Source organism: Bombus vancouverensis, chromosome 16 (assembly GCF_051014615.1).
Source record: "Bombus vancouverensis nearcticus chromosome 16, iyBomVanc1_principal, whole genome shotgun sequence".
Classification (NCBI taxonomy): domain Eukaryota; kingdom Metazoa; phylum Arthropoda; class Insecta; order Hymenoptera; family Apidae; genus Bombus; species Bombus vancouverensis.
The window spans coordinates 3437522-3581377 of NC_134926.1; the positions used below are offsets into that span (position 1 = coordinate 3437522).

General features: G+C 37.8%; 13 protein-coding genes and 1 long non-coding RNA gene across 33 annotated transcripts in view; 6 read left to right on the forward strand and 8 right to left on the reverse strand.

The window, feature by feature from the left end:
- The first annotated feature begins 21191 nt into the window (after positions 1-21191).
- LOC143303723 (uncharacterized) lies at positions 21192-22151 on the forward strand. Its single transcript, XM_076625361.1, has one exon. The coding sequence runs from the start codon at positions 21192-21194 to the stop codon at positions 22149-22151; it is 960 nt and encodes a 319-aa protein (XP_076481476.1).
- Positions 22152-25815: 3664 nt separating this feature from the next.
- LOC117163090 (very long chain fatty acid elongase 6-like) lies at positions 25816-30773 on the reverse strand. The gene is made up of 3 exons (XM_033345083.2): positions 30574-30773; positions 27599-28003; positions 25816-27113 (listed from the first exon to the last, which is right to left on the reverse strand). Exons 2-3 carry the CDS (start codon positions 27922-27924, stop codon positions 26564-26566), a joined length of 876 nt encoding a protein of 291 aa, XP_033200974.2. The 5' UTR covers positions 27925-28003; positions 30574-30773; the 3' UTR covers positions 25816-26563.
- Positions 30774-33655: 2882 nt separating this feature from the next.
- Positions 33656-34541, forward strand: LOC117163089 (uncharacterized). Its single transcript, XR_013060384.1, has 3 exons — positions 33656-33771; positions 33906-34104; positions 34306-34541. It is a non-coding gene; the product is annotated as an uncharacterized LOC117163089 (long non-coding RNA).
- A 3757-nt stretch (positions 34542-38298) lies between these two features.
- LOC117163081 (uncharacterized) lies at positions 38299-43206 on the reverse strand. Its single transcript, XM_076625559.1, has 2 exons — positions 42628-43206; positions 38299-38487 (listed from the first exon to the last, which is right to left on the reverse strand). The coding sequence occupies exons 1-2, from the start codon at positions 43204-43206 to the stop codon at positions 38299-38301; spliced, it is 768 nt and encodes a 255-aa protein (XP_076481674.1).
- A 13683-nt stretch (positions 43207-56889) lies between these two features.
- Positions 56890-62952, reverse strand: Sidpn (bHLH protein similar to Deadpan). Of its 3 annotated transcripts, none has more exons than XM_033345080.2 (4): positions 62776-62916; positions 61658-61784; positions 61348-61575; positions 56890-59023 (listed from the first exon to the last, which is right to left on the reverse strand). In XM_033345080.2, exons 3-4 carry the CDS (start codon positions 61558-61560, stop codon positions 57836-57838), a joined length of 1401 nt encoding a protein of 466 aa, XP_033200971.1. In that variant the 5' UTR covers positions 61561-61575; positions 61658-61784; positions 62776-62916; the 3' UTR covers positions 56890-57835. The 3 variants fall into 3 exon arrangements, with proteins under 3 accessions (XP_033200971.1, XP_033200972.1, XP_033200970.1); XM_033345081.2 differs by having other exon boundaries at positions 61658-61741; positions 62776-62913; XM_033345079.2 differs by lacking the exon at positions 61658-61784 and having other exon boundaries at positions 62776-62952.
- A 27559-nt stretch (positions 62953-90511) lies between these two features.
- LOC117163102 (uncharacterized protein CG3556) lies at positions 90512-104141 on the reverse strand. Of its 6 annotated transcripts, none has more exons than XM_076625302.1 (8): positions 104001-104141; positions 103726-103807; positions 100832-100939; positions 99452-99695; positions 98093-98340; positions 95705-96094; positions 93038-93529; positions 90512-91439 (listed from the first exon to the last, which is right to left on the reverse strand). In XM_076625302.1, the coding sequence occupies exons 3-8, from the start codon at positions 100911-100913 to the stop codon at positions 91378-91380; spliced, it is 1518 nt and encodes a 505-aa protein (XP_076481417.1). In that variant the 5' UTR covers positions 100914-100939; positions 103726-103807; positions 104001-104141; the 3' UTR covers positions 90512-91377. The 6 variants fall into 6 exon arrangements, with proteins under 6 accessions (XP_076481417.1, XP_076481416.1, XP_033201002.1 ...); XM_076625301.1 differs by having other exon boundaries at positions 103726-103810; positions 104001-104140; XM_033345111.2 differs by lacking the exons at positions 103726-103807; positions 104001-104141 and adding an exon at positions 103087-103288.
- Positions 104142-104189: 48 nt separating this feature from the next.
- On the forward strand, positions 104190-106935 carry LOC117163083 (protein I'm not dead yet). The gene is made up of 7 exons (XM_076625560.1): positions 104190-104342; positions 104731-105255; positions 105430-105774; positions 105852-105994; positions 106110-106204; positions 106297-106580; positions 106657-106935. Exons 1-7 carry the CDS (start codon positions 104190-104192, stop codon positions 106933-106935), a joined length of 1824 nt encoding a protein of 607 aa, XP_076481675.1.
- On the reverse strand, positions 105788-108465 carry Pa1 (PTIP binding protein Pa1). The gene is made up of 5 exons (XM_033345120.2): positions 108259-108465; positions 108006-108166; positions 107298-107577; positions 106081-107025; positions 105788-105975 (listed from the first exon to the last, which is right to left on the reverse strand). The coding sequence occupies exons 1-3, from the start codon at positions 108325-108327 to the stop codon at positions 107352-107354; spliced, it is 456 nt and encodes a 151-aa protein (XP_033201011.1). The 5' UTR covers positions 108328-108465; the 3' UTR covers positions 105788-105975; positions 106081-107025; positions 107298-107351.
- Positions 108466-108658: 193 nt separating this feature from the next.
- LOC117163103 (gustatory receptor for sugar taste 43a) lies at positions 108659-112364 on the forward strand. Its single transcript, XM_076625314.1, has 7 exons — positions 108659-110059; positions 110287-110503; positions 110586-110940; positions 111138-111227; positions 111309-111583; positions 111657-111815; positions 111925-112364. Exons 1-7 carry the CDS (start codon positions 109884-109886, stop codon positions 111970-111972), a joined length of 1320 nt encoding a protein of 439 aa, XP_076481429.1. The 5' UTR covers positions 108659-109883; the 3' UTR covers positions 111973-112364.
- LOC117163097 (phosphatidylinositol-3,5-bisphosphate 3-phosphatase MTMR3) lies at positions 112007-118614 on the reverse strand. Its single transcript, XM_033345092.2, has 15 exons — positions 118077-118614; positions 116942-117292; positions 116678-116864; positions 116421-116599; positions 116100-116301; positions 115825-116015; positions 115522-115717; positions 115254-115439; positions 114977-115141; positions 114561-114811; positions 114170-114412; positions 113658-113958; positions 113439-113540; positions 113122-113306; positions 112007-112974 (listed from the first exon to the last, which is right to left on the reverse strand). The coding sequence occupies exons 1-15, from the start codon at positions 118130-118132 to the stop codon at positions 112665-112667; spliced, it is 3105 nt and encodes a 1034-aa protein (XP_033200983.1). The 5' UTR covers positions 118133-118614; the 3' UTR covers positions 112007-112664.
- A 181-nt stretch (positions 118615-118795) lies between these two features.
- LOC117163104 (protein OPI10 homolog) lies at positions 118796-120683 on the reverse strand. Its single transcript, XM_033345118.2, has 3 exons — positions 120497-120683; positions 119995-120124; positions 118796-119928 (listed from the first exon to the last, which is right to left on the reverse strand). The coding sequence occupies exons 1-3, from the start codon at positions 120524-120526 to the stop codon at positions 119498-119500; spliced, it is 591 nt and encodes a 196-aa protein (XP_033201009.1). The 5' UTR covers positions 120527-120683; the 3' UTR covers positions 118796-119497.
- Positions 120684-121383: 700 nt separating this feature from the next.
- On the forward strand, positions 121384-127695 carry LOC117163100 (uncharacterized). 11 transcript variants are annotated; one of them, XM_033345099.2, is made up of 14 exons: positions 121384-122734; positions 123006-123155; positions 123254-123414; positions 123886-123959; positions 124031-124155; positions 124241-124455; positions 124548-124656; positions 124791-124885; positions 124972-125035; positions 125181-125259; positions 125409-125636; positions 125804-125909; positions 125998-126226; positions 126463-127695. In XM_033345099.2, the coding sequence occupies exons 2-14, from the start codon at positions 123129-123131 to the stop codon at positions 126601-126603; spliced, it is 1653 nt and encodes a 550-aa protein (XP_033200990.1). In that variant the 5' UTR covers positions 121384-122734; positions 123006-123128; the 3' UTR covers positions 126604-127695. The 11 variants fall into 11 exon arrangements, with proteins under 11 accessions (XP_033200990.1, XP_033200991.1, XP_033200994.1 ...); XM_033345100.2 differs by having other exon boundaries at positions 121384-122654; XM_033345103.2 differs by having other exon boundaries at positions 121391-122734; positions 125409-125546.
- A 112-nt stretch (positions 127696-127807) lies between these two features.
- PIG-S (phosphatidylinositol glycan anchor biosynthesis class S) overlaps positions 127808-143856 on the reverse strand; it is a 21288-nt gene continuing 5239 nt past the window's right edge. For both annotated transcript variants that reach the window (XM_033345098.2, XM_033345097.2), the window contains exons 3-10: positions 131211-131441; positions 130256-130453; positions 129957-130175; positions 128983-129171; positions 128765-128903; positions 128546-128693; positions 128075-128421; positions 127808-127998 (exon numbers count right to left, since the gene is read on the reverse strand). In XM_033345098.2, the coding sequence (XP_033200989.1) occupies positions 127863-127998; positions 128075-128421; positions 128546-128693; positions 128765-128903; positions 128983-129171; positions 129957-130175; positions 130256-130453; positions 131211-131441 (1607 nt within the window). In that variant the 3' untranslated portion in view covers positions 127808-127862. The remainder of the gene's footprint in view (positions 127999-128074; positions 128422-128545; positions 128694-128764; positions 128904-128982; positions 129172-129956; positions 130176-130255; positions 130454-131210; positions 131442-143856) is intronic.
- LOC117163098 (I'm not dead yet) overlaps positions 138478-143856 on the forward strand; it is a 10232-nt gene continuing 4853 nt past the window's right edge. The window contains exons 1-2 of one of the 2 annotated variants that reach the window (XM_033345093.2): positions 138478-138614; positions 143562-143646. In XM_033345093.2, coding sequence (XP_033200984.2) covers positions 143591-143646 — 56 coding nt within the window. In that variant the 5' untranslated portion in view covers positions 138478-138614; positions 143562-143590. Of the gene's footprint in view, positions 138615-139024; positions 139050-143561; positions 143647-143856 lie in introns of those variants that run through there. The other variant, XM_076625297.1, reaches the window with a different exon arrangement.

Here is a 143856-nt window from a genome sequence, read left to right on the forward strand (position 1 = left end):
GACCGGTACAGCGTCAATAAATCCGCGAAACGACGTACCACCAACTCCTGGCCAAATTTTCGGTCTTAATGCGTCCGCCTGTTTTCAGACGAAAAGAAATTTGACATGGGGTGGAACACCACATCAAGACCACGCCCGGATCTCCCGCCTGCAGCAGACTTCGACGCCTTGCCCCCGATCGTCTCAACAGGTGAAGACAAAATTCGAGCTGGTGATGGAGCAAAGAGTGATACGGCCATCGAAGAGTCCATGGGCATCACTCTGCACGTCGTTCTGAAGAAAGACGGAGGCCTACGACCCTACGGCAACTACCGGCCGCTGAACGCCCGCACCGTACCCGATAGGTATTAGCCGCCGCCCTTGAAGATTTCGCGCATCAACTCCACGGTAAGCGAATCTTCTTGAAGATCGACCTCGTCCGAGCGTACTACTAAATACCGATCGCGCCCGAGGACGTCGAAAAAACAGCGATAGCTACGCCATTCGGGATGTAGAGGATTGGTTGAGGATCGATAATATTAAAATAACTAGAGCAAGAGATTGCTGCCGCAACCCGCCAAATATATTTAGAATAAGTTAAACAGATAAATAAATAAAAGTACAAAAGATGTATAAAAGTACAAAAATTCACGGTATTCGCAACGATAGTGTATGTTCGCTCGCGGAAAATACGACTCGTAGATATCGATCGCTAATTAGTGTCACTAATGTGTGTAATTTTTCTCGTTTCTTGTTACGACTTTAAACGGCCCGTCTTACTGCGGCTGTAAAGGGCCCCCTATCACGCCATGAAGCAAGAAAACATACAACGATGTTTCTAGTTCTTTAAAGGAGAAAATTTTCTTTTCACCATGACGCATAACCGGGTATAACCTGACCTGCTCCATCCGTTTTTTTAGTCGGTTCGCGTATTCCGAGTTGGCCCGCTGCTTGGTTGCTAAGAAAAATTCCGCTGGCATTAGACCATTTCGGCCGCCGTTGCGTTAAGGTCCTCTTTTCGGCTTTGGGCCAAGGCGAAAAACGATCGATACACGTTAGACAAAATCGATAACCCCAGGAGAATTGCATTACGATAATGTTGGAGTGTATGTGTGCGAAGCGACCTGCTAACGTTTTGAATGTTCCAACTGTTGAAGATACGTGCCTGGTGACTTATTGCGTTGGCACGGTATGTATTGCCGCGTCCACGTTCGACAATCTTTGTTTACGGACGGCCAGACAAAGCGCGTCGTCACCAGTTTTTGCTTGGCGCGTATCTCCGGATAGGAAAGTCCATGCAGCGACCGAAATTCGATGCGTCGTAACGATTCCGGTACGTATGGTCGCAGGATTTCGGTCGAGAGATCGCAGTATATTCCGACATCTTGATCGGGAAATCGTACTTTTTTCAATTGCAGCGCGCTAAAGCCGAATTTAATGACTTTGCGCAACTCGTTATAGTTCTCTTGTGCTAAGGCTAGCATTTGATGATCTACTGATTTCCCGATCGCTTCGATCCGGGATAGAGTATCGGCTACATTATTATCTATCCCTTTTATGTGCCGGATATCGGTCGTAAATTGTCCGACATCGTCTGGTCCGTGTTTGAAGTCTTGATAGCACTCTCACGATTACCTCTTTCGCTTCAATTACGTCGGGTTCACCACTTTTGTAGAAGACAGGTATATATGGATGTTTGATCGTAAGATTTATTAGAGGCTGTCGTTTGTTGTCGTACCGTCGAATTCATTTAAAATAATAAATTAATGTACAGCCTATATTCGCTGAGTCGTCAGTATAAAGTATAAATAGCAAAATAAAATCGCTGATAAATATTCGTAAAATGTTCTTCTCATTACTCAGTAGATAATTCGTGATACTCGAAGATACTGTACTATTTTCGGTTGCGCCGGTTTATTTATACTGGTCGGAGGAGAGTCGGAAAATTCAAATTCGTCTTCATTCGACGGTTACATGTAGCGGCGACATTGTTTTGTCCGGAATTTATTTTTTATTACGTTTCATATATCAAGGCTGCGTCAATGTCCCGAAGCAAAACAACAACATGAGTCATCTTATCCGAGTCGCGGCTTTGGTGTTCGCCATCCGCCCTTTCTGCTTCGACGACGGCAACTCGCTCTTTCTCTGAACATGATTCCTGTATCCTATTGGCCATCCGCGTTAAATTTTCCGCTTTGATGTCCTTCGAAACCACCAGAACGTGCTGAACGTGAGCTGGTAGTCGATTCCTCGAAAGCGTGAGGATAAAATCGTCTGACGTGGAAGGGTTGGCGAGTTTTTTTAAGTCTCGATAAAATTGGGACAGCTTCCTATCACCCATTTCTTCACATTCCAGCAACTGTCGCACTCTTGTACTGTCTGAATCAGCCACTTCTGCGGATAAGCTCGCTCTTTAATTTCTCATATCGTTCCGTGGCCGGGGAATTTATCACTATGTCCTCGACTTGCTCCAGGTCTCCGCCGACAACGAGGGTTTCTTCCTGGCACATCAAGTAGAAACGCGTGTGACTACATTTTGTCCTTTCTCTTGTAGTTCAGTCCTCGCGTTTCCTGCGACCAGGATCACTATATCGTCCGCGTACGCGACCGGTTCACACTCTGTCGCGTTTGTCATGAGTTCAGCCAGCAGGTCGTCGAATATTAGGTTCCAAAAGCTTGGACCCAGTACCGACCCCTGCGGGCATCCCTTCGTAACGGGCTTGCTAACAATGTCATTTTTCCCAGTGATTCGCACGGTTCTGTCCAAAAAGTAGCTCCTCGTCAATCGATATAGATTGCCGGGGCAGCCTCTTCTCTTCAGCTCGTGCAATACGTTGGGCCACCACACGTTATCAAAGGCTCCAGATATGTCGAGTGCGATTGCGAGAACATACTTTTTCTCGCTCATTCGCTCGACTATCTCACGGAATTTTGTGATCGCGTCCACCGTAGATCTTCCGGGACGAAAGCCGTACTGCCTGTCCGAAGTTAAGGCGTGCTCGTGGAGTATAGTTGCCATCCTAGTAGCCATCAGCCTTTCCAGTACCCACCATAGATAGTAGGCAAATCGGTCTGTAGGACTTCGGGCTACTTTTATCCCGTTCTAGTCCCTTCGGGATAGCGATGACGTTCCCCAGTTTCCAAATTTTCGGGAAGACTCCCCAGGTGAGGCAGCCGTTCATGAGCCTAAGGGGTTCCTGGTGAATTCCTCCCCAGGCGCGTTGAATTACTTCGGCCTCGACTAGGTCGGGTCCAGGACATTTCCCCTTCGTTAGTCGCTTTACGGCGCCGCTGAGTTCCTCGAAGCGAAACTCTGGGACGTCCTCGACATTCGGAGGGGTTGTACTTTCGCATCTGATCGCTGTCTGCTCCGGCGTGTCCGTTTCTTCCTCGTCGTCGGGTAGTAGGGCGGACAGCATCGCCGCCGCAGTCGTTCGCCAGTTGGAGGTTTCCCCTTGTGGCGTCCGCAGAATCGACACTGTTTCTTCCCTTTTTAACTTACCCGTAACCGTTCGGTAGGCAATGCCCCAAGGTTCTTTATTGCCCTCCTTCGATACAAAGTCTTTCCAGCTTTGTATCTTGGCCTTAGTGATTGCTTTCACATACTCCTTTCTGATTTCTCTGTACCGCAGCTTCTCCTGTTCCCTCGTTGCGGGGTCCCTAGCCCCCTGGTATTTCCTCCTTGCTCGGTAGACTTCCCTCTTTGCTCGTGTGAGCTCAGGCGTCCACCACGGCACCGATCTGTGGTACCATTTTTTCCTCGGAATGGCAGCATCGCAGGCTCTTATGAGGACTTCCTGCATCTGCTCGGCCATTCGTTCAACCTCGTTCGCCTGCCGGAGGGTTGTCTCTCGGAGTGTCTCCTTCTCCTCTATGACCACTCTTTGAAAAACCTCCCAGTTGGCAATCCGAGTGTTATATCTTCTCTCCTGAAACTGCGGCGGAGTACTCCTTTCGTTGAAATCAAGACGCGTCTCCAGTATTCTGTGGTCACTGGAGGTTCCGTCCTCGTGTACTCTCCATTCCTTCACGAGCGGTATTGCTTCCGGACTCGCCATAGTTACATCTATGTTCGATTGCCCTCGAGTCGTTTCAAATGTGTGAGCCTGCCCCGGTTGGTTGAGGATATGGAGGTTATATTGTGCAATAATGGCCTCCAGGGCCTCACCTCTGTCATCGATGGCCTTACTGCACCACAGCGGAGACTTTGCGTTGGAGTCTAGGCTAATGATGGCCTTCTTCCCTCTAAGCCTCTTCAGTACCTTGTCTAGTTGCTCGAGACCGACCTCGATATTCTCGGTCGGCGGAAAGTACTGGCTAACGAAGTATATCTCCGTCTCTCCATCGCTTACCTGTACACATACGCAGTGCGTTGTGCATAGTCCGGCGACTTCGAGCGGCGTTAAATCGTTCGACTTGACTCCTACTGCCGCCATTGGCGGATCGCATTTCGATCCTCGACAGGCGATCGAGGTTCCTGTTCCGAGTCCGGGTATTTTCCCGTCGATGCTGTATGGCTCTTGCATTAGCAAGATTTCATCGCCATCAGCTTCCATCTGCGTCCTGATTTCGTGGGGGACGATTTTGGAACGCTGCATATTCTGCGCAGTGTGCGCAGATTTCGTAGCCTAAGCGGCAGTATTTTGCCACGTGCCCGTAACCTTGGCATTTGTAGCAGCGACTGACGGCTATGTAGTCACGAACCTGGCAAGCATTCCACGAGATGAATATCTTGCCAATCAATAACTTATCTCTTACCTGGGGGGGGGGGGGGGTACTTAAAATACCCAGTTGGTTTCCTGGGAGTCCTTGCGGCCAGTTCTGAAGCAGAATCTAATGGCTGCGACGTCTTCTTCAGTCAGTCTCTCCTGGTTCTGCTTCCTGATGCAGCCCAGTAATTCCTTCTCCGGAATTTCCCGTGGTACGTCATATAGTATTACACGGGGCAATCTCCTCTGCGGCGTGCTGGTTTTTAGGCCAGCCTCCTTTAACTTGGCGTTCTCCGTGAACGCTTTTAGGCCTTCGGGCTTCGTCGTTTCCACGACTAAGCCGTTCCCGCTGATCTTCTTCACTGCGGTAACCTGGATACCCTTCTTACGCGGGTTCACCAGCGTAAAGACTACTTCCCGTGCTTCCTCGCTCGTTTTTATTTCGGATTCCGACGACTCTGGTCGGATTATCATCACATTCTTTGGTGGTTTAACGGCGATTTGTCCTACCTTATTGCTTTTCATTTTTACTTTCTCCACATAGGAGGGCTGCTTTGGCTCCGTTCTTGTTTTGACTGCCGTTTCAAACCGCTTGCTAGTTTGTAACGTCTTGTTGACGGCACTTAGTATCGCCGTTTCTTTCTTTCCCGAGTCGGTGCTCTGTTCTAACTTCCGAGTGAGGTAACTGTTGTGGAGTAGGAGCTCCTTCACTATTCCCCTCATATCTTGAAAATACCGCATGATAGTTGCTGTTTGCTCTTTGTTAACCTTCTTGTTTGGGTCCAAACAGAAGGCTAATACGCCCTTCTCTATTTCCCCTGCCTGTGCTCTTAAATCAGGCACAGAGCGGGGTTCGTCTGCTGCTGCTGGCGATTGCTGCTGCTGGCGATTGCTGCTGCTTCGCTTCTTTCCCTTTCTCCTCCTCCTCTGTTTTCTTTTTCTTCTCCTGCTCCAGGCTTTTCCCCTCCACCTTTTGTGTTTTTAGCGGTTGGAGAACCACTCTTGCTTTTGTAGCAGGTGGACATTGACCCCGCGAAGCCATTCTGATATCCTTTTCTTTTTTCCCTCTTTTATCCCTTTTCCCCTCACGGAAAGTCGGCGCTTTCGCTACCGTTGATAGAGGTGAATTGTACTTTGCACTCACCGTCGACAAGTTAATTTCTCTTTATAGAGCCGTCGATAACTTGCCGTCGTCAGTAAATCCCACCGTCGATAAATTGTCTCACCGTCGGTAACGTAGTTCCCGCACCTACCACCCTAGCACTACACTATAGTTCACTAGTCTCGCAAGGGGCGCTTCGGCGGCGCTACCGTCGCGCGTCACTCAGATGGCTGCCAAGATAGCTGCCTTTCCCTTTGTCGCAACACCAACTCTTTTAACGCTAATAACAGTTGTAATTCATCAAATTCCACCGAACGTTTTACTCACACCTACTCCTCACCACTAGCGCTTCACTTTCTCCCTATTCTTTTAACTGCACTCTTCGATTTTCCACGATATTTCGGTCACAGAGTACGGAGCGACGTGCACGCGTGCGTCCCACTTGCCGCCATATTGGATACTAGATGTCGCTTATCTTATGCCTACGTGCCGAATTCACATTCCTTTGTTTTGGGAGTTGGTGTCGTGTGCAAAGCGGTTCAGGTTTCCTGACTCGGTCGTAGATATTTGTTGACGTTACATTCCCCCGGTGTTGGGAGAAGTGAGGCTGGTCCTCCAGACTCTTATTTTCGGTGTAGTATTCCCTTTTGTATGCCCTTTTGGAATCTTACATGCCTTGGTTCGAAGATGATTGAGTCAATGTCTTTAGGTAATTCTCGTAATGGTCGTATTTCATGTGTGGAATATATGTTTAAAGGTGCGCTAGTTGTCTCTATTGGTCTAGAGATATTGGTTATACCTGTCTTTTTCTTTATTTCACAACATAATAAGAGAATACATAATTTGGAAGGTAGGCATTTGCTTATAATATCGAATAATCCTATTTTGTTAAAGAAGTCGGAATTTTGGCGGCGTGCAATGAACCTTTACTCACTTTACCATCGCGGATGTAGCTAATGTTTATTGATACAAATATGGACATTACAAGAGGCTATAAGTAATAGCGGCGATAGGATGGTCGAGATAATGATGACAACGAATTCAGATTCGATAACGAATCCATGGTCCACGGGATGACGAGTGCCAACGTAATACACGATTCGGATAACTCTCTCGATAACTCAAGTGGCAATTTTCTCAACGACAGTCTAACTAACCCGTAATCCAAATGAAACTGCCCTTATATATTCCTCTCCCCACCTCTCGGGTCAATCTTTGTTTTTAAGGAGAGCCATATAATTATTCCATACCTCTGTCAGGTACACGTCCCTCCCGTAACCGTGGCTACGTCCAGTGACCCGCTATGTCACTTCGAGCCCGAACCCATCATCATAAAGCCAGATTGGAACATTAAAACTATTTCTTATTTTTATTGCTTAAGTGTAGCTATAGTAGAAGTCTGGACTAGGGTATTGGGGTTTTCCCAACATTCCAGGCGGGAAATCCCGATGTTCTTTCATCTCCGACAAATATATATATATATTCCTAGTAATGCTAGAACAATATAACTAATAATTTGTAAAACACTTAGTTCGCATTTCTTAAGACTTCTAATTCTATGCTCATAATTAAGAGAGTTTAATTCGTCGGAAATTTGATTGATTATTAATGATTTTTGGAGTGTTTTCAATTTTTGTGAGGATTTCTTCTAGACTGTCATTTAAGGGTAAAGCTATAGCTTTGAGATTTGTTTTGTAAGTTATATTTGTTTTTGCTTCTCCTATTCGTATGTGTTCGTGATCATATAATAAATCGCAAGTTTCAGAGGCGTATAATAGTGAGTTGTTTTCTATAGTTATGGCTTGATGTTCCTTTCCACATATAATATTAATTTGGCTTTTCGGGTATGGCTATGTAGCGATTACTAAGTTTTAACGAGATAAAGCTAATGCCTTTGACTTTATAGATAAGAATTTGACAATGTTTTACTTGAGGGTGAAAATTTGACTTCTGAATGACAGTCAGTTGTAGTCATGGGGTCAGTCATTTCTGTTATGAATGGGTTGTGTATGTTTGCATATTGTTATTCCAAGTTTTCTCTAAGTATTCGGTATCGACATTAATAAAACTAAGTCACAAAAGTAGATAGATTTGAGGCTCTAATAAGGGAGCCAAGAAAACTTGATTTCTGATGTTCGGTATATAGCTGGAATATGTCCCATTCAATACCAGGATGTAGAGGATTGATCTTACCGAATATCACGAATAACAGTCTATATGTTTGTGAGCAATTTATTACAGTTATTAATTCGACACAAAGCACAAGTCCAGGTATAATAAGTTTTACGAAATAAATACGCGCGTGTCAAGAGACTCCGTATACATGTATGATGCGTCTGTATGCTTTTGTTGCGATCGCTGAACTCTCACGCTCGTCATTTCGTTTGTTTATTTATACTGGTCGGGGGACAGTCGGAAAGTTTGAACTCGACTGCGTTTGACGGTTGAAAGTAGCGGCGACATTGTTTTGCTCGGAGTTCATTACTCCTTACAATACCCGTGACCTAACGGTCATGATACTCCGAAACAAAACAACAATAGGATTTGAATTTGTCCTGCTCGCGTGCCGCTACATTACCCCCCTTCCTCCCTTTAACGTTTACGTTAAAAAAAATTTTTAGAGTATATACGGAGTTTCTCTTCGTCGAGTTTGTTGTCGCTATTTTACAATTTTTACGCCTATCCGACATATTAAGACGTCTAATCGAGACCTGCTTGGAACCGGTCGGGAAAACGAACTCTACGTCCATACCTCGTAACATACCTATTCCTTGTGTTTTCTTCCGATGTTCTGCCGTTGTCTGCGCTGTTTTCCTCGTGCGAATTCTCTTGTTTCACCGGAATAAGTATGTCCCGAGATTCGGCGGTCTTTTCTTCAACATCATCTGGGACGCCGAACGCCGGTTTTAAACGATCTATGGAAACCGTTACGTCGCGATCGTTTATTCTAATAATATAATTTTTTTCTAGGCGTTTGATGACCTTGTACGGTCCGTCGAACTGAGGCTGTAAAGGGCCTCCTATGGCGTTATGACGCAAGAAAACATAAGGCGACGTTTCCAATTCCTTAAAAACAAAGATTTTTCATTCGCCATGACACGTAGCCGGATGCGGCCTGACCTTCCCCATCCGTTCCTTGAGTCGGTTCGCATCCACTGTGTTGGCTTGCTGTTTAGTTGCGATGAAAAATTCCGCCGGCAATCGTATATCGGTGTCGTAGATCATTTCGGCGGCCGTTGCGTTTAAGTCCTCCTTTATCGTGATTCGGATGCCTAACAATACTATCGGCAAAACCTCGACCCAGTTGTTCGTGCCGTGGCACTTTATCGCCGCTTTTAACTGTCTGTGTAGCCGCTCTACCATCCCGTTAGCCGCGGGATGATAGGCGGTCGTGCGTATATGTTTGGCACCGAGCAACTGGCACAACTCTTTGAACACTCGCGATTCAAATTGGTGTCCCTGGTCTGTTGTGATTCCAAGTATTAAGGAGGGCCGAAGCAACGGTTGCCGCTTCCATGTCAACAATAGGAATAGCTTCGGGTCAACGCGTGAAACGATCGATACACGTTAGACAATATCGATACCCCTGTGAATATGGCATAACGATAATGTCTAAGTCTCTGCTCGAACCGGCCCGCTACCGTTTTGAACGTTCCGCCCGGCGAGGATACGTGCCTGGTGACCTCGCAGCGTTGACATGGTATGCACTGGCGCGTCCAATTTCGACAATCTTTATTAATGGACAACCAGACGAAACGTGTTGTCACCAGTTTCTGCGTAGCACGTATTCCGGGATGAGAAAGACCATGCAAATCGTATCTTTTTTAATTTCAGCGTTCTAGAGCCTGACTTAATTATTTGACGTAGCTCTGCGTCATCCGCTTGCGCTGCTGCTAACGTTTGGTGGTCGACGGATTTCCCGATCGCTTCAATTCGAGATAAGGTATCGGCTACCTTAATATGTCGGATTTTAGTCGTGAACTGTCCCACAAAGTCGAGCTGTCGGAATTGTCGTGGCGAACATTTGTCCGGGTTTTGTTCAAACGCGTATATGAGGGGTCTATGATCCGTATAAATCGCGAAATCTCTCCTTTCGACAGCGTATCTGAATCGCTTTACCGCCGTGTATTACCATCTACCTTCAGGCGCCCAATGCCCGGGGAACGGCGCGCATAGGTGGTCAGCGCGCGACTTGGAAAAACCCTGCCCTCTCCTTTCGGGTCATTGGACAAGTTGAACCTGCCCTTTCGGGCGGCAGCTCACTTAACCGGCGAGGCTCAATGCGAGCATCTCGCCGCGCCGTTACCAGCGGGGGCCACGGGGACGCGGAGCTGCCAGCGTATAGATCGGTCCCAACAGGTTGGCTTTCCAGCCGATTATTCCCTGCATCGTCACAGTATTCGTTTGCATGAATACCGCCTGCACCGACGATCGCAGGGTTTCCTCTCCAGTTCTTTCTTGTCGTTTTCATTTCCTTGTGTTTCTGTGTTGATTATTTTCCTGTTCTTTTGTTCTATTTCTTCTATCTTGTATCCGATACCGCTATTGTTCCGTCTGTTGTCTTATTGTTTGGTCTGCTTCATGATTGTTATTGTTGTAATTGTTTGCGTTGGAGTAGTCTTCCTCTTCTTCCTCTTCTCCGCCTCTGAGACTCCTCAACACCTTCTCCAGATGGTCTATGGCGATTCCAATGTCCTCGGTCGGCGGAAAGTATTGGCTTACTGCGTACAGCTCCGTTTCTCCATCACTTACCTGTACGCATACGCAGTGTGTTGTGCTGAGCCCAGCAACTTCGAGTACCGTTAGGCGTTCGGATTTCACGCCGACGGCTGCCATTGGCGGGTCATCTTTTGACCCTCGAGAGGCGATCGCAACTCCCGTACCGAGCCCAGGTATTTTCCCGTTGATGCAGTATGGCTCTTGCATCAGCAAGATTTCATCACCATCAGCTCTCATTTGCCTTCTGATTTCGTAGGGGACTGTTTTGGATCGCTGCATATTATGTTGCAGGATCCGTATTCTCCTGCTTCTCCCATATCCTATTCCGCTTTTGTTTGGCGCGTCACTCATATTTGGTTCGCGCGACGGTTATTTCCAGAGCCTTCTTATACATGGGGCAATCCGCATTGGATGCCGCGTGATCTCCTTCTTCCCAGCCTTTTTACAGTTGACACAGCTGGCGTTTTTTTCCTTATTTGTGCACTGCTTAGTGCTGTGTCCGCTTTCTGCGCAGTGCGCGCAGATTTCGTAATTTAGCCTGCAGTGCTTTGCTACGTGGCCGTATCCTTGGCATTTGTAGCAACGGCCAACGGCTATATAGTCGCGAACCTTGCAGGCGTTCCAGGAGATAAATATTTTATTAGGTAATAATTTATCCCTTACCTGGGGGGGCACTTCCAGTACTCAGTTGGTTTGCGCAGAGTCCTTACGGCCAGTTCTGTAGCAGAATCGGATGGCTGCAACATCCTCTTCTGTCAATCTGTCCTGGTTTTGCTTCCTGATGCAAACCAGTAGTTTCTTTTCTGGTATTTCTCGTGGTACGTCGAATAGTATTACCCGGGGTAACCTTCTTTGAGGCGTGCTGGTTTTTAGTCCAGCCTCCTTTAACTTCGCGTTTTCCGTGAACGCTCTTAGGCCTTCCGGCTTCGTTGTTTCCACGACCAAGCCGTTCCCACTTATTTTCTTCACTGCAGTAATTTGTATCCCCTTCTTGCGTGGGTTCACTAGCGTGAAGACGACCTCTCGCGCTTCTTCGCTCGACTTAATCTCGCTTTCCGCGGAGTCTGGGCGAATTATCACCGCATTCTTCGGTGGTCTGGCCGCGACTTGTCCTACCTTGTTACTCTTCATTTTCACCTTCTCCGCGTAGGAAGGTTGCCTCGTCTCCGTCGTAGTTGTTCTCCTTACTGCGGTCTCCAGACGCTTGCTAGTTTGCAGCGTCTTGTTGACGGCAGTCAGTATCTCGGTGTCCTTCTTCCTCGAGTCGGAGTTTTGTTCCAATTTACCATTGAGGTAGCTGTTGTGGAGGAGAAGCTCGTCTACAATACCCCTCATGTCTGTGAAGTAGCGCATAACTGAAGTTTGCTCCTTATTCACTTTCTTGTTTGGGTCCAGGCAGAAGGCCAGCATATTTTTGCGATCTCTGCTGCCTGTACTCTTAAGTCGGGGATAGGGCTGGGCTGCTTCACTTCCTCCTCCTTTTCCTCACTTTCGCCCCTCTTTCTCTTTTTCAAGTCGGCTCCGAGCGGCTGGAGAATGACTCTCGCTACAGCGGGAGGGCTTTTCCCCCTCAAGGCCATGCTGATGACCCTTCTTTTTTTTCGGATAAGGATGAATTTACCCTGCACTCCCGTCGACAAAGTTACTTCCCTTTTCTATAGCCGTCGGTGAGTTCCTCCGCCGATAAGTGCCCACCGTGGATAATTTCTCCCGCCGTCGATAATGCAGTTCCCACTACTACCACCAGCACTACACACTAGTTCGCAAGTCGCCCGAGGGACGCCACGGCGGCGCGACCGTCGCGCGTCACTAAGATGGCTGCCTTTCTCCTTTGTCGCAACACCAGTTATTTTAACGCTCCTCGCGCTTGTATTTCAACAAACTCCGCTGAACTTTTTATGCTTTTATATATTTTTATTTTTCGGTCACAGAGTACGGAGCGACGTGCAAGCGTCCGTCCTGCATGCCGCCATCTTAGTCGACCTTTGAGTCCAAGTCAACATCCTCGAGTCGCCGCAGATACTCTGATTCGAGGCACCCAAACAGGGTGGCGACTTTGTCGGAATCTCGCTCGATTCCCGCCGCCTCAAGCTGTTTCTCAAATACGGTGAACCAGAACGATACCTTCTGCGGCTTCATCGGTTTAAAGGAAATCCTCACTTCCCCCCCCCCCCAAATCCTTCCTCGGAATAACCGAGATTATCACATTCTCATTCGGCTTCACGTCAGACGCCATCCTCGGCTTCTCTCCTCTCGCTGTCGTCTTCTTTAGCTTGCCCTTCTCCTTTTCCTTTTCCTTTTCCCCAGTAGCTATTACCACACAAGGGGGTGCCAGGGGTTCCACCTCCCCCCGCCGTTCTTCCAGTAACATGATAACCGTCAAGTCGAGCCTGGAACCTCGTGTTCCCGACGGGGCCTGGGGGCTCCGAAACCCCCTACGCCGTACGTTTGTTAACCTTAGACCGTCTGTCCATATTGTATGTAAAAAGCAAGTCCATAAACATCGCCAATAGAGTCTCGAAAGACCCGTTATCCTTATTTTTTATCGACATAAAGCAAAACCCTAACAATAAGGAAATTTACAACATCAGTCGCCTAATGAACGCAATAGTAAAATTCGAACCACCGCTTGTTAAAAAAGAGATAGTTCAATGCAAAAGGTGCCAAAGGTACGGTCACACGCAGAAATACTGCAACCATACCTTCCGCTGCGTTAAATGTGCAGGTACACACTCCACTGACCAGTGCACTAAATCACCGGAAACCCCAGCGAAGTGCATCCACTGTCAAGGTGACCATCCTGCCAACTATAAAGGCTGCTCAGCCTACAAAACCCTGTACACAAACAAGTACCCTAAACTCAGAGCAAAAGAGGAAACCAACCAAATACCCAGCCCGCCGAAATTCACGACTACCCCAATCCCCTCAACCAACCAAATACCCAATCCTACTAAATTCACCGCTACCTCAACCTCCTATGCCCAAGCAGTACAAGGCATCCAAAATAACCCGAATAGCCAAAGGGATCTTTCTCAAAATAGTGTCCCCAATTCACCTAACACAGACAACGTCTCTGGGCTTGAAAGGCTAATAGAGAAACAATCGGAGCAAATAAATAATTTGCTATCGCTACTAACACTCATCATGGATAAATTAATACGCCCGACGCAAAATAAAACCAAGACGCATAGCTCTTTGGAATGCCAACGGTCTAGCGCAACACAAATTTGAACTAGAACTCTTCCTAAAACACCAGCAAATCGACGTTATGCTCGTATCGGAAACCCACTTCACCGACAAGAACTACCTGAATATAAACGGTTATAAATTCTATCATACCCAACACCCCAGCGGAAAGGCCCACGGCGGCACCGGAATCATAATCAAATCAAGCATTAAGCACTATGAACTTCCATCATTCCAGAAAGACTACCTCCAAGCAACAAACGTAGCAATAGAAGACTGTCATGGTACAATCACCACTTCAGCAGTATACTGCCCTCCCAGACACTCCATCGCCAAAGAAGACTTTGATAACTTCCTGGACACCCTGGGCAATAGATTCATAGCTGGAGGAGACTATAACGCCAAGCACTTCCAATGGGGCAGCGGACTGGTTACAGCAGGAGGCAAAAACCTCTTAAACAGCATAATAAACAACAACCTCAACTACCTCACCACATACGAACCCACATACTGGCCCACTGACACCAACACAATACCCGACCTTCTCGACTTCTTCGTAACTAAAAATATCTCATCAAGACACGTCCAGATCAACTCCTCGGCTGATCTCTCCTCTGATCATTCACCCGTGATAGCAACAGTCAGTTCAACAATCATCGAGAATACACCTAATGACTCCATTCACAATCAACACATCAACTGGCAGCTCTTTAGAGAAGTCTTTACACACTCAACTTCAGCCTTAACTCCACTAAAAACAAAGGAAGAAATCGAAGCAGCCACGGAATACTTAAACACGAGCATAATAAACGCCATCCGCCTCTCCACACCGACAAAAACGTCTATCAGCAAACATGAATATCCCCAATACATATTAAAAAAAATAGCATAACAACGTAGACTAAGAAGAGTATGGCAGACCCATAGAACACCGGATGACAAACGCAAACTAAACAACGCAACTAGAAAGCTATCCAAAACCTTAATAAATTATAAAAACGACTGTTTCCAAAAATACCTCGGAAGTTTATCCCCCACAGCTGATTCCATCTACTCACTATGGAAGGCCTCCAGGAAACTCACGCGCCCCCCACAAATAATCCCTCCAATCCGCCGTCCGCAAGGTGGATGGGCGCGTAGCCCTATAGAAAAAGCCGACCTGTTTGCTAAATACTTGTCTAAAGTATTCAAACCCCATTCCTCCAAAGCTGCCGCGGACGTTACTGAATACCTGCACATCCCCTTCCAAGCGTCCCCTCCTATTGAACCCTTCACTTCTGCAGAGACTATAGAATCGATCAGTCGCCTAAATCCCAAGAAAGCAGCAGGGCACGACCTAATAGGCAATAAAGCAATCAAGGAACTTCCCATAAAAGGGATTGCACTCATCACATCGATTTTTAATGCTATCCTTCGCCTTGAACACTATCCTAAGGCCTGGAAAATCTCACTGATTACCCTCATTCCTAAACCCGGTAAACCGATATATGAAACTAGCTCCTATCGCCCAATCAGTCTTTTACCTACCCTGTCTAAACTATTCGAGAAGATGCTCACGAATCGACTCCTTCCACTCCTAGAGGACTTGAAAACACTCCCAGATCACCAATTCGGCTTCCGAAAACAACATTCAACAGTAGAGCAAATCCATCGCATAACCCATACGATCAGCCAAACCCTCGAAAAGAAAAACTATTGCTCAGCGGTTTTCCTAGACATCCAACAGGCATTCGACAAAGTATGGCATGAAGGCCTACTATACAAGCTTAAAAAGATCCTACCTCACCCCTACTACTCCATCCTAAAATCCTACCTAACCAATAGACAATTCATGGTTAAATGCCTAGACGCCACTTCCGCAACATTCCCAATAGAATCCGGCATACCCCAAGGTAGTGTCCTCGGACCCCTACTATACTCCATCTACACTGCCGACCTACCTATATCAAACGAGATAACAATAGCGACATTTGCAGACGACACAGCGCTACCCACGCAGACCCGGTAATAGCCTCATCCACTCTCCAGCAAAGTCTCGACTCCATGGAAAAGTGGTTTCATAAATGGGGCTTCAAAATTAACGAAAAGAAATCCTCACATGTAACCTTCACGCTCCGAAAACAAACCTGCCCCCAGGTCACCATCAACAATGCAACAGTTCCTAGCAGGGACTCAGTCCGATACCTGGGCATGACCCTGCACAGGAGACTAACGTGGAAGAAACACATCTCAGATAAAACGAAGCAACTAAAGGACAAACTAAAAAAACTCTATTGGCTCACGGGCCGATACTCCAAACTAAACATACAGAATAAAATTACCCTCTAGAAGACCGTAATAAAACCTGTTTGGACCTATGGAATCCAACTATGGGGAACAGCAAGTAACTCCAACATCGAAATACTACAATGCATCCAATCGAAAACGCTAAGATCCTTAATAGACGCACTGTTACGACCGTTCGCGGAGAGACGCGGTCGCGAGGAAAACGCGTCAGCAAGAGGGGTAAATTCTCGCTACGATTCGGTGAATCGACGGCGCGAAGTAGTCGTTCCCCTGTTTCGGTTAAGATAACAGAGGTGGTTGAATGAATATGACACAGTATAGTAAGTTATATTTCACCGTTTATTCCAACAACTTATAACGAAGACAGTTACGCTGGTGCGTATGTACGAGATGAGTGAGTGACTGATCTACAGGTGTGTATACCCGCTCGAAGGATGTTGACCGTTCGAAGGATGTGAAATCAGTACTGTCTTGGGAGACGATGCTGTGTCGGAGGAAAGCTAAGGATGGGTGTGTCTAGCGCACGGGAACATCGGATTTGTTGGTGACGATTTTAGTTAGGAGAGTGAGGGAATAGGCTTCGTTGTTAATTGGTTAAACGAAGGGTCTTAACCGCCCTCGAGAGAAAGTGGTTAGTGGGAGGAAAGTTGCAGCATACGTGAAAAAAACTAACTTTCCCTTGTCAAGCCGTGGTAGACAATAGTCTTTAGAAATTCTTCGGAAACAGACGTTTGTTTGGTTTGAAGGACCTCTACTAGGAAATTCCTGAGATTTATGGAAGATACTTGAGACTAGTGAGGGTACGCAGTGAGTATCCGAAGACATCTGGTTGCCATATTGCCCGCGGTGTGTGGCCTGGGCTAGGTAGAGAGTTGCGCGACGTAACATGGTGTAGAATATGCTATCATTTGATCCGACAAATCTACAGCATATTTTCCTCTGTTGTATGTTTCAACTCTTATAAATTTGTTTATAATTTTGTAATGATCACAGCTTCTCTAGTATTTTGTAGATTAAGTTTATTATTCTATCTAAAGTATATCGATTCAGTAATGGATTGAAAAGACACCTTCCAACGAGTGCAAAACCAGGCATTATGTACACTTAAGCCCTAAAAGGAACGTAAGCGTGAAATATCACCGTCCAACTCCTGTATATTTCCTGTAAAATCGGTTACTTGTACGCGTATAAGTAGCTGTGTTATGTATTTTCTAGTTGTACATACCAGAAAGAACGGAATTTGTATGTGTATGTATGCGTGTATGTGCGCGATGAATATTTTCAAGAACCGGATACAAATTTTTTCTCATAAAGCAACAAAACAGAGAAGAAAAGTACACTTTTAACCAATTAGCGTCCATAGAACAATCTTGATGAAAAACTAAGATTTTGGAGGACCAAAATCAATCTTAGAAGGGGGTACGTAACGTCAATTTTATCAGAGGCCACCGCGCACCCTCAATTACCCCAGGGATCCACCATAAACCTAAACTTTTTAAGTTTATTATTTCTGTTATCTGTTTATGGATGGTCCTTGAAACAGCCCTTAGGTTGTTATACGTCCTTACCAGTTACGGGAAAGCAGGTAGTTACCTAATGGGAAAAACCCAATACTTGATTAAAGAAAAAGGTGGTTTTTCCCATAAACAATATTACCTATTAGCCGCGTTGGTAGGAGGCTTTCTCCTCCTATCTTCATTTATTAACATGACCTATAAGCAATTGGCATCGTGGATCGTTACCCTCACTTTTCCTAACGGAAGGTGCGAACAACGAATCCGCGTTGTTAATTAAAAAGGGCATACTCACACCGAGCTTTCCTCCGTAATGAGATGAGAACACCTAGGGAGAAATAGACAAAACCATCGAACAGTGAACATCTCTCCGATCAGTGTAAACCTGTGCTGCGAAATAAAGACAATAGTGGTGTTACGACTCAGCTATTTTATTTCATCAACCAACCCCTAAGTTTACGTGACATACGCTTCGGTGATATACTTTGTACCAACGAAACATGCAAGAAGAATACAAAAGCACGGATTTAACACTAGGTTTACGGGCGTTTCTTATATACCTATCTCTACGAGCACCTGTCAAATTGACGGGTAAACGAAAAAACGCATTTTCTTTAAAAAAATCGATTTATTCAAATTAAGTCTGAATTGAACAACATTAGGCTCCACGTTTAAATAAATGATTAATAGATAAAAAGTCTTTTTTTAATTATCGCGGAAATGATAACAATAATATTAATGTTATAGTGTAATCATATTTATTGAGCACATTTTTTACAAATATACTGAATTTTGCTCGTGCATTTTCCGCACACGATACGATTTTGCAATATATACAACAATTATTGTTTCTATTTTTTGCAATAACCCACTTGGCAACTTTTTCGCACTTCTGACGTTGAAGGTGACAGAAATGAAGCGCCTAATCTTTGGTAAATATTCTCCTTGTTTTCTCCAGCTAAATCCTCGGCTAAAGAAAATATGAACTCTTTTCTGGATATTTTCGATCTGGTGCACTCTTTACATAATACCCACGCGTTGCCAAATCTAGAAATTGTCTGTCGTTATATTTCTGCCTTGTTGTAAATATGGTTTGGCTAATTTTAATGTTACAAACTCGCCCAACGATTTTGAGCATCGAGTTTCATCTTTCCCCATATAAGGGAAACCATTCAAAATATATTTTGTTTAGACATCAACTGCTAACCAAAACTTAATGCCAAATTTATGACTTTATTTACCAAATTTACCAAATTTATTTTTTTTTTATTATTTAATTTATACTTTACAATTTGTCCAGCTGGACATTTGGTAAATTTTTCTAACTTAATGGGTAAGTAACATGTGGATGGCTACCCCCAGTGAGATACCATCTTCGAATTTGATTGTTTTATTTCTTTAGTGAGGTGAGTGTTTGTTTGTTAGGTTATGTCCTTTGTGAGATCTGTTGGGTGTTTCCTTTTTAATCTTCCTTTTATGCTTGATGTGCTGACCGCTTCCGCTGCCAGCCGGTTGGGTTGCTATTCTTTCTCTGTACCTTCTTGCACATCTGTTAATCTCCTCCTTGACCGTTGGTATTCCCAGGTCTTTCCGAATGTCCTCGTTTGTAACGTACTATGGCGCGTTTACTATTGTTCTGAGTATTTTAGATTGCATTGCCTCTATTTTGGTTATATGGCTCATTGCTGCTGTTCCCCATAGTGGTATTCTGTATGTCCAGATTGGTTTTATGATCATTTTATATATTTTTAGTTTGTTTTCTATACTTAGTTTGGATTTTCGACTTGTTAGCCAGTACATTTCTTTCCTTGCTGTCTGTATTTTATCTATTATTGCTTTAATATGCTGTTTCCATGTGAATCGTGTATCTAAGTGGTCTTCACTATCTGAGGATCCTTCTATCTCTCCACTTTCAATGTATTCAGAACTTTCACTGTCAGCTTCGCTTTGGGCTAATTCATACTGATCTTCCTCGGAGGTATCCTCAGAACAATCTTCACTGATGTTGACAATTTTGTTCAATACCTTATTATATCTCCTGGATACTCATGATTTACTCATGATTGCTAGAAAAGGGGGATTGGTCAAAATAGAAAAAATACTGTGCTTAAATTCAATTACCCTATTGTAAATACTTACAATAAGCGGAGACTGTCCACAATAACTCAAACTTTTGCAAACTGTCTTTGAAAAACGTTCTTACACTGTCACTACAGCAATTATACTGAAGATCGTCTCTTGCTTTAGGGGTTTCTTCGGGAATAGGCATAAGCAATTTCGTTGAACACCATTCTTATATTTATTATTGGAGGAATGATTTTACGAACGAAGCAAACATATAAGAATTGTTTATGAAATCAGCTAGCCCGTCAATTTGACGGGTTTCGTAGAGATAGGTATACAACATACAAATTTCAAAAATTAGAAAGCTTAGGAAAAAATAATTGTGTGTTTAAATTCTTTGCGTTAAAATTAATTCTATGGTTTTTAGGGTATTTCATTTCGAAGTTTGAAATCCGTCAAATTGACGGGTCCCGTAAATCTAGTGTTAAAAAAAAAGAAAACTTCTGTAATATCGTGGACAAGGGTCCTGGGGGCTGTCGGGCGAATTATAAGCAAGCGGTTGCTGAGCATATGCGTGGTGGGGCTCAGACAAAAGATAAGGGCTTTCTAAGGGGCATAGCGTTGAATCTGTAACGTCAATTCACATCAGAGACCAGGCCACACACCGCGAGTAGGATGGCACCCAGATGTCTGCACCTCCTTGGCGCGTACCCTCAATAGTCTTAAGTACCCACCAGGGGTCCTGGAATATTCATAGTTAAGGTCCTTCAGACCAAGCGAGTATCTCTTGTCTTAGATTTCCTTTTACGTTTATTGTTTACTACGGGTTTACACGGAAAGTTGGTTTTCCTCTCGTCTGGTATGTTCCAACCGCGTCTGGTATGGTTAGCAACTTTCTCGCGAGGGCGGCTAAAATCTTTCCTGGTCCACTAACCGTCTTATTATCCAATCGGAGACGGTGTCTACTACTCTCACTTCCTTAACCAAAACTGTCATCAACAAATCCGATAGTCCCGTGTCCTTAGACACACCCACCCCTAACTTCCTCAGACACAGTATCGTTAGCAACACTTCACTTATTCTGTATCCTTAGAATAGTCAACATATCTTTACCGGTCTCTACCCCTATAACAGTCTCGTACTTAACGTATCAGTGTAACTAAGTTTTACATAACGTGGTTGGAGTGAATTGTGATTTATGTTAATTCAGTGTGTATTACATTGTGATTGCTGAATTCATAATAAAGTTTAATTAAAACAAAATTAATAGTTGTGTTACGACTCAGCTATTTTATTTTATCATCCAATCCTCAAGTTTACGTGACAAATCCGTGGTGACGAGAGTTGCAAATTAATTATCTAATTGTCTTAATTATAATACGTTATTGTGATTAGTTCGCGTTAAACAACCATCGTTTCCTGTTTAATCAACATCTGTTTAATCCATTTATTATAAATAAAGTAATTTTAATAAAGATCTTACAATTTTAGGGTCTCGTCCGGGATTGGACAAGACAGAAAACGAAACGTTTAACAGAACTATTCGTGCTAGTTTTGGATTTACCGGTGCGCGGTGCGATAAAAGACGATATCGTTGACCGTTGAAATTAGTGCAGTGTTGAAAAAATAAAAATGGCAAACGTTGAATGTGAACAATTATCAAGTGAAGAAAGTCTGACGCTGGAAGAATTGAGGACTAAGCTCGCACAGATGAATTTACCTATATCTGGTGCAATGTTAGTGTTTATTGCCAGGCTGAATCGAGCCTATAGGGCTGAACAATCGAATCCTAAGGGATCGACAAACGGTGAAGGGTCAACGGACCAGCGAGGCTCAGGAAGCGTGCAAAGGGCTGAGTGCGATCGAGATGAAAACGAAAATCTCGAGAAATTGAAGATGAAAGAGTTGAGAGCGCGCCTAGCTGGTTTGGGGTTAGAAACTACGGGAAGAAAAATTGAACTACGCGCACAGCTGCAGGCGGCCATGGATGACAACGATACATCGTCGGAAGAAGAAAGTGACGCCGAAGGTGAGGATGAAGACGATAAAAGAAACGTAAAAGAATGCAAGAGAGGCATGCGAGTGGTGCACCAGGACTGTGACAAATGCTATCGAAAGGCATGTGTTGGTTCGACATTGAACTTTGAAGACGTTGAAGACGCATTAGAGTCGTTTAGTGGCGATAAAAACGAAAATGTCGAGCGATGGTTCGAGTCGTTCGAGGAAATCGCAGACGTGTGCATGTGGTCAGAAGGGCAGAAGGCGATTTATACGAGGAAACTGCTGAAAGGATCAGCGAGAATATTCGCGAGGTTCGAATGCCATGCTAGGACTTGGCACGAGCTGAAGAGAGGGCTGATTAAAGAATTCTCTAAAAAAATTAATAGGCGACAAGTGCGCCAGAGACTCAGAAAAACGAAAAAGAGAAGTGATGAAGCATGCTTGGCTTATATGTACCGCATGCTTAAAATAGCCAGCCATGTGGATATGGAAGAGGAAGCAAAAGTGAAATACATTATAGACGGAATAGTAGACGAAGAAAGCAACAAGTCTACACTGTATGGCGCTACGTCCATCAAAGCGTTAAGGTAAAGGTTAATCATGTACGAGGAACAGAAGTAGGAACAGTCGTAGAACAAAGTCGATTGCGAAGCCGGTCAGAACCGAGAAAAACGAAAAGCCCAGTCAATTTGGAGATGTAGTGAAGAAGATAAGATGTTATAATTGCGGTGACAAAGAACACGTGTGTGCAGAGTGTCCGAACAAGTCGAAAGGTCCTAAGTGCTTTAAGTGTCGAGCGTGCGGACACATCGCATCGAAGTGCGACAACCTGAGCGAATCCCCTAAAGAGGTTCGAAATGCGTGTCGATTGTTACAGACGAAGCGTGGTAAAGACGTTAAAATCGAGAATTTTGAATTAAGCGCGCTGATAAACACCGGTAGCGATTTAAGTTTAATGCGAGCGGACCAGTATGTAAAAATTGGAGCGCCCAGATTAGGTCAGAAAATTGTTGAACTTCGCGGTATCGGTACCAAAAGAAATTATACACTCGGAGAATTTTCGACGAATGTTCTGATAGACGATGAGTCGTACGTTATAACGGTACATGTAGTTTCAGATACCTTGATGCAACATTCGTTTATTATTGGCACGGACTTCCTGAATACCGTCGAAATAAACATTAAGAAAGGAAATGTTTCTATTCATAAAGTAGAGAATAAAGAATGTAATAGACTCCCGGAAGTGTTTAAAGTAGATGTAGAAATATAGCAACACGGAATAATATATCAGTCTTAATCTGACTTTGCAAACCCGATCGTACTTGAAAAAGGAACGGATCTCTTTATGTTCCTATCGAAGAAAATAGTAGAGAATGTACAGCAGTTGTAATTCCCACGAGTCCTTGTCTCGAAGATACTGTCACGTAAAATAACAAAATAAAAAAAAGAAATTTGAGGTGAAAAATAAAAAAAAGAAAACTTTATTTTTTTTCTAACAACAATCCACTTTACAATCCACTTCTAGGCGTGACTTTCTAAGACTGAGACTCTTATGATTTGACTTTCGATCGGATCCGATTACTTTCTTTGTCATCCCTCAACATCCCCACCGTCCATGCATTTGCTAGGCGTCCGCGACCGTTGCCACGTGCTCTTTCTTCTAGAACCTTCGGTGGAAGGACCGTTGGGATGCTGATGGTTCATTAGGCACTTCAGCGATATACATTGTGCCGAGTGCCGCCACATCTTTATCTCCATCGTCAGTCCATCGGATTTGAAGTATGCCGGTCGTGACAATACTGTCGTCATGAACAAAAATTTATTAGATGAATCGGTTACAACGGACATAACCGCGGTAGTGTCACGACCGGCACAATTCAAAACCGATCAGCTGATGACGGAGATGTATATCGCCGAAGCGAAGTGCCTAATGAGCCATCGACATCCCAACGGTCGTTCCGCCGAATGTTCGAGAAGAAAGCGTGTGTGGCAACGCTGGCGGACGCCTAGCAAACGCGTGGATAGTGGGGATATTGAGAGGCGACAAAGGGAAAAGAATGGAATCCGATCGAAAGTCGAGTTGTAAGAGCTTCAGTCTTGCAAAGTCACGGCTGGAGTTCGAAACCAAACTATCATTGTTGTAATCAAGGTGTTAGTAAATAAATTCTCTTTTTTTTATTTTCGTCTTCGATTTTTTTACGTGACAGTAGCGTCTGGTGGAGACGACACGAACGATTGCGATGAGATTTTCGTAGAATTTACAGAGTATCGTGCGAATTGTACAGTCGAACAAACAAAACCTAGCGCGGGTTCTAAGGAGCGAATAAAGAGCGAGAATGAGGTGGCTACGAGAAAATTTGAGTTAGTGCGAAGGTGAGCTAGTAATCCGACTTCTTTTCCGCGAAGGGCGTTCAACAAGAGACATAAGAAGGCAACAACATACAAGACGAGAGATCTGGGGGCGATCGAGGGGACGCAGGGCGGTCCTGGGCTAAAGTTTCTTGGGCCGTGCCGCGTGGTGAAAGTTTTGCGAAATGACCGTTACCTGGTGCAACGAGAAGGCGAACACGAGGGGCCGCAAACGACCTCCACAGCGGCTGATCATATGAAATGGTGGGACATTGTTGGAGTTAGTGGTGCGAGTGAAACTAGCGATGATGAGTACATCTGAGGGCAGACGTGATTATCAGTATGGCTGAGTGTAGTATCGTGGACGAGGGGCCTGGGGGGTGTCGGGCGAATTATAAACAAGCGGTTGCGGAACATGTGCGTGGTGGAGCTAAGACAAAAGACAAGGGGTTGCTAAGGGACGTAAACGAATTAACAATCAGTGTTAGTCAGAAAGTGCGAATTACGTTGTCGAGAGACTGTTGAATCCGTGGTGACGAGAGTTGCAAATTAATTATCTAGTTGTCTTAATTATAATACGTTATTGTTCACGTTAAACAACCATCGTTTCCTGTTTAATCAATATCTGTTTAATCCATTTATTGTAAATAAACTAATTGTAGTAAAGATCCTATACTTTAAAAACATTTTCACGAGAACCACATCAACGAAGGAAAAAAATCTTAACACTGTTGGAAGAACACCAGTAAAAACGAAGATTGCAGGACCCACAGAAATAATTACGCGCAGAAAGTCCGCGTATTCGTGGAATAAACCGTCGCGTGATAATTATTCCATAATAGTTTTTAGTATAAATGAGCGTACTTAGAGGAGACAGTAGTTTGAAGAAGTCAGTCTTCAAACAATTATATTTAGACAGTTTAGTGCGATCGACAATACACATAAGCAAGGTGAGAGTCTTGGACATTATAACATTCTCTTCTTCAATAATTTCCATCTTGTACCACTCGAATAAAATTATTCGTCGTCTATAATTGACAACAATCAAGAATTATCATTGTAAAATTTTAATCGGGCTTTCTTCAAGAATATTAAATATTTAAACGACAGTACGCTGTAATCGATATTCCAAAATTGTGTTTTTTGCAGAACTCTATATGTTTTTATATACTAATGATGTGATTTTTTATTCTCTGTACGAAAGCCGAATTAGGATACGTAAGTCGAAAAAAGCTTATTTAAAAAAACATTATAATCTCAACCTCAAAAAATTTACTGTATGAAAAGCAAAGAAAATATAAATATAAGTGTACTATTGGGTTAGTAACTGAGTGATTGCGGATTTTGCCATTAGGTGGTATTGAGAAAATCCGCAATCACTTAGTTGCCAACACAATACTTGGTGTCTTCCCTCGTTCTTCATACGCCAAGCTTTACTAAATTCAGAATAAAATGTCTTTTAAACCATGCATTTTTAGACAAAAGTATCTTATCATCTATTATATAGAAAATAAAAGAAATGCATTAATGAATGGGTAAAGAAACATAGGCTTCTGTTTAAAAATATACCGACGTCCTTGAAATTCTAGGAAAAAGAAATTAATTTAAGGAAATATTCTTTTCGCCATTGTAGTGCCTCTTCAGTTGTGTAACTTTGCCCTGTGAAGTTGTTCCATAAATAAGGAAGGTATTTAGATAATCCCATTTAGGTAAGCCACCCAGCTAGGTCACTGGGCCAATTAGTATATAACAATTTGCACAAAATATTGTTCAGAAACAAATTATGCGATATAATACAATAGTTTAGAAATAAACGAAATAGATAATCAGTTTTGTGAGACTGTTTGCGTTCTAAAAGTTTGTACGGATGGTGAAAGTAGCTATTTGTAAAAGGGAGTCGAAAATATAAACTTTCTTTTTGCTTTTATTAATTTCCTTTTTCCTTGTATAGCCATGGATTACGATTACACTACATACATAGACACACTGAATTTTGTTCTTTAATTAACAAAGCTTTTTTCACAATGTTTATGCATTGATATGCACTGTTGTTCATTCTGTATTTATTTTACGATCAGAGATTTTCCATGAGTATAATGACGATATTAGAGCAAACGTCGTAATAGCCTTTAATATTATTGGACATTTAATCAGAGTGTCAGTTAAGTCAAAAATTCCAAGAAGTCATCAATTATCGAGTACATGAAATACTAAACTGTTTGTCATTAAAACATCTCCTTACCGTATTTAAGAATAAATTTATTCGGCAAACAAAAATACAGTTAAAATCATATATCTGAACGTATCTTATTTTTTGTGAATCCATTTTTCTTACTAATGTTACCTAAAAATATTTCGAAGATATGCTTAACGAAATTTCGCTCCTGATTTTCCATGTATTCTAACTTCTTCACGAGCAACTTTTTTGAAAACCATTGTATCCCATACCTTAACATACATACACAACATACATACCTTAACATCAAATACACTAAATGGTTTACAATAAATAAATATCTTATCACTTGCATTATGTCATAACCAATTTCTATTGTTGTAAACTAATGCAGACTCCCAAAATACGTTATAAGTGTTTTCACGAAACGTTATCAGAAAGCGTTTATAGAGAAAGATTTCAAAAACTTTGATATACTTTAGTTAGTCTTTGGTTTATAATACTCCTTTCTTCCATCGACGTGAACGTTCTCTCCGACTTTGTTTTTTCGTTTGTCGGAAAGATAAGCCTTGAAGAAGAATTTTCCAAATAGGATTAAATAACTGAAGTAGATGGCGAAACCAAATATAACATTTTTACGCGTAATGTAGCATTCAAGTCCACGAATTTCTGGATAATAGTAAGCCACAATAGTTGCAACGCAACCAATCACCATTTGTACCAGCTGCATGGTAGTAATCATCATGGCAAAGCCTTTTGGTAATTTATATTGCATTGCTTTTAAGGTATAATAAGAATACATCCAGGAATGAACAAAGTAGTTCATTACGGTATACCACCTTGAGAGTGCTGTAGTCTCCGCATATGTGAACCAAGAGAAAAGAACAACAGTTAAATGATGGTAAAAATGTAGAAATATCAATGGTTGCTTTCGTAACACAATGAAGATCGTATCACCAAATTCTGGGATCTTTGATAGGACAAATACCCATGTCCAAAAGCCAGAAACATGATCTTGCAAAAGGTTGCTGAAAAGAAAATAATTCCATTCTTATTGTATATTATAGATTAACATATTTAAAATATCGATTCATTTTGTGAATATGACATTTAAATCAAAGCCATGTATTATGTTCCATACAATGAAACGATAAGAACTTTGTTATTTTGATTTGGAAATATAATCATACAATGTGTATAGTATAGGTCGATATGTTGCGAATTGGTAGACATAACTGATTATATCACTCGATAAAACTCATTTCAGATACAAATTTATACGTGAAATCTTTTTAGAGAATTATTATAAGAATAATATCGTAAACAACTATTAAAAATGTATTTCCTATTTTACTAACGCTTTCCACATATCAATATTCACTAAATACCAAGCATAAGGAATTATTTCATATAACAATTCATTTCATTAATAATGTTTCATTAATAATTATTTTTTAAAATCGCCACTCACCTGAAAATATATTACAAGGTAAAAATATGAAAGTAGCATTACCTAGGTATGCAAATACTGTGGTAAAACCCATGGTGTCTCAATGTAGAGAACATTTCTGGTGCTGTTCTACAAAATCCGATAATGGAGAACACTGCAAAGAATCCACTCCATAATGCAAGCGGACGCTTCAAGTCAAACTTTGGTCTGCTCGACATGTAGTACTTGCCGCCAAAAATTAGTATCACGTAAATAATACAGCAGTAGTAGCAATACTGAAAATTATTCTGGATCCATTTTTGAGTGTCTGGATAAAAGTAGTTTTTTTCGAAGTTGAAGACATGCGAGTAGGTAGGTTCAATGATCTGCGGAGAACCCTCTTTATTCATCCTAAAATATTTTTTTACATCCACTGGTCGCAAAGCAATTAAAGAAAATACGCAGTCTTTCGCCCACGTTGTCAATTGACTAAAATGTAAGAAGAAGAACTGTTAACATTTTCTTTTAAAACTATGAAAATTGAAATACTTAATAAATGATGTATTAAAACTAATGTAAAATATTCAAAACAAAGTAATAAGACAATAAAAAATAAGAAATTAGTTATTTTTGTCTATCGTATTTAATTAAAATTTAATATAAAGTATTGTTGATGTTGTTAGTTATTTTTGTCTATCGTATTTAATTAAAATTTAATATAAAGTATTGTTGATGTTGTTCTGTTTTTATGAGCTTCGTCATCTATCAGAATTCGTTACGTTGTTAATGTTTAATTACAGCAGGATTTGAATTTTCTGAACATTTTCTAGTAGTACGTTTAATTCTTCGGACAATATCGGACAGAAAAGAAAAACAAATATTAAATAAACAAATATAAATTAACTTATGTACGTTTTTACTTCTGCTAAAGAAATGAAAAATGTATTTCGATTATTATTAATATCTGCAATGGATGGCGATAAAAATGAAAATGAAAACAACGAAAGTAATGATAATCTAAATGAAAATGGTGATATAATTACACCTCGTTTTCCCTTTGCTTTAAGTGAGATCCCAACAAAAAATTAACACAATTAAAAAGAAAAGGCTTTTGTTTAAAAATATACTAGAAAGAAAAAAATTTTCTTAAACAGTATTATCATTACTTTTTACAAATACTTTTTTATATTTATTTATTTAATTTGTACTTTAATTTGTACAATTTGTCCAGCTGAACATTTGGTAATTTTTTCTAACTTTATTGCTAAATAACATGTGGATGGCTACTCCCAGCGGGATACCATCTTCGAGATGAAGTACTTGAATGTAATAATAATTATTCAACTCATATTATTAAAAATAAAAAACTAACATATTCACTGCAATCTTGAGATGCACCCTCCATTAGGCGAACACTTCTCTTTGACGAACTTTTTAGATAAAGAAATTTCTAATGAAGGCAAGGAAGGCAATTCTCTAACGATTGCGAGATGAAAACGAAAAAATATTTGCCTGAAATCAAGAATCTGAGATTTATGTGATCACATAGAGCCTTTGAAAATGTTAAAATTTAGAAAATTTTAGAACTAAACTAACACAGGCCCCCTAGATTTTTACTTTTAGTAACATGAGTTCAATAATTGAAGTAATACCCTATTATACGATTACCGCGTATGCTCAAAATATACAGGTTTACATGTACATTATTATTACATTCCACTCATCTTCAACATCTTTTAATTAAACTTCAACTCACACTATTTTCTTTTTAGAGATAGATTTAACTCCTCCTTTTGGAAAAACATAACAATTGAAGTGAACCAAAGCAAAAAGCAAACTGTGATTAAACATTTTGGAAATGTGATTAAATTACTTAAGTTCCTTGAAGGAATGTTAAGCTGCAATTAGTAAGTATTAGCTATTGCAGTAAGTATTAATCTAAGGACTAAAAAAAATGAAGGCACGTCATGAGTTATATATGTTAAGAAAGGAATAAACGTTATTTTTTAAATATTTTTTAATTATTGTTATCAAATTATTAACACTACAATGTTTAATTGCCAACGGTACACTAAAGCATTAAATTTACATATGAGGTTGCTACATATGAAATGATATTTTCAATTTTCCCCAAAAATAAATAAGTTTCATTATTGTAGAAAAGTTGCATAAATTCAATGCTTCTGTTACATTTGTCTTTCACATTTGATTCTTAGGTGTGTTCCATGTTAGGTCTCACTTTCTCAAAAACTATAATATGCCGGAAACTTTTTAACAAAAACTTATAATTTTCACGTTTTCATGAATGGATGAAATAACGGTTGAATAATAGTTTGATCTGACAAAGGTCTTCAAACAATGCGATTGACAGAGATATCCCTAATTTAGGCAAACAATGTATGATGACGTGCTAACATAAAATACGTAATTAGAAAGTTATGTTCCAACCACAACCATATGATTACTACACTCGCCGTTGAACAATATAAAATCTTTAGAAAAGTTATGATGCCGATGAAAATAAGAAGTTTGAAATATTTTTGGTTTCGATAAAATGCAAAATATCGATTCGCAGCTGCATAAACAATGATATGATACGAAATATGACCTGAAATTGTGCACTTCATATGTAGTATATCATTGATTTGTCTATTTACATAACGTGTGTTATATAGCACAAACCACAAAAGGAACTATTCACTTAAAAAATTTTTTAAAAAACTAAGAAAATGGTTGAAATGTGCATATTTATATAATATCTGTATTTCTAACTTAAATGTAACGAATTGTTTTTTTACATGAAATTTGTTTTCAAATTGGTATTCAAAATAATAGATCTATTAATATAATTTTAGTATTTAATTCAAATTTAGAAATTAAGTCAATAATTTATTAATTAATTGGCAAATTAATTATTAAAGCAAGTTATTCATCATTGTCATATTTAGCTATGGAAAACCTTAGTTTTCGATTTTAGAGGATACACTAAACTTTTGAAAATGAAGCGTTCATTTCTGAATCAAAAAGTAAAATTCGATGATAATAATTTCGGTCCATACCAATTTCTTTCCCTTGAGGCAATGATCGATGCCGTTATTGAGTTCGAGTGTAGATATTTCTTAGACGAAACCAGCAAAAGTCGATTTAATCTGTCCTGAATTCTTATACAAATAGCATGTACAAATAATCAACCAAGGAAGATTATCACTGATGGTTAGTGGGTAACTATCATCACACGCAACGTGTCGTAGAGTGTGCAGTGCCTCACTTCCTACTCGAAATAAAACATACTTCTCTTGGATGGTTAATGATAAAAAAGCTTGCGCAATTTGCAAAAAGCAATAGAATCATGCAAATTAATACATTTGGATTCAACGTTATTCCATTTACTTTTTACTTTTCTTGCTTCTAGGAACAGATTGTCGCCAGAGAATTCTAAAAAAAAAAGATATCTTACATCAACTGGCGTTTTTTGCGTAATAATATACATCATTTACATTTTTTACTGTTAGCTAGCAATTGCACGGTATTTGTTTCTACGTCTAATAACTAATAAATATTGTTCCAGAATTTGAAAGATAATAAAGATTTTATTTATGCAGAGCAAAAATGTATGAAGAAATTGAAGTCTAAATAATACAAATTATATTCAAATGTCAAAGGAATTATCGGTGGGATAGTACCAATAAAAATTGTATTAACAGATGCACGTATGTACACATATTAAAATATCTACATTAAAGAAACATTTAGTTATGTCCTAATACAGCAGACAAAAAAGAATGTGATTCTATTGGGTTGGCAACTAAGTGATTGCGGATTTTGTTATTACCACCTAGTGACAAAATCAGCAGTCACTTAGTTGCCAACCCAATATGATAATGACAGTTAGCCTTCGTACTTTCTATATGTGCCCATCTGCAGAGAATAGCTAGAAAAATTTACCGAATGTCCAGCTGGACAAATTGTAAAGTGCAAATTAAATAAAAAAGAAAGAATCTGCAGAGAAGCTAATAACACAGAAATAAAATGACCTTAAATAGCAATAGTCATATCGACACGGAGGTGCATTGTCGCTAACATACATCTACTGGACAAGGTTATGCAAGAAAGGAAACAAAATGTATGTAATGATTAGGATCTGATACTTCTCATAACTCATGGATAAACAAAAAGTATATACTTTAATTTAAGTTAAGAGACTTATTACTACTCCGTGTCTTTATCTTTTTAGCAATATCCACAAAATTGATGTTGTATATGTACATCTGTGGTACATCGATAACAGCAAAGAATGTACACACAGGTTACTAAAATTAAAGATGTATATAGATGATGTCTATATAAATGTACATATACGTGTTTAAATGTAGATGTTTTAATGCAAATGTAAACGTTTGAATGTATGTTAGATGCACATCTACCTATATACATCCTTAATTTTATTAATTCATTTTTCCACGATACATTAAGTCAAATTCGACACGTTTTGAATATATTCAAGATACACATTTTCACGTACAAAGGTTTGTTGAATTTAACGCTTTATTTAACTCCGCAAACACTCAAGGACTATGGAAATTCGGTCTGGCAATCAGTCATTCAGCATGGTCTCAACGCGTGACTAACTTCACGTCCGTATGGTTACGCAAATTGCCCATCGTTTTATCAAGAATCACGTTATTCATTAATTTAAACAAATCTTTCGAAAAATCCCTTGCAGCGTTCGTATGAATCCTGGTACTTAAATCGATGTAATCCCGCAATTATCGCGATTGTTGAAACTCAAGAATACGATGTACATTTTCCAATTTCAATCTCGTGTTTTAAACACTGCGACAAATAACGATAGTTGATGACATATCGAGTTTGTCGATAATATAGCAGTCATAGCATAACCAGTTTTTTATTCCGCCATTTCTCCTCGTGGCTGGGATAGAAAGGTTATTCGCTCGCAATTGGTAATATAGATGTCTAATTTTTTTTGCGAGATAAAACAGTGAAGGTAACTGAAAAAAGAGAGAATAAATGTTATGGTACCTCGCGATGATATGACATATTATTTACATCAGTGAGCGCTAATTTGCATTGATACATAGCAAATTATATGCAAGCAAGATAATCTTCAATAAATAGCAAATTGACATGCTTCCGTTTTTGCGCAGTTAGATGAAATGATACATACGCTTCATTTTCCTATCTGTAAACGTTTATAGATATATCGTTGCGTTTCTTAAATTTGCTAATTTGATTCAGCGACATGGGCAGTTGAATACTGTCGGTACAGAGTATGTTAGAGCAGGTGGGTACGATACCTGTCGGTATGAATGTTCGCTAATTGGACAAAGGCCCGCAACGACAGACCAAAAGAAACATGCGTCATCGTCACATTTGATATTGATAACTGATCTTTGAAATTGTACTGTCCAAGGTAAGGAAAGGTTGCAACCTGCACGAAGAGGTTGATGCTTGTTGCAATTTATCAACAGGTGCAATATCTTTGAAAGAGCCCAAGTGCTGTCTCGTTCTTGAAACTCCTCTTGTAATGTCTCTCAAATAACACTTACATAAATCGAATGATCTGTATAGTTCATGTTTCCGTGTGCTGAAACTCTTCACCGAGATTTCATTTCGTAACACAAACTCAGTTTCAAATACTGCATTCACTTTCAAAATTGAATATTCATGTCCGTAACGCGTGATTCGATGTGCTCTGCATTAATAATGCCAGTTAAAGTACAAACCTCTAGTCACGTGCTAAAGGCGTTTACTCGTTAAAAGGTTCAAAGTCTCTAATCTACGATTAACTGATGTTATTGCATGTTTTGCACTAACAGATAGTTTATTCTTCTAGTTATCCTGATATTTGATAAATAATCAGCTTTAATATTGTAGTAACGTGGACAAATTGCCTAAGAAATATCGGGTGAATCATAAACAATATTGCGAGAAAACCTAAATATCGACAGGACAAAAGGGTCTGGAAACTTCAATGAACCGAGCAGCTCATCAATGTGTCGTCGGTCCTTCAGTCGAATAGTTACGCGGGAGAAGCCCTACGTGACTATGACCGCGGACGGTTACGGAACACGTGCGTGGTGGGGCTATGAGAGAAGACAAAGGGATGCTTAAGAAGGACGAATTAACAGACAGTCGTAAGTTGAGAGTCGAGATGTGAGGAGTCGTTAACTAAGAGTCGAGTTGTGAGGAATCGAGAGTTGAGTTGTCAAGTTGTTATGAGTTGTAAACTATTAATTGTGAGTTGTCTACAACTAAGTAGAATCTGGTTCTCCTAGCGTTATTAATGTACGCTAATACTTCAAGTTCCTTTCACCTTTATTACTTATCTTTTACACATTTCAAAAATTTTATGTCCTCATTTATTAATTAGATTGACGAAATCAAACCTGGCGAAAGAAAGTATAATCGAAGAAGCATGATTTGCGGGCACTGGCTGCTTGGAATCATCGATACACATACAGTTGATTGCTGGATTAATCATCAATGTTATTAAGTCTCATCTCTGTTATTAAAGAATATGTTACCATTGATTCAGAGATACATACCAATAGTTTTAAAAGTTGCAGTAGGTTAGCAACAGAGTGCTATATACATAAAACTCTTAATCACACTATTGAATTTGTACATAGATTGAATCTGTGAACATACATAGTGAATTGTAAAACTAGAAAACAAATTAGGTTTAAGTTAGGATAGATTAAATTCCCTGCCGATAGCCGGTAAAGTTAATGTGAAGGGAAAAAGTGTTATACGCAATTCTTTTATTACAGCACCAGATGAGGCTCACACCTAACATATTGAAACGGAATGATAACCAGTAAAACAATGGTTTGGAGGAAAATCAGGCTACCATGATGAAGAATTTGGCAAACGCCTGTGTAAATATTTCAAGCGATGATTTTGTAACCATCATAAAGTAGACAAAATGTCATTTTTAATTGGTGCAATAAAAAAAGAATAAATATTTAAAAATTAAAATAAAAATAAAATACAGAACTAGATGAAATTTCTGAAGAGCTACCTTCTCTCCAATTTCCACAATTTTTAAATATGTTGTAAAGCTCTACCTTTTGGACAATTTGCTCCTATACATATAACTGACCGTAGGTTTTACTTTCCAAGTATCCACGATTCGTAAATTCTGCCTATAATTGTGCTTTCGTTTCAGTCAATTACATTAATTACAGTCAATTCTGTCTATACTTAAGCGTCTGTCACAGCATACGCATCAGTATTGGTTACTGAATGCCGATCACTTATCTTCTATTTGTAAATGAGTATCGAGCGAGCTTAAAGGCCTCGTAAAGCAACGTATTTATATATGTGGGGTTTAGGTTTGAGTCAAATTTCTCAATTCGATCGCCGCAAGGCAGCTTGCGACAACACTTGCGTGAAAATGTAACAAATTAATTATAAAAACAATAGACAAATGAATAATTGATATTATTTTATGCAATAAAATAATCATTATTATTTTACGCAAGCGTTGACGATCACCTCGCGACAGCCGAATTGAAAAGTCTAACCTAAATTTAAAACCGATACATTGATAATATTCGCTTTTAATTGAGTTATGATGGACATTTCTTGCACATTCACAAATTGGAATTGTGTACAACCCCCAACCGTAAGATAAGTAGCCGGCGACCGGTAACGAATACAGACGCAGTCGCTGCCACAGCGCACATCTATAGGCAGAGATGCACTGTGTTGGGCCAACAGTTTTTCATGAATATCTTCAACTCAGCCAGTTCATTCCTTATATATATAGGAAAACATTGTTCGTACTGACCGCTGCGCAATTTGGAATTGGAATCCATTTGGAATGGACTAAAAAGTGGATATTCGTGGCCGAAATCAAAATTCACAACTTTAATATAAAAATATTTTTTGAAATGTGAAATTTTATGTAAAAGTAATTGTTTTAATTGCTCATTATATTATCAATACTCAATATATACATCAAAATAGAGATTCTGCAATTTTTTGCAATCGAATTCTATCATAAAAACGGAATTGTAATTACTTTCTATTAACGGCTATTCTGGAGTCAAGCTTTGAAAAAGCTTTGCATTTCCTTAAAGAATTTTTAAAAAATGGATGTGTAATCCCTAGCCGGAACTCCTAAAATCCCTCCTTAAATGAAACATATTATTTAAATATTGATCCTCAAAAACTATTAACTTTTATTTAGAAAAAAGAGCTGTTTTTGTTAATTTTTATTAAATAAAAGAATATTTTTTAAATAGAAATATTTAATGAAAGTTAATTAGTCCGTCACAATCGAATCGCTTTGCATTTCCAATTAGATTGCGTCTGAAACAATCGATCGATGCATGTCGCACGTATGAGAATAGGTACCGTATATTTCTTATACAGAAAAAGCAATCATTTATTACCCTTTATCTTTTATTATTATTTGAAATAATCAAATATTTGGCAAACAAATAAGTTATGGCAGAATTATATTCTCAAAATATATTTTGGTATTTATTTGCAAACAATTATTTCAGTTGAGCAGGGTTGGTGAAAGGTTTGAGTATTACCAGACGACACATGGCTATTGAAAGTGAAAAGATTTTTCTATATTACTGAGAGAAAAATTCCGAACGACCCGCCGAATCAGTTAGTGCGTGATTGGTGTGAAGAATGAGTGTGAACTTTGATGCAGACGAGTGCGAGAAAGTGAGATACGACATACAACGGTGTGTAATCCAGAAACAGTGTGTAATCCATAAACGGTGTGCATTCCGTTTCTAGCCGTTATGGCCAAAACATGGCGCATAGAGGTCATAAGAGTTACTGGTGGAAAAGTCTCGTTAAAGTGGACCCCGAGACATTCGGCAAATCTTCGAGCCACCAGTCGAGCTCCAAAGTACCATCCGGATTGAACATGTTTTGCACGACCTAATTCCCCTGCAATAGCCTACTTAATAGGTAACACTAGCTAACCTAATAGTCTACTTAAAGTTGGCGACTTCAAATTCCGCGCATATGGTGGTAGCACATGGCTCCTGGTATTATATTTTTTGGCCTTTTCCTCCAACTGGTTAAAGAGACCGGAGTCTCGACTCATACTACTGTTAATTGATCTGGGTTTGGGGTTGATAATTAATCGATTCACACAGATTTGATTTTCTCCATATATTTCTCCGCCTCGTACAACACGTCTTAACACACAGAATACACTTGGCCAATTAACACGTGGTCGACTTCTAAGACAAAAGGGCGTCGTTAGAAGTCGTACCAACTTAGCTTGTAGTAACTAGCGATCACACCAACCTAACATTTCTCAACAACTACATCTTTTCACTTTCAGCCTCGTCATTTTCAAGCGCAGCTTCAACGTTTGTCTTCTTTCAGGGCATAATCTTTAAAAGTTTCCAAAAACGAGATGTCTCTTGACGCTATTATCTTTCTCTCTTCCTGGTTCCAGACCCTGTATCCCACGGGCATGAATAGCACGATAGTATTCCTTGTTTGGTATGTTCCTCAAATTTTCTTTTTCTAGTTTTTTGACCGAGAACAAATCCAAACTCCCAAATAATCAATATTTATGTTTATACTTATAGGTTTATATTTATATGTCTCACGTCTGGTGTAATTCCAATTCAGGAATAGAATGTTATTTGTACTACCTGCTTGGGCAGCAATTGCATATGTAATTCGCAGCTGAAATCGCTTTCGCTCAAAACGGCAAGTCTTCGCAGGAATCCCCTATTGTTTTGGAGATTGCTCGAATTCCTTGTTCAAGTATACTACACCTGATGATTAAAACTATTGTAAATCGCTTTAATATAATAGAGATTACAACAAGAAAAATATATCGCTTTTACTGCACACAGTACAAAAAAAAATCGTGCACCTGGCACGCTCATGTTATAGACAATTGCCGATAGTACTAACGAAATCTCCAGGATATTCTAGGCAGGAGGTTTCAATTAAAACGGTACCATTGTCCGATCGGTGATATTTTATTCTTCTCTCCTTCTAGTTCTCTACCATAACCTTAAAATCCTAAAAGTGTCAGAAGCCTCACTTTTATGTTTGAAAAAGCTTACCTCACATCATGACTTATCGTCGATAAATGTGATAAAGTACTTGGCCTTTCCAACAGATGGAATCTTCATCGAACCGCAAGGATTCGAGTGTATCAAGTCGAATATCTCGTCTTTTCTTACCGAACTATTCGTAAACGGCAACTTTATCGTCTTCCAACGTATTTTTCAAGGTCATATTTTTCTTCTCTCCTTGAACATCGACAGCGAATGATACCTTTCATCTCTCGACAATTTCAAACGACGCACTGGTAGCTAAATTCGATGTTCGTTATGCTGTACACTAAACATTAAACATTCGTTATGCCAAACACTAAACATTATTGCAGCGTATACTTTCCGCTCGATTCGCTGTTTTCGTATCCGAAAAATCTTCATTCGCGCGCAGTTCAATACAGTTTATGGCTGTTCGCAAGCGATTGGCTCTTTCCGTCTTTTCTTGCATTCATTGGCTTTGTAGGTGATCTTTTTCTCTGCATCGATGACATCTAAATTTGAAATCCTCCCGATTGCGCAACCTACTCTTCTCCGGTTTCGCCTTTTTCGGAGAACTTCTATTTCGTTTAGCTTATCAACTGTATCAAAGAATTTACGTACATGTTCGCGTACATTGTCATAATTTTGCATCTATTACAAGACGTGTTGTTTTAACAGAATGCCTTTCTGAGCTGTTGCCTGAGATTGATATATGCTATCCAACATTAGCTATGCTTCGCAGGAGCTACTACATCCTTTGACTTGTTTTATTTCCAACGGATTTACCAAGAAAATTATATTGAATTTCACTTCACTATCGCCAGTTTCTCTGGCATCATCGTGGCTCGGTTTCACTTTTCTTCCGTTCACCAAATCCCACACGTCATTTTCTATGAGCACCGCTTCTATTTGTATCTTCTATGTGTCAAAGTTGTTTTTTTTCAATGTCTAGATCCCTGATAAACTTGCATGGTTATTTTGATTCACAGAATTTCTGCACTCAACCTAGCCTCAAAATTCTCCATCACGAGCACTTGTCTTACATCTAGTTTCCTATTTCTCATGATCATCTCGACTCACATCCTGTTGACTAGAGTTGATTGATGATCACCAACCAACACATGTGAACTAAACTTGAAAATATTTTATTACATGTAAATAATAAATAAAAGTAACTTCTCGGTAAACGCTAGCTAACCAAGGGAATGAACGTCTGACGAAACAAACTCGTGACTCTAAAAATACGTAAAATAAGTTTAACTGTGTATAGCCTATATGGAAACTATCGCTTTTCGACAATATTCGAATATATTTATTTATCTCGTCTGGAATAATTTTTTGATCTATTAATTCATTATTTTCTTTTCAAATAAAAAGTCCACAACTCTAGTTCTTGTATCAAAATTATGGATATTAAAGTTGCCTTCGTTCACAGACGTCACATCTTTCCACCTCGATTTAGTCATAAAAATTAACTCCTTTGTGAAGTTTATTCGTTTTCTCCCATTTACCTTATAAATAAAGAGTTCATTCTTGGCTACTCTACCAGTCACTGTACCCAGCTAGTCTTAAACATTCTCTGAATTCTTTGTACTGACACTTTTTACATCTTTCTCGTAACAGTTCTAAGACCTTTAGATTTAAGTTTTCTACGGTTCTTCATTTCCGCTAGTCTTGGTACATTTAATTGTGGATTTTCTTTCACTTTCCCTGAAATACAACTTTCGTACTTAGGAGATTTAGTCTGTTAGATTGTGGAAGAGATTTTATGGAACATTCGTTTTGTCCTCATGCTGCTGCCTAAGTTATGTTGTGTGGTCAATATATTTGAAACGTGCAGTTTGTTTATTCGCATCAACATCCATCCTCCATCGAGTTTCCGTCATCGAGCCCTTGCTTAACGCTGAGTATTCCAGGCAATTCTCCTATGCGTGTACCACAGTCAGCAGCTCTTTCCTGTATAATCTGCAATAGTAATTTGCCTCATGCCAAACATGGAACTATTTTGCGAATAATATCTTATCTTTAACTGGTCGAAAAGTATGACCTGACGTATACAAATAACGTATTCTTGTCCTTGCGTTCTATTTTGACGAAAATTTTAATGAGAAGTAGTGAGAAAACATGAGCTTTTAACGTTACGTTTGTAAACAACCACTTCTAATTTTTCTAAACATGTCACTATGTGCTACGTCTCTGAATATCTTTGTGTGTTGAAAACACGGCATTATTTCCTTTAGTAATTATTATTATTAAAATAGCGGATGTATATACATATACATATTTTTATAGAAAGCAGGTAAAACAATGCGACCTCGATAGAAATGTGTTTCATGGTTTCAGAATTCTAAAAATATATTTTTTATTTTCATTTTTTACACAATGCATATGTTATACATATTTATATTTGACAGCATATGCAAGAATATATTGCATAATATTTGTTATGATAAGTGTAAAAAGATAATAGGTTTATCTATAAGAAACTAGAGGTAGCCTTGAAAACTCGAAAAAAGACGAATTAATAAAAAATTTACAATGACTATCTTAAAGCTCTCTTTGAACCATGTTATACCAAACAAAAAAATTTCAATCGACCGATTAACAAGAGAATGATCTAAACCTTATCGCATCTCGTTGTTTAGCTTCTATATAATAGCCATAAAATATCTAGAAAAAGTTCGACTGTACAAACCTGTGATGCACTGTATAATATCGGGGAAAACTTGGTACAGGGTGTTTAACAAACATATGTTATGGCTTTTGCACATGATTCTACACTTTCGCATCGACGAAAAACTATTGGGAAAAGAGCTGTAGTTCCGAATACCGATAGTCGATCAAGACGAAATATGGTGGATATCATAGGATGAGATAGTAGATCTGAAATATAAAATCTTATCTTATGGGGAAATCATACGTCCAGAAGATATAAGATCCAATATATAATAGATATTTACAGCTGTTAAATGGAATTTTCGGTAATTAATATAACTATGTGAGTATGAATGATACATATGGCTTTTTTTTTCTTTTTTTTTTTTTTTTTGTACGTGGAGAAATCCTCATGGACACTCCGCTGCTGCAATGATCGCGTAACAGCAGAGTAGTGTCGGACTCCTACCGACTAAAACTCCACGATGACCATCTTATGCGCGTGACAGGGGTGCTCCAGGAACCTCTTATGAATTAACTTCAGTTGCATCCCCTTCTCGCGTTCTCTTGTTCGAGCCGGCTATTGAGTAGGCGTTAGGGGGAGGTCGTTGCCCCTAGCGCTGTCACTTCTTCTGGTCGTAGTCCGTTGGGGTGATGGCGGGGCGGCTCTGGGTCGTCTGACTGCCATCCTTCTCCATCGTCTTATCCTGCAGGGGTGAGAGTTTTTTTTTCTCTCTCTTTCCGCTTGCTCCTTCGCGAGCATAACTCGCTCGCAGAAGAGGCGGACGGCCTCGTATTCCTGTGACCCTCTCAACATCGCTTCCACAATCGCTGAGGGGGTCAACGTTTCTCCTATGGCGTGCCGTAGGGTGGAGCGGGGCAGCTCCCACGCCGGACAGAGCTCCAGGGTGTGCTGCGCTGTGTCTCGTGCCAGCCACGACCCTCGACCAGGATTGGGGTGTCGTCCGCATAGCATACTATGGCCGCGCCTGGGGGTAGCGGGCATCGTGGTACCTCGTCGTACGCAACGTTCCATAGTATGGGGCCCAGCACCGAGCCCTGCGGGACGCCACGCTCGACGGATCGCTTTTCCTCTCCTTCCTTACTGGTGTAACACACCCACCTGTCGTCGAGGTAGGCTCGGATCAATCGGACGAGGTAGCTGGGAACCTCGAAGTGCTCCAGGGCCGTCACTATCCTGTCCCATGGCATGGTGTTGAACGCGTTGACGATGTCCAGGGAAACCGCCAGCGCCACGCCTTTCCGGGAGACCATGTCCTCCGCAATCGCTCGTACGCGTCTGACCGCGTCAATCGTCGAGCGCCCCTTCCGGAAGCCGTACTGGCTTTCGTGCAAACCTGGCACTTGGCCCGCTATGTGTCGTTCCAAGCGGGCGGCGACTACCCTCTCGAGTAGTTTGCCGACCTCGTCCAGTAGGCATATCGGCCGGTACGCTGACGGCGAGGTCGTCGGTCGGCCCTCTTTATGGAGCAGGACCAGCCTCGCCGTCCGCCACGTCCGGGGGTAGACTCCCTCCCTCAGGCATCTTGTGAAGAGGTGCCGGAGTCTGGGGGCCATGACCCCCATCACTTCCCCCCAGATCCGGCCAGGGATTCCGTCCGGGCCCGGTGCCACGTTGCGGGCGGTCATTCTTCTGGTTGCCTCCCATATCTCCTCCTCTGTGACTTCCCAGTCGTCCCTCCATTCCAGCGGTCGTGTCGTTTCCCGTGGCCGTTCCGCCGCTCTGTTTTCTTGTGGGGGAAAGAGCGTTCCGGTGATCCGCGTCAGCAGTGCAGGTTCCATTTCCGCCGTTGTCAGGGGGCCCTTCGCGCGTAGTTTCTGTGTCACCGTCCTGTATGGCCTCCCCCATGGGTCCGACTCGACTGTTTCGACCAGTTCGGACCAGGCACGGTCCTTCGCTTTTTTAATTTCCCTTTGTAGCGAGCGCCGTAGCGCGCGGTACGTCCAGTAGCGCAAGGAGACTTCTTCTTCGTCGCGTCGTCGCCAGCGGCGGGCCCTTAAGTACTGTCTTCGGGCCCGGACACATCTCGTCTTCAGTTCCGCGATGTCGGGGTTCCACCAGTAAACTGCTCTGCTTCGCACCGTGCCCGGTGTGGCTCGTGGCATGGATGCGTCGCAGATTGCTGTCATGGCTTGGCGGAGGTTCTCGGCCTCTTCTTCCACGTCTGCTTCAGTCGTCGTTGTCGAGGCCTCCCAGCTCCAAGCTGTTGCTATAGCAGCCGCCCGGAGTAGATCTTCATTCCTCTCCTTTATTTTCCATCTAGGTGGTGGGCGCGCGTGTCTCCCCCTCGGCGGGCCGCGCCCGTCGTTTGTCGTCGGCATTCCAGGTCCAGGTGCGTCCACCTCCATGAATATGTAGAGGTGGTCCGACAGCGTCTCGACCCCTTCGGCCACTCTCCAGCCTGAGATCCGCCTGAATGCCTCGGGGGAGGCCCATGTTATGTCAACAATGGAGCTCCCTCTGCACGTCACGCAGGTACTGGTCGAGCCCCTATTCACTAACAGAAGACCAAGTCCCGCGGCCCAGTTTGATAGCGTGCGGCCGCGCGCGTTGATCCTGGCGTTCCCCCATTCCGTGGAGTGCGCGTTGAAGTCTCCCAGGACGAGCACTTGTCGGGGGAATCGTCGCCTGACGCAGTCGCCAACTCCGTCTAGGAATTCTTCGAACGCTGCCCGTCCGCTGTTAGGTGACACGTACACCCCCACTACCATCATCCCTGCCCACTCGACCGCGGCGTACCCGTTGCCGCGTTCCAGCGGGACTCCGTGGGCAAACGCCCCGGGCGTTGATGTCCAGGTGACGGCAACCATTCCGTCCGTGTCTCCGACCCACTCCGGGGCATCCAGAACTCTGTATGGTTCCGCCACCACCGCTAGGGCGACCGTGCTCTCCCGGATGGTTTGGTGGAGCAGGTCTTGTGCTCGCCTTGACCTTCCCAGGTTAGTCTGGAGGATACGCATTCTCAGTTCCTTGGTGTCCTTTCCTTGTTTGTGGCTTCCTCCGTGCCTACCTCCTTGTTCGCGGGCTTAGGGTCGCTTTGCGACGGGGAGCCTTTCTCGCTGCCTCTTGCAGCCGTGGATCCGCGGGCGGCTCCTTTCGTTCCTTTCTTCGAGGGGGCGCAGGCCGGTCCCCCCATCCTGTGCACCGACGGTGCTCCAAGCGCCTCGCAGAGCAGGCATTTCGGGCTCGCAGTAGTGCATACTCTCGCCTGGTGCCCTGGTTCGCCGCATCTGAAGCACAGGTGCCCCTTGTCCTCCTTGGCGGTGCAGGTCTTCCCCGTGTGTCCTATCCCAAGGCAGCCTATGGCGACCTTTCCAGCCTGGGCCAGTTTCCTCACTGCACTGGCAGGGCCTCGTATCCATACGGCGCCCAGTCCGTTCCGAGCGGGGCGGATTTCTCCCAGCCGGGTGTCCTCCGGCTTGCAGCCGCTCTCCCTCGCCAGGGTGTTCTGGATTTCCGCCTTGGTGGCCGCTATGTCTATCAGGGACACCCTTGCCTCCGCGGCTCGGAAGGGGGTCGCCACGCGGACCTCGTTCGGGTCCAGAGCCTGCGTCAGCTGTGCTGCGAGCGCTGCGGCCTTCTCCCTTCCCTGGTCCTCGGGGACCTCTAAGATGACACCTCCGGTGATGGTCTTCCGCATCCTCATCGTGTTGATGCCGAGCTCGGTCAGGGAGACACTGTCCTTGGCCGCAGCCAGCACCTCCGCGTAGGATTGGCTCGATTTGTCCGTCAGGGTGATTGTTACCGCTGACGTTCGCGGTGCGCGCGGGAGGGGCCCCCTGCCTCCCCCTCTTCGTGCGTTCTCCAATCCACTCTCCGGAGTTTTTCTCTGGCTCTCCGCCCCTGTCTCGGGGATCAGCTTCGCCGGCTGCTTCTTCCCTGCCTCCTTCTTCTTTCCTCTTCTTTTCCTTCCCACGGTCTGCCATTCGGTGACAGCCGTTCGGCCTCCCTTGGGCGCTGGGGCGCTTGGGGCTCCAGGCTCCATCCCTCTCGTGTTCGCGGCAGGGGCGACCTCCTTTCCTTCTCCTTTTTCTGTTCCCTGCAGTTGTTCCTCCAGTCGGTGCAGCAAGGATCCCATCTCCTCTACTTGGTGCTCGACCGCAGCGAGACGCGCCCTGTAGCTGCTCTCATCCGCGGTGGGGCGCGAGGTCGGCTCTTTTCGGAGTGCCTCTACCACCGCCTCCAGTGTTGCTATGCGTCCTTGCGCTATAGCGAGTGCGTCGGTGACAGGGTCCGTTCTCCTCACTAACTCTGTCACGCCCGCGGTGATGGTTCTCGCCGCCTCCTTCAGGGTTTTCCCCTGCGTGCCCTTGTGGCCGCGGGGTGCCTCGGCAGCCTTGGCCACTTCGGCGGCCCGGCGAATCAGTTCGGCTCCTATGTCCGCCGTTGTGGCTGTTTTCATTTCTTCAGCCGGGTCCGCGGGGAGTTCGGGTGATTCGTTGGCCTTCTTTCTCTTCGCGAATGATACATATGGCTGAGGGACAAATATGTGCGTAAATATTTAAGCTCAAAAACGTTTAATGGGCAGAAAAAAACGACCCACTCTTTTTAAAGAGAGATATCAGAATTGGATTGCATTAGATAAATCACGGTCGGAAATACTGTGGCCGACGCTACCTAATAGCAGCTAACAAGTCTGTTATTATATAGGGCTCTATATATTCGGAACATAATATTTTATATTTGAAGTATATTATCTCATATAATGATTCTCATCAAATTTTGTTTAGATTGGCGTTTGGTAACATTCGGAAGTTTATCCAAATAAGGTGAATTTTAAAGTCAAATTTTTTTATTATAGCGTGTAGCACCTCGTCATGAGGAAAAGAAGTTTTAAAAAAATCATGAATCCCAAATCAATCGCTGTATTGTAAAATAATTTTAAAGCTTCATTTACTGATGAATGCATTGCATGGACATTATTTACAATATGTTTACGTTTCACAGTTAGATAGAAAGTAAGTAACTTGATGTTAATTAGGAAACACCAAATTATTTCTTAGCGCGTGAGATAGTCCATCTTAAATAGAATAAAGCACTTAAATTCATGATCTTACATTGTTGCAAGATTGCTTACTATATGAAGAAACTTTTCACGCAAGAGTTTAATGGCATCGAAGAAAGCACGATTTGATGTTATTAATTCTTTCCCAGATAAACACGTGAAGGATATATGAAGGTGAAGTACTTATTCATAAATAGAATAACGTTTCTTTATATGTTGGTCGATGCATCTCAGTATTCCATCTAGGAAAGAATTAAATTACTTATGCCAAAAACCAACTCAGGAAACACTTATTATTTGTGTTATTTTGTAGTTTTGATCTTGAAATTTAAGATCAAAGTCAATTTTGCGATAGGCTTTTCTAACAAATCTCTAATGATCTGAAGGTATAGTATCATTTGTCAAAGACATGACATATCTTATATAATATTTATTTGACTCTCTGTACATACATAAAATCGGTGAAAATGCAATTAATATCTCATGTTCGTAATTTGTAAGCTCAAAGAACCAGTAATAGAATCAAGACTACATTTATTAAATGCTTTTATAATTAACCTAGGAGGACAAAAGAATAATTTCAAAATTAAACATACTGTTCAATTCTAAAATAAAACAATGCCTTTCCTCTTACTCTAAATATTCTAATTTACTCTGAAAGCTTTGTTCCGACCGATGCGATGAAACAAAAATGTGAAAATATTCATAGGTATTTTTCTAATTCATGTTCGAATACAAGAGGTTACTTTTGAGTCGTACCAATTAGCTTGATCGCAGCTCTTCAGTATTTTCGAACAATACTTTTAGATTCTCTATGCACTTCGTGTGACAAAGACAGAAGGTATCGTAAATTTGATATTTCCGAAGAAGATAAGTTTGGCGTAATGTTTCCCTACGTGCAGTACCTCGTCGAAGGTGATTCCCTTCCTCCAGCTCAAAAAGAAATTCTGCGACCCATCCCTAATCGTTTCTCGAAGTTTCACTTCTGCTCGAAGCTTCGGTACAGAACGCTCTCTATCTGCTCAAATGGGTAGTTACATAAGTGACATGCATGTACAATATACGCCCGCCAGTCACAACCGAATTGGTGGCAACGATGGGATAACCCGATCTTTATATGTTAAGGTTTTACCTCGTAATAGAGAGAGAGAGAGAGAGAGAGAGAAGCAATGCGTGGATGAATGTATAACAGAAATATATTTCAGTAAGTTTAAGTATTAGTACAATGTGTATACTAGTCCAGATCCGCACGCTGGTGTTACATCGAAGACACGGAGAGTGATGAAATTAAGAAATTACTTTAATTAAGAAGTCACTTCCTCGCGTCGTTCGAATGATTTCGCGTAGGATTAAACGTTTCACGAACAAGGTAAGAAAAATTCAGACTTTAGATATGCTGGCAAAATTTGTTATGTGAATTCAGCAGAATCACGGTTAAGAATGTTAGAACAGAGTGTCGAGAGCTGATTTTGGGGTTAGGCTTATATACTATGTGTTTGGCTCTTTTGGAGGGGATGTCGCCGAGTCCCAGAGTCAGAGATAGTCATACTCTTACTGGCTGCTGACTCTGGGACACTGTCTACGTTGTTGTTTCGATGGGTTGCAGAATGTTCGTTAGGCCTCATCAAATTGATTTACTGCTAAATAATACTCACTGGCTTTGAGGACTAGAAAAACTAAACATTAGAAAAGATGTGGAGTTTTCCTTGAAGTGAGACCCACTTCAACAATATATATTCACTCTATATCTGAATCGTTCTAAATTTTTCAACTCTTCAAATTTGCTCTTTCTTTCTCTCAATTAGCATTAATTTGTACATGAACTGTCTTATGACATACTTGAATCTCCCGACATGATAAGGTAAAATGGTTTACCAAAATGTCGCAAGTGCAAACGCGACCGGTGCTTTAATATCTCCTTGCCATACTTTTAACACATTTAACTCGGAAGAATCTGGTCTCAAGCAATGCGCTCGAATGGTTGGGAAAGGAGCTGAAGCGGCGGAGACAGAGTGTCGGAACTGGAAACATGATATCTTCGACTGAGTGCGAGAAGCCGCGCCAATGTTGACTTCACACGATGGTGCTCTTGTGGAATTCAAATAAATTTGAACCAGAAACTTTTAAAAAATATTTTAATTAGGACATATTACTATTACAGCATATATATTACAGCAAATCTTGTATAAGTAATAATACTGTTGAAGTTGACTGATAGAAGAACGGGGGGATGCATTTGTAATAGAAAAATATATTTAAAAAAATAAAAGGACTCAAACGGTACCTCAAACTTGGCATTCAACTTCTTCTGGAAATTACAGTTGTAAACGCTTTAATAGTCTACAAGATTACAACAAAGAAGAATACAAATATCAGAAAATTTAGAGAATTATTAGTTATGAAATTATTAGGGCTGGCTGATAATGTAATGAAATCTTCTGTTTAACGTAGTTATCATAATATTGTCATCCGAAAAAGTGCTTCTGGACTATTGAGGTTATCTGATAGAGAAACGCGTGGATAAATTTGTAATAGAAATATATATTGAAGTAAAGCTCTAGCTAAAGGCTACAAGAAATAGCAATAGAAATCTATTGATAGCTTCTTTGTTTCTGGACCTTGTAACCCAAAACATTATTTATATTCAAGGGCACAATAACATGGACCTCTCCTTATTTAGAATAATTTTTTGTTTCACTAAATTCTACTCTTTGCGTAACAGCGTTTTTCAGCTTACGGTTATACAAAAGTAAAAAATTTTTTTATTATTATTTAATTTGTACTTTACAATTTGCCCAGCTGGACATTTGGTAAATTTTTCTAACTTAATTGCTAAATAACATGTGGATGGCTACCCCCAGCGGGATACCATCTTCGAGTTCGACTATCGCATTAATGACTCATCGATACTTATATTTTTACCCGGCGTGTAAATGTTATTAAATTTTTCGTTCCAGTAAGTAATGATTGGTTTTATCTTTTGAAGGCGATCGTTGCTGCAATTCGCTTCATTATTCGAGAAATGCAAAATCTTTTGAAAGGCATTACTTTTTCAAATATAGGTGTCTGTATGACTTCTCGTTTAGGCCAATATATTTGTATATTTGGTTTTTTGACTTGTGTCATCAAAATACAGAGCGCATAATAGGCCATCATTTCGTCGTGGGTAATTGGAAACCAAGCATCATCCACTTTCCTTTTTCTCTCATTGTTTATTATTTGATGGGCGTAAAGATTTGTTGCGTAATTAATATGTCCCACAAATATTTCCAAATTATTGGTGTATTATCAGTTTCCTTCCAGTCCCATTCAACACTCAATTCAGGTTTTGTATTTTCTTCTTTATTACTGTCATCTATAATGAATCTTCTCGCGAGATTCCTCACTGGCATAATCATGTTGCTGTCATTAGAATCTTCGTCACTGCTTGTAATTCTTTCAATATCCATCATTTGAAATCTTGAAACATGGAAAGCCCTTCCATTACTCTTACTTCCACATGAATTACTTGCTTTTTTGGTAATTTCGCTCCTTTTCTTAAACATGATGGAGGGTTTGACAAAAAAAGAAGATCGTAAGAATATTACATTTCGTAGAGCAGACGTAAAAAACGTGTGCAACTCATTCAATGGAATGGCAAGAATTGAAGAACGATTAAAGCTTTCTTGGTCTCTCCGAGTGCCTATGTTTGTTTAGCTTTTAGCTGTTATCTGCGCCACGAAAATATCTCCTAAGTAGCACATTGGAACAAAAGACCCCATTCGAGACGTTCATACTTGGCCCGAGATTAAGACCACGAACCTGACTCGTGATATTTAGGTTTGGCTCAAAATTCTCATACGACTCAGATTCATCAAAGTATGGCAAGGGATTGATAATACTACTAATAATAATAACGACACGGTCATCGATAACTGAGTGCTTCAGACATCAGCACACGATCGTTAACATTCCATATTTCGATGGATCGAGTATGCTTTGGAAGGTTTTCTGCAAAACATTAAGAATGGCAACATATTCCTAAAGAACTGCAAGGTTTGTTCGTAAATGCAGTATTATCTAAACTGTAGAATCATGCCCACTATAGCATTTACTGATATACTTTACACCGATAACGAACTGATTAAACATTTCAAAGATCAATTTGCAGTCGATAAAACGTATCTGTATTATCAACGTGAAATAGCTAGGGGGTGTATGTGCCATAATGAAACCGTCGGTAATTTCTACGACCGTATTCGCATTCTTATCAACGGAACTCAAATTGTACTGAAGGACAAATACGGGAAGATCACGAATGAGAGCATTAAACCGCTAGCAGATAGCGCAATAGATACGTTCATTCGTGGATTACCGGACCTGGAGACTGTCATAGACACGCGGATGCCAAGTGAATCCATTTTCCTTTCCTTTCTATCTGGGTACCAAGCCATAAATCTCATCCACACTTACAACCCACCATACTTACCATCACATTTCCTATAATTATATAATTACTATCTTTAATAATATCCTTATATTTTATTACTAATACCTTTCGTTCCTTTAAATAGAATTTATTTAACATTAATCACTTTCCATATAGTATCCCTGTAATTACAAAATTCCAACCGTATTAGTTTTTACTAATATATTTTCAGATTATAATTACTACCTAATAGCATTCTATTCCATTATCCACATATTTTACAACTACATATTTCTTATATTCATATTTATATTTATATTCTATATACCAACTATATTTCAATCCTAATTTTACAATTTATGATCAATAGTCAAATGAAAAACTCACATATATTTTCTAAATGTATCTTTCTTTATTCTTTAATCTCCTAAAACCCAAATAAATCCATTCTTCTACCATCCACAAAATTATATTATCTTACGTAGTAACTATTATTATTTTATACTCTCTTTTTATTCCCTTCTTACTTCTTTCAACTTTCACACATCTAACCTACAATCTTTTTACATACTTTACAATTTCCACAAAACTAACCCATGTTTCCGCAAACTCCTACACTAAATCAACATCGCTACTATGTTCCATTCTTAATCTTTCACACATCTAGATTTCGTATGCCCTTATTTTATTTACGCATTTCTACTACGCAATTCGCCTTCTCGCCATTTCCTCATTATCAGCGATTAAACGCTTTTTTCCTTCTTCTTTAGTCCTCCTGCTATTCGTCGTTATTCGCCACAGTCCACTTCTCCAGCTGCAACACTTATGTTCGTTGGCAATTTTTAGCAAAGGAAACAAACCAGTATAATGTATAACCAATATGACAACTAGAATATATTTACCTTAATCTACGATCAACATACTTTTACGTTAAACTTCCGGATACAGCTATCTTACACAACTTCGACCACGTAAAACTCTGCAACTATGGAACACGCACTTGTCAGATGGCCGAGTCAACGCGGACAAGATATCGGTCATGAACTACGTAGCGTTCAGTTCGACCATTCCGTCCAATAAACTATTCTATTTCTATTTTCGAATAAATTTAACCCGTATAAAAGATTCAATGTATTTTCCTTCTTAAGCTATCGTGTCGAAATAGTCTTATTTCCTTATCTTCCATATAATTCTAGTATCGTCTTACTTAGTCTAGCTCCTGTCATCTTCTATTTTTTTCTTTCTATTTATATCTTGTTTCTTCATTATTCGTTTTCTTTGGTACAAAGCAGCGAATATAAAATTATAAAATTGTAAAATATAAACTGTATCGTGTATTTTGTATTCGTTATTACATTCTCCAATAAAACACTAACTAGCCTAATAACTACACTGATGACCATTTGCGTGCAGATTGGCAGCAGAATGTAACAAATTCTGCGCAGCGTAATTAGACGGCAGGAAGGCCGCAGAAATCCAGCAGATCCTGCACAACTTCAGCCATTTAAATCGCACATATACTGTCATTTAAATATGCCCGTTGACTGTTATTACTATTAATATCATTGTAGGCAAATAAATAATTTTCGTACTACTTTTTTCTATTATTAATAGATATATATTTATTGTTTTATACCATACATTTATGTATTAACATAAATTTATGTTAAGCACCCAATGTAACACTGCCATAGCTATTCTATCGGACTTTATTCTGACGAGCGTAGAACAATAATCGAAATGTGGCAACCACGTTCTAGGATGAGATTTGTCAACTATGCTTTCATTAGGAAACTTAAGATCCACAACATTGTTGTTCCTTTAATTCGCCGTTCATTTGTCACTTCACACGATTACACAGACGATCGAAAAAAAGCTAATGAGTGAAAGTAGGAGTAAGAATGTAAAACATTCGTAACTCGTATAAAATGTCAATAATATGTATGTATACATACCCATACTTTTCATGAAATCTTCATAAAGACGTCGATGGTCTACAGGGCGGCGATTATACGTATAGGAAAAAGTTGTTGAGAATCATAGTGCCGACAACAGATTCGAAAATCATTAAAATCGGAGAGAGAAGGACCTTAATCTAAATAATGATCGAAAGTAGGAATGAGCAACATTCGTAACTTGTGTAAAATCTCAATAATACAAATAACTGAGACGCAAATAATGAGTTTGATGAAAAATGTTAGACGATCTGTTTACATCCAACAGCCATTGATCTCTATATCTTTGTGCCATGCTTTACAAATCTAAATAATCGTCCACAATTGCACATGCGAGGCTACAAGAAATGTCTTCGAAAAACTGTTCCGACGATAACACGATTTTGACAACCGAATAATTAAATTCTTTGATCATAGTTAAAATATTTCAAATTTCAGAGCAATAAAAAATAAAGCTTAATATAAATTTCAATTATGTTGTTATTCATTAACTAAATCTATGGCCTCACAACGGATTTAAAAGACTAATCTAAAAATCTAACCTAGACCATTAATGATAATCATTTTTAATATGCAGTCGTGCACGGTGTCGTAATTCGAAGGATCCGTGGAATATTCAAGCTCGTCCAACCTTCGTTTATACATATGTACTATATATAAACCAAAGATAGAAGTTAGGTTATGCCACAAGGCACTCGACTATCATAATGACGCATGAACGAGCTAAAAGAACGATATAGGAATAAAGAGAGAACGCTGCATAGAAGCTTGTGTCCTTGTTTAATAATGCATGCACATTCGTACAGTAAATATGTAAGTATGTAACGCCGATCAACAAGCGGCATCAGTGTACATGTCTGATTAGACAAGGACAGAAGGGGCCACCCATGCAACATTCTGTTTCTATTCCTATATCGCATCCACTTACACGGTAACATATAACTCGCTATTACTTTATAACAATTCAGAGACACTATGCAATAATACCACCAATTGGCAAACATTTAAAGAAATAATTGAGAACAAAATCAATTGTAACATCCCATTGAAAACACCTGAACACATCGAACAAGCAGTAACAACACTTACAGAAACTATTCAGGAAGCAGCATGGGCAACCACCATACCTGAATCAACTATAGACGAACAAAAATAATCCCGCCAGACATCCTTGAAAAAAAAATTAGAGAAAAAAGAAAAGCGAAAGCACAATGGCAAAAACATAGATCAAAAGAAAATAAAAAACACCTAAATAAACTTGCAAAGGAAATTAAAAACAAAATAAAAGAACACAATAACAATGAGTTCACAAAATTCATAGAGTCACTATCTGTGCACGAGAACTCCAACTATTCCCTATGGAAAGCCACAAAAAAAAAATGAAGAAGCCAATAAAACTAGTCCCAGCAATCAGAAAAGCAGATGATACATGGGCAAGAATCAACGAAGAACAAGCTGAAGAATTTTCCAACCACCTAAGCAACATATTTACACCACATAACATCAATAATAGCAACCACAATTGTCATACCGATGAGGATGCGTCAACCACTAGTACCTCAACTGACAAACACTATATCATACCTAAAACAACAGCACAAGAAATTAATATCATAGTCGAGAAAACAAAAAACAATAAAGCACCAGGGATCGACCTAATCAATGGTAAAATCTTGAAAAACCTTCCTCCAAAAGCGATACGACTAATCACAATAACTGACAATGCAATATTAAGAATCCAATACTATCCTAAACTATCCTACTATGGAAACTAGCTCAGATCATAATGTTACCCAAACCAGGCAAAGACCCACACCAAACAACATCATACAGACCAATATCACTACTTCCCGTGTTTCCCAAAATACTAGAAAAGATAATTTACGCCCATTTAAAACCAATAATAGAGAAGGAAAAATCAATACCAGATCACCAATTTGGATTCTGAAACAAACACTCCACGATAAAGCAAATGCACAGACTTAAAATGAAATAATTCTAGCATTAGAAAACAAACAATACTGCACTCTACTCTTTATGGACATCGAGAAAGCATTTGACAAAATAAACCACGAAAGTCTACTTCAATCAATCAGAAAACAATTCTCGAAGCAGATATACCATTTAATTAAATCCTACTTAAGCAGCAGAACCTTCGTAGTAAAAATTAAAGACACATACTCTGAAGTTAAAGACACCAAGGCAGGGGTTCCGCAAGGAAGCGTCTTAGGATCAATTCTACACACACTATACATGGCCAACATATCAACAACTACTAATAGCAAGATACTGACATTCGCGGACGACACAGCGGTACTAGTCAGGCACACTGACCCTGCAACAGCAGTCACATCACTACAAGAACATATCACAAAAATAGAAAAGTGGCTTCGAGTTAAACAAATTAAAGCAAACCCCGATAAATGCAACCACATTACATTCATACTGCGAAAACAGATACCTCCAAACATTATACTGAACGGCACGCACATAATACAAACAAGGCAAGTCAAATACCTAGGACTCCACTTAGATACACGATTCACATAGAAACAGCATATTAAATCTATAATAGACAAAATACAATTAGCAAGGAAACAAATGTATTGGTTAACAAGTCGAAAATCCAAACTAAGCATAGAAAACAAACTAAAAATATACAAAACGATCATAAAACCAATTTGGACGTACGGAATACCACTTTGGGGAACAGCAGCAATGAGCCATATAAGCAAAATAGAGACAATCCAAGCTAATTCTTAATCTAATTCTAATTCTTGATCTAATTCTTAGATCAATTGTAAACGCCCCATGGTACGTTAGAAATGAGGATATACGGAAAGACCTTAGAATACCATCAAGGAAGAGATTAGCAGATTCGCAAGAAGGTACAGAGAAAGAATACCAACGAAACGATCAACACAACCATAGAAAGAAAATTAAAAAGGAAACACCCAGCAGATCTCACAAAGGATATATCTTAGCAAACACGAAGATGGTGCCCCATTGGGGGTGGCCACCCACATGATAATCAAACAGATAAAAAATTCTACCAAATGTCCAAATTGAACAAATTGTGAATGTGAAATTTTAAATAAAAAAAAAATATAACTCGCTATATACTCTGTCTTTATATTTCTATGTCGGCAATTAACATTACAATTATAGGCACAATACACTGTAGTAATATCGATAGTTTATTGTGAATATTCTCGGAAACTGTGGCCGGCCGACAGTTAGAGGAAAAAGTTGTTCAAAATGTCGATTTCTACAACATATCCAAAAATCATCGAAATCGGAGGAGGAGTAGCTTTCAATACAGTTCAGCACAGTTTCGCCAATTAAAAATTGATTTACGATATTCGGGTGATAAAAGTAGTCTTTTGTATTTAAAAAATTATTGTTTAAGAAGTCACCATTGTTTGTCAATGGGAGCGAATGAAAATCTTAGATATTAAATTAATAATTCCAAAAATATCGAGAAGTGTCAGCAGTCGGAATGCATTGAAATTGAGAAGCATTAGAAATATATTGTAGGTAAGAGACTCTGTACCATTATAATCAATTGTATCACGATATGATTGAAGAACTACAGATGGGAGAAGTATAGGATTCCTACACTTTATTTGCAAAATGTCTTGTTCTTACCTTACTTGTAATTTCATAGGAAAATTTAATTTCAATTCAAACCACTACTATACTGAATCGGTAACGTTGTATGCAATATGAAAATGGTATAAGGGTCAGCTGTCAGGTGATCCTCGAAATATGGGACACAAAAAAGCATTATACGTCAAATCTATTATGTACCTCGTTGACGAGTCGTCGCTGGTGATTAAATGCAAAAGTTTAACAAATCGATCCCAGCGCTATGGCCAGCGGTTGACTTGTCAAGCACATCGCCATGGAGGTTTCCAGACTATGTATACGACATTGGTTCAAACTTGATATTCTCGAATACAAAGTGACATATGAAAAAATGCTATTCTATTAATCTTCTTTCTGTCTTTTTATAAGAAACCACCCCATGTCCATTTTTACATGTTATTCGACTGCACCCAGTATATTACATTGAAATAGGAAATTTGTAGTTATTATATGGAACTACTTCTCATTTAAATGCATCATAATTTATTTAACAGTGAAGAAATCGATAGATAACGTAGACACCGGCAGAACTTTTGCACTCACCTGATATTTGGATCCATATTTATTCATTAATACTGTAGTGGAACCTGTGGCGATTATACTGATAAAAACTGAAGCTGATTTCAAGATGTATATAGAAGTTACACTTACTGCAAACGTATATTTAGTAAAAAATTAGTATATAGCATAAATCTCTTAAACATAATAAGTGTTAAAGATGTTCTCATTGAATATTGAGTCTTTTATTAATATAATGGATAAATAACTGTTTAAGTACTTTTATAATCTCTGCGAAATATATACATACTAGTACTAAATATTTTGTAGCTTCTATTACATTTCTGACATTTTCGGATTTGTTTCATGTTTTACCAACATAATCATAGGAATCAGGCCCATCATAGAATGTTAATGAAATTTCAAAACAGTTTCCTATAATACACATAATACATACTATATTCATAAAAAGTTTCTATATGCATTCGAATACTTTCATAAGCTACTGCATATCATCATCATATCAATGTTTCCACTACACTTTTTTAAAAATTACGATGGAACTTAATAACACACGCTGTTCGGATACTGTTTCACGTTTTAATCGAACAACTTCGTTTTCACATGAGAGAGAATTATTTATTTTGAATTTTTTTGTAAATATTAATATTAATCAGAAATAAAAGCTTTTGAATAAAAGTGTAACATTTTTCTTCAATTCTGAGTTGTATGCCTCAGTTCATCTTATAAGGGATTATTCTGAATTTTTTATTAATCGATATTCCAATAATAATCGAGATTCTACTATATTTCTAAAACTACAATTTCCAGAATTACCAGATTAGTAAGTGTCCGAAATTCGTATTGTTTTTTATGAAAATTGAATAAATATACAAAAAAGATTTATTTCCGACGATTCGAATGATATTTTGTAAAATATAAGAGGGTAAAATGTGATTTTTAAAAATATATTCTCGTTTGACTAGCAGAATTTTTCACGTAACTTTATAGATTTATATTGAAGTCATTATCAATTTCTTTCGTCTGCGGGATTCTGGAACGCAGAATTCACATAAACCTTTTCTAAAGGTCACACTTAAATTTCAGAGGATAATCACGAAAAGGTTAATGACTTGTCAGTATGCATATTTATATTGACCGATGTCTAAGTACATTGAATAAGGATTTTTGAATCTCAACATAGCAATTACAGAAGTATATTTAGATGAAAACTGTGATTCATCTAGAACGTGAACTGACGTCTCTTCACTATTTACTCACGATACACAGATTCATTCCCATTCGTTTCATTCTCTCTACGTTGTCTCGTACGCATATACACCTAGTTAACATCAAAATAAATCTATATCTGGCATTAGTTATAATTCCAATCGGGGTTTATGTACACGACAGCGGAATAAAAGTACTATGCGCGAAACCCTTTTTCGTTACTCGGATTCTATAACGTATTAGATCTTTCTCATATACATGTATACATATATACTGTTAGTTTTGAATGTTTCGAACAGATAATGCTTGTCGAATCCTCGTAATACGCAGATTTTGCACAATGTCTTTTCCTTCTTCCCTGATTAGCGCTTCTCTTCAATTAGGCACTCCTTGCACTAAACAAACGAATAACGATCGTGTCGTAACAAACCACTACGTAATAATTCGTACATCTAAATAGCAAGTGTACATCAGTTTTGTTAGAACACTGACACTGTAAATAATTACTATGCGCCAATTAACTTGCCAATCGTCCCTCTATCGATTATAGTGCGCACTAATCGCAAGAATCGGGCTAGTCATTAACGCTTTTATTATCCTTCTCAAACTTTATTCCACACCTTATCGCAGTATCTTAAACGACGACGAGGTTCAAACACAGATTCGCTCCACTTTTACAGAATTCCGAAAATACAATACGTGCATCGTGTCTTGTCGTACACGTAGAAAATGATTTTTCAAAAGTGACTCTTTTTTCATTGTTCCATCGTCCAACAACGATACTATACAATGTACACGATAGCACATTTTCGTAGATCCGCAACCACAGAGGCGTGAATAAGAATCTACCAAGGCCTCCACATTCCTTCTTCGTCTTTTGCAGGTTGTTGCGGTTGTTGAAGAGGAGAAGGCGAACGAATCCCCGTGACGAACTCGCCACTCGCGTGGCTGGACGGCCTGTCTTCCGAGTGCGGTGGGATCGCTCCTTCCGTGGTTAAACGACCTATAAGCTGTTGTTGCTGCTGCTGCTGGAGGTGGTGCTCGACGTTAGCGACGGCTGGTAACGAAGCTCTCGTGTTAGATTTTGGTTTCTTGGAGGTAGTTGTAAAGTCAAGCGGTTGTTCCGGCTGTTCGAGTCGCGGACTCTTACTTGGTTTGGAACCAATGGCTGAGATGGCATTGGTAGCAAAGGTAGAAACGGGGGCGGAAGCGGAAATGGAAGCGGAAACAGAAGCGTTGCCGGACGTAGCGGCAGCGGCGACGGTAGCGGCAACAGCAGCAGCAGCAGCATTCACGGCAACGGTGGCCGCGTCCTGCCATTCCTGTATATCCTCATGAGGTCGTTTCGCGGCGAGTTTGTCCGTCGCCTTGAGAAAAGACATGTTAGTGGCGGCCCATATGGCCGTCGGTGGATTCGGCCCGATACTGATACCGTTCGCTGCGGCAGCAGCTGCGAGCTGAACGTAATGACTAGGAAGAAGGAAAACTACTTGACCATCGGGCAATCTGGATGGTATCACTTGCACGACCGAAAGCATGTTTGGATTTTGCTGTGAACTAGACGCCTGGTCGATAACTGGCATGCCAGGTGGAGGAGGCGGAGGTGGATGATGATGAGAATCAAGGTTGGTCGTATTAACCTGACCGAAGGCAGAAGTTGGCCGGCTGTTGCCGTTGCTACTGCTGTTGCTATTATTGTTGTTTTCATCGCCAGCGGTAGTACTACTATCCGGTCGGGCTGGTTCGATATCCGGTATTTCGGCTTTTATCAAGCCGACCGGATTCAAAGTTGTACTACAGTGTGCAGTCGATGGCACATGATGCTCCAACGGACCGGGACTTCCCGAGCCTGTCACTCGATCCGTCACGCTTCCGGGACTGCTGCCTAATCCGCTATCCGGCCTCGAACCCAGATCCAAGTCTAATTCCGACACGCAACTATCCAAATGCCGTAGTAGCCTTTGTTTCACTGCAGGGTCCATCGGTGTCGTGTTCCCGGTGATTATATCCGGAGCATCGAGATACCGACTTACCTGCAACGCAAAGTCAAAATGAAAGTAAAATATGAGCGATGATACCGTTTGTTTCAGTAGTATAGTAATAGTAATGGAATCAGATTCAATATGTACTTGCACTTACTCACATTAATATTTGGACACGGGACTATAGTTCCATATTTGTTGCTTGGTATAGGAGATCATGATTTAAATATCGTATTGCTTATTTTACAATAATATGAACCATTTATTGCATCTTGAAAATACGCAAACATTACAGTTAATCAACATTTAACGACAATAATAAGTTTAACTCTACAAGAGATTTCTAAGAAGAGAAAAATTGTCTTCTGTGTTTCTTAAATTCGATGCGCTATTTTTTTTTACAATTAGTACTAACAATTGCGCAATCTCACGATAACTTTTATCCTTTTTTTAATGATAAATTACAAATTGTATTTCATCATATCTAGTACCCTTTCCTTCTTCTGACACGTTAAATTTCTTGGTGCATTAGAAAAGTATCGCTGTTAATTTCTTCTGTGTCGCTCTGTTTCTTCTATACCGATATTAATTATACGAAACGGTTATACAAAATAAATGTAAATTGTTATTAATAACAATGAGCATTTGACGCAACATTAAACTTGTACTTAAAATAAAAAGAAAATATTGATGTATTTCGCAGTTCGATCTATTTCTAAAAATTGCTAAATTGCAGAGTATAAACAAGTGTCTGAATATTAGCGTGACGTAAAAATAAGACAAATTTTTGTTAAAAATCTATTGTACCATTAAACTTTATTGTTAAGAAAAAATTATTTACGTGTTCTCAAGCTACAATAAGAGATACATACGGTATTTTCTCCATAACTGATCGAAATCGGGACTTCTCTGTGATAAATTATCATTGTGTACAGAACTCGATTGATTATAATAGATACGATTCGCCATTTTGCTGAACTTAGAAAAAAATAGCGCGAGTGAAAGAAAAAGAGGCGCGAGAGTCGGCTTGATGAAAAGAAACATATCGGCTAGATAATGTTAATGCGATAACGGAACCTTTTTATTTTTAATCTTTATCGAATAAAACTTTTACCAGTGTAATTGTGAGGTTTTTCTCATTAAAGTAAGACCAAGTACGATATAATTTGGAGAATATTCGTTTATTTAATGACATTAACTTATTTTCTTTCGCCTATTATATAGGGTGGTTGGTAACTGGTTGGTAACTGGAAAATATAAAATAAAAATTGTTTTTTTTAATTTTTTTTTAATTTTTCCATCGAGACAACGATCCACAGTGAGATCCGTTATAACGAGACGTGATAAAGTGCACGCGTACCGAGCGAAAATTCAAAGTAGATTTTCTCGAAAACAAAGCCTCAAACGAAAAATTTTTATTCTATATTTTCGACTTCTTTTTTCGCGTAAAATCACCCCCTTTCCGCTTGTACCACCAGTTATCAACCACCCTGTATATACATGTAAATGCGATTTAAACTATATCGCATTCGGTCTCGTTTTAATCAGAAAAATCTTACTAATACGTTAGTAAACGTTTAATTTTGTAAAAATCAGAAATGAAAAGGTTTTATCATTGTCTCATAGATAATTAATATCTTTTCATAGTCGATCGAATTCGAATCAGGTTACACTACTCAGCCGTTGAACTTCGCGGTGTGTCAAAAGCAACACTAGGGCCCCTTGGGGGAATGATCTCACCTCAGTAGTGGGGATGACGACAGATCAATTACGAGGAACGTAGTGGTGATAAATTATAGAGAAAATACTGTATTTTTGTAGAATAACCAATACGATATTTAAATCATTTCCTCTTATACAAAGCAACAAATAATATAAGGCTAGTGTTGTGTCTTAATATTAATACGAGTAACCGTATAAATTCGAATCAATGTCCAAGGCTCGCTACATATTATTTGAATTCTAGGATTCGATAATCACAAGATAGTTTTGAATCTCGGAATGAGCAGTGCCTGTGATTTTTGAAAATCTACTTACAAACTATTTCAATACTTAAACGAATCGAACTCCTCACAAATAGCAATCAAATTACGAGAATCAGAAATGCATTATCATTTCATTGAATTGTTAAAACAAATTCAGGAAACTTCTAAAATTATAGACGATACACAGTATTTTTACAAATTTTATTTTTACGTTTGTGCTTATGGCTGTTTAAGAATGATAGCTGAGAAAAGTTAATTCAAGTAAATAGAGAATCTCCTAACTACTTCTAACTTAATCTACAGTTTTCTTCGAATTTGTAGCACACTATCAAGTTAAAGATAAATACAATTATTTCTGCACTAAATGCAACACAGTTGAGTGAAACATACCTCTCTGGAGCAATCTTGATAACCAGCCTTATATCTCGACAAACCAGGTTGAGCAAGGGATCTTTGCCTTTGTAAATGTCGAACCGTTAACTCTAAAATGTCAGCTTTTTCAAGTTTACTATGCTTCGTGTTCTCCAGCCGGGCGCTGTCAAGAATGAGCGCCTTCAGCGCCGCCAACGACTGATTAATTCTAGCTCGCCGTCGCTTTTCCATTAGTGGTTTGTTAGCCTGAAAAATAACAAACCTGTCGCTAGAATAATACAATATCAAATTATACGCGTGACCGTCGTCTCTAAAAATGTTCGCCTACCAATATCTATTCTTTCCCTTCTTCCTCCTTTCCTCCTTTCTTGTCTACCCTCTTTTCTTACTCCGTACAATACATAGGCATAATCTACGTATCATGATACAAATAAAAGGATCTAATCATTACAGAACTGAAAGAAAAATGAGTTTGTTTTACATGTCAGAGTTGGAAGAAGTGACAAAATGAAAATCGAAGGAAAATCGATGGAGGTGATACAGAATGATGATTAAATAAATCGACTGAATAATCACATTGTTAAGAGTGTATTTTAAACGATAAAAATACATACTATAGTGTAATCAACAAATCGAAAATTTGTATGCGTATTACATAATTTTTATTTTCTACTTTATGTGACATATTAGAATTGCATAATACGCAAAAACGTATAAAATATTCAAAATTTGTATGCGTATTATATAATTTTTATTTTCTACTTTATGTGTCACGTTAGAATTGCATAATACGCAAAAACGTATAAAATATCCAAAATAGAATAGTCTCTATGACATTTAATAGTACGACATCAATTTGCGCTGAGGTTATATGTATATCTTTTTAACCATGTTTACGAAACTATGAATTTTCATAAATGTCTACAATCTAATAATTAGCGATTTAGGTATTATCGTTGTTAGATATTACAAACATCATTTCACAATTATATTGAACATTAAAAAATTATCTTTATATTATATAATTATATTATATGTATATTGTATATTATACATTCACAAAATTACTGATGACATAATGATCATATGTATTTATCCGAGCTTCATTCATTATCTACTTCCTACTAGAAGATATACTAACATCCACGATAAACATATGTTCAAAATCGTCGATATTCCCGCGCTTTTTTAAACACCCAAATGATTCCATTCAAACAACCTACCAACCTTCGTCGTATCTAATAATTATAAAAATAACTACATCGGGCTACATAAAAAATTCATAACTATAATTCTTGTAACAAAAAAATTAAAACTCAATATATATATATTTAAAATATAAGAATGAGTATTTACATAATACATACAAACATGAATAAAATATACTAAAGCAATTATAGAAAAAAAAGAAGAGAAAGCATCAAGTGAAAATGAAAATTTACTCACTCGACGACCATCCGAGTGTTTAGGGCTCGGGCTGAGACTAGGGCTAGGACTGGCCGACGGACTCGGTCCTTGGTGCACGCTCTGTTGATGTTGCGATTGATGATGATGGTAATGTCTATGAGTGTTGCCGGCCGATTTCTTTTCTTGATGCCTCAACGAATGAAGACGAGCGGTCATCTTAGTAGGCCACGCGGGCCTTCCGCTGTGACGACAATAATGGGAACGGTGATAACGAGAAAATTGGTATCGATACTAATAACAATGGGAATAACAGCAACAATGATGATAATGATGGTGGCGATAACGAGAACCACGAGGGCGTCGATGGTAACGGTAATGACAGAGGTGACAACGACGGTAGCCGTCGCGACGACGACGACGACGACGACGACGACGACGAAGCCGACGACGACGACGAAGACGACGACGACGACGACGGCGACGGCGGCGACGACGACGGCGACGGCGACGACGGCGACGGCGGCGACGGCGACGGCGACGACGATGACGGCGACGACGACGACGACGACGACACCGACGACGACGACGACGACGACGTCGACGTCGACGACGGCGACAGTGACGGTGTCGGTGTCGGAGTCGGTGTCGGTGTCGGTGACGGTGTCAGTGACAGAATGGATTTCAGCGTCCAAAGTAATCGACTGGACGCGGCTGAGACACTCAGCATCTCGCGTTCTAAAAAGTTACGCGGCACCACTCTGACACAGGTGTACTTTCATTTAATTCCAACACTTTTGACACTAATATATAATTCTCGATTATCATCCTCCTGTATATCGTTCTTTTAACATATCATTTTAAAAGGTTCCGCCAGTCACAATATAAACACGCATCAGCTGCAATGTCGTATCAGCTGCAACACCCTCGTCGCATCTTACTCTATTTCAAGAGTTCCACCGTAACGTGTAATTCCTCCTGCACGATACCACGCGTTTTCCATGCGGTGCGGCTCAGTTCGATCACTAAACTGTCGTTAGGCCGTTTAGTGTTTTCACTGAAGTTTTCACTGAAGACGCGAGCACATTTTAGGTCACCACGTGGCTCCTTACACGGTGCACATGAAACGACAGATTTTCAATCGTATCGTAATCTGTTCATTTCATATTGGACTCGAACTTTTCCCATAAAGAATTTTCGAAAATTCTCACAAACCGATTTTAGAAACAAAAATTATGATCTTATAATATATTATTCGATATTTTCTCACGAGACGTACGATTTTCAGTCATGAAGAGATCGAATTTCCTGCGTGTCATATTTACTGTCTAGAAACTAAACTCGCGAAAGAATTTGCTATCCGATTTATCGAATAATAAAAACGAGCGAGATTGAAGATTTCATTTTCGTTGTTTCCTGTTGGTGCGTTCTGCACTCGTCTACGTTGCGAAACACAGATTCATCCTCGCTGGACGGCTAACGGTGACAGACTGCGAATCGAAGAGCGGTAGCTGGCGGGCGGCTCTTCAGCAAGATTCGCGCGTGTGTGAGTCGTGGGCGAGAAGCCGGGAGCCGCACAGAGGATCGCGCCGCGGTTGGTCGTGCGTGTGGCGGGGGTAGGATGGTGGCTGCTTGCCAGAACCGCTGCTGTCAAGGGGCAGAGAGAGAGGACGAGGTTCGCTTGCCCGCTCACGCGCGCCCTTGCCTGCGGCTACCTTTACCCCTCTCTCTCTCTTTCACCCCAATCTTTCTCTCTTTTTGCCATTTCTAGCGAGTTGCTAGTTGCACGCGACCTACCTTGATCTCCTTCTTCTCTTTTTCGCCATGTCGCTTACTATCTAACAACCGTTATGCGTCGTTAAAACAGCAACCAATTTTGATTGTCATGATATTTTTTTCTTTGAAACCATACATTTTCAAACATTCAAACACAATAGTGTAGAGTACTCCATTTACCGCGCTATGTATAATATTTTAGGAAATGGACAAATCCTTGGTATACCGATTTACAAAATTGCAAATTACGATTTTTTAAACGATTTTATGCAAATTTCTAGAAATATATCTTCCAGTAGCAAGAAAACTCCGAATTTTTTTAAAAAGCATATAATTTTGGAAGCTACGTATATATCGTCGTTCCTATATACATCGTACGAAATGAAAGAAGACTCGATATTAAACGCAACGAGCGAGCATCGTTACTGTCCACTGTGACCTTTAATCTGCTGCTATCCGTCTATCCGTCCGTCTACTTGGTTTCCCTTCACTTTCCCTTTTTTTATATTTCGTTCGTCCATTTCGCTCGTGCTTGGTAACTCGCTGTCGCACGCTGCGAACGAAAAGGCGGCGATGGTAACGGCAGCGGCAGCAGGTCGTGTGCGTGTGACTGGATATAGACGAGGATAACGCCGTGGCGTAGGAAATTACGACGAGTTGCCGAAGAAAGGTGGTGGTAGTGGAGTGGGATGAGGGTGGGTGATGGCTCGTTGTCGGTGCTGGCATGGCACGAGCCAGCACGGTACGCGGCGTGGTCTTCGGAAGCAGTGGCGTGGCGCGGCGCAGTACGGCGTGGCGCGATACAGGGCGCGCGGCGTGGCCCGAATCGAGGCGTGCAGCAGCGGTAGCGCGGCAATGGTCGAGGGAGTGGAGCAAGTGCCGTCACAGGACAAGCTCGATCCGTGCTGTTCGGCTCGTCGAGGTGATGAGCCCTCGAGGCGGGTGGTGGGCAAAGGGTGACGAGCGGCAGGCGGCGCGCGGCGGACGATGGACGGCATGCGGCGAGAGGTGTATGCTGGCGGCGTGTGGCGTGCGGCATGGTGGCGTGGTGTGCGGTACGCGGGGTGAAGCGTGAGCCGTGTGCGGCGTGCGGCAACTAGCGTGCTGTAGAGACGGGCGGCGGCCGCTTCATGGATTATAGGGAGGGAGAAAGAACGATCCCGACGAGCGACCGGTCGAACGGATGGACCGTGGAGACCGTGAAGCGTGCTCTGCACAGCCAGCCAACACACATATACACACACACAAGCATTTCGAGTGTGTTGGTGAGCGCGATGAAGCGGTGGCGCTTGAGGGGAGAAACGAGTGAACTAGCAAGCAGCAGTGGCGAAGAAGAGAGATACGGCGGTGGGTGTGGAGAGCGAGGAAGTGTGCACACGCCGCGCCGTGGTAAGGCGTCGGCACAGTGGGGTCGGAGGAGATAGTCGTCGGCACGCGCGGCGCAAACCTCTCTCTACCCACGCAAACGTAGCAACGTACGTGCGAACGAGCTCGTACGTGAGAGCGTGCGTGTCAAGCTGCCTGCGTGCCAGCGTGCCGCCCTGTCGCGTCGCTCGACCACCACGCCGAGCCGTGTCAGCGTACCGTTTCCTCTGCCTACATATAATACATACATGCCTCCTCTCTCTGTTGGAGCGAATGCAACAAACTGATGTTGGATTGCACGCGCTCGTCCAGTGACAGAGCTAATTAAATGGTTCTACTATTTCGTATTTTAAAATTAATCTCCGCGATCGAAACAATTATGCCGGACGGGGGATGCAGCCTATGCTCAGTTTTTTCGCGCAATTTTTGGCTGGATAAGACACGTTTTAGCTGTGAATAATCGAACCGATTGGAAGGCACGTTGATCAGCGGTCGCAAATCGAAGATTACGGCTAATGTTATACGAATACTTAGTTATTCCTGAAAATGCAAATAAATAAAGAAAAAGGGTGGAGATTATCGCTTTAGCTTCTAGGAAGCTCAATTGTTACGTTTGTTCTAAATCCAATGGATATCTTAAATACTTGTTAGGTCAAGAACGTAAAGTAAATAAACAAGAAATGAAAAAACTACAACTAGGTTAGTAACTAGAAACTGGGCTAAAGAATAAAAATAATATATATTAGATTATAGAAATTGAAATGAGTAGATGGAAAACATAGAAACCCTGGAGAAGAAAGGGAAGGAAAGGAACGTAAAGTAAAGATTGGAGCGAGAGAAAGTGAGAGAAGTGACAGATTACCTAGGTTTTTTCTGTTGCGACGGACACACGTGAGAGAATCCCATTGTGGATGTAGTTTGAAGTGGAAGAGGGAAGTAAAAGGAAGTGGTGAGAAAGCAGTCGCGAAACCTAGAAGCGCATACGAATAAGGAAAAAAATTTACGAAACTTTTTCGCGGCGTGAGGCATTGCGATGCGGCCATACCATGACCACGCCATTGCCAAGCCGTTACCACGCCGTTATCCCATCGTTCTTTACTCTTTACCACTTCAAGCCACACATAACGCGATGCATCGTGGCATACCTCGCCAACGTTGCAGTACACTTTACATCGAGGGCTCTCCTTTTCTTTTTCTCTCCGTTGAAGCGCTTGCTTTCGTTTTAGTTCTTAAATGCGACCAGGTGAGGCGAGGTGAAACTTACAAAGACGCGTTTTATACGCACCTCGTCAACGTGTTTTACCTCGTCTTCTTGTTTTACAAGAAGGGATGTAATGGCTAGAGAAAGGGTAGATAAGGAAAAAAGAGAGCGCCTAGCCAACGAATAATCGCGAAATCATAATGATCGCAATGAAGGATTATCAACTAAATATCTCGCTAAATATCGATTTACCTTTTCTCTTATTACTAGTTTTTACCTTTACTTTCCCTAGTGCTAATGCTTGCTAAGTTTGTTGAAAATTCTCGGATCATTATCTGATACGAATAAATGATTTTGAATGATTAATCATTTCTTTGAATTTGAGCTAATTATCACGTGATATGTACGCTTATAGGCGGAGGTGTGCTTAAAAATAAAGAAATTAAAACTGTATGTGAGCCAGAAAATTCTTATTTTTAAGGTAATATAAAAAATATTTGTCAAAAAAGGGGAGGTTTAGAAAATTGATACAACGAAACCGAATTCGAACATTCGTAGGATTAGATTGCAACTTTGTATGAATATAACATTTTGATTTTAACGTTATTTAACTGTTTTCTTAGTAATTTAATGCTTTCAAACAAAAATTCTTATTTCGAATTTTTGATTCCTCGCGTACGAACACATAAATTGAGAAATGATTATCAGTAAATTCAATTAATTTTATTATAAGCATTTTACTTCTTCCCCTTTTTTGTATACTTATAATATAGAATTTAAAAGTACATTGACAATGTTTATTTCGAGTAGCAATTACAAACTGAATTAGATTAAACTTGCTATAAATTACTATTCCTATTTATATCTTCGCCTCTATATATGATTCTACGTATAAGCATGTAACGATATCAAATAACCTACCACACAACGTTCTAATCAGAAGCTAGAGTCGCATGGAGGCGCGATAGTTTTCTGAAAGATTCTTTCGAAGCTTCCGTCATCACTCTTTGGAACTGTCGTCTCCATCGAGTACAACTCGATCGATCGACAGCAAACTCAACGTGCCACGTACTTTTCGCGATAAGGTGGTCGCAGGGTAGAGAAGAGAAGGGAGAGGCGAAGATAGGAGAGGGAAAGAGCGAGTTTGCCCGGTGGCTTCAGCATTGATCGTTCCCAGAAGAAGAGAAGGAGCCGAGCGAAACGAAGAAGAGGCGTACACGAGAAATTCGAGACGCCCGGCGTCGCCCGGCGGCGAAACGTTATCCGGTATGCAAGAAAGGACGTCCTCATTAGCGGGACCCGACGTCGTTTCAGCTCAACAGGAGCGATCGTGGCGTGGCTCGACGTGATACCGCGTCAACCCGTCTTGGTTCAGCTCTCAGCATAGCTATCCCTCCGCCTCGTATTTACCGGCTACTCTCCTCATCTTCGATGATATGTCCGAAATATGAGGAAACGCTGCGAACCAAGAAATGCAATATTCGATGTTTCATCGATGTACAATACGATTACTCGCGTTCACGTTCGGACACAGCACTGTCTTTTTATTTGCTGGTTTGCACAGGAGCTCATGATTTTAAGGCTATATCAATCATTTATTGTAACTTGAAAATATGTAAATTTCTAACGATAACGTTTAACCGTAGAAGAGAAAGAGATAGTCCTCTTTATTTCTTAAATTCAATGCGGTGTTTTTTCTTATATAATATGTATCTTCCAGGGATATCTGCTACAATTAAGAACTAATAATTGTGCAATTCTACGGTAACCTTCACCCTTTTTGCCTATAATAAGTTACTGATTGCCTTTTATCAAAACTGGTATTCTTTCCTTCCTTTTTGTAACATGTCCATATCCTATAGGTGTACCAATAAAATATTGGTATAAAAATATTAATTATAGAAAATACATTTATTTTGTAGCTGCAGCTGTTTCCAAGAATGTTAATAAAACGAATAGTTTCTAATAATTATCGAAATGATCTAAGTAACTGCACGTGATGTTGAGTTTTGTGATATTACTTTAACATCTAAAGTCGATATGCGTCTCCGACATCGGTTGATATCGTGTGCGTTGCACGGTGGAGTGGAGGGTGATAGGTGAATCGGTCGGGGGTTGCTAGACTGGTAGTGGCGGTAACGCGATAAACAGATTAACGGCGAACTCGAACGGAGGTCGCAGTTTAGTAGTTGGGCATCGCAGCTCGAGGGATCAGCCTTCCGTCAGGAGACGTTCCAGTAGGACGTACATGGCTGAACGATTACGAAAATGTTGAGAAGAAGCATATATAAATACAATGGCTATAAAAACATTGGTCACACCATTGTATAAATTATTATATTTGCATAGCTAATTAATTACTATTTAATTAGGTGCAAGTATGTTAAATTTCGTATCATTTAATAGTATTATACTTTTATGTGAGGCGAAAGTAAAATATATAGAACCTGATAAAGAAATACTTTATTGGAAAATAAGAGTATGTGCTTTTTGTATGCCAATACTTTTTGTAGTCACTGTACCTGCAATGGGAATGAAATTGCAGCAGACGCTGTATCTCAAGTCGGAAAACGTGTAGTGCTGTAAACTGTTAACTACGAAGTGTCCGATGAGACACGACTATCGTGACTATATATTAATAGTAAAATTTCAAACTATTCGGAAAATGTATATACGAGTTATGAGACATCTATTGCAATATTGTATATTTACAATTAGTTAAAACTTAGTATACAGCATGAGTAACTATCTTAAATGTATAATAAGTATTGAAGATGATCCCATTGAATATCGAGGCTTATTAACACTTTGACTGCAACGGTGGTCATTCGGAGCGCTTCAACTTCTTGCAATTGTAAAAATTGAATGAAAATTGACAGTTAGGGCATTTTGAATATAACCGATAAATAAAAGATACTTTGAAATAAAAGGTGCCCCATTGAACAATTAAACATTTTTATTAGAACATCAATAAAAAAAAAATGAGAACAAATCTTGCATCTAACGGTGCACTGTGTTTGCATCCATATCTTTGAGGGGTAATCTACGAATATTATTATAAACACACCTTAGAAAATAATCATAGATGTTGCTTTATAATCATAATTGAAGTTAGAAGTGTGAACATACCTTACCATTATAGAGGGTGGTTGGTAACTGGTGGTACAAGCGGAAAGGGGGTGATTCTACGCGAAAAAAGAAGTCAAAAATATAGAATAACAATTTTTCGTTTGAGGCTTTTTTTTCGAGAAAATCGACTTTGAATTTTCGCTCGGTACGCGTGCGGTACGTTATAACGGATCTCACTGTAGATCGTTGTCTCGATGGAAAAATTAAAAAAAAAAATTTTTATTCCATATTTTCGACTTCTTTTTCGCGTAGAATCACCCCCTTTCCGCTTGTACCACCAGTTACCAACCACCCTGTATGTAGAATGAGCAAACACTGTTTACTAATGTCTTCTACACGTTTCAACAATATATTCTGCACGTTTTGCTCACGACGAAATAACGAATGCGAATGGTTTGTTGAAACAAACGAAGTTACTTGTTATAATATGTCGTTATCAACCACCAGTAAGATAAACGGTCCATTGGGACCATTGGGAATGTTGTCTTACATCATCAATTTATTATTATTTTGCCATTATATGCTTTGAATAATAAAAATACTCCCGTGGCGTCCTGTGCGAAACATGTGATTTCATCATGGCAGTCAAAGTGTTAATATAACGATGAGGATAAATCACTGTCTAAAGATTTTTGTGATCTTTGTCAAGTAATACTTGCATTAAGTATATTGTAGCTTTTATGCACATTTTCAGATAGGTTTCAAAGTTCACGAATGTAATCATAATGAAAGTAGATTTCCAAAATGCTTCGTACAATATAGATGAGATATTTATAGGAGATTTCTATAAATGTTGAAATACTTTTCAACGTGACCGTTCAACGTTCTAAGTACGCTTCTTCTGTAATCTTGATTATCCAAAGCTTAATTTAAACTTATACGTAAGTTCTTTTATAAAGAATAAAGACACATGTCAATTAACAAAATACGAAATAATATGCGGTCCCTTTTTAAAGACTGACGATGACTTTGAAAATTGAAGAAATCTGGCCTTAAGGCAAAGATACGATGAATTACGGTATTTATTATTCTGAACTAATTAATTTTCTTCTGACACGCTTCTTTTTATCAGCAAAAGTAATTAAAATATTAACGAAGATTATAAGCAAGACATCCTGTATATGATGTATATGTGCTGTATATGTATCTGCGTGAATGTGAATTATCGGTTATAAGAGCAACTACTCGTTACATTTATTAGAAAACTCTAACAGAATTTACATTCTTTAGTATCCTGCGCTATAGAGCACAAATGTTGCGCGTGAAATAACAGATTTATAGTAAAATAACTAGAAAATAAAAGCAGTGAAAAATGTTCAGTTTATACCAAATACGTACCGGCAAATAACACTTAGCCGCGAGTGTATATTATATTAAAGTCCAGTACTTTCCAAAATATTTCTCTTACTATTAGCTTTTTCGATAATAAATCGGACGAATACTCAAAGCAAATAACAATATTTCTTTCTTCTGAAATTTTGAATGTTTCACAAAATCCTTGGTCGTCGCGTCTTTCAAACATACGATAGTGCTTAACGTTAGGTACGGTTGTCCTGGAAGTCTATAAGGGTTTGAACGCTGCTACGTGCCAGGTCCACGCTCTAGAGAGTAGACTCAAGGTAGAAGATAGCTATACCTAGCCTAGGCTAGTCGCAAGTCGTAATCGCCATTCGCCACATCCCCCAACTGACTGCCTTCTCTTCCCCTCCTTAGCCACTTACTCCTTTCTCTTTCTTTCTCTCTCTTTCTCTCTTCCCTCCTTTTCGTTTCAGTTTCTTTATCACTCGCTCTTTACGTTGTTCGCGGCAGTAAGCATGTATGCGTAGACAAAGACACAAAGCAAGTAAGAAAGGGGACACAGATGAACGAACGAGTAACCGTTCTTCCCTTCCGTCGAGTCCCCTCGGGAATCCGCAATCCGGCGTCCGCGATCTCGTCATCCACCCCCTTGCTTCATCCTCCGGTTCTTCTCTCAAGCCACATCGACCCTTGCTTCTAGAGATCCTTCGGATTTTAACTTGGTCCCTTGCACGAACCACTAGCGAAAGAATTCTCCAGAGAATCAAACGTGGACGATATTCTCGTTGCTTGATTCGCGGCTCTCTAACTAAAAGCAAGTTTTTCTTCCCGTATTTAGGTCAGATTTTTCAAATAGCTTTTTACTTTGCACATTCTGTCGTTTTGTACTCGTTGGTTTCTTTTGCATGATTTTTGAAATAAGGTAAACCAATTTGATGTTATAAACGATTACTGGCGGTTCAACTCTGTCGCGTTCACCGAATCATTTTTGACACAGTTATATTCTTCCATAAGAGATGTTTCTTTTGGTGCAGCGATTTTTATGTTTCATTTTAAGATACGATATAGTCTTAAAATGTATTTGTAAGATTTTTCAATTTCTTAAATTTAAGAAAAATACGAAACGATTGCTGTAGATACGTATGCCTGATTTATCGTTTCATTATCGTTCATTATCGTATCGAAAGTTTCAACTTTTTGCATATACACAGATCTTTTTATGTTAGAAATCTCGTTGTTTGTTGAAATGAAAGTAAAATCGAAACGTCGAAAGTTTAGGATGTATGGCGTACTCAAAAAAATTGAGATTTTCTTAAAATTTTCCCAAATTATTTGATATAAATATTTTCAACTTAGTTGAAATACGTATTACAGAGAAAATGGAAGAAATCTGTTTTCTTCCTATGAAAAATATTGAAAAATATACAATATTGTTCAAAGATGTTTATCTCTGAGACAAACGTAATAAATGATGTAATAAATCGTGTTAATTCAAATTGTCATATTTGGCAAAAAGGTGGTCAAAAGGAGAAAAATGAATTTTAATATTTAACAACTAGAAATCGATTTCACATACGTCCAATATAGAGATTGTTATATTTTCAGTTTCAATGGAGATACGGCCTGATATTTAATGTACATACACGTAAAACATTTTTGTGCTATCTGATAGCAATGACTTGATCTAAGCAAAAGTTGCAGATACGTCCTTGCGACTTACCACGACAGTTGTACACGCGCATAATGGGTTAAGAAGCTCTTTACCTTCAAGTTACTTAAATTCTGACCTAAGAGTCATAAAAAATCACTTTTCTTCATAAATATATACTTCTAAATAGACTGTGGAATTTTATGCATTTATGTGAAATTTGATCGTGCAAAAGTACATAGGATACACATAACCTAGAAAAATATGTAAAACATCGAAAATATAATAATATTCGTTAGCGGATAAAACGATTCTCCATGTAGGTTCCATTTTTGTAATTTATATCGATAAAATAATGAATTTGTTCAAATAATCGTAGCCTACTTATGAGCATGCCAACTGTGACTATTATAAAATCCAACAGTGTGAATCAGTAAAGACAAAATTTCTCGAAACATGATCGAAGAATGAGCAAGAGAGATACGCGAAATAAAGAGGTTCGTATGATAGGAAGACTATGGATAGGTCTGGGTTAGGAAGTGCGGTGAAAAGCGGCTCGAAGGTAATAGAGCGGTGCAACGAGCAGACACCTCGCAATTTAGCTAATGGCTTCCCACTGGTATCGTGGTGGCTGCAGATACACGAATACGCAACATACGCCAGCTACTTTTCTCGTTTAACTCAAACTATATTTTCTGTTCTCCTAGTATGGTACAATCCTACTTATAGTCATTTGCCTTATCCATTCTTTAAGATTTCTTCGTTTGAAAAAAAGGAAACGTTCAATCTCGACGTTTGTGTCAATGGTATAGAAACAATAGCCAGTTATTGAATACTGTATATAGTGGCTCACGAAATTATTTACACATTTATCGGCGAATTTTTTTTATAGGTACATGTACATATTATACGCAGTGTATAAAATCTCTCAAAATTTCATTATAATACAGCAGTACAATTTGAAACCAATTGGAAAATGTATATAAAAATGAAAAAAAAAACGTGTATTGCAAACATACGCTTAGCGAGAAATTAACATAGAGCATTAATAGTAATCTTAAACATACAGGTAATGTTACAGATGTCCTCGCTGCATATATTATGGTTTGTAGCGGTTTATCGAAAATCACCCATTTTCGAAGAAAAAATCTGTAGGTTTTGTACATTTGTACGAATTTGCAGCGGCATCCCCGTCAACGTAGATCTCTCAGCGCAGTCCGGTGTGTAAGTCGGATGTGCAAGCGTGCGGTCGTGCGAGCGTGCAGCGCGCGCGGCCCGATTTCAAAGTGAACCGTTAAATTATTCGTGGCGCTTTCGAGCGACAAATGGACCAGTGAGACGTTTTAAAGGGTCTCGAGAGTCGGACGTCTATAAATAGGCAGATTAAGGAAACGTTTAAAATTAGCATACACAGGTATATTGTAAACGCGCATGCGCACTCGGAGGTATCAAACTGATTAAATTTACCAAATCTAATTTTTTGATCGGTGAAGAAATTACGCGTTTCGTGTTGAGAAGTTTCGCAGCAGAAAAAGGAAGAAAAGCAGTTGAAGGTTTAGAAATTTTCGTTTACATCGTATTCTTAGAAATTTAAATAGATGCACGATTCGCTAATTCGATATAGGTAGTTAAGAAAATATTAACATTTAACAAATAATTATTAAACAAATGCAAAATAAATAAGTAATAAATAACTGTATATTAGATAATTAAATAGATATATAGATTAGTATAATAATTCAAATATTTTATAGATAAGTGGAATTAGGTGTATTATAAAAAATCGTATCATCGTTTCATATCTTTTTTTGTATTTCTGGTATTAGTTAGATACAAAAATAGATACTTTTAAACGATCTGTAGAAATTATTATAGAAATATATATTTCTATCTATCTTAACCTACCTTTAAGCAGAAAAATGACAATTACAACATTTTTTTATACAATTTACCTTACCATTCACAATTATCTACATTATCATCAGATGAAACATAAATTTATAAATAATAAGCCATTTATTTTTTGAAACGGTGAATACTAATAATTCGCCAGAACAATGAAATTAAAGGAAAATCTAGAGTATTTAAATTATCTTAGAACATGTGATTATTTATACCGTCATTTTGTAACAAATAGGTACATTCGTAGAAATAAATTATTTATTTTTTGGAATCTTGAATACTAATTGTTTATCAGAATAATGGAATTTAATGAAAATCTAGAATAATTAAATTATGCTATCAACAATGCTTAAATTATAACAAACAAATGTATAAAAATAAATCACGTATTTTTTAAAATTCGAGGTACCAGCTCACGACTTCCTTAAAAATCGAGTTGCTCATTTCCATTTCTCTCTCTCTCTCTCTCTCTTTCTCTCCTTCTCTCTTTCGATTGCTTCGTCATTCATCTATTAATTCTCAAACACATATAAAACTCATATGAAAGCTCGAAAGAAGTATACCAAGTACATATGTACTTAGGTCAAAACCGATCATGAAAAAAAGGAAGTAAGAATATACACAAAACAAAGGGAGAGACAGAGAGAGAGAGAGAAACACGTACGGCACATCGACGCGACGCAGAAAAGCGTGCATCCTGCTTAGCGACATGCCTCGCTGATACACACATATACATATATGGTCATGGAATATTGATATGTAAATATAGCGGCTCCGGTAGCGGCAGTGCAACGATGGTTATAGGGGCGCTAGCAGGTTAACGAGCGACTCGTAGAGTGCGCGACGGCGTGGCGGGGTAAAGAGATAGATAGGAAAGTTAAGAGCGAGAAAGAGAAGGCAAGGGGAAGAGAGAAGTAGCTAGGTCTCCCAAAGTCTGTAGGTAGGTTGATGGAGGTCGAGGGTGAGACAGATAGATGGATGGATGGATGGATGGATGGATGGATGGATGGATAGATAGGTGGTGAGAGCGAGGGAAAAGAAAAGAACGAGAAAACGACAGACAAAAGAGAAAAAGAGGAAGAAGAGCACGGACGAGAACAGTGGCAGGGGTAGAAGCGGTAGCAGGAGACCAAAGTAGGATGAGGCAGCATCGGGATGGGCGAGCGAAGAGTCGAGGGGCAGGGGAGTTGGGTCGCTGCCGGCAGTATAACAGAGACGGTCGGGCGTGCCGCGGAGCGTGCCACCAAAGGGGATGAGAATTTTCCACAAGCTGCAGAATTATTGTCCCCATTGATCTAACTTAAAATATCTTGAAAAAATCAACCATTATACCAAACGAACGATATTTGTTACGTAAGAATTGTTTTCTATGATCGATGATAAATCAGAGAGAAAATTTTTTTTTTACATGTAAGAGCGAGTGAAGGAATCGCATGCATAAATGGCGGATTGGACAATAGAAAGTCGGTGGTGTATAGGGACATGCCCTGCGGGACACGGAACGGGGTGGTTGGAACGGGCCGCGGAAACACGGAGAGGGCGGGAACACGTCGGTCGAGCGAGGGTTGCCGCGCTGTGAGCCGGAGAACGGGGATGTAGGAGGGTGACTATGGCTTCGTATGTATGCCTCTCTACGAACAGACTTTTATAACTGTGAGCGCACTCGCGAGCGCGCGTGACTGAAACCGCCAGTGGTACTATCTACGAGGGCACGTAGAGTCGAAGGGTATCATCTATAGACGAACACCTGGAAGAGAGTATCCCGTCGCTTCACCGCGACGTGTAAAATCTCTCTATCTTCGTCTCTCGCCTCCGACGATCTTCTCACTTCTCACTTCTCACGTCTAGTCTGCATTTTTCCTACTCGGATCAACAGCCTTGTTCGGGTCCGCGCGTGTCCTTCTCTTCCAAGATTTAGCTACTTCCATCTCGACCTCTCGCGAGAGATACGTCAAGTTTCCTTGGTCATATCATCGTCATCGATGGTTTTGTTGTTGATCTTGTTCTTTTTCTCTTTATTGATTCTATATTATCGTACTATATATCATTGTCAACTGCGACACGTTCACCAACTCATGAGTTTCTGACGTTAAATGTAGAATCGAAAAATAACTAAATTATTGGCAATCAAGATTATTATTTATATAAGAAGAAGATAATTTTCTTTGTAATATTCAGAGAAATTTTATACATCTCTTACGTAAATACGTTCTATCTCTAGAAAAACGTTCAATTCTGTTTTTAAAAAAGATAATTTAAATATTGAAAATTTCAAATATGTACATAGGCTCGTTGAATTCATTGTATCTCTAGAAAAACATTAATTTCCTCTTCTTTTTAAAATGTGATAATAAATTTCAAGTATCTATTGATCAAACCTTCATAGATTAAAGATATTACATGATAGTTATAAGTCTGTATATGTATTACAATAAATATCAAATTTACTGTATTTCTACTATTTCTGAAAAAACGTGTTCGCTATTTATTTCTAAAAAATCTCGTAGTCATACAAACATTTGTACAGATCAAACATTTCTAATATACTTAAGACTTACAAAATTCATTAAATTTTTGGAAAAAGACTTGCTATTTGCTTCTTTGAACTATACATATACGAAATTTAAATAATAATCGTCCAAATGTTTGTGTAGGCGTATAAAATTCATTGTATACCTATTTGAAAAAATGTTCAGTATATGTTTTAAAAAAATCAACTAATCGTAAGGAATAGATTCGTAGATTAATGACAAATCAGTCAACGCTAACCTAAGCAATGCAACGCCTATTGACGTGTATATTACGTAGTCTGTTTCTGAGACGTTGTGGTCATTTCTTATCAAATGTAATTATTAATTTAATCTTTTTAATTGTCATTCTTTTCAAATATTTGTAATATATATAATGTAACACCAGAAGAGAATTGCATTAGAAGAATACGTTATAGAATGATAATTTTTCTTGAGAAAAAGCAACATACATCTAACAAAGAAACGTCCAATGTGATTGAATGAATACGTCGCCGATAGATTAAACTGAACCGAACTCATATCGTTGTACACAACGTATTACCATTTAATTAAACTATAAATTAACAACACCAAAATCGAGACTTCTTAAAAAAGCGAGGACTGCGCGCGGAGACATAACCATATTCCTCTTGGAAATGGTAGTGTGAAAGGAAACAGCCACCTCGTCTGCTTAGATGGTGGTAGCTTGGTAGATGAGAAGAATCCGAAACGATCGGAAGACGGAGAAAGAGGTAGTGCGCGAAAGAAAGAGAAACTAGAGGGAGCGTTAGCTAGGCGAGCATTAAATCGGAGAAAGATAGAGCGAAGATCGCAGAGCGGCAAAGGACGGTCGAGGTGGGGGCAGGGATAGACGGGTGGAAAACGTTACGAGGGATCGGGAGAGAACGCAGCGGGTGTTGGCAGTGCGGTGGGAGGGAGGGAGGGTGAGAGGGTGGGAGGGGTTGGGGAAGGAGACGAGTACGATAGCGGCGCTGCGGCGTAACGACGCTATAACGCGAGCCGCCGGGTGATTACCTACCACCTCCGTACCCCGTTTACCCTCGTGCGTCGAGCGGTGCGCTTGTCGCACCACGCCACGCCACGGCACGGCACGGCACGCCATGCCAGGCCGTGCCGAGCCGAGTCGAACCGAGCCCCACCGCGCCACGCCGCGCTGTGTCGCATCACGCCACACGCCGCGCCGCCTCGCCGCGAGCCACGACATCAGACCACGCCGCTGCCACCCTATCCTCCGCATCCTACCACGCCATGCTATCGCGTTGACCGTACAGTGCCACTACCACCGCGCGTCGGTAGCTCTCGGATGCTACGCCATCGACCCGACATTACGCCCTACGAATTCCTCTCCCTCTTCCTCCGTCTCTCTTCGCCTCTTTCGCATCCTGTTCTTCTCAGCCAAGTCCGTGGTACACCGATCGTGGCCTCGTGCGCCACTGTCATATGTGTTGATCGCGACAGCCGCGTTCCCGTGTCGTGGTAAGCTCGACTAGAGAGGAACGTCGACGCCGTAAACGCGACGCCCTCGTAACGATGCCACCGGAGAGGTAAGAGGAGGCGAGTTTCACAGCGGAGTGGCCTCTAGGCACGTCCGTATCTCTCGCATACCTTGCCTCTCGCCCAGCTCCGGCGTACTCGGAACGTGCATGTGCGGCTTCGTTTAGATGTGGTAGAAGCCTATCTAGTTGGTCAGCTCTCTGGTTCGCCGACTGTAGTAACGCGAATCGCTCGATTCTCGTTAGACGTTTCTAATGTGTACTGTCTCGTTGCCACGCTAATTTTTTCTATTCTTCTTTCGTTCCTGTCGATCGGAGGAGTTCTTTCTTTTCTTCTTATTGGATTATGATTAAAAAAGCTACCAGCATACGTAGAATGTTTTTAATAATTTCTCATCACCTTTTTATTTTCTTCGGTTTTTGCTTTTTCAAGGATATATAATTAGAAAAAAAAGTATTTTTCGAGGTTTTTAAAGAGACTGACGTTTACGCAGAGTTTAACCCCCGTTAAGGGTTTACTGCAGTATTAATAACTGTAGTCCCTATTCTCTCGACTTGAAACGTTGAAACCGATGTCTATGGACCTGGCAGGCGAAGAAACCTTTTTCTTCTTTTAAGCTTTGCTTCCACTCTTGCTGTCTGTTTCCTCCTTTTGCCTTCGATTATCTTTATTTCGCCTTCTCTCTTACTCTCTTGGCATTTTCGTGAAACGCGTGGAAATTTGGATTATACGTAAGTTCAGTTTGAAACATTTTGTTTCTCCTTCCACGCATTTTCTATATCTTTACGAGGAAAAAATAAATTATCTTCTTGTTTGATTTCAGAGTTGAACGTGTGTTCTTTTCCAACTCTTTCAAAATAATTTCCCAAAGTATTCAAAATATTGGTCGTCGTAGCGCATGTTAAGATATCGAAGATATTAAAATATTTTTTCTCTTAATAATTGTACCCTGGACCTCCACGAAAGTCTTATCAGCCATTTTTAAAGGACAGCATTGTCTTTCGGTAATGTTATGTTAAAATTCTCCTGCTCATTCACAAAGTGACATTAAAATCGAAAAATCTACAAAAAGCTAGGTATCATGTTTCTCCTCTTGCACCGATCTTCACATATAATCGATCAGTTGATTAATCGACGGGGCTATCGTGAGAATAAAAGCGAAACAGAATGAAATAACGAAAGATAGATGAAAATAAACCGTTTTGGTGAACGCGCCGCACGAGTTTCTGAAACTCCAGTACTCATTCTGCGGTACTTGATACCAGTATTGCTTATTGCTTCGCGCTAAAGATAAAAGTGAAGGTGCCTACGATACGTAATATCGCGAGACATGCCAGTAGAGGCCATAGCTACGTGTTGCTAGTTTCTCTCATTGTCCATTATTTTAATTTTGTTACTGATCTCAAATCGCTAATGATTTGCCAGTAATTTACCAACACAATATTATTTATCAACTCATAATACGAGTAAGCTGAGAAGTTGCGAGTTGTGGGTTACGGACTTACTTCTTCTCTTACAATTTTACGACAAATACCTTGTATAATTTCCAAGAATTTCTTTTAAAATTTTTTTCCTTTTATCGTCCAACTTGTTGATATTGAGTTGTAACGAGTATGAATGATTTATATCGAATTGAGAAAATTTCATAATAATAAATGGAATAACTACTTCGAAATACGATAAAAAATGCAGTACAGTCGCTTTTAATATCAATTGTTATCGTGCAATAATGAATGACAAGTTGATCTTTATCTTTCAGATATGTGAAACTATTTTAATGTCTTTTCTATTTGATATAGTTAGACCTGTAACCCTGTCTATTGTAGAAAGTAAAACGTTTACGTATAGAAATAGAAGCCATATAAAAAAATGGAATATCTGTTTGTAGAATTTTTTATATGTTTATCACCTAGCTTCATTCGTCTATTGACATAAATTATGGCAAATATCGTCTTTAAATAACTAACATTTGCTTAATTATTACTATTTACCACTGATTACTTAAAAATATTTGTTAACGTTGAAGAAATAGGTTCGAAAATGATCGGAAGAACGTAACAGGCTTTCGTAAGAACATCGTTAAGTTAATGTTTAAAATTTATCCCACGTATTATGTTTGTTAAATATTTCCATGTCTAAAATATACGTGTGTTTAAAGTTGAAATAAATCATTCTATCGCATATAGTCAAAGCCTGTCTTAGTTTCTTTCGTAAGTAATCATCGATATTAAACAATTTAGGTAAAATTGCGACAAAGCAGGAGTCTGGATTTGAAACAATTTTTCAAAACCATTATTTCCGACACTTATTCCTATCGATATTCGAAAATGCCTTTTACAAAAACGTTTTTACATAATCTCTAACGGAGCTAGTTTTTATGTTATTCTCGAAAGAATAAGTCAACATTGAAACATTAATATAATCTTTAACGTTAAGGGAGCTACATATAAAAAGACGACCGGTTGTCTTTGTTGAAAATTGTGGATTTTTGAAGCCGAAATAATGTTATAGGAACACTAAATTTATACCGAGGATTAATATTAAAATAATGATATATTTATTTCATGAACGATTCCTTATATATTCATCGATACACACTTGCACGCGTCTCAGCACTTTCTTCCATACCCGACTGTTAACCGACTGAACAGTTTACATTCCTTTGTTTTCGAGACGCTGTGGACACACATACTTCCACACACTGATATTCACATACAAGTATCTCTACTACGCATTTAACCCAGTCCAGCACAGAAAATTATACATATCTCAACAGTCTTCCCTAAAACGGCTATCTTTAACACACTTTTTTACATCCGGAAATGCCTTTGACGATATCTTTTTATATATCCAACTTTTGACGAAGCTAGTTTTCAGCGAACTAACGAGAATGATACTTGGACACTGAAAAATTAACTCGATGTTGAACATTTTAAGCAATCTATATACATTATGAAGAGAACATTGTTTTCTTCTAGCATTTCTATTCGTTCGTAATCTTCTCGCTCGGCCTTTGTCTATTCTTCTCACGAAGTCAAGCATAAACTCATACACGGTAAGTGAGACTCGCGTGCAAGCACACCGTCGATCGTTTGGCGTGGATATGTATGCGCACTCGCGTAATAGCCTCGTTCCTGCCGCATTCGATGCTAGATACGTGAGACGTCGCGTAGATCCCTTCCAAGAGTTTGGCTCTGTGCGATAAACGATACCGTGCCACGCCAGCCTAGGTCACGCTAGATGTGGTCTGGCGTGGCCTCGTGTCGTGAATCGGCAAGGGAATGGTCAGAACAGAGAGAACCAGAGAGAACTAGAGAGCCATCGTAGCGTGGTATAGCAACGTGCTGTTGGCGGCACGATGACGCGGCGACGCGGCGCTAACTTAACAGAGATAGCTCCGTAATAGTGTCAGAACGATATAAACCCTTGGAAAAGAACGAGACGAACGACAAAATCGGCAGCCTTGACGGTTTCAACTCAAACTACGAATCGCCGGTTGTTACCGTTAACAAGTACACTGGCTCGCGAGTCGCGAAAATATTTCAAAATATTTCGCTTACCTATAGAAAACTCTCAAGTGGATATCCTAATAATTGTGTTGGTGCAATGTGGAGCCGATACGAAAATGTACACAAATGTACACTATTAGGTTGTCCGAAAAGTTTCTTTCGTTTCATAAGGTGATAATGAACAACAATTTCTGTTTTATATTATTTTATTGAATTAGGTATGATCTATTTCTATTATTATGTTCGTGCATAATTCAATAAACTAACAAAAAACATTGTGCGTGTATTATTTTCTTATAAAACGAAAGAAACTTTTCCAACAAGCTAATAAAATTTCCTTTTCTACAGATAATTAAGCTTCAACATTTCGAAGCTCTTCTCATACTTGTTTCGATAACCGTTCGAATAGGGTTTATTTCGATATTCTCCAATCTTGTGTTTCATATCCTAACGAAAATTCAAGCACGAATTTCGACTAATACGAATTTCCGACGAACGGTTTAGTAGCCGGTCAGCTGGTTGGATAGTTGGGTGGTCGGAAAGATTGCGAGGGCTGGATGGTTCGGTGGTTAAGCAGCCGAATGGCCGTGCGATTCGAGTAAAACAGAAGCGCGCGCTAGGAAAGTGAGAGGAAAAGGTAGAGAGGGTGAAACAGGAAGAAAAAGGAAATGGAAAAGAGAAAAGAAATAGGAGAGAGTGACGACGGTATTGGATGGTGCGTCGTTAACGATAACGACGGCCACCGATTGTCCCGACGACGCCGGTCTACACTCTGACGTTTCCCACACTATTACCGTTTTCCCTTCGCCCTCTGGCTTGACGACGACGACGGCGACGACGACGACGACACTCGGCCTCGAGCCGCCTTATTGCCGCGATAAATATAGAGCCTACTCCTCGAAACCGTCTACCCACTCTACTTCGACTTTCTTACTTTCTTCTTTCACCTTCAATTTTTTCTCTTTCTTCTTCTTATGCTCGATCTTTTTATCCTACCTTTCCTTCCATTTTGTTTCATTTTATTAATCTATGCGGTGTGTCTGTACCAAAAATTCAAAAAATAGGAAATTATCGGCGATATTCACCTTGATCCTCTGTTCTAAGCCCTATTTTCACTATTTTCAGTTTTTCCTTCATTTTCCTTATTTTCTGTCTTTTTTAATTCTATGGATCCATGCCGCGAATGTCCGCGCTAAAATCTTAAAAATAGCGATTGGTTCAAGTGCACCATTAGCCGTAAATGTGTGGACAGTTTGGCCGATTCGTAGTAACGATATGTAAAATTTGATCAAAGTGTACGAACGAAGACTATGACGTTAAATGAAAGAAATTCATGAATAAAGATGAATAAAAATTAAAAATTGCAATTTTCTGATCTATTCGGTTGATTTTGTTTAGGCAGAAGAAAAGGTGACAAAGAGAAGCGAGTAACTCGTTAGTTCGATCATCGTCATAGTAATTAACAGATTTCTTTCGGTGTTGCACGATGTTCAACCAGTTTCCGCTCGCAAGTATAAGTGCGGCTAGTTTCTCTTTAGAAGCCTCGACAGAGCGTCGTAATTTCAGCAAGAATAGAACGAGGTCGTGAACCAGACGTCCAACGAACAAACGTCAGACGGAAAGAGAAATGGCGAGGGGGAGGAAGAGAGAACAGCAGAGATCGAGAGAACGGGACGGAACGAAACTGTCGGGAGAGCCTTGTTACAAAATCATTTCGTCGGCAGTGCGATGGATCGATCGTAGCCATTTTGCATTCAAACCTCGAAATACCGTGTTGAATGATTAATTATGTATTGTGTGATTCCTTGTTTCTTTTCTTTTTCCTGGTTTCGCTGGATGCGACGAATTTCATTTACGATTAGTGTTCGCTTTCTACTAACAATCAGACTATCAAACACCGATGTCTTCATAACCTTAACATGCATGCACTGCCGCTCATAAGTGTCCGGAGACTTTGGTCGATTTATGTTTGATGATTTAATTTTTAATAGAAATAAATTAATTTAGGATTAATAGTCAGAAGCCTCGCTTGCTATCTTCTCATGGAGTATGAACTAGAATATAAATAGTACTTGTTATGTGCATAGTATAGTAATTGTTAAAAAATATAGCAATGCTTTTTTTTAGCATTTCTTGTATATAGTAATATGTATATATATGAAATAATATAATATATATATTTTTTTTTAATGGCAGTATGTTGTTGCATTCATATTGGGAATCTCTCTGTCAATATAGAATATAGAATATCCTTCTTAATTTGTCTTACAATTAAAGAATTGAAGTGTCTGGAGATAAAGAGAATGTAATTGTAAAGCAACAAAATGATTCTCTAAGGTATGGCAATTACAAACGCCAGTTTTTTATTGTACATATATACATATATTGACTTTTGAAAATTAATTTAATGAGGTTATAACGCACCATTATACACAGGTAGCTATGGTGATAAGGAATTATGAAAAGCCAAATCATTGCAGTTTCTCTTGGAATATTCACTTCTCATGGAATATGAACTAGAATATAAATGGTACTTGTTATGTCAATAGTATAATACTTGTTAAAAAATATAGCAATAATTTCTTTTAGCATTTCTTGTATATAATAATATGTACATATATGAAATAATATAATATATATATATTTTATTTTTAATGGCATGCTGTTTAAATGGCAGTATGTGGTTGCATTCATATTGGGAATCTCTCTATCAATATAGAATATAAAATATCCTTCTTAATCTGTCTTACAATTCAAGAATTGAAGTGTCTGGAAATAAAGAAAATGTAATTGTAAAGCAACAAAATGATTCTCTAAGGTATGACAATTAGAAACTCCAATTTTATTATTGTACATATGTACATATATTGACTTTTGAAAATTAATTTAATCGGGTTATAACGTACCATTGTACACAGGTAACTACAGTGATAACGAATTATAAAAAATCAAATCATTGTAGCTTGATTTCACTGTAGTTTTTGTAATTAAAGTTAATTTTATATCAAGTTAATGTTTCTGCACGTAAGAATAGTTTGACAAATGTTTTCTAGAACATCTATAAAATTTCAATTATTTGGAAATCATTCTTTCAGAGAAATATTCTTTTTTCTTCCGATTAATAATTTTGTGGTTTCTTTTTCGTAACCATCCGTTAAAAGTCGTACAGTGCGCATTTTACGGCGTGCGATTTAAAGCAGAAAATACCTTAAAGATGGTGATCCCTTTGAAATAGAACGAGTTTCGTTCGAAGCAACTCAAATGCGAAATTTGAATGTAACGCAATCTTTTTTCGCGTTTAAATAAAAGAAACGATTAAGAGGAATAGAAAATTTGGAATTGGAATATGCAATTAATACGATGAATTAGTTGTTATATTTTTTTTAATAATATACGATAAGAAAATAATTTCTCATCAATAGATAAATAAATCGCCACGTATTTATAGTATATACAAGAATAGAATCTTCAAAAATAAGATTTCTATTTTTTACGGTTTAACCATTTGCACCCAGGATGACAGTTGCGCTGTTATAAATATAATTTTCATAAACGTATCCGATTTACAAAATTATTGGAGAAAGATGCTTTTTCCCTTCTTAAAAACATTCTAAACTGATCAAAAATATTCACGCACATTTTTTAGCATCTACATATATATATTTAGAAAAGAACCCAACATTGAACGTATGTACATATTACGTGTACTATACTTGGCTCACTTTTGCCCCAATGAAAATGAAAACAATCGAATAGGCGGTTTTAGAGAATTTTAGAGCACCTTTAGAGCATCGTCAAAGCATTCGGATGTTCGGTTTCCAATTCGCCGGGCATTCGTTATTTGTGCTGCTTGGCTCGTTTACACTCTTGTTTCTAAGTTTTTTAAAGCTGATAAAGGACAAGCGTTCGCTCATTTGGTCTAAACGCGCTACATGTTTTGTCAATACCACCTATTGACAAAATCCGCAATCACTTAGTTGCCAACCCAATAGTAGATATTATCGACACTTTTCGTTCGTATCTTCCATAGCCTGCGAAGGTTCTTGTGTGTGTGGCATTTTTATGCTGCAATATTTTTATCTATACGGTAGCAAGTCGAAATTTAAACATCGACTTACCACGAACCGATTACATACAAATTTTTCCAGGCGAATGTCTCGTCAACAATTTCCTGGCTAATATCTCGCCAGCGTAGATATCTGTTTCATGTTTTTCCCCCTCACGCCGGTTTTTACTCTCTGTCTGAGTTTTCGTTTTCCCTCGAACGTATGCATCGATCGCCTGTACACTCTTGCTGATCCTCGTTCACCATATCCGCATAATTGCCGCGATGTAATCGATGGTTATAAACAATAGAAAAATGAGAAGAAGAAAAGAGAGCAGAAAGAGAAATGAAGAGACGAGTTTCAATGAAATACAGTAGCTCACGAAAGTATTCGATCACTTAGCACAGAACATTTTTATGGATATACTAAGATGTGCATTATACGAAACTGTTTGACATTTCGTTAACGCTATAGCGATGTTCGTGACTGTAACATTGTAAACACTGTAAAATTTGAAATCAGTCTGAAAATGTTGTTATTTCTGTATTCAGAGGTAGGATCACAATAGCTATTATTTTATTCTTTGGATAAATCTATCACACCGTTCTGAGCCGAAAAACCTTTATCGCACTTTCTTACATGGACTAGGGATAAAAACAAAAGAACATCTTAAACCTATCGATTAAATCTATCGATTGTATCTAGAATTATCTTCTAGTTACTATTTATTGTAACTAGCGCATCTGCATTAGGATGGCGAACGCGAACTCACGTTGTCATTTTTAACAGAAAATGTATATAGAGGTTATGTGACATTTATTGAAAACATACGCTTACTATTAGTGAAAAATTAGTACACAGCATGAATTGCAGCCTTGAACATACGATTAATCCCAAAGATGATTTCACTGCATGTAGTAGCTTATTAACATAATAAATAATTAATTGTTCAAATAGTTGTGTGATCTTCAAAGTCTCAAAGTTTACTAATATAATCACGACAATCGTACCTCTTCACAGTGCTAACGCGATTTTAAAATGTTTCTTTCCTGTTTCTTCTTCTCCAATTTTTTTCTTTTTTTTTTTTTTTGTTAAGTCAATTATAGTTCCTTCGTCAGATATCGCTGTCACGAATCCCAATATAACTATTAAACATTTCAGATGCTCGGTTCAATTTCTACGGACGTTCCATTCGTTCGCGTTCATCGTGAAGGCGCAGAGCACTTTTACTGTTAAAGCATTCGGATTTTCGATCTCCGATTCGGCGAGCAATCGCTGAATGGCGAACGAATACTCGTTTATGCTTTTTAGTTACGAAATTTTGTCAGAATGGAGAAACGTGCGTTCACACGTTTGGTGTAGTCTAAACGCATCAAGGACACATGACGCGAGAGGAATGATCAAAAAGAAAATTAATTAGTAGTGGAAAGGGGTTATACGACAATAATACAATTCATGAGGTTAAGTAAAAGGTAAAATGCCAAAGAATTGTTAACGCCTTTTATATATTTGTAAGATAATAATAATAAATTACGATATATAGTGGATTCCATTTATTTGAGCCACAGCAATTAATCGAGGTAACAGTTTATTTGGAACACGATTTAAAAAATAAAAAGTCCTAATCGAATAAATAGTCCTAGTTTTCTTCACTTTAATTGGGACAGTGTGCTGCTTATTTGAGACAGATGACTGCAGTTTGCAGTACTCTATACGAGAATGAGAAGATAGCAAACGGGACAACACAAGGACAAGAGTGGACTACTCCTCTCCTTCACTCTCCATCACGCTTCGCTATATGGTCTTGTTTGTAACGTAACGCTTTTGGACAAAACGAGTGTTTATCTGCATGATCGTATTGAGTCTATTAGAGCCCCCGCGCACTAATGTCAGTCTATTTTGTCGCTGTCGCTCACATAATGCAGCAAAACAGTTCTGTTGCTGTTTTCGCCATGTACTTTGAAAAAACTGCAATAATTTGTACTTTTCTCCAGCGAACGATTGTTGAAACGAAAGTATTACACGCTATACTGTGCGATGATCCAAGAGCTTGTCCTATCAAATTTTTCGCTTATTTTCGAATCTATATAGACAGTTTTGATGAACTGTTATTATCAATAAAGCCACTACTTACACACATATGTGTGTATAAAAATACAACGTTTCGATTGGTTATACCCCCGGAAAAAAGTTCTTCTTCCGGCGTCATACGTATACATATAGAAATGCTATTTGAGAGACAGTCTTATCGCTAGTACGCGTAGTTGATCAATTTTATGAGACCAACGATAACAGGAAAACAGATCAGTCCAGTTGGTAAGTCTCGAGAATAAAATAGTCATCATACAGTTGCGTCCTCAAATACGCACACATCTGTACGCGGTCCATATAAAAAGATATAAAGTAATATAAACGAATGCCCTTTTCGTAAACGATCAAAAAAAAATGGTTCTCACCATTGTATTAACAATATATGTATGTATGTATAGAGTCTAAAGGTCTGTTACGTAGGATAATGTTGAGGACCCTGAGTATTGATGATAACATTCATAATAATGTTAATCGTCTGAACGCTCCTTTAGAAATAACCAATCAGACCCGCGTTTCTTTGCCTTGCCATTTTTTTTCGTAAACACAACATAGAGCGTTGCTTATGTGTTGTATTTCACGTTTGTTTCCACTTGCTCTAACTTTGTCCTTGTTTCAGAACTGTCTTCAACTAGTTTGTTTATTTTATAACATTTTACGTATGCACCTACATACACACACGTAGTAGGTATATATGTATATATGTATGTATTTATATATATGATACGCTAGTCCCGATGTATTCCAAATAACCGGAATTTACTGGACATATTTAAACTTTAAAGTCAAAATTTATATCTTATAATTTATAAGACATTGGATAAATAATCTATATTGTATAGATTTATTAGGATTTTATTGCAACTTATTACTGATAAATCGAAGTTACGATGCTGATAACATTGAGTCAATCACGTACTTACGGTACAATTTCAAATAGCTGAATATGCGGCTAACGCTAGGATCTAAAGCAATTTATGCAAGTAATTAATGCAAAATAATTAACCTTCTGCTGCCGTTTAACAACGTAATCATTTACATCGCTGCTATGTGATTACTTTCGACAATTTATATTAGCGATACATGTATATGTTGCTAATGTACAATGACATGCGTATGTTGCTAAACTATATGAATTAATAGTTAACTAATAATCAAAAACAATATTTCTTATCCCCTTGTGAAACCAACAGATATACAAGGGGCTACAAAAAGTATTTATACGTACCCTTATTCTCCAATGAAGCGCCTTTTTATTAGGTTCTGCATATCATTTCCATCAAAGTATCAAATTCTTGCGGTCATATGAAAGTACATACTATTAAATGATGTAAAATTTATTGTAGTCAAATCAAACTAGATGCAATAAGAAATACAATGGTGTACAAATACCTTTTGTAGCACCTACACATATACCACATGAAATTTAAATTGTTTATTTTAAACCTTGTTAATGGTATGTGAAATTAAATATACGATTCGTCCAAGTGTTAATCGATTTTAAATGTCATTGATAGAATTAATCACAATAGTTTCTCTATCAACTTTTAAAAACCCGTCTGTACCTCACCTATTCCAAGAACTGTGTATAACGAACTTCTTAACCCTTTTGAAACAAAAAGTTTCTTTCAATAATAAATACAACGACAATAATGTAATAATATAATCTATGATACAAACGAGTCTATGAAAAATATATTAAATATAATTTTTTAAATAAGATATGCAGTTCCATGTACAATGGTATCCTATGTGTACGTCGCAGTTTTTCGAGGGGATAAAACGCCATGTACAATTTGTAATTTGACATTTTATTCATTCCAAGAAACAAAACATACTGTATACATATTACAACGTTAGGCAAATTATCAAAAACCGTCGATCGAAATATATTCTTCCCCCTGGAGGAGAAATTTCTTTTTCGTGTATGTTATTTATCGTGGCAAGCAGACGTTTCGTCTTGTAGCGCAGGAATTCGGTGATTATAAAGCAATTGCGCAGCAAGATACCAAGAAATAGGTTAGGTTACTAATATAATATAGATATGGGATTTATTGAAATATCAATCGATACGTTGATACTATACGTCATACGTTATCGCCATATCGTATAAGTACTTAGGTACAATGTGGTTGTGCATTGCAGTTTCATAGAAAATATGCTGTTAGCTTAAATTACGATACTCATGGTATTTTCGTTATTGCCCCGTACCACGTCAGTCCAAGTAGCGATGTCGTGTGTCGCCAATTCGCCAATTCACCAATTCATTGAATCGGCTCCGGTTTAGAGCAGAGTTTGAGAAAATCAGTCACTGCCAGCTCTATTTTCTTCGGCACCCTCCTAAGAACATGACATACGAACGATGCGAAGATGTTCCAGGAAAATGTCGCGTACAGCGTTGTACGTGAGTTTTAGCGATGGCAGTGAATAAAGTGAGCCCTTTTCACGCGACTAACGATAAGAATTTTTACTCTTTGCTCTTGCATCATTCTCCTCATTCCTCATTCCTCAATTCTCTCTCTCTCTCTCTCTCTCTCTCTCTCTCTCTCTCTCTCTCTCTCTCTCTCTCCACACACACACACTCAAAGTAGTTCCGTTCCTTTGTCTCCTTCTGGTTCTCGTTTGATTCAACCGAAAATCAACATGTTGCAGATTCTCATAGCTTTTTATACCAGAACAGATAGTGATCTCCCTCGCTGATCTGTAGGTCATCCACACCTAAAAGATTGTTCTAGTTAGAGCATAGTAACGGTGTTGGGATGATTATATGCATGTACATACATATGTCGATATGTCGATATTAGGACGAGGAAGTGACGCATGAAGTACTCTTGGTATTAAGGATATATGTAATATGTTTATAGGGTGATCCATGTAACTGGGACAAATTATAGCTATAGTAAAAGGTAAAAGATAGAAAAAAATTTCATTAGACAAAATTAAAATCTTTTGAATGATACATGTTCTAGAGTAGGTGACTACTCCGAAGTTGATGACCTTTCGAATATTTTAAGGTCACCTCCATTTTTTCAAATAGATCTATATATCCATTTGTTTATACACCAATCGTTGAATCGTTGTATTCTCTATAAAAAATATATACATATACAATAAAATATATAGATGGAAAATTGCTTAGTTTAAAAAAAATTTTAACATTAATTTTGTAACATTTTATTGTTATCGTATAAAAGACGAAGAAGACGATGCAGCACTTGTATGTTTATGTTTTCCATATCTTCCATAAACTCGATTTAATGAACTTTATATAAAATTGAAATATCCTTTAATTCTATTACTCCTGTATAGTGTATAGAGAATCAAAAGACACAGCGATTGATATGTAGAACCATTTATAAATCTATTTAAAAAGTAGAGATGATCTTAAAATCTTTAAAATCCTATCACTTCCAGAATGGATACGGATATACATACACACCGAACAATGTATTATTCGAAACTATTTAATTTCGTTTAACGAAATTCTTTTCTACCCTTCATCGTTTCAGAACTATGTATAACTTGCCCTAGTTACGTGCGACACCCTGTATATTCGAATCTAAGGAAATTTTAACAAGAGATGCCAATCACCTAAGTCTGACACCTCGAGTTTGATAAAGCTTTGTAAATTCATATGTAATGTGAAAAATATTGTACAAAATATTTTTTCATATTTAGAAAGTCTCAACAGCCATTACAATTGATGTCGAATATTTTTTTGAGATACCTTGGAAATCTCAATTAAAGATAGAGGAATTGTATAAATGGTTGAATTTGATGTTATTCAAGTTAATATTATGACGAGCAATATTTTTCAAATGTTTGAGAGGATGAAAGGTACATTTAGCCTCAAAATAAAATACAAAGACAATTTTCGTAATACCAGCTTGATTGACGATACCTTCTGGTGCATCATAACTGCTTTCCAATGAAAAATAGAAAACGTGACTTATCATGTACTTTCTCTATAGTCTTCGTACAGTGACTAACGAAAGGAAGAAATTTTTTACATATTTTCAAATTACTAATAAATAATAAATAGTTCGTATGTTAATGGAATAAGCAACACGACATTTGAATCCTCCCCTTTTGTACAAACCAAAACATACAAATGTAGTGCCATATTGAAATATTGAAAAATTAATAAGTAATCATATAAATATACATTATAGTACAATACAAACATTAGAAATAGTATTATGAATATTATTTTACTTTTATCTTGATTATCTATGACAGTAAATAAAAAATAACAAGTTGATAATATAGTGGTCCCTTGATTGTACTGAGCAGTGTATTTTTCCGCTTTTACATACCCCCAGGTGCAACCAGTTGATTACCCGGTGGCGAGGCTGGATCTGGCGGAGAAGTGAGTCGATATAACAACCAATAATGATAGGACATTGGTTCCTCTTTGTAACCTGCTATCGTGTGAACATAATGCCCATTCGGCCATTCGGATGCAACAAATTGGAAATGCGGTGACATATCTGCGGCTAGAAGCATCACTTCGTAAAATGTTTCATTTTTAGATGCGGTCACTATCAAACTGTATGTCTCGTTTACGTTGCTGCCAACCCATAGAGTGTAAGAGACGTTCACCATAATCGGTGTTGCAGCGGTAACGATCATACCATCGGTATTGCTCGTGTTGAGCGTGTTTACTGCATTATTGCCATTATTCCCGTTATTCCCATTGTTTCCATTAGTTTCGATATTCCCAACGGTAACATTACCCGCGATACTGCCTCCAGAAATTACAGATATCGATACACTGTCGTTGCGATTGCCTGGAATCGCCGCTGGCTCTGCGGCATTGCATTGAAATATTTGTAAAATTGTAACTGTAGCATGCAGGTAGCAACTATACCGTAGATCGGGCTTGAAAAATAGCAATTTCACTTTGGAATATAATGCTATAAAAAAACTATCGACGCTACAAGAAATAGACTGTTTGTATCCCAATGCCTTATACAGGGTGCTTCAGAAAGTTGCTATCAAACTTCAGATGCATGTAATGTAGTACTCATCAAAACGAGCAAAAGGCGGCCCACGAAAATATTGTTAATTATCGGTACCGTTCGCTTCACCGATATCGATGACTTTTCAATATGTTATAGAAATCAATATTTTGAGCACCTTTTTCCTATACGTGTAACCACCGCTCGATCTTAGTATTCGAGATATTTGCAAAAACTGTCAATATTACTACTGTGAATTCTGCTTATAATTGCGCGTCCCTTACAGTGTCAGCGTTATTATTGATGGGATTATTGATGGGCCTAACCAAAACCTGTATAAATTACAAACAAAAGATATGAATTAGGTTAGGCGTTACAATATATGCGACCACCGCATCGAGGCGAGACTTAAGGTTAGTTAATGCAGACATATGTATACGCTGTCACGCATGCGCAATTGAAAATTCGCTGTGAAGGAATTCACTGTGGTGATACCGATAATTTTTTGCCAATGTCTCGGAAACTAAGGCCGAGCGACGGTTTATATGTACATATAGGAAAAGTTGTTTAGAATCATATCCCGATAATACATTCAAAAATCATTCAAATCGATCAGATGGATAAGGTATCGATAATTACCGGAACTTTTTATGCGTATACATATATAGGATGATAAAAAAGGGAGGTTCGTTACTCGTAGGGTTAGGTTTTGAAAAGTTATTCAAAATGTAATACGCTGCCCCGTCATATACATACATACGTATAGAAGGGAGGTAACGACGCGTATATATGCGCGTCTCAATGTCTATGTGTCAATACAAAATGCCAGTGAGACAATTAGAATTCCACGTCTAAGAATTTTAGGAAGAATATGGAATTCTCTGATATGAAGGTGTCAAGCGCATGTAGAAATGGAAGGAGGACATGGAGAGAATCTTTTGTAACCAGGAAAAAAGTGATGTCAGTCGGTTTAATCGAAACAAAGTTGTTCGCAATTTTAATAACATTGATTTTTCGACCCACGTTTATTAGAACTTTTTTCATCGTTTGGCGAGTACTATCTGCTTTAAAAATTACGAACCTCTTTTTTCTACCACTCTGTGTTATACAAAACACTTTGAAGTCTCATTAACTATGTAAAGAGACACAATAATCGCGATCATATTGATAACATTTAAAACAGATCTGAAAATATACGTACAAATTACGGAATGTCTATTAAAAGCATACACTTCGCGAAGATAACCAAAGCATTTGAACAGTCAATTAGTCGTTATATTAATAAGCCATAATACATATACAGGGTGGTTGGTAACTGGTGGTACAAGCGGAAAGGAGGTGATTCTACGCGAAAAAAGAAGTCGAAAATATAGAATACAAATTTTTTTTTAATTTTTTTTTAATTTTCCCATCGAAACAACGATCTACAGTGAGATCCGTTATAACGAGACGTGATAAAGTGCACGCGTACCGAGCGAAAATTCAAAGTCGATTTTCTCGAAAACAAAGCCTCAAACGAAAAATTTTTATTCTATATTTTCGACTTCTCTTTTCGCGTAGAATCACTCCCTTTCTACTTGTACCACCAGTTACCAACCACCCTGTATATGTAGTGAGTCTTTAGTTATTAGTACAAGTATTAGTCTTTACCACTAATTGTACTATTATTCATGTTGTATACTAATTTTTCAATAAATTTTGCAATAAATGTCTTGTAGGTTGTAGACATATACATTTTCACATTGCTTTCAAATTCAACTATTATGATCGCGAACATCGATATAACGCTAGCAAAATTTCAAAGAGTTTCGCATAATGCACATAATATACCCATAAAAAAGGTTCCGTAGTAAGTGTTCGTGGGCCAAATAACTGAATGTATTGTATTTGACTAAATTATTCTATGCTCATACGCGATAAGTTACTACATTACTCGACGAACGATTACTGGACATGCCTGTATGAGCCTTTATGTGTATGAAGAGGAAGAAAAGAGGAATGACGAGTGGGAAAAGTACTTACCATTACCACTTGTAGTGAATTTCGGTAATGAAGTTTCGCTAGGTCCTTGTCCGCAATCAAGCGTTCTGATACTCGCTAAACCACGTGGTGTCACTCCTAGAAGTGCTTCAGCGGTCGCGCGAACATCACCAGCGAAAGAACCATCGGCTCGTTGCTGATTGGTTAACCATGCTAAAGCAGCTGATCTATTCCAATTATCAGCAGGCTCATTTTCTGCTTCCTCGAGGGCTTGCATTACTAAGGCCGTTGTACGAACGTCTCCGAAACTACCATCGAGTCTTTGCTGTTGTGCTAAACCAATCGATGGTTTGCGCACAAAATGATGGAGATTTCGATGTCTGTGGTCCTGAACGATGCACCTTAAGGCTAAGATTACCATTGCGACGGTATCTAAGATCAGAAAGAGAAATTATGAGATGAAGGAAAGTGATTGTTTTGAGAAACCAATTCGGAAATAGTCTAACAATAAGAGCTCTTTCATATGGGGCTATAAAAAGTAATCGCACGTTATCGTATTTATTATAGCACTTACATACTTGTTAGAGGCAATGCATTTTCTTCACGACGTTGTAGCAGATAGCTCGCCGCTATCTAGCCTTACCGTAATTTGTGACTGGGCCGAGGGCTCGGGTAAGGACCTTGGCAAGACGCTTGAGTGCATGTTTGAAAAGTCGATAGCCGGCGCGATCCCATGGCGTTGAACTATGAAACGAAGCGTCGATGATACGACTGTTTAGAGTTTATAGAGCTTATAAAGAGGATGCGTAAGGTAGTTGACTGACGCGACGCAAGGTTGCATTGCCAAATAATAAAGACTTTGTCTAAATCTAAAGTCTAAAGAATTTGGCCAGATGAGTAGGGAAGGCAATGATACCTTTTTTGTAAGCGGACTGTGACTGTCAAGGACCGCGCGATACTTATCTCTCCAGAATCTTGAAGGAATAAACCTATCCTGACAAATTTCTAGCTTACTAATTAATTAGATACAGGTATATACTTTCATATGTCTGCAAAAATTTGATACTGAGAGAATGAAATGTATGTAGAGCCTGATAGAAGAAACGCTTCATTGGAAAATAAGGATGTTTGCCAATACTTTAGCCAATGTATATACGTATATCATAATACGTGTGTGAGATATACTTTCGAGACTAAAATATGGGAAATACTCGTGTGATACAATATCCATTTAATTCTGTAACAGGATGTCGACCATTTGCTCTTGAGTGATACTTCATTTCAAGCAGTCAATTATCCATTATATTAATAAAGCGGTAATAATATTCAGTGAGATCATAGTTAACACTTATTATGTGCTTAGATATACGTTTGCAATAAATATTTCGTAATTTCTCTGTACAATAGTGTTCGCTTTGGTGTTCGGATTTGCCAGTTCTTGGAAATAGAATCTCGATGTGCAGATCCCTCTCTGTACACGTTATAACATGTTGCGACGTACGTGTCGACGCCTAGATTTCATGAAATTTACATCAGCATCAGTTCACCTCGATATTACCAGTTCTTCTCCATTTGTGATTATGCGTGATACCGACGTTGAACAAGTGTTTCGAAATGTCTACTTATTTTCCATATATTCCAGTGTTATTATGTTGATTACAAAAATTAAAAAATTAAAAGTCTGAAAGAAATGGGCATAACGATGGTTAATGGAGACAAAGAGATTTTTTAATTCAAAGGATTGATAAACAAAATTCAACGATAAGAATCTACTGTAAATTATCTTCGGCTACCTTCAATGGTATGCTTGGTATGCTACCCTCTAGCTCTACGCGTTGAAACTTGCATCCAAATCGGGCTTTGCTCTCCACTTAAGATCGGATTCTGATTTTTGCATCCATACAAGTTGCTTTTGATACCGATTCGCTGATATCGAACTACATGAATCGTAACATGTATCGTGAAATCTAAGTATCGATGCATCGCAACATGTCTCAACGTGTACAGGAGCCTTTACGTTGCTGTCTCATTGTCTCACTGGAGGCCGCGTGCTCCCGTGCCCGATATCAATATCTCACTCACATTCGTTCTTTCGTCTTCCCTCGCGATCAGGTAAATTTTCAGAAGTCACCAAGCCAGATATGCACGCAGATTTACCTCAGACTGTGAAAGCTAAAGCGAACAATACTGTGAATTTTCCGATTGGTTCATATTGCGATACATATAATTATGATACTCGTGTCTTATTGCGTTACTAACGAAATTTTAAGAAGCTTTGTATAACACGCGTCATCTGTATATTCATAGAAACCAATGTTCGAACACAAATGTTTGTAAATACTTTCATGAGCCTGCGTATCCCCATATAAAAAAACTCTTAACAACTCCGACGCAATCAGAAGAATATCGGGAAACTCTGAAGGCACTCACCCACATTGTGATCCTGAGCAGCGTTCGCAATGTCAAGCAATCGACGTATCTGTCTTTTCCTTACATGAGCTTGTGCGTTGCACGCAGCTAGCGTTGTAAGGGCGAATTCATAATCGGTCGGTGGTTCGTGATGTTGAAGCGTTCCAATCAAGTCGTGACCGTGAAACTGTCTTGGATCCGTGCACATGGCGTTTAAGGCAAGAGTGTAGCGTGCTAGTCGAACCGGTGAAAAACCAACTTCTCTGTGTCTATAGAAAAATACTGTCATTATTTTTTCAATGAATAATAACAAATCTGCGGATTTTTACGCATTCATGCGAAACTTAAGGATACAAAGATATACGGAACGCATACAAAATACAAAACTGTTTAAAATATATTCAAAATGGAGTATTCGCTATAATTTTCAATAGGTAAAACGCATGTTTGCTTAAATTCTACTTCATTAATTGGCTGTATGAAAACATAAATTTGCAAAAAAGAATTATCTAAGTAATTATCGATATCTCATCCACCTCATTTCGATAACTTTTAAATATGATGAAGAAATCAACATACTTGATTATACTTACAATACCTGCAAAATACTGTCGTTACCACTATACTGAATTCTGTCTACAATTGTGCGTTCGTGACAGCGTATATTGTCAGTATTAGTTGCCAACCGTTTCACAACGGCGCGGTATATGGATAAAACAAAACAATTTTTGTCCTTTGTTTAACGTTCATATAGGTTTGGATTCGACCCCATTTTAGGGGACCGATGTGAGGTGACCAATACTGACACATAGGCGCACGATTATAAGCAGAAGTCACAGTAACGACACACCGACAGTTTTTTACGAATATTTTGGAAACTAAATCCTAACGACGATTGCATGTATAGAAAACAGTTGTTCAGAATCATGACCCCGACGACATATTCAAAAGTGATCGAAATCGGTGAGCTGAGCGAGATATCGATAATTACCAAGATCTATGGCCGAATAGTGATTAAAGAATTTTAGATTTTAAACTTTCACGGTGTTTACTAGATGACAAATATTTTTTGACAGACGTATTTGTGATTCTTCGGGTTTCGATCCTGCATCTAACAATACATTGCGCTTTATTTTATTCAGACGTTCCTCTTCGGAGTTCCTTTTCACTTTTCTGTCTATTAAAAGATACGTTCGAAACTCGATGAACTGCAAACATGTCATGATGTTTTGACTTCCTAGAGAAAGACGAACATGAATAAGGATTGTTTTTGCTATAATTATAAGTCACTCAATTGTGAATGTCATCCAACTACGTATAGAACCTTGTTCTTATCTGTACTACCGATTGTGAAACTATTAAAAAACGAGTATTTTTTACCTCCATAATAGCAAGACTATTTCTAGCTCCATTTGTTTGCTACTAAGTTGCAGTTCGAGGGGAGCGGCAGGTGCAACATTATCCTCTCGCGAGAGATTGCTTAGTCGGAGGACCAGCAACACTCGATGAGTGTCGTTTCCCCAACCAGCATTTTTATTTCGTTGACTCCATAACCATGTAGTTGCTCGTTCCAAAATGTTTTCCGCATCAGTATCGCTTGAACTGGACTCTGTGATGCTTCCCACTATAAATTTAATTAATTGTCTGTTAACTTTCTTTTATTCTTATTATGTATCATGTACAATGACTCATAAACGTATTTGGACACTTATACAGGGTGGTTGGTAACTGGTGGTACAAGCGGAAAGGGGGTGATTCTACGCGAAAAAAGAAGTCGAAAATACAGAATAAAAATTTTTCGTTTGAAGCTTCGTTTTCGAGAAAATCGACTTTGAATTTTCGCACGGTACGCGTGCACTTTGTTGTATCGATGGAAAAATTAAAAAAAAAAAATTGTTATTCTATATTTTCGACTTCTTTTTTCGCGTAGAATCACCCCCTTTCCGCTTATACCACCAGTTACCAACCACCCTGTATATAATAATTTCTTGTAGAAGTATTATCTGCGTGTGGTGTACGAAACATTTTGAAATTTCATTGGCACTGCAATGATCCGATAATCGTGAATGTATTGGTGAAGTTTGAAACAAATACTCTTTTATAAAATACTCTTTTCATTGTTTTAACGTTTAAAATCAGGCTTACAAGTAACCTCCCACATTTTCGAGTAGTTTCTATCGTAGATTGTAATATATAAGTCGGATGAAGAAGATTCTTCTTTTATTAACAGAAATGCCATCGACATTACTCCAAGCAGTGAATAAACATAATTTAATTGTAAATGAAATGTAAAGAAAATATACATTATATATCATCGTTCATTTTTTTAATAGAATTCAACAAATATATAATTTATTGAGTTTGCAAGAAGATAGTAAGTATTGTTCCTAATGATTAATTTGATAGTTTAAAAATTATGTAGAGACTACAATGTGTTTAGAAAAAGAAGAAGATCTTTCTTCGTAAAGAAACTTCTTTCCGTAATTACCTTTCTCATTTCTTCGAATAATTTATTATTGATTATTAATTATTTATACTAATAAATTAAAAAGTTGAAAGTACATATTTTTCTAATAATATACCAAAAATGTAAAAAATATGCAAAAGATCGAAACAACAAAAAAATTGTAGTCATTTTATAAATCATTCTGAATTCTTCGTCTCGTCACTGTATTACACTATCAAAAGGTTTATATCCAAATCGATGTGAACAGATGAGTCACGAGTATAAAGGGTTAGAACTGCAAAGAAAAACTATACCTTTGGCATAGGCCACATTCAACGTGCACAAACACGCTAGAAACAGGACCATTACAGCTGCCATACTTGCTCTTCCCCACATTTTCACCGACGATCGCACGATATTACCTGAAAGACAACAAATATTAACAATAATTAAAACGTTCCATTACTTTTCTTCGCCTGATTTCATCTAACGGCTGTACACTGCGTTTCATAACTATGAAACCACCCTACAATTTTCAATTTGAGGCTGAAATATTCTGTAGAGAATATCTTCAGATTTGTTTCAAATTTTACCAATATAATACCTACACAATCAATACAAATATCATATATATATATATATATATATAATCCAGTCTCATTACTATATTATACTGTGGATTTTGAAACGTTTAAAAAAAATCTCAAACTAATTTAAGAATTCGCATGATATCCAAAAATACAGAAAATTTCCAGAAAACAGAGTGTTCGTTACAGTGTTTGACATTTTGAATTTGTAAAACAATGTTCTATAAAGCTTTCATCTTTTTCATTCTATCGATAAAAATACGAACGAATATCGCAAGTCAACCCGTTACAGTGCCAATGAAATTGCAAAATATTCCGTATACTTAGCCACAATATACCCACAAAAAGCATCTACAAGTTCATTCAATATTTATACACATTCAAACATTTTCACAAGCCATCTGAGTTCTCTAGCATTTTTGTTCTTTCCAGACAATACGTGTAACCTGTCCTTTTCTAAGGAAAAGTATCGTGCAGCTTGTTTTTGGGGAAAAAGAGAGAAATGACGAATCGATTGAAGATTCTTGAATGATTTTACAGTCATGAAACACAGTCTATGGCGTTATTAAATATTACTTCGTATTCACACTATTACTTTCAGCCAACTATTCTTATATTCTTCGGGATCTTGAAAATCGCTCGATCATTCGTTTCCTTAATCGGGACCCGATTGCCGATACGAGTGTTCAATGGTCAAGGCCAATGATTGTATTCGCCTATATCAGCAATGATATGTATAAATGTGCAGAAAGTTGACAAGTAACGGTCACACCGGCAAAAAAGACACTATCACCACCGCGGCCACGTTCGACGTCGCTACGCCCGCGGAAATGCTACTGGGAACAACGCGTGGGAATATTGCGTGGGATCGATATCGCGGCATTCGCCATCCTTCCAGCCGATGTACATATATACACGCTACTCTCTGACTGTATAGGTAAATACATGTGCCTGTGTTCTCCTTTTCTCTGCTGGGGCCTAGTTGTTCGCCTCTTCCTTTTCATGTCACTGTCTCTTACCCGCACCTACTTGCCAACACCACTGTATTCTCTTCGCACCCTCTGTCCCACCTTTGCCACAATTATTATCATTTCACTCCCTTCTGCTATTCTTATCGGCTTATCAACTCGATGTATGGGCATAGTGTATAAAATTCGATTGCTTATGTAATAACTTAAAGAATAAACAAATTTTTGTACAAGTATCTATTCTTGAGTTTGTTTCAACGTCTAGAATCCAAACGTGTCCCACTGCAAAAATGGTTTTCGACGCTGTGTGTATGGATCCGACTTTTTTGAAATTTCGTTGGTTTTTTTCATTTTTCAGGCAATCACGGCGAAGGCTACGAAATCTGTTATCGATGAAGGAACCATGTGTTTATACGTTCGTGATTTTAGATTTGCAGTAACTGAACTACAACGACAAGGAAATTTGTAATAGGCTTGATAATTATAACTCACATTTCCTTCCTTTTCTTTCGATTTGTCGAATTTGTACGGTTTTGTACGATTTTGTACTCGAAATAGAAAAAAAGTTACATAAAGTTTGGACAAGCACGAAAAGAAAAGAATAATTCCCTCTGCTTTCTACGCAGATCGCTTTCGCGTTCGATTCTTTTCCTTCTTTCAAACCTATTTTTTTATTTATTCGTTCGTTTGATTCGACGTAAAAACTGACAACATTTAAATACGACACAAAAGCTGTCATTGATTTTATTCAAGAACTACCTTAGTATTAATACTAGATAAAGAAAGGATAACAAATATAGTAACATTCATACTGAATTTTGTCCTTTACCATTTGATCTCGTCTCATCGTGTCAACTACTAAAATATTAAAAAACGAAATCGAAACAATTCTATCCTCTAACAGATTCAGCTCAACGGTCAAGTATTATACAATCAACGTATTTCAAACAAACATAAAATACCAAAATTTTGCAAATACACATGCACATTGTGCATAATATACAATTTACTTACCTTATCGAAAACGTGCTAGTTAAAACACACGTCTTTGAACGCACGTTCACTTAAATGTTTAGGATATTTTTCGGTATTAATATTGCCTAAGAATACGAGGGTTGGAGTGAGGCACGTTGAATCGAACAACTACTGTTAAGAGCGATGCAATGAGAGCGCATAAGGGGTGCAAAGGGTTTCAAGATCGCCCTCTTTCTCGCCCGTTATTGCAGCACACAGATTGGCGCGCCATGTTTAAGATCGCGCTACAGATACGAAATAAAAATAACATTTATTTCGTGATCCATGAAAGTATTTAGACACTCACCATGAAAGAAACTTTTATATATTATATTATATATTTTACATAAATTACGTTAAATCTGTAATGAGATATGATTATCATGATTAGATATATGATAAAATTTGAAATCAATACAAGAATGTATATACATGCAAGTAGAGAAGTTACAAAACTTTATATCCAACATATGTTTGTAGTAATGTATTTAGTTAACTATTAATATACAGCGCATGAATAGACATCTTAAACATAACAGATCCAATGTTAATCCTTATTAATATGTATAATTGATAGTTGATTGTTTCAATTTGTGATTTCCGACAAATATAGTGACTATAAAAAATATTTGTACTTACATAACCTTATCTTCCGATGTAGCGTTCTTCTAGCTAGTCTTGCATTTCATTTCCACAGTTTCTTTGTAGTTATATGAAAGTACTACTAATGATAAATGACATGAACTTTAATATGTAATTAACATGAAATTAAATACTATTAATTTACTATTGTACTTAAACCTAACTAATTATTATATAAGTAAATGTCATAACAAATACAATAGTATACAAATACTTCTTTTAGTCATTAATCAAGCTTAACGTAATCAATATCACAATATCAGATGCCTCACCCTGTACGTGTCAGACAAAGACAATCATGAAATGTACGAGTATAACAAATGAAAGATAGATAAAGTAAACATTCGTAGATACGAACAAATAGTCAATGCACACTTTTTCTGTATAGACAGAAAAAATTTGCTAGTTAATCAAAGATATAAAATTTGCTCTGGAAGAAACGATAAAAAGGATAGAGAAATATGGCGACGAGATCAACTGCGCAAGAAGAAATGTTATCAACACAAGAAAAGTTAATCCTCACTGGACAATTTATCAAGCTATACTGGAAAATATTGTTTGCTATAACCTGGGGTTTGATACTGATCCCACCTCTGCTCGTTCATAATTATCCGGTATCAGACTTGATAATATCTAAATTAGTAATATAGTTTACACACACACACACACGCGCGCGCGCACGCCGACACTCGTTTCAAATATGACACAATTAATTATTAATTATATATTACATGTACAATTAAAAATGAAAAAAAGAAAAAAACACTTGAGCATACAACTATTTTATGATCATTAGTTTACTTATTCTATAAATTTGTTTAACAAAATATTGTCATTATGTTTAAAACGCTTCAAAACAAAATAGTTAAAATATTGCTTAAAAATGTTTCTGTTGAAAAATTAAGATCTTCGAGTTGCGTGATACATATGAAGCAAGCGTGCGATTTTTATGTATCTACAACAGAATACGATGATAGAATATTCGTTTCATCATATTTGTAGGAAACTAGATGCGCCTACGCTGTATTAGTGATGGCTGGATATTGGATCACTGAATGTTTCCCCATGGCAGTTACCTCGTTGATTCCACTGGTGTTATTCCCAATATTTGGAATATTAAGCACAGCAGATACTTGTGCTTGTTACATGAACGACACTATAATGGTGTTCATAGGAGGTTTGGTTCTTGCTGTCGCAATTGAACACAGTAAACTACATCTACGAATCGCCCTTGGGGTGATGAGAACAGTTGGCTGTACTCATGGAAAATTACTTGGCGGTCTTTGTGTTGTAACTACTTTCATATCCATGTGGGTTTCAAATACTGCAGCAACTGCCATGATGGTGCCGATCATATTTGCGGTTTTGAATGAATTAGAACAGGTGCGATATCTAATTTTGTTCTCTTCTCTTTTTAATTCTCTTCTTGTGTTACTTATCATGTTCTTTTCAGGCTGGACTCTGCCACGTCTTCGAGGAGATACCGGTTCCTCCAGGATCAACGGACCCACCGTAAGATATGGAACGAAATAATATGAAAGATAAACAAAACATGAGTAAGGAGGGAATTAGAGAATGAATAAGCATTAGAGACGGGAGCAAGGGAGGGAAGAAGGAAAGAACAAAAAAGGAAAAAGGAAAGAAAGAAAGAAAGAAAGAAAGAAAGAAAGAAAGAAAGAAAGAAAGCAAAGAAGGAGATAACAATTTTCTGATTCTAACATTACACATCGTAGGGAACGGAAACCGACCAAGGTAACGAAAGCTTACTTAATGGCCGCAGCGTACTGTGCAACTTTCGGAGGTACAGGAACGCTCGTAGGCACCGGAACTAATCTCACTTTCAAGGGTATTTTTGAAAGCACATTTCCTGAATCCGAGGGCATTAGTTTCACGCAGTGGATGATAGCACAAATGCCACAAATGATTATTAATGTCTTTTTAACGTGGATTTACCTTCAGCTAATGTTCATGGGTTTATTTAGACCCCATAGCAAAGATGCACAGATAGCGAATATTGGAACCGAAGGAGAAACGGTTACTAATCAAGTAATACGAATAGTTGTAAATTCCTTACACGATTTACTTTCATTCATTTATTGAATCTGTTTAAAACCTGTTTAAAGGTGATACAGGAAAGATACAAAGAACTAGGTGGCATTACGTTTCACGAGGCAGCAGTTGCCGTCCTTTTTATTACCTGTATATTTTTATGGTTATTCCGAAAACCAGGCTTCGTACGAGGATGGTCTGAAGCAATAACAGAAATGTTAAATATTTGTTTACATACGGTTCATTCATCTCTCATAATGAAAAAAGAATTCGCGCACGTATAAATACATATTCACTATGCACCTTTACTCATCTATGAATTTCATTGACAGAGATGTTCGAGATTCAACGCCTGTCATATTCATATCTATCATGATGTTTTTCATTCCGAAAGATTTGGATTTTCTTCGTAGCTACAACAAAGACCGTGAGTATAAAAGAGGCAATTATGTATAGGCAATAGTTCTTCTGTATAATACAACTTATCTGTTTATCTATACATTATTTTTGCTTTCGTAGCCGGTGAGAGACCCGTCAAATCTTCAGAAGGTTTGGTCACATGGGACGTGATCCAAAGAAAGATGCCTTGGAGTTTAATGTTCCTTTTGGGCGGTGGATTCGCGATATCCAGAGGCAGCATTGCTTCCGGTTTGGCAAGGAAGGTCGGTGAGACGTTGGTGCCGCTACGATACTTTCCCCCTGTATTGATCATGCTGTTTGTTTGTTTGTTTATTGGCACTATTACGGAGTTCACTTCCAATGTCGGTATCGCAAACATTACTTTACCAGTCGTTGCACAAATGGTAAAAAATTACATGGACATTATAATGCTATTCAATAATCTATCCTCAGCTTGTTAATAATCACTTTATTGTACAGTGTGTTGCAATGGAGATACATCCCATATATTTAATGATACCAGCAGCTATATCGTGTTCTTACTCTTTTCGATTACCAGTTGGTACACCCCCAAATGCAATCATAGCAGCCGTCGGGCACATTCCAACCAACTGGCTAATGATAGGAGGTTGCGGTCCTTCTATATTCTCTCTCATAGTAAATGTTGCTTGCTTTGCTATATGGGGTACTATAATTTATGATGTCAAAGAATTTCCCGACTGGGCTAAAAGCAATCACCCAGCCAAAGGAAACCCATGAAATCGTATATTTCATTCTTTCCTTTTTTTGTTCTGTCTTTTCTTTCAGTTCTCCTATGCTTGTAACATATATCGTGTTTCGTTCATTTCTCTGTTAAATAAATGTACACTGATTAACTGTGTCTAATTGCCAAATTAAAATATTATTCATAATTGAACGTAATAGACTCTGTGTGAAATATGACACAGTATATACGTGAATGTTTATATAATTAAATAATAATCGCCCAAAATACAATCACAGATCTATATAATTTCGATTAGTAAACCAATTAGATTTTGACTACTATTCATGTATCAAAATTTAATATAAACTTTATTATAAATATAATTTATAAATATATATATATATAACATTTATACCGCAATGCATCAATGTAACGATTATGTTGGCTGCGTCTTTAACACGGATGATTATTACGTTGGCTGCATCTTTGATACGGATGATTCAATCTTTTTTGGACTCGAATTAATTTCTTGCTGTTCTAATCTACGATGTCGTAACATAGTTGATAGTACACCGTTAAAACTTGCAGTCTTCTTCTTAGCACTTCCTTTTGGAGTGCTTTCTCCAGTTCTACGAACCGGTAATCTCGGCGACGACATCTCATCCATGAAATCAAAGTCTGACTTTTCTTCGGTCCTAAACAAAAATACAAATGGAATTGATACAATAGAACGAAAATAAGCTATGATATGACAAGCTGTGTACTAGAATTATATGACAAACAGTGACTCGTGAAAGTATTCGAGTACAGAAACTTTTTACAAATATATTACGCACAGTATATGAAACATTTTGACATTTCATTAGCACTGTAACAAGAAACAAGTATCATAATTATATTGATAAAATTTGTAATCAATCTGAAAATGTAATAGAAATTATAAATTATGAATGTATACTGTGAAAAGATCTGAAATAGTCAATTATTTTTAGTATAATCAAGAGACAATCTCGTATCTCATATTATGGCTAAACTTCATTATCTCCTTAAGTGTTGAAATACTTTTGTGAGACACGGTGCATCAATCTCAACATTTAAAGTTAAAATGTGGGATAGTAGATACTTGTACTCCTGCGAGCCATTATCTTGCTGCCGATTGCTTGAAGGAACAGGTGATGGACCTCTTCTACCTGGACACTTCCAGTCGAGTTCCAAAGCTCTGTTATTGGCTTCGAGGGCCTCGATCAATGTTAATATATCGTCAGGTTTCAAAGTCCATTCGTTCTAAATGAGCACGAAGGTAAAAGGAAAAGGGAGAGAGCTGAACGAACTGGATAAACAACAATCTATTAGTCCTTCCTCCATCTTTTACTCACTTTTCCATCCATTTCGTATTTCTCATCGTCTGAACATTCTATCGACCAATCTTCTTCGTTGCGCTCCATCTTTTATCACCTCCAAGTTATATAAAAACCTCAATGAAGTAATTAATATAAATTGAAGTAAAACATGTAGGTTCGGGTTAAGAAAAATTCAAAAACTATTCGGCTAACATCAGTAGCCATACCACTCGTAATAACAAAATTTAGTTACCGATAACGTCGCTAGTTGTCGCTATTGATCAACGTGTAAATTCAAAATTTCGTATGCGTAATTGCAAAAATGAAATCAAATCAACATAGTCGTCGTATATATACGTATACAAAATATATGATATTATAAATAGACAATAAGTATACTACTTTCTATTTGAAATAACCAATTAACTCCAATTCGTCCTTTCAAAGCTCCAGAACTTAACAATGGTTAATTTTGATACATTTCATGTTTGTCTAAATAATGTAGACATTTGTGAAAGGATAAGAAATATGACATGATTAAACGATAGAGAAGTAGATTGACAAATACGATACGGCGAAAGACCGAGTATTGAATATTATGGCACGAATGTTCTTTCCCACGATTTTCATATCATGCTAAATCATGTCACAATACCATGATACGAATGTTTGTTTAGCGCAACATGCTACCTTTATTCATGTAAAGAAAGGAATATGTATGTACTTTGATGAAATGAAACTTCCACCGAATTTGTTTATTCCAGGTGATCTTATTTTCTTTTCGGCTATTCGTATTACATGATCCTTTATCACATGCCTTCTTCATACTATAAAAACGACTGTTCCTCCCGTTTGTTCATACATGTTTATCAATTTTCGATCGATTAAATTTAATAAAAATGATCATATACGCAAAACATATAGCAAACTTAAAACTTTAATTAAAAAGTCTCTCTTTCTCCCTCTCTCCTTCTTTCTCAGTGTGCTCGCGCAAACTGTCCAATAACTAAATATGTATATGTTATGTCTATAAACATCTGTTGGTTGCGGACGCTCGCGCCCAACAATACCATTAAGCGCTCAACGAAGAAACGTGTTATTTCTCGGCAAAGTCAATATCGAAATATCAACGATAACTACCTGCCAACAATTTGACAAGAATGAATGAACAGTCGAGACTAGTACTTGATATAATCCCCTTTAAACGATTGTAAAAATCTGAGAAATAGAGAGATTGTGCCGCATTAAATAGTAATAAAGTGCTATTTTCTTCTTTACTCGCAACATGTTTAAAACCATTTGGCATTTGTTTGACACGAGAAAGGTGTAGTGTAACGTAGCTGCTGTGCCGTGCTGTGCTACTTTTTTTTTTATCTCTGATTGATATTTGTCCTTTCTAATAATTCTAATATTCAAGCAGCTAAACAGAAATATGTGTATAATAGAACAGCAATATTTATTATTTCATTTTGTTGATAGAAAATAATTTCAGTGAATCGATGTTGAAACATGTGTGATATTGAAATGTAAGGAAGAAGACCAAAAGCTTGTTTCTGCATTTGATCGATTACGCATGGAAAGGACAACGGAATAAAAATAGATCGAATCTTTTCTTCAAATACAATACAGCTAAATTAGAAAATCGATCGAAAAATTTGAAGATGGAGTTAAAGCGGATAGAGAAAAAACGAAAAGCTTCGTACGATGGCAATCTTCGTCGAGCGATGTTTCCCATATATTATCTTGGTAAATTGTGTGGTGTGGTTCCAGTAAGATTTTACGTGCACGCTTCTGAAGGATGTCAGGCTCGTTTAAATATCATAGACCTCGTCTATAGGTAAAAAAGAACGATGAATGAAATAAATGAATATAACAAAAAATCATAGTTTACAGGACCTTTTTGATTCAGAATAATCCATTAATATATATACTGATAAAGTTATTCGATTCCCTCCTGATGTACTCTGTAGAAATTGAGAAATTCTTTGATAACATGAAAACGTTTGTTTCTACTGGGAATATTTGAATAGAATTAAGTAACAATGCACGTTGTGCGTTTCGTAGTTTGTGCGTACTGATACTACTGCTCGGCGCGGAAATTTGGGGCCTATGGCGAGATCTGAAAGATGGCTGGGAGCATAGTACCAGACTGAAATCTCGGACAGCGGTGATCGCGACATGCAGCGATGTGCTTGGAGTAATGAGCTTAACGGTCGTTTGTATCGTTGGCTCCCCTTTCCGATGGAAATCCCTGCAACTTGTGATAAACAAATTAATCGAGGTGAAGAGTCGTTTTACAAATTTTTTTACCATTCCATCAACGGTCGAAATGATAGTAAAGCGTTTTCGCATTTTCATTTCAGGTAGATAAAAAAATCGGTGTATCGTCTACAAAGAAAGCTCGAAGGTTCACGATTTGTTTAACGATATGTAGCCTCGTCTATCTCTGGTTCAATTCGAGTTTAGACTTTTATTCATGGAGTCGCAAAGCAAAAAGCCAAACATTTGCTGACAAAGGTCCTATTAACTATGCACCTCTATACGTAATGTACACCGTGATCATTTCGGCAGAAATCCAGTATAGCGTGGCAACGTATAATATAGGACAAAGATTAGTTCGCTTGAACAGTAGCCTGAAAAGTATGTTGGATACAAATAATACAAATAATAGTAACAACGACGATGCGATCGGCTATTTTCGAAAATTTTCCGAAACAGGTAAATAAAATAAGTCGGAAACGTAGAATAATATTTTTTCATATAAGCCTTTCGTTTTCGAAAATGTAAATATTTGAACGAATATTTACAAAGTTTCCTGTATGTACTTTCCCCTAATAACCTATGCTGAATCTTTAATCTTTCATTTTGTCACCAATACAACCGGAACGATATATGTATTTGCTTAACCTAAGCAGCTAACGACATTGGAGGCAAGAAAGGATGGAACATTACACCAAAACGGCAACTCGTATTAGGCAGCTATAGATTGTCACGGAAGATGGATGGTAAGTTTGCTAACTAATTAATGAAAACTGATCGGTAGAAGAATACGTTAATTCGACCTCACCTATTGTGATTATTTACAGAAAGCAAAACCTACGTAAACAGTATATCTGAATTGATAATGGTTCATTCTTTACTTTGCGACACAGTATCCCTCATAAATACTGCTTTCGGTGTCGTACTACTAGCCGTCACTATATCCTGTCTATTACATCTAATCATCACGCCGTATTTCTTGATCGTGCAAGCTAATGAAAAACACGAATGGATATTTTTAGTCGTACAAGCTGGATGGTGTATCATTCACATAAGCAGAATGCTGATAATCGTTCAACCTAGCTATTCCACAGTCGCGGAGGTAAAAGACGAGAGAAAGCAAAGTGGAGAGGGAAGAAGGGAAAAACGATAGCTTAAAACTATTTCGGTTCCAGGGAAAAAGAACGGCAACTCTCGTTAGTCAGTTACTTTCTTGTTGTTTTGAAGCAGACGTCCGACGAGAATTGGAAATATTTTCGCTTCAATTGTTGCATCGACCTTTGGAGTTCTCAGCATGCGGACTCTTTTCCTTGGACAGAAACTTAATAACGTCGGTAAGAATTCTTGATTACTCGTATGAAAAGCAAATGCATTTAAGCAATACGTAAAACATATATTATTATATTTATATTGATTGTGTGCATGTACGCACATATGATTTAGATCGCGGGAGTTATAACAACGTATCTCGTTATCCTGGTACAATACTGAGCAAGAGAGGAAGAGTGATAGAGAGACAATCGCATATTACGATAATGACATTTAATATACCAATTCTCGTAAACAGCGGTAATATACAAATACAAGTTACTCGTATCATAATCCAACTACTAATAATAACGAGTTGTTCCATCGATCGAACGATCGACGTTTAATTAAGAGCGCACCTCGTACGGTGTCTAGAACTAGACGTCAGTCACAGCCTATCCAAAATATTCCTCGGCCTCGTCTTGCTGTATCTCTGAGAAGGGAATAAGATCGCCTAAAAACGGGAAACTTGAATAGTCTCGTTTGAAGAAGCCAGGTATCTCCTCGTTGAATCAACTTATACGCCTATGTATACATACGATTGTATAAGACAAATACAACCTATCGTATACTGACTCATTTTCTCTCACTTTGTCCGATGCACTCTATGCACTCTTTTTCGTACAAATTACTCTAGCAATAAATATTGGATCGTTCCAAATATCTAACTGTGTGATGGTTGGCTATCGGCTCGCGCGCGACCTATACGTCTGCTTGTAACACACATTGTACAGACATAAATGATAAACGTGTGAACGTGTATCGCAGCTGACTTATCGTATTATGGATACACTTTCTGCATTGTTGAAAACCAAACAGTAACCGGATTGCTGCGAATGTTACTTCCTCGAGGTTCCTCGCTCGCGCGAGAGTGTTCAATTTACCGTGGCTGCTGTAACCGGAGGTTGCGCTTTCTGATGCGCAGCCTGCAGCAAATTATCGCAGCAACTATCTTTCGTCAGGTTCAAACCTTTCGATCTTTGACAAGTCATCAAGTTCTCAGAATTTAACTCCGCATCGTTTTCTCCTTTGTTTTGATGACGAGCATTACACTGACATGGACTTGTGTGCCGATGAAGTCGAGAGAAACACTCGCTACAAACTCTCACGGGATTATACAGTTGTTCGCTGGGTAGTGGTGTCGAATTCTCGGAACAATCCGCACAGAAGATCTTACCGCAGCATCTGCGATAGATGAGCAAATAACTCATTGTAAAATTATATTCTTGTATTCATTCTACATTGAACTGTATTATATAACTAGTTTATCCAAAGATATTACTAAACAGTGATTACGACATTACAAATGCCACTGCCCTGTGTGCCGCGTACCTGCAATGATGCTTACGTCGTCCCAGCCAAAATTCCGTATCGCATCCCATGCATCGACTTACCGCGTGATCGGGTACCCAGAGAATAGGAGCAGGACCCAATTCTTCCACTGCTTCCCAAGACATGTCTGAAGGTAATGATTCTCCATGGTCGCCGGTACTTCCAACTGAATCTGGTAACGATCCCTGAAACAAAAAATCATATTCAATCGACTTCCTTTAATTATACTTCTGATATTTTCTTTCTTCTTTTTTTTCTATCTTTCTTCTTTCTTTTATTTTGATTACTTTGTATGGAATAATTTGTAATCAACTCACAATATCATCAACACGATCGATCTCTGCATTATGATTACAAACTTGCTTGATCAGAGCCATTCTCGTCGTATGTAACTCCTTCCTTAACGCTTCCTCTTTCAACTGAAAAATAATAAAAAAAAGAAAGAAAGAAAAGAAAAAGAAGGAAAATAACATCATAATCTTCCAGTTCCAAATATCTCTTCCTTATTATTATGCCCAATTGATCGAAATTAGTACCTTATGTTCCACGATAATCTGCTGTACACGCATCTGAACGTCACAATGTATAAGGGGAAGACCATCGACATCATCCAATCTATCAGGGTTATCTGGTACCGTATCTTGATAAGTTGGAGAAGCTGGACAAACGCTACTAGGTGTTCTCGATATCTGCGGTATGCTGGTATCACTAACGTCACTACCCTCGTTATGGTTGTGATTGTAATTTCGACTGCAAGAGCAACCGATTCGACTGGTCGCGCTGCTCTCGATCCATGGAGATACGATGTCCGGTGACGAATTTTTCTCCACTTTGCTGCTTGAAAAAAAAAAAAGAAAGTTGTGTTGTTTCGTTCGATCCGAATTCAAATTATCGACTCTATTTTTACATTTTGAATTTCGGACTCAAACTCGGGATTAAGTAAATATGTATAACAGTTAACTTATCCGTTATCTAGTTAATTAGCTTATTACGTTTGCATTTAATTCCTTGTACCGTAGTATGTACGACAATATGTAATGGTACTTACGTTTCTTTATCAATCGCCTCGAGTACAGAATCGTTACTCGGTATTAGTGTGTCCGTTGAACTGTCTACCGATGGATTTACTGGCGAGTCGTTCAAAGTTTGCGTCGTCGTTGTGTAACTTTTCGCTTTGTCCTGATTCTCTGTTATATTTTTCTCTATTGTGTCACTAATAATACAATTCTCCGTGCAATTGTGTTTTCCTTTCTCGCTTGTTTCCGTGTCGAGCGTTAACGAGTCAAATTTCCTGTCATTATATACAATAAATGATATAACATTTTTTTGGTTTCCGATTCATGAATACAAAGTATTCACGAATAACACAAACAAAATGACGTACTAAACTTATTTTCACAATGGACTTGTTTTATCAAAGATTAAATTGAAATAATTACTTCTCTACTGAGGCGCTTGGATCGCTGAGTCGACGGTGAAGATAGGCCGCATGATCGGGAGTGTGCATAAGATCACCGTATGAGCGAGTTTTAGTCATTTGTCCCTGTGGTTCTTCGTTCTCACCACCTTCGATATCTATCATCGTTATTCTTTGTTTATCGTCTCTGATACCGAGAGGAGATTCCATAGAACCTAAATATACTTCGGACCATAAAACAAGGTCGCGTACGTTACAACTTGGCCATAATACCTAAAATATACAAAAATTATTCTAAACATACTAAATGGTTGAAATGAAAAGCAATATGTTGCTTATTATATAATAAAACTTATGCGAGAACAACGTATAGCATATGCTGTACAGGACTAGTGACGACTTTATTACGGCTGGTATATATGATAAAAAATATCTTACTTGATTCTTTAACGGAGAATACAAATGATTTATGAAAGAGCTGGAATTGAGGAAACGCCAAACTGAAAATGTACGCTCCCGTATTCTTAACTGAAACCTTTCTTGCCTCGTGTTGCAGAGAAATGTGCCAAAAAGTTGTGAATATGTATGCTGTGCAAGTTTCACCTAAAATCAATCAAAAGTGTGCCAGCTTTAGTAAATTAGCCTTCCGATAATCGGCCAACTCAATCTACTTGATTTTTTCAAAATAGATACGTATGAATTTCTAACTACTTACAAGATACGCAGGAGACATTTGAAAACTGCATTTGAATTGTAAAATTAACTGATGTACACAGTCAAGCCATTGCAAAAATACTGGGCATCGCTCGTTCGGATCTTCGCAGCCAACAGTTTGCCCACAACGATCCGCGAATTTGTGTCCAAAGTCTAACCATTCTCTCTCACATAAAACTTGGAATCCCTAGCAACGATCAAGTGGAATAACGAAACGATTATCAATTGCAAATAACAAACAAGAAACGAGAAAAGTACCTTTGGCATACCTCCATAGTTCGATAATAAGGATCGAGAAGAATCTGCGCTAAAGCGACTATCTGTGGTGTTCTATCCCAGCCGTCGCTACAATGCACCAATACTGGCCGGCCGTCTCTTTCTATCGCCGACGCTACAGTCACCGCAGCACGTAATAATCCAGACATATGTTGTAACCATCGTGTCCCTTCCAGAAGACTGAGCCAACTGTATATTATGAAAGATTAGAAAAGTTTTAGATCTTCCAATCGTAATAATAGCATAATAATATTGGTTCAATATGAAAAAATGAAGAAAACAAATAGAATATTTACTTAGGTTGATCCGCATCCGAGGCACAGAGTTGTCTCACCGCATGAAAACTCTTTCGTATCGAGTGAATATTTGGTAAATTCATAAATTGTATGTCACAACTAGGATAATATTCGGGACACTCACATCCACCACCACGAGCTCTATTCGCCACAGCGGTTGTATATGATCTAGCATCCACGATTAAGACTTTCTGCAAACAACATATGCTAATTCGTTAAGGATCACCGGTTTCAAACATTTATATAATTGGGACCTTTTTTGATTCGATGCTCACTTTTGTTCTATTTGACGTGACGTTATCATCGGTAGTATCGGGATAGATGATAGATGAATCCATCATCGTCGATTCACCTTTATCATAGGAACATGCATCTGAGAGGGCCTTTAAAAGATGTTCGTCATCTGGACTTCGCCATCCGAGCCATCCAACTTCTGGCTGACTGCTTCGTGCTATTACTGCGCCATTATTCACGTGCCTTCGAAATTATGAAAGACGAGAATGTGACATACTATAATAAGATGCATAATAGGGATGCTTCTCGTTTTATATATCAACATAAATACTTCTTTCCTTCTTATTTCTTTTTTTTTATACCTCCAAACAACGGCAGGGATTCGTCGAAAACTCCTAAATTTTGCCACAATCTCAAGTCTGTCATCAGGAATGCAAGAAGGAACCAGAAGCAATGGTGGATAGGATGGGCATATGCGATAATCTTTATTGATTTGACTTATGCGCCATGTACCATGCAAATTAAATTTTAGTCGTTCCACCTAAGAAAAAAAAGTAAAGAAATTAAATTATATTTAAATTGTGTCTTATCTACATGTATTTACTTACAAGTTACTTACTTCTGAATTAAAGGTAGCATTATACGATATGTTATCTTTCCCTAATTTGGTATTATCTTTGCCTTCCTCGATAGACCAAGCATAATATGCAAAAGCAAATATATCTTCTATACTCTTTCGTGGGTAAGTCACCTTATGTAATCGTTTAAACCATTCCAAACAATGTTCGTTTGTGGCAAAGACACAACTGAAATCATTAAGTTGTTTTCAATATCAAAATGATAGGAATGCTATAAGTTTCAACAAAGTACAAAAATTTCATACCTCAGTGAACGAGCATCCTTGCAACCAATATGCAGGAAAAAAATCTCTTTAACTTCTAGCTGTTCTATTAAACCCAGTGGAATATTGTAACATGCTTGACTTAATTGTAAATAGAGTCTATAATTAGAAAGAGCCAACACTCCATCCGACGTACGTCCAAGTGCTACAATGGATTCCCCGCTCAAAGGTGTAAATGGAACTGTAAGTGTTTGATCCTCGCATTCGAAATGCGTATGCTTTGGAAATAATTCCGAAGCATGTAAATGACAGATGGATTGCAAACTTGTTGGCTCTTCAGAACTCTCCATCTCCTCTCTATGTGACACATCATATACAAACTTCAGTCTCCTTCTTGAACATGAAAAGTTCTAATTGCGGGCTATATCTTTCTCACATAGTTTATAGACATAATGTGGAATTGAATTACTCCAATTTGTCACAGATATATACTAGTTCTAGTTATTTACTAGCATATATTAAAATATGCGCTTGGCCTATTTGTTTCAATACGTTCAAGTAATCACAAATATACGTTATCGAAAATTTATAAACAGTCGCAGTATCATTATAACGATTGAGAAGTATATGATCGTTTAAACTATGGATAAACAGAAAATTCGTTAAACTTATTTGAAATAACGCGATGCATCTATAAATGAAACATCGACGTAACATAAGCGATAGGATTTTCGTTTATTATCGCTTATCGATTTGTGTAATTTTGGGACATTACCATATGCAGAAATATCTTGATAAAAATATCTTGGAACAAATATATACAAATTACAAAAAAAGTGTTCCATCTTCATGAGATGAAAATGTTAATTTGTATTTACCTAGATATCAAGAAATTTATATGATAAATATAAAAAATCTATCGAGACAGTAAAATCGTTTAAATCGACATATGCATATTCGTCAACTGTCGAAGGTTGATAACACTATACAACCGATTCAATTGCATACAATTACCAAACTAAATAAATTTGTATCTATAAGAAGGTGCTAAGAAAACGTTGAAGGATAAGAGAAACAATTTCAACTAAAACGGTCGAAAATTGTTCGTGTTGTTTTTTCTAGAGAGCCGTAATAAACGAAAGGTGACGAAAAGTTTACAACAACAACGATGTCTCACCTTGAATTGCGAAGTTTCTCCGCGATGGACGATATCCAACCGTTCTGATACTTCATACAAAATCCATGAACAGTCGTTTACACAAGGAGTACAATGTGGACATTACTCAATTAAGAGAGAGCGAGAAAGAGAAAGAGATAGAAAAAGAACATTTCCCCGTGTAGGAAAAAATATAACGATTTCGACGTCAAACTTGGAAGTATCTAAGTATTTCAGATTTGTTTTTAGCAGGTACGTAGATAGCTTACGGTATAAACGATTCCGCTAGATTTATGCCAGCTCAATCCAAACGCGATCACTTTTCGTTACGGCAATTCAGGGGAATGGCCAGCATCACAGGGAGCGATCTCCATTAATTGGATTGTTTGCTTCTCTTCCCTTTTTTCCTTTTCTTCTTTCTCTTTTTTTTTTTTTTTTATTTCTTAATTAAATTAAACTTGTAATGTTACGAAGGATTCGATTTTAGATTATCCTTTCTGAAAAATACTCGTTCTACTCAATGTGAAAGTTACATTGACAGATTAGTCCATATACAAATCAAGCCGTTTTTCCATTGTTCGATACGCTTCTTAGTGTCCATTTTCAACGAAGCTGTGTTTTTTCAAAGCCGTTACATCATTGGTCGAAACGGCGTGAGAAAATATTTTCCACTTTTCAAGATCAATAACATATTGGTAATATCAATATTAGGAAAGAATAAATTCGAAATTCGTTGATAATTTAAATGTTATTCAGATAATTGATATATTCAAAAGAATTTTATTATTTAAATGTATATTGATAACCCTCAATTTTAAATGAATGAAGAGTAGAAAAAGCATCATGGTGCGAAATTGTTGATAATCATTCGTTGCTTTTGTCACGTAACATAATACTCTAGCTTTAGAGTCATTCATGGATAACCCTAAACTTCATGAACAAAATGGAAGTTGACGCATGCGTTATTCCCTTATATCGCTTTCATCATAGATTAGATTCGAGGATTCTTTTCTTCTGTTTCTTATCATATTATTAGAAATTAAAAGTATTTACATGTTTACGTTTTGCTAATACGATGTTTATAAAATGCAGAACGATCGAAATAAATGTAATACAATAGCAATCTGCTCTTCCATAACCAAATTAGAGAGCATATACTTGATAGTAAAAATAAAAACAATAAAAACACAATGAATTTATGCTAAACACTTACAGATAACAAATTTTGCGTTTTCGGATAAGGTACGTGGCAGCGTCATAATTATTCTTGTTATTATCATCATATTGTTCTTCAGTGAAAATATAAAAAATTTGAATTCATGCGTATAACGCATCGTTGCTCAGTATTATATCATACTTTGCGAACACAAGCACGAGTGCTGAGAAATGACGCATCACTATACAAAATGGAAACGAACTATTGAGAGTCAGTCACTTTCTCATCATGCTTTCCAGAAGTTTGGATTTTGTTGTAACCTCCTCTCAAAAGTTTCGTACCACCCTTGAATAGCAGATAGCGGTACAAAGTTTTCTGTTGGGTTTGGTGTCATTTGTGCTTGTGTCACAGAAAAACTCGAAACATAATTCAAAAAACTTGTAAGCATCTTCTGAACAAATTCTAAAAAGGAGTTTGACGTGGCTTGTGTTACTGTAGCTGCTTGTTGTTCTATAGCTCCAATGGGTTCCACCGAAACCCCTATTTGCGCTACATGAGAAATCTTTCCTACTCCAAAAATTCCTAAATTACTATTTTCGAATTCATGATTCTTCTTCAGAGTGGATATCTTGAATATGGCAGATGGCTTGACGTTTGAAATATACCCGAGAAACTGCCAATTAGGCGGAGCAGTTGGATCTGGCCAACTGAAATACACTGTAAAGACCAAGGGTCAATAAGAATATGCAGGTGAATTTGTTTAATTGTTATTGTAGCACATACCTGCACCACCTGTACCATCAGGTAACGGTATAGCACCAGTGAGAAAAACCACAATATGGTTTATATTATCCGCATCAGGTACTGTTATTAAAAACTGGTTCTCTCCTATCTGTTGAAAATCTGTTTGGACCTACGAAAGATGTTACATTTACAATTACATATCGTTTGTATATGTTTGGAAATTGTGGTTTACTATTTGAAACTTGAAAAAATCTAAATTCGTCGACATGATATTTACATATTCGATTAAATGCAAAGACGCTCGTGACAAGTTGGCGACGGGGTGGGGTGAAATGTGAGCATTACTGAGAGGTAACAGAAACAAGATACGAAACAAAACGACGCAAGCATAGGACATTAGCGAAAATCAGGAAAAGAGAAGTATGTTACGTAGAAACACTGATACGTTTGTGACAAACGATACATTTACATTTAATTGATAATTTAGCATCGAAAATGAAATACAATGTTGGTACTTGCATAGCAAAGCATTGATACTTACGAGTCGACCAGATACAATTATACCAAGCATCTTTATGTCGAATCTAGATCATTCTATCGCTTTCTACTTATCACGCTACACCAGTAAATGTTCGGCAAGTATATAATAGATATATAATAGGTTGTCACACCATCCAAACATTTACAATCGGTTGAATGATGTTTATCACGATTCATGTGGCTATATAGAGAGTGGAAACTAAAGTAATACTAGTTACTAATATCTAAGGTAGTATCCTCATGTGTACACACGAAGCTTAATATGAATAATTTTTCTCCATGCTTTTACTTTCGAAACCAAAATAAAAAGATTCAACATTCAAAATGTTCTTTTTGTATGATATAATTTCCATAATTTGCTACTTTGCTGAGTTACCTATCATCGTCTTTTATTATATGTCTTTATATGATAATTCGAGATAAACACAGGACAAAGACAAAATACTAATTCAACTATGCTATAACAATACCACCTGTTAGTGATTCTAATCTATATACTTTATGTATCCAATTTGTTTCTTTTCTTTACACATATATATTTTATGTATTGAAGAATTATATTTGAAAAATTTAGAATTTTACATTTTACGCACAATTCATAATTACTATATATTATATTGAACTACTCTTTTGTATTATGTATGTTCAATTTACAGATTCAAATAGACAATGATCTTAGTTTCGTAAAAATAGGTATGATTAAGTTTGAAACAATTTGAGAGTACTTTTTTTCATTTCCATTAAATCATTTTTAATTGTAATGTTCTTTTCGTACACAGTAGCAAAGAATATCAGTTCTTGTCCTCGATATTAAGGTGGTATGAATAAGTGTTCTGGATGAACTATCTATAAACAGCGTCGAGTAGCGTTAAAGTTAAAAGGAAGATAAAGACACACTTATATCGTGTTTACAGTAAAGATGTCATCTCTGTCGGAAAAAACGGAAGATCAAATACACGTATCTAACGAAAATGAAATGTTTGTTCAACATGTGTAGCATAAATCAATGACGTCAGTAATTTCCTAATGATTCCCTTAATCTTACGGCAGATGACAAACCATTGAGAAAAGCTTGCTTTTCGTTATTATTCGATCGTTACATAGAAATAGAATGTGAGAAAAGGAAGGATTTATATAGAGAGCAGATTTGTAATGACGGTTGGAAAAATTGAAATATCGTGAGTTAAAGGCGGAATAAGATAATCGGTGAATCGAAAGTCCCTGGGTGGATGGTGATGGCGATGACGATGGCGACGGTGAGAGCAAACCTCTACGAAGTTCGATGTGTGTGACATCACTCTTCATTGTTGGAGGTTTACGTCATTCTCGAGACTGGTCTTAAGTCGGTGCGCGCGATCTACAGTAGTGTAGACACGCGTACAGACTAGTGGCGGGAAGTGATAGAGACGAAAGAGGCGAAAAACAGGCGAATTACCGTCGCGACTGCGCGAAACATGTTGGACGTGTCGTTTTTCATCAAAACGAAATTATTGTTCGTCCGGTAGTGCGAGTTTTCCCTTTAAACCGAAACTAATGGCGAATTAATTGGATATAAGTAAGAAAAGGAGAAAGGATACCGTGTCAATGCGAACCGAGGAGTGAGGGTAACTAAGAAGGATAGAGAGGAGAGGGTGAAAGAAAAAAAGAGAGAAGGCTCGAAAGATAGAAAAGGAGAAGGATACGAAGCGCGACGTTTAACAGTAGTAGCGCTGATTTGTGATTTCATCGACGGTTACTGATTTCGAGGGAGCTCGATATGAATCGAGTCTAGTGAGTTTTCGAACTGTAGAGTACTTTTTCGCGCGGCAATAATATCGCGTGCGGTGTCACCGATAATATCGAAAAGAATGTTCACGAGCATGTAATTTATTTGTGATACATCCAAGCAGTCAGTGCCTCTTTGACGACGACGCGTTCTTACATTTTAAATATAACGGTGTATAAATAAGTATGAGCAATAGCGGGAGTGCACAATCAGAGATCTCTCATCGTTCATTTTTCCAAAGAATCTGAATTTCATTGTCGCGTGTTTTTTTTATTCGTCGTTGAGACTCGTCAACGAATGCACGTGAAATGCAGTCGGAATCAATGCGTTTCCCTTTGAAGTTTACCACATATGTTTTTCGTGCGTGGGCATGCAGCACCGAACTATCGTCAAGGTTAGTGTGCCTGACAGGCTCTCCATCGCCTTGCGAACTTACGCTAGTTCTCAATGGGTAGCAGTGAGTAGCTGCAGTAGGTAATTAAATAGTACACTTTCATGTGTATGTCTGTTAGTAGTAACGCTACATCTCAACCATTCCGAATATATATCTTGCGTACACGATAACCACAATTTTCTTTCTATATTCTTACATTTCTACTTAAAAAATGAAAATTTAAAATAAATTCGAATGATCTTCATGTTTACTGTGTAATTTCTGTAATTATACGCACAGAATGTATTGAACAAAATAAAGAAATAAGGCGAATGATAATAATAATGATGATATCATTTTCTTCCCAAATAGGAAAATTCAAAATTCTCCTCTGTTGGATGATTAAGAGATAAATATATTGAATGGGCATTAATCTCTTGCCTAATCACACATCAGTTTGAACAATGAAGTCTTCCTATATATCTGTTCAAGTTTATGTCAACGGATATCGACAAAGTCTATGTAAGTACAATTTTTGCAGAATATAGATTATTACAAACACATTCCTTATCCATCTTGAGCTAATAAATATCTTCAATCTATGAGTGATTTTGTTTCAGGGAAAAGAAACATACGTAATGTTGTCATTTGCATACTGGGTGCATATACACAAAGAGTGGCGACTTACTAAAAATTATTTGATTATTGGTCCTCCTGCTTATATAATGCTCCAAGAAAATTATATTTTTGTCACTGAATTGGCACATTTGTGCAGAGAAAGGTAATGCAAATATTGATCTCCTTTCAACTATTGCTACTTTTCTTCAACAATTCGACAAAAGGGAAATGTGTATGTTGCAGGCTTAAAGTATCGAACAATTGGTTGCGTCATTAATCAAAGCAGAAATAGTTTTTCAACGATGCAGCGTAGCATGCTTTTCCTTGTTGCAAAAGGATTTGATATTTGGAAGTATGTTTACTACTACAGATTTACATACATTAAGTTAATTGGTAATAAGATGATTCTAGCATTACCACACTCCAACCGAAATTGATTCAACTTTTATCTATACTATTTTACAATCAGTTGAAAATAAAATTAAGAAAAAAATATTGAATGTATATATATCGAATCCTCTTGCAAACCGGATAAAGATTGACATTTTTCTAATTCGAGTGTGATAATACTGTTTCAAGTTATAAATAGTTTGTTTCATCAAATTATGGTTAATTCGTATATATTTTATTCCAGAACAGCCGCTTCTATGAGTACCATTCGTCTGTTGCACTGTGATGGAAAAGATACTAACAACAAAAGCGCTTCAAGTGAGTATATCATACATAGATTTCAGATATATAGAATTTTGCGTGTATTGACACGCATCGCATGTTTATAGCGTTTATTTCTACAGATAGAATGGCATATGAGGTATTTCTGGGTGGATCCTGTAATCCAACCACATGGAGGTCAGAAATAGCGATACCGACTCTACAGAGACTCGGGATCACTTACTACAATCCCGTACGTGACCATTTGTATTCATTCTAGCCTGATCTACCTATTGATTAGTTGTTGGTACAATTGTAAAAATAAATAAATATTTCAGCAAGTGTCGCAGTGGGGACCGGAATTAATAGCTCAAGAATACGAAGCGAAACAAACAGCGAAAGTATTACTCTTCGTAATTGATAATCAAACACGCAATAGCGCAGGCATCATTGAAGCAGCTCAGTTGGCAGCTACGCGCCGCGAGTCTTTAATTCTTGTTATTTATCCGTATCGTCAGGGTCAAACGATACTTGGCGAAACTGTATCTCTACAGTAAGTGCCTTGTTTTCACTTTCTCTATTTTTTGTTGATATAGATTACTCTCATTTTTAGTATTTGTGTCATAAATGTTAATTCTTATTTAGGGAATATTGTGACCTGATGAATGGATTGCTAGTACTTCAGTATCTGATGGAGAGACAGAGGATACCAATATTTGAAAGTGTATCAGTTGCTCTGAATTGTACATCCAAGGTATAAATAGATAAATCACTGAATAAAATACGTAACAATAGATGATTGTTGTGGTACATATTTTGTAAATTACATTGAGCGAAATAAATTTAATTGTTTATACTAAAAAGCTACTGATCTACGTTTCTCCATAGATGTTACGTGAGGAAATTAACGTGGAAGATCTGCATGCCGATGATGGTATTAGGCCGATTAAAATATCATTCGGTCAAAATGGAATGGATCTGGTGTAAGGATTTTTCGCTGAAACTGTACATACATATTTATGTAAGTGTGATTGTGTCGAATATTCGATTTTAACCTACTCTCTTGCAGTATGCTCAGGGAGATTTTCAAGTCTATGGATATGAACGATAATGGGGCCGTCAGCTTGGAAGAAGTAAGTTTCACTAGCGTCTATTTGCCACATGTTTGTAGAAAAACACATATTGCTCGTGAAAAACAAATTATAACATATTCTTGTTACAATTGTTACAATTATAACATATTCTTGTTACATTTGCTTTGCACTCTTGATTTTGTAGGCTTGGATAGCATTACAATCGAGTGTCAAGTGCAACGTACCATCGATGTCAGAGCTTCTTAGTGTCGTGAACAAGTCGGGTAATAAATATTATACTTTCCGCATAATGAAAATCGCACGTGTACATCTAACGCGTTGACAATGCCATATATGGTAATAACAGTGTGTAGGCGTTCGATTATAGCTCAACTATATTTTCTCTACTGTCTGCGTTTATATGTGCTTTCAGAAGCGTATAGGACGTTGATAGACGATGGATTTCCAGCGAAGAGGGATCCAACGGAATTACGGATAAACTTCGAACAATTTTGTGCCTTAGCTACCGAATCAGCGTGGAGGACGAAGAGCAACGGCGTCTCTTGTGAAAGTGAGATACCTTCAGTTTGGAGTATTTTATGTAGGAAGGCGTCGAAATTTCTTCGCAGAGCTATCGTGCAACCTTTTAACCGTTTCCTAGGTATTTCTTATTCTCAAAAATTTGCCACGACCTGTAGTAGCGTGTGTATCGTTAGCGTGTATCAACTAGCAAACAGGTCGTTACGAGACGTTCGTGCCTCGATTAATTGTTCACGAAAACGTCCGAGCAGTCGAGTGTACGATTCGTTCGACCGTTCAACTTTTTAGATTGGACCAATTTCTTCGTGCCAGAATCCGAGAAGAGAGACTTGTACGTTGGAGTAATCGGTAAAGATCAGTTTTGGTTAGAAACGACCGCCATACCCTCGATCGAGTGAGCATTCGAGATGTAACGTTCTTTCGATTCTCTCCACTACGACAATGTCGTTGTAAGTTTACACGTAAATTGTTTCTCGTTTTAGATCTATTGGATTATCCTTCTATCGATCAAGCCTGAACGAGTACAACGTAAAGGTGTTGCCACAAGAATTGCAGAGGATGAAAAATTCACGGTTAATATTATTGATCGTACCGCAACATTCGCGTGGTGTCACTATAATGGCATTGGCAGCTCACCTGATTGGATTACGCGCAAAATTAGTCCTATGCGTTCAAGCGCTTCCCGAAGACTGCGTAGTTTCTGGTGAAAAGGTAAGCGTTTTTGTGTATGTCTTCTATAAATAATATACACTTCTATAGATATTATTATACACAAGTATAAATATACGTCTCATTTTGTTCCTATAGCTTCTATATTCTTTCTTCTGTATTTCTTTTTTCCTTTTCTCATCTCTTCGTCTTTCTATTATACTTATCTTATAATCCCCTGTTTTTCCATTGAACCAAATTTTACATATATTTATATAGAAGGTAACATTTTCTTTCAGCTAACTGAACAAGCCATAAAAGACTACAATCGGGGAAGAATGTACCTGTCGGACTACGCGACGCGCGAAGGTGTACCTGTTTTTCAGAATATCGCAGATGCTTTGCAACATGCGATACAGCTAGTTCAGCATCTCTGTTAATTTTCTTCTTTTTTTTTACATCCCTCCTTTTTACTCCTCCCTTTTTTTCTTTTAATTTTCCTCAACCCCTTCCGTCCCTCTCCCGCTCCTACTCTTCTTCTTTTTCCTGTTTATATTTTTATCTTTTTCTTTTTCTTTTTTTTTTTCATACAAGTAAACTTTTCAATTCACCAATTAATTTATTTTTATTATTAGCGATAATGTTCAACTACTAATCGAACAAACAAAAACAAATTTGAGCTTGTCCTGATTAAGTAAAGAATCCATCCAATCAACAGTAGCTGTGAGATTTACGATAAATCTTGACAGTATATTAGCGAAAAAAATAATAGCGTTATCTCGATTTGTTAAAATTGGGAAATATTTACATTTCGAACACGCAACGGATTTCATTTTCATGAAGTTGCTCGTATCGAGTCAGCTACATTAAACTAACTTGAATTTGAAATTTTCTCGCGGTAGTTGAACATACATTTTATAGTGATTCAACTCAATAATTTTGTAACCATTTGATAACTGGTTGAGGATTGATATACGTGTATTGTACATAGATTATTAGCTGTTTCTAACGATCTAATGATAATTAATTTGAAATTTGTTAAAACGGATGTATGAGCATGCGTGGGAGACGTTTGATAGTATTAAATTTGTGTGCGTAAATGTGGACAAAAGACGCGTACCTGTGTACAAACAGAAACCTTTATCTAGCGCTACTTTATACTATATTGTATGCTGTGACGCATAACGCGGATCCGTATTTCGTCCGTGGGTAACAGAAATTACGAGGAAGTTGTAATTCTAGAATTCTATCTATGTACGAGAAATATGCAGGACAAACAAAAGTGAAATTTAACTGTATGTAAAATATCTTAAACTCATTCGATATTGGTTGAAATAATTTAAACAGTTCAGCGCATTCTCTGCCGCTTCCCGTCCCTCTTCACTTTTCGTCTTTGCCTGTCTTTCCTAATTTTTCACTCACTCAGTCCTCTCCCTATCTTTTTCATTCACTCACTGACTCATCCCACACTTTCTGCTGTTTTTATAACTTGATGAACATTTTCTTTGTACAATAAAAAAATATTGTTTTTATTTGCGACGTTTGTTTCATCGACTTTTTATCTAGATAAAACAGCATGATGTATAGAAATGACTCGACAGTAGGATACAATGAAAATGTGATGTGAAATGAGAAAAGACAATGTGAAGTAAAAACTTGGCAAATGGTTCAAGACGTTATCGTGAAACACTTGCTGCTCTCATTTATTTTGGCCTGGTGCAGTTTCCTTCAATGGATTATTGACTCTTCGATGGAAATAATAGCGATAAATATTTTTTAAGGAAAGCAAGACTGGTACCATGGCTGGTAAGAAGAGAGGTGTGTATACAGCGTATCTGAAATCAAAGAAAGTACAATAAGATGAGAAAGACTTGGTATAGATAAGGATGAATGATAGCAAATATGTCTTACTTTTGATCTTCGGGAAAATATAACAAAGCAAAGAGCGTTGGATCGGAGAATGCTGCTTCCGCAGTAACAAATGCTTCTTTACTCAGCAGAAAACCTACAGCTAGATCGCCACGCGTTAATCGTTGAGCCGAATCTTCCACCAAACGTAAGGCTGTTTTAATTCTGTTTCCTACAATATCTGTAATCACAATGTTACCAATTTCTTGAAGAAGTTGTGCAATCGATTGCAGAGTCAATTTTGCCGATGTTAATTGCTCGATCGTGCGTACACGCAGCAATGCATCGATTTCCCAATCACGCAGTTTCAATCCTGGCAAAGAAACAGCGGTAACACCATTTAAGAATTTCTGGAAAAAATAGATGCATCGTGGAGACACTTTTCATCGTATCAATGAGTGGATAGTAGAATGGAAAATAAAAGAAACACGTAGAGCTAGAGTAAACGAATAAGAAAGATAATGATTTGATTACCGGTTCAGGAATGCCTAAAAGAAGTTTCAATTGGGTAAGAAAGGTTCCAACAATGGTAGTCTGTTCAGGCACAATGGTAACAGGTTGATCGAGTTTCGCAGCCATGCAAGCTTCAACGGGTGGATTGATCAAAACTACACCACCCCATCTATACCAAGAAATAGAAAAGACAACGTAAATATATCTTAACTGGAGATGACTCGAAATTAGGAGCATTACCTTGGAGAAAGAAACGCTTCGACGTTAGCGTTAATTTTCGATCGATGTCCAGAACGCGTGTAAATATGTAACGGAGCGCTGTCACAAGGAACAGCATAAATAACGAAATTGATAGTTGGATGGAGACTAACCTGTGAGGCTAAAATAAATAGTGATAATGTTAGAGTTACAGATTTTATTTCGTTCTTCGTAAGGGGGTGAAAATACGAATAACATACCTAGTTTTTTCTCCAATGGTGTAATTAATTGAGGTAAAACGTCCTCTGATAATGCAAAATGTCTACCTAATGGGCCACTATCAGGCACTCGTTTCGGGCTGACATCCAATGGCAGTAAATACAACCACTGTGATTTGACAGAGAAGTTACTCAGAATCGAAAGCTCAGAGAGAAATGGTTCGACGTATTCTATAAGCAAAAAATATATGTAGATATTCAATAAAGATACACATAACTGTACTAATATCACAGATTTTGTATGAAACCTTTTCTATTATCATTAATGTCAAGGTATACATGAAATAAACACATTTTGGTCAATTAGAGCTAATAACATAAGCAATTTGTAACAATTGATTCATTTAGTTTCGCGCAATGTAATTTTTCACGATAAAATTTGCCAGTTCTAACCTAGTTGAGTAGCATTTATTCTATGAGGTATTATTTAGCTTTTAGGGTGATTTTAATGCGTTTTGGCATAGTTTGTACAAGATTTTGGCAATACTCAAGATGAATTCTATTCCATTGTTTTGCGATTCTCTTCAGCAATTCAAGAATCGATATAGATGAAGATTTACAATTTTTTCTTTGTCTTTTTCATCTTTAAAATTTTCGCATCGATTCTCAATGGGTTCTGGATCGGAACTCTGTGCGAATCATTTCAGCTCGGAAAATTTTCGTGTTCTGTGGTAATTTTATATACTTCTTACTGCTTAGGATCACATTAATGTTGAAACATAATCATTTTATACGTACAGTGGAACTCCATTTATCTGAATTTGTCAGGGGTCAACGTTTCAAGAAATGTATACTAACTTGTTATACGATCCATTCGATGCAATCGACTAACCTTATGGCAATGTTAATGGTAATAAAAAATGATTCAGTTATGAAACCTGTAATTATGCTGTTCATTGTGGATATGACGGTAAAGGCAGAGCTATTAGAAAAATGAGATTTTCTTTCTTACCCACCCTCGGCCATCACGCGGAGATCCCAAGCAACTTTCAGTTTTTCTGGATCTGGATTGACCACAGTGATGAGTACATCGTAAGCCGGGCTAGCCGGGAACCTTCTCCTGTTTTCCTCATCTAGGCTGTAAAGAGTTGGTTCGGTGAGTGCATTTCTCGTTAAAGTCAGTGACTTTTCAAGCAACACCCATTCCGATAATACTTGAATCAAAGTGGAGGCAGCTGAAACGAAAATGAACAGTTGCAAGAGGACGGTGAAATTTTCAGCGATTGTCGATCTTGATCGTAAGATTGCTGCTTACTGGTTTCTGTAGAAAAGTAAATGGTTCTTTTCGAGCCGACGAGAACTGCATCGTTTAAGTTGTTTGTTTCCAAAAGTAGAATTTGTCCGACGTCCAGGTCGAAAGTCGATGCTATTTTCTCTAGTTCATGATGCGTAAACGCAGAAGTTACTAGATTACTGGATATCACATGGTAAATAACTTCTATCCGACAGATACCTGTAACACATAAAGCTTCTATATACATATGTGTGTGTGTGTAAGGTGTCCTATAACATATGGACTATATTTCAGCACTCGATACGGTATCTACAAAAAATGTAAAAGGTTTATATCAACATATGTTCTACTTGACTTTGTTCACTGGATATAATGAGCTTTTCCTAACAAAAAATGTTTATATAATATATGCATTTATAATAAAAAAAATTTAATCTCTTTCCCATTAAATTCTATTAAATTATAAACGAAATATGTCTAACATTCTTCAAATTTGCTCAAGTTCTTGTTCAATTTTGTACCGAAGCACATATAACATTTTCAACAAATTTTGCGCAAACATTTCAACAACAAATGATTTCGAGTATTCTCGCAAATAAAAATCTAACGGATTAATTAAAAGGATCGCGAAAATATTTTATACTTGATATTTAATAATACTTTATTAACGCCTGATATTTCATACTTTAGTGTAAAATTTCTATCATCGATATTATATTTAATCCATAACTTATTGAAGTTCAACGAGGAAAAAGAAGAGGGATTAAAATTGTTTGTTATAGAAATATATTATATAAAAATTTCGCTGTAAAAAGCTCGCTGTGTCTGGTAAACAAGACCAAATAGGACATGCGTTTGTACGATGTACATTGTTCCTGGATGCTGAATTAGTTCTTCAAATGTATTATATCTACATGTTACCGTGTATGAAAAAAATATGTAGAGAAAAAGGAGGATGTAATTTTCATTTGCTCACTGGAATTTTTAAAAGCGTCCGTTATGTGGTGCACCAAGGATTCAGCTCGATCTCGAGACAGAGCTACGACGACAATTTTCGTTTTAATATTGATGTCTAGGTCGGAGAGTGCTTCGATTCCAGCGTAAGGAAGCGATACACGCGGAACTGCAGTAGTGTGCCACCAAAGTGGAACTCCGACACCCAACAATAGCACAGCAAAGGAGATACTCGCGTAAACACTGTACTTCTCTGAAAAATATTATTTTGAGTAAACGATTATTTCCGGAAAACACATAAATCGGATATTTGCCTATTTTTGGCAAAATGCAATTTAGTATACAAAAATTATGCATTGACAAATAATGACTTCAGTCTATCTATATCATCATTTTATTATTGCTATCTATATTATTATTTTATTATTACATATTATTATTATTATTATTATAAAATATCCATTTGAGTAAATAATAGATACGCAATGCAGAAATATTGGTATCTACGAGAATGCAACTGATTAGGTAAGACTTATCTTATTGATCGGACAAAGATTTTTCTAAACTTATACCGTAATTAATTCAAACATATTTTTAACCTAAGTATATTTAGAACTATACATCGATGAAAAGCGTTTCAAACTTAAAAATACACTGTTAATCAAACTTTAAACGAATAATTAAAATGTATTATTCATTGACTCTATAAGAAAATGATAAGTATTGCTTCTAGCTATTATTTCCTTACTACAGTGACTACAAAAAGGTATTGGCATATTGTTAAATACTAATTGATCAAGTCAAAGTATACGAAATTTCGTGTCGTACGAGAATTTGATACCATGTAGATGAAATGTAAAACCCGATAAAAAGAACGCTACAAAATTAAGGTTATGTGCCGATACATTTTGTAGCCTCTGTAATTGAATTCAATATATATATAAAAGTAAGTCACGTATTAAGTGTTAATCTACGTGACAAAAAATGAGAAATATCTTAGCTAATCGACTTAATTTTTACAAACAAAAAAAGCGATTTATTAAATATTTGTTATTCGCGTGTTCGTTGCATATGTCTGTATATGTTCGTTGCATATGCGTGTATAGCTCGATTCGCTTCAATTGGATCAATGATCTCAGGTAAGAAATGGCTGCAATGTAACCTTGAAAATAAAATTGGACCGAGTCCAAGGATACACGAGTTCATTCCCTTGGTTGTGACCGTTGAAACGCATCGAACTCGACGACCCACCCACTCATAGTGCGCACGGTCAATGGTAATCGAACGTTCGCCGTTTCTGCTAGCTATTCTGGCGCCAAATTACATCACCGCATGTACACGGTGTTCCATTTAAATGCGACGCATGATTTTTCAGCCATTTGTGGGCAGTAGTAGGTAAAAAAACAGATATAAGGAAAAAATATGTAGATCACTTAATTCTTTTAAGAATTCCAATAATACATTACTATCTTGAACATTATCTCAGTTTACTTGAACGTGAAATAGTTTTTCTCTAGATTATTTCATTATTCGATCTCTATTAAACGAAATGAATAACCTTTGTTTCATTATCTATTTTGTATTTGGATAAATTTTCACATAAATAATTTCTTAAATATTTCTAATACATGTTTCTTCGGTCCAGCAATTAACGTGTTCATCATTCGATGACAGCGGAGATATCACTTTGTAACAGAGTTATCGATTGCGAGACACCCTACAGAGATACGATCGTTGAGTGCGATTGGTGGTACGTACACATTTAGTTATGTGGCCGTAATTTAATTGTGATTATAGAGGATTTAACTGTAATTTTGTAATCAGCAATACAGTCGTCCTTCGTCTTATGCACGTAATTTTCACTTGCCATTGTCAGTCGTCCAAAGTCGTTTCTTCTAACAGACATGTTCGTATCCACGTGTTGAATTTAAGATATTTGCCCTTCCAAGATGTCTTCCTTTTTCCTTTCCTTTTTTTTTTTTTTTTTTTTTTTAGAAAGCAGCAGTTTTTGTGTTAGCAGTATGCGTTATCAATTAATCTTATGTTTTTCTCACGATTGAGTTTTTAATCTTATGTCAGTCTGCTCATCGTTAAAAAAATATTGCTTGTCACAATATCAAAACGTTGAACGATATTCAATTATACCTTTATTTATCAAGTATTATCAAGTATTATTTGTTTCAACAATTATACCTTCGGCTGTTTTAATTATTCTATATGAAAATATTCTTTTCAGTTATAAACCGACAAACAAAACAGAAAGGTCAATAAAAATGTATTTGTTTTCTCTCGTTATCTTCATCGATATCAAAAGAGGAGAGAATGACTGTAATTATAATTTTATTGTCCGAACACATTTTTCGAAAGCTAATATGTAATTAAAGGAACTGACGGTTATGAACATTGCCTCCTTTGTAGATTCTTTCAGTTTGTAAATTATACATTAACTGTTTGTTAATGCAAACTGTTGTATTTAGATAGCGAACAGCAAATACATGTATGGGGCAAAGGGCAAAAGTAGTAGCCTCCAGTACACAACAAACTGAGTAATTTAGTGTTTAAAATAGACGCAAGTTATGATTATGATTTCGCTATATTATGTAGGTTAGTGCGGCATAGATGGGGTAGACAGCTGGATATGTGATGTGAGGAGAAATAGAAGAAATAAGTATAGAAGCAGGAAGCAGAGTACTAAAGTATCAAGACAGAATAAAAAAAGAAACAGAGAACGTGATACTGAAAAAATACAGAAGTGAGGTAAATAGAAGAGAATAGGAGGAAATAGATTTGAGGTAAATTAGCACTAAACTACCGATAGTTAAGACAAAGCTATTTCTACCACAACCAGTCAAAATGATTGATCTTTAAAGAATTCGTAATAATAGAATATCTTTATATTTATTGATTTATTACTTTCTTACAAAAGGAATTCCATGTTATGTAGTACATTTTTAGTATTATTAATCCATCTGGGACCATGATCCATAAATGAGGGTTGGAACATTTATAAAATTGTAAAACCAGTCATTTTGACTGGTGTGATAGTTTCAGTGCCAATGAAGAGATCGTATCATAAAGGAGGTGGAACAAACCTTCCCTGGCAAAGGGAAGACAAGGGAAAGAGCAGAATAGATGAGTGGATTAACAAGTAGTATAGGGGAAAGAAAGTAAGAGGATGAAGGAACAAAATAAAGTCGAGGATCAACCTCGGCAAAGAAATACAAAAGGAGTACGAATGGAATACAAAAATTGAATGACAGCAGAAAGAGCAAATTATATTAGACAACCTGGGTAGACCCTGGACACAAAGGAAAGGGCATAAAACTAAAACCGTTATAGTAAGATTTACATGCTGCAACGAATGGAGAGGCAACAGATATAGGGAAGAAAGTAACAAAAAGATATGTAGAATCTGTGAAGAAAAAGAACAGACATAATAACATATGAGAGGAAAGAATATAAAATAACAAGAACAATAAATTATAAAGAAGAAGGAAAATAAGGGAAGAAAAGGAGAAAGAGAGAGAGGAAAGAAAGAAATAAATTAAATAGAATTGTAAATGTTGCATATATGTAATAAGTAAAAAGTAAAACCATGTACTCCAAGAAGGGAATCATTGTCTTAAGCGAAAAGAAAAGAGAAGATTTTGCAATCTTTTTTTACATTCTTATTTAAAGAGATTTCAATGCCAATGCAACACTTTTAAGTGTAACGTTAAACAGTGTACGGATGGTGCAATGAATACTAATACTAATATATTTTTGTATACCCTACATAAAGCTATAAAAGTACTTGGGTCGCCTTTACGTTTGTTTGCTATGTATGTTCTTCTTGTTACACGTACCATAAGTTTGACAATATCTTTTAAACTAATCATTTTTCGACCCAAGTACCTTCACACCTCTTTTTTGTAGAGAATTAAAAGATGCATCTAATGGTGTATAAAAAAAATGTATAATTCCATTTAAAAAAGCTATATTGACATTGACCTCTCTTTAAATAAAAATGTAAAAAGAAATCGGAATATATTATTAAGTTTCAATAATTAAGGAGATAACAGCGTGTACAGGAACAAATTGAACATACGTATATGTCGGAGAAGAAAAGACAGCGGGATTTCCCGTCCGGAATGTTGGGAAAAACCCCAATACACTAGTCCAGACTTTTACTATAGCCGCCCTTAAGTAATAAAAATAAGAAATAGTCTTAATGTTCCAATCTGACTTTATGAGGATGGGTTTGGGCTCGAAGTGACATGGCAGGTCACCGGACGTAGCCACGGTCACGGGAGGGACATGTACCTGACAGAGGTATGAAATAATTATATGGCTCTCCTTAAAACAAAGATTAACCCGAAAAGCGGGGACAGGAGTATATAAGGGCAGCCTCTTTTGGATTGACAGAGTTAGAGTGAGAGTTAGAGTTAGTCAGTTGGTGAGTGAGTTGTTGGACGAATGGCCGATTGAGTTACCCGAATCGAGTAGCACGTTGATACTAGTCCTCCCGTGGACCTGAATTCGCTGTCATCTCGACCATCCTATTACCATTACTCGTAGCCTCTGGTAGCGTCCACATTCGTACTGATAGAGATTGGCTACATTCGCGACGATAAAGTAAGTAGAGGTTCGTCGAACGCCCCAAAATGCCAACCTGCCTCCGACATATATATATATATATAATGAACAGTATATTTATTCGAAATTTATTGGAAATGAAAATAGCGAATGAAAAAATATAAATAATTACGTCAAATAAAATAGCAAACGTGTTTACTTGAAAATAAAATTCTTTGTAAATAGCGTAAATGCCAGGCTTACTAATTTGAAATAAATTAATATTACAATTTCTAAATAATTTCTTTTCTAAATACTCGATCGTTACAAATGATAGTGAAAACTAAAGGATAACAAATAATTATCTTTCGCGTATAAGAAATATATTTACCTATTTACCTCGCGTGAAATATTCGTTTTAGAAAGAACTCGAACTACTGAAACGTTTTATCAGATTGGAAAGTGTGAAAAGAAATATGTAAGAAATACATACATAGACGCACACATCAGGATTTTTTCGTAGAGATTCCAAATTCTACCATAGATAAACATTTGTATATTTGCTTTCTGATTAAGTCAAGAAACAAATACGAAATATACATGAAATGAAACAACAGATATTCAAATAACTTACGTTTTCAAATAGATTTAACTATTCGACTAGTTTGCTTTAAGATAATTCTTTATTTCTATGATATTGAGTTCTGTCCAAAACTACCTCGGTGTTCCAACGGTACTATTAAATAAATGACAATTAATATTTTTGAAACTTGAAAGAGACTCGAAGGAAATCTGATAACATCGGGTAACAACGCTCTCGTATTTTTAGCCATAACTTATTCTGCTAGCTTCTATCGATACGCGTCAAGATATAGGAGACCTAGATTAGCTAAAGGCTAGAGACTAACAAAAAATAGGGGGTGGTGTATCTCATGATATGCATCAAGTTCTAGAAGGGAAATGGAGACACAAGATCGGTATATACCATACGATGTTCGTAAATCTGGACACATGAGTCAGAGAGATTATGTGACTGGAAATAAGAGAGAAACGAAGAATGGTATAAAATTACGTAGGAAACTTTGTTTTCGAAAAAGTCTAGATTAAAGCTCGTCAAAGTATACGTGTATTTGGCTAACTGTATCTAATAAATAACGAAAGTAATCGAACGACATGGTAGAAAGTAATACATCATGTAAAAGTTGTACAATGGATGGGGATTTATTAAAACAAATTGCACTTTACTAGCATATACAATTACAGTGTTACGTTCAGTGCAACGCGTCTCGCTATTTATCTGCCATTTGCGGTTGTGTAGCAGAAAATGTTTTACACCGTAGTTTAATGGTGTCGAGCGTACTATGGATGAAGATAAAAAAAATTCCGAAAATACTTTGTTTTCACAACAAAACCAAGGTCACATTGAAAAACACAAATCTTCCATGACATTATAGAACACTTTATGACAAATTCAAAAGGCATATTACACGATACTGTTATTAACTCAATACCAGGTTTTCAGTACACTTTAGTTTAATGCCCGTTCAAATTACATACTATCTTCTGCAATACAAAATTTTGCATCTTTGCAGAAGTTGGAATAACCTGCTATTTATTACTACAGTGGCTACATGTGCAACTCCGCATGCCATATTTAGTAATTCTATCTTTCTGAAATGTAGATTGGATAATTTAAATGAAATATTATTTCCACTACGACGAACCTAGTATCAAGTTAATAAAAATATCATGCTTTTTGAATTTGTTGTAAAGTCTTATTTACAACGTCATGAAAAAAGCAAGCTGCATTCCCCATTTATTTTACCGGAGGTAACAGTGGTTTCGTTATGAATATAAAGTATTTTCGAAACTTTTTTACTCGTGGACATTCGTAGTACGCTCGACGGCGTTGAACCAAGGTTCAAAATATGTTCTGCTACATCGTGGCAAACGGTGGAAAAATCGCGTTAAAATCGAGTCGTGTTTCGTTCACTAAACTAATTACACAAGGCTAAAGAAAAATACAAGAACATGCAAATAAATTGCACAAAATAAATTGACTGTTGCAACTAATTGTATGTAAATAGGAATACGTAAATATAAATAATTTTGTGACAATGTACGTTTTTAGTTTGTTTGGCAAGTGAGATGAGACAACAAGTTCCTGACTGACTGTGTCTGTACAGTTCGGTCGGTCTTATTTGGCGAATTTTTTCGACACGTTCCAAGTTTGCATTTTCTCTAACTACGTTCAGCGGCCTGTTTGAACCATGGGATGCGTCACGTAATAAACACGAGGACGAACGATAGCGTGAGCGGGATTAATTACTAGCGGGATTAAATTGATTTAAACGCCGCCGTGCGTACTTTATTCTCCTTTATTGAAATGTATACTTACTTAAAAAAATTCCAATTAATCTTACTAAATAAATAACAGTCAAGAATATATCCATTAGCTCGTTATCGCAAACGACAGACAAACTTTATTATGTACGTGAGAAAAGTAAGAAGAACTTGAAAATTGTTGAAAATGTAATTTCGTTCTTTGACACGTTTACGCGATTCTCGCGATCTCACACCCTGAAACTCTGAGCTATGATCGAATTCTTCTTTTCTCTTTTCGTGCGTTTCCCGAGTATCGCCAAAAGCAAAAAACAAAGGTAGCAAAAAGCGATTGATCACGTCGAAATACGAATTCCACGTGGGTGATTGGTAGATTACGTTCACGGGTAAACTTGCATTAAGAACATCGACGTATCAAGGTCGAGAGACGGGGAATGATACGTTTGTCACGAGTCGCTGCTTCGTTGAGTTCACTTACCAGTCGTTGGAGAACCAACTAAGCAGGCAGAGGACGAACCACAAAGTAGGGGTAAGTAACAAAAAACAAGAGAAAACGAGTAGGAAGAAGGAGAAGCGGAAGAAGAAGAAGAAGAAGAAGAAAAAGTGGTGGCAGAGTATTAGCAGAGTGGTAGTTAGAAAGAAAAGAAGGAGCAAGAGGCGGGAGGAACAACTGAATAAGAGAAAGAGAAGTAAAAGAGAAGGGTGATAGTTCAAACGACAGTGGGTTCGATTCTTCAAACGAAACGAGGCAGTGGTAGAGAAAAGTGTGCACGACGATCAAAGGAAACGGTCGATTTTTAAGCGAATCGAACGACTCGATTCTGTCTTGGTGAGATCGGTTCGCGGGAAAGTGAACGAGAATACGCGGCAAATACAATAATAATCATCCGACGATATACCGTACGAGCTGTATTACGGTGATTGAAGAATCAACGGTGATTAGAGATCCCGTTCATGTTCGAATGTACGCGTTCATTGTCCGGCCACGCGATATCCAATCGAACGATTTCAATTCGTATACGTACGATATATCGATCTTCAATGTCTCAAATCTTTGCCCACTTATTCATATTCGTTATCATGAATATTGAAAATCAATATACATATATATATATTGTGTCACGTTTTAACAAAACGTGTCTTAACGTACCAATAAAATTCGTAGAGCCAACGTGTGTACTATAATACTTTATATTTAAGGGTTGTATGCAGACATAACTATGAAGCCAGCTAAAAACTTTTCATTTTTGTCATTTGTGTTACATATTTTTATACGATATGAGTATGTTTATACATTTGTTATTTATGGAAAATTGATGATCGACGGTTGCACAAGTGCATAGAAAGCGTTTAATATAAAAAAATGTTTGTATAATAATATTCGTTATAACATTTAATAAGTGAAACCAACGTCTTTCTGTTTCTTTAGTTGTGTTGATAAAAATATAAATCTGCGTGTAAACATCTGAAATTCTAGTGATAAGGAACCAAGCATGACACGTTTAAAATTGTATTAAGATTTTTTCAAAAGCTTCTGTCGATCAAATATCTTTCTCCCAATTAATATTTTGCTTATCAACCCTTATCTTTGATATTGTGCACTCCGCTTTTGAGAGACAACAATGAGCTACAGAAATGACTCACATTGTCATTAAAACATGCGTATTATATGTGTTGTATGAAATATTTGGAAATTTTATTAATACTACATAATGAGACACGACTGTCGTCATTATACGCTGCAACATCCCATAACCATAGAACAAGTCAGAAGCTTCTAATTTTTATATTGGGTGATATATATTTTTATACAGTGGCTATGAAAAAGTACTCGCATACCATTGTAGTTATAATAGCATTTACGTACTAATTAATTAGAACCAAGCATATTAAGTTATACATCACTCGGTAGCATTTTCACGTGATTACAAAAGTTTGGTACGATGGAAATGTAATATGAGATATGATAGAGAAAAATCTATTAAAAAATTAGCATACGTGAAAATGCTTTTTGTAGATACTCTATGTTAACGCGATAAGAAAGTATTGAGATACTATTTATACTTTTCATTCTCAAAACATATAGAATATACGTTCGCTCTCCAGAAGAAACATATGATGGAAAACTATCATTGTTATATGCGTGTGCGTGTGATTATCATGATTACTTTAAATAAGGTAATGTTCGAAACAAATTTGAATACGTACTACATTATAGAAGCTGCAGGATATTCAGTACAAGTATGCATTTTCCAGAGATCACAAAACCATTTAAACAATCAATTGTCCACTATAATAAAAAGTCTTGATATATTTAAGATTACTATTAACATACAACTCACGTCGTGTGCTAATTTTTTCATAAATATATGTTTGCAGTAAATGTCTCGTAATTTCCACTATACTATACTACTATATATATATAGTAAATAGTATAGTATCTATATATAATATACTATATGTAGTATATTATATTTTTAAGATATCATATATTTTATATATGTGTGCTAATCTTAAATATATGTTTGCAGTAAATGTCTCGTAATTTCCACTATACTATACTACTATATATATATAGTAAATAGTATAGTATCTATATATAATATACTATATGTAGTATATTATATTTTTAAGATATCATATATTTTATATATGTGTGCTAATTTTTTCTTAAATATATGTTTGCAGTAAATGTCTCGTAACTTCAACTATATTATACTACTATCTATATTACTATAGAAATTACGAGGCATCTACTGCAAACATATATTTATGAAAAAATTAGCACACAATGTGAATCTAGAATATACAGGGTGGTTGGTAACTGGTGGTACAAGCGGAAAGGGGGTGATTCTACGCGAAAAAAGAAGTCGAAAATATAGAATAACAATTTTTCGTTCGAGGCTTTGTTTTCGAGAAAATCGACTTTGAATTTTCGCTCGGTACGCGTGCGGTACGTTATAACGGATCTCACTGTAGATCGTTGTCTCGATGGAAAAATTTAAAGAAAAAAAAAATTTTTATTCTATATTTTCGACTTCTTTTTTCGCGTAGAATCACCCCCTTTCCGCTTGTACCACCAATTACCAACCACCCTGTATATATAGTATATTTCCAGATTACTTTCAGATTTTACCGATGTAATCATAACGATCGTCTTGTTCGTGTCTCGTCACAGCGCTAGTGAAATTTCAAAATATTTTATCTGACGGATATAAAATATACACGGAAGTTTTCGATGGTAAATATTCAAATATTTTGACGAAGAACCATTCATAGCTTATTGTGTGCATTCCATGCATTTTTGCCCCTTAAAATCTTCTTCGACGAATACATAAAAATTCACGTTGTAATAGTGATTTTGCTTGCAATGATACTCGACTTAGGATCTTATTTTGTCTTTGGTTCCCGATTTCTCACGGCCATGCGATTTCGCGATGTCGGTGCAATGCTATAGGCTATTATAAAGTATAAGCTCAGTATGTTGACTCTTCTGGAATTCATGGCTTGTTGCCGTTTCGGTACCAGTCAAGAGGCAAACTTTGAGATAAAAGAACCGATAAAAAGGCATTCTTAAACATTCTGCACTGGTAAAAGTAAGAAAAAATCGATCCAAGTGAACACACACGAACAACATCGCTGCTCATTGAATTACTTCTTCTTCTTCGTTAGAAACTTCTTAGACATAATAATTTGCTATTGTTTATTTCTACTGAAAGTAAATTCTACAATTTAAAGGTTCTCCGGGTTTCGATCATGTTTTTAACACTCTGCGGATTCCACACTTCATGCAGTATCCTATAGAAATGTTAAATACTGTTAAATAAAACAGTAAGAAAAGCAATGGATGCTATAAACGAGATATTATGAAAGTGTTTTTACATTACACACTTGAATAATACTATAATAATAATATTATATACTATAATGAAATATTAAATGCTATAATAATAATAGTAATTATTGCTCGCTTTGAATTTTATTCGATCGCTTCAAAAACACCCGGGAATTCAGGCTATATGCTTGTCAGAGCAGCCGTCCTCAGAGTGTTTAATAGTAAATACACGATTGTCCATAAGTATGTGGATATTTTGGTCAATTGACCTTGATTGCAGCTAAGAATATACGAATTAACGACAGACTAATCAAAAGTAATACTTATTGTTAGTATCTTCTTGTGGAATTAGGAATATCATGTGCATTATACAAAACTTAAATTGTCTATCTAAAACCTTGCCAATGGTACATTCAAATTAAATAAATCATTTGCATCTTACGATCTGTTTTAAATACACGACGCCTATATAATGATGTCAAGTATAATGAACTCCTTCAATAAGAAAAAACTGGCTGATTGATATTTATAAATGCCGGTCTTCTTCGTCGTGTTTAAATTTTCTATGAATGCATAAATATCCACAGTCTAGTCGTTATTGACATTTACTTTCAAAAGCATAGGTATTTTTGTTCTACGGATGATTCGGTTAAAAGGTTAATGGAACGTGGTTTAATTGCAAACGCTTCGAAACCGTACAGACTCGATATAACTGGTTAATTGCTGCACAATTGTAAACACGAATCTTTATTTTTGTCTCGACTGTCTTTTTAATGCAACGATGCCAACAACCGATTCGAACAATTGAAAGGAAAGGCGCAAAACGTGCAGTTGTGCGCTGCATCGATACTGTGTAGTACAGTATTTTTCAATTTTTCAAATGGCGATCGAACGATATTTTAACTTGGCTAAAACAACATAATAACTAGACCGTGAATATTTATGCAAACGCATATTTTTATAAACACAACTAAAGAAGTAGAACATACACGAACATCTGTTACAACATTTGTTCTTCTACATCTTTAAACTTCTAAAGCCAATTTCAGGATCGCATGAATACGGATCAGTACAAGTATTTTCTTTGTTGATATACATTTTTTTACATGCGAACTAGGAACGGGACAATATGTTGATTGTAGTTCCGTTGAAATAGCATAATACCACGGAATTGAATCCATTTGAAGACGCGAATACGCAATAGCGTAGAAAAAGCAACTTGAACGGCGAACACCGTAAAATGGACGACATGGTTAGGATAACCCATCGTGCGAGACCTTTCAGGTCAATCTCGTTCGGTGCCGCTTGTTAGTGAAATTACTTAGCCCGTAATCCGAGCATGCGGTATAAAAGAAGGGAGCACAGAGAAGCACTGAGGTAGTGACAGAAGAATGACCAATTGCGGAACTACTTGTATCGTTTCGACATTGTATTAACAATCATAAGAAAACGATGCACTACATACGCTCGTCTTGAATTTTGCAATCTCCCATGTTAACTCAATATAGTGAATTAATTCATAAAGCGAGCGCTTCGAGTGATCCGCGATAAGTCTTTCGACACCTTCTCCTTTTCTTTCCTCGATTATATAGAAAAAACGCTTCATAAACGTAACTGTATTTGGATTTCTTCTCTGGCTAGGTACATGGCTTTCGACTGGACAAAGAACGATGGCGTCACAGACCGATGATGCGTATCCGGAAATCATCGATTCCACCAACAGAAGGTACGCATCGGATCGACAATCGATCATAGTTTATCGTTTATTACGTAAGAAGCAGAAAAAGGGGTGAAGTATGTTCGTGGTAAAATAATGAAATCATCGTATTATTTCTAACAGTAGGTCTTCGACCAAATATGATAGTATCTAAATATCACCAGAGCAACTAAAAGTCACTATTTTCTTTCTGACTAATCTGGATAATAAATTGAAGAT

Bases quoted from the DNA above. Each gene is read 5' to 3' on its own strand.
- LOC143303723 (XM_076625361.1), top strand. From the start codon at position 21,192: ATGGCAAACGTTGAATGTGAACAATTATCAAGTGAAGAAAGTCTGACG.
- LOC117163090 (XM_033345083.2), bottom strand. From the start codon at position 27,924: ATGAATAAAGAGGGTTCTCCGCAGATCATTGAACCTACCTACTCGCAT. The intron at 27,114-27,598 runs GTAATGCTACTT...TTTTCTTTTCAG, and splicing joins CACAGTATTTGCATACCTAG to CAACCTTTTGCAAGATCATG.
- LOC117163081 (XM_076625559.1), bottom strand. From the start codon at position 43,206: ATGCGTATCCTCCAGACTAACCTGGGAAGGTCAAGGCGAGCACAAGAC. The intron at 38,488-42,627 runs GTCGAGACGCTG...TTTGACACATAG, and splicing joins GCTGGAGAGTGGCCGAAGGG to AAGATACAAATAGAAGCGGT.
- Sidpn (XM_033345079.2), bottom strand. From the start codon at position 62,952: ATGACCGCTCGTCTTCATTCGTTGAGGCATCAAGAAAAGAAATCGGCC. The intron at 61,576-62,775 runs GTGAGTAAATTT...GTTATTTTTCAG, and splicing joins AACACTCGGATGGTCGTCGA to GCTAACAAACCACTAATGGA. The intron at 59,024-61,347 runs GTATGTTTCACT...TTTGCGTTGCAG, and splicing joins ATCAAGATTGCTCCAGAGAG to GTAAGTCGGTATCTCGATGC.
- LOC117163102 (XM_076625302.1), bottom strand. From the start codon at position 100,913: ATGTGGGGAAGAGCAAGTATGGCAGCTGTAATGGTCCTGTTTCTAGCG. The intron at 99,696-100,831 runs GTATAGTTTTTC...TTAAATTTATAG, and splicing joins GAATGTGGCCTATGCCAAAG to TGGGAAGCATCACAGAGTCC. The intron at 93,530-95,704 runs GTAAGTACTTTT...GCAATGCCGCAG, and splicing joins ATTCACTACAAGTGGTAATG to AGCCAGCGGCGATTCCAGGC.
- LOC117163083 (XM_076625560.1), top strand. From the start codon at position 104,190: ATGGCGACGAGATCAACTGCGCAAGAAGAAATGTTATCAACACAAGAA. The intron at 105,256-105,429 runs AAATAATATGAA...AGAAGGAGATAA, and splicing joins CCACCGTAAGATATGGAACG to CAATTTTCTGATTCTAACAT. The intron at 105,995-106,109 runs GTTAAATATTTG...TTTCATTGACAG, and splicing joins TCTGAAGCAATAACAGAAAT to AGATGTTCGAGATTCAACGC.
- Pa1 (XM_033345120.2), bottom strand. From the start codon at position 108,327: ATGGAGCGCAACGAAGAAGATTGGTCGATAGAATGTTCAGACGATGAG. The intron at 108,167-108,258 runs GTGAGTAAAAGA...GTGCTCATTTAG, and splicing joins AATACGAAATGGATGGAAAA to AACGAATGGACTTTGAAACC. The intron at 107,578-108,005 runs GTATCTACTATC...ATTTTTGTTTAG, and splicing joins AATGGCTCGCAGGAGTACAA to GACCGAAGAAAAGTCAGACT.
- LOC117163103 (XM_076625314.1), top strand. From the start codon at position 109,884: ATGGAGTTAAAGCGGATAGAGAAAAAACGAAAAGCTTCGTACGATGGC. The intron at 110,504-110,585 runs GTGAAGAGTCGT...TTTTCATTTCAG, and splicing joins TGATAAACAAATTAATCGAG to GTAGATAAAAAAATCGGTGT. The intron at 111,228-111,308 runs GTAAGTTTGCTA...GATTATTTACAG, and splicing joins ATTGTCACGGAAGATGGATG to AAAGCAAAACCTACGTAAAC.
- LOC117163097 (XM_033345092.2), bottom strand. From the start codon at position 118,132: ATGAAGTATCAGAACGGTTGGATATCGTCCATCGCGGAGAAACTTCGC. The intron at 115,142-115,253 runs GTAAGTAGTTAG...GATTGATTTTAG, and splicing joins AAATGTCTCCTGCGTATCTT to GTGAAACTTGCACAGCATAC. The intron at 112,975-113,121 runs GTACGCGGCACA...CATCTATCGCAG, and splicing joins CGACGTAAGCATCATTGCAG to ATGCTGCGGTAAGATCTTCT.
- LOC117163104 (XM_033345118.2), bottom strand. From the start codon at position 120,526: ATGCTTGGTATAATTGTATCTGGTCGACTC. The intron at 120,125-120,496 runs GTAAGTATCAAT...CATCTTTCGTAG, and splicing joins TAATTGTATCTGGTCGACTC to GTCCAAACAGATTTTCAACA. The intron at 119,929-119,994 runs GTATGTGCTACA...TGGTCTTTACAG, and splicing joins TGATGGTACAGGTGGTGCAG to TGTATTTCAGTTGGCCAGAT.
- LOC117163100 (XM_033345099.2), top strand. From the start codon at position 123,129: ATGTCAACGGATATCGACAAAGTCTAT. The intron at 123,960-124,030 runs GTGAGTATATCA...GCATGTTTATAG, and splicing joins TAACAACAAAAGCGCTTCAA to CGTTTATTTCTACAGATAGA. The intron at 124,657-124,790 runs GTATAAATAGAT...GTTTCTCCATAG, and splicing joins CTCTGAATTGTACATCCAAG to ATGTTACGTGAGGAAATTAA.